Consider the following 140,911-nt stretch of genomic DNA (forward strand, 5'->3'; position numbering starts at 1 on the left):
AAAGCACAGCGAGGCCTGGTGCTTTCTCTAGGAAATTCAAGTGGGCTTGAAAGGTGAGGCCTAGGCTCTCTTGAGGAAAAGCTCGTGCTTACGGCTATCTTTCTCCCTCTCTCTGTCCCGTTACCTGGGTTCAGCCGTGTGCGAATGCTGAGTGGCAGAGTCTGCCTCTCTGCCAGGCTCAGAAGGCTTCTTCCCTTTAGGGCAATTCTGTTTGTGTCTTACTTCGTGGAGGAGGAATGAGGGTGGCCAGAGATTTTCTGACATGAAATAACTAATGACAGAGCATCTGGAGGAGCTGGTTTCTCGGTGGAAGGAGCCAAAAAGCCGGCATTCCTAAGGTCTCTTTGCGAGCTGCCAGACACTCTGCCGTCATAGGCCTAAGAATTGGCCATTGTGACGGCATGGCAACACTTGGAATCCTAGGACACTGTGGAAGGGCAACTCGCAAACTGGAACGAAGAAGCTTCCAAGCCCAGTGTTCTTTCATGTACCCAAGAGAACGCAAGTGTCTAAGGCTGGTAGCATTGTTGCTGGAGAGCACTGGCATCCTTGTGGGCCTGTCGGCTACTTTCCTGTTTCCGACCCTCTCAGGAAACTCTTCCAAAACGCCGTTGGGACCTGCTTAGAGAGAACAGCTGCGACGTGGATGCACACAACATTAACCTAGATACTATCCCAGGGTCCCAAGCATCCATTTTTCTCTGGAGGGTAAGTACCCCACGCAGGGATTCAAGCAGGGAGTTTGCCTTGTACAACTTACACAGGAAACTGGGAGGAGACGTTGGGTCACTCTGCTTGTGCTCACACTACGTGGCCCGGAGAAGTTATGATGCAGCAGATGGCAACCCCCTTTCTCCACACATGTGCACCCCAAAGAAGCGCTGGGCAGTTGGTGTTCTCAGGCCAAGAGAAGTCCTTGTTCTCGGCTGCACCTGCTCTGTGGTTCAAAGGTTCTTTATCTCTGCTCTTTTGGAAGCCTTTCAGACCTGACCCTATCCTGGGCTGCAGAAGCAAAGAGGCATAGAGGCCTTTCACCCTGAAGGCATGGGCTTGTTTCACAAGGAGAATGTGTCCCTCGCCCCTCCAGGGCTGGAGGCCTGTAAGTTGACACCATTTGTTCTGCCCATGGAAATTACAAGTAGGTGTACTCGGTTTGGGCTGCCTGCTGAAACAGTTTGCAGTCGCCTGCCCTCTGAGTACTAGAACTCAAGTTTGATTCCTTGTTGGTAAACCCGGACTTCGCAGGCTAGATGGGAGCAAACGTGTTAAGCTTGTGGAGAAAGCCTTTGACCAATGGCAATATGCTTGTGCTTGTGGCAGGGATTAGTTAGGAACGCTCCCACTCAGGGTTTTTACCTTACAATCAGCTGTGCCTTTGGGCTGAAGCAGGCGACGTGTCTGTATCACATCCTGGGAAGTAAGGCCTGAGGGGAGTCTGCCACCTGATTGGCCTCCAGTATAGGCAGCTGAGAAAATGGGGCAAGGCTTAGGGAACCCCCTTACAACGAAATGTTTCTATTCAGAAGAGGAGATTTTGCTACCACGCGTCAGCAGCTCCTCTCCCTCAGAGTGCTGTTCCTGTGTAGACTAGGGAAAACCACCACGGTTTCCAGGTTTTGAACGGCTCTTTTCCCAGTTGGTATCATCCGTGAAAGAGCTAGAAGGGCTGATCTCAACCAATCGGCCTGCACACCGTGAGTCCTTGGGGTAGGGCAGTCCTGAGTCAGTGTGTCTCCTAAAGAACGAAAGCCAAGTTTCCTGCCAGAGGAAAGCACAGCGAGGCCTGGTGCTTTCTCTAGGAAATTCAAGTGGGCTTGAAAGGTGAGGCCTAGGCTCTATTGAGGAAAAGCTCGTGCTTACGGCTATCTTTCTCCCTCTCTCTGTCCCGTACCCTGGGCTCAGGCCTGTGGGAATGCTGAGTGGCTGAGTCTGCCTCTCTGCCAGGCTCAGAAGGCTTCTTCCCTTTAGGGCAATTCTGTTTGTGTCTTACTTCGTGGAGGAGGAATGAGGGTGGCCAGAGATTTTCTGACATGAAATAACTAATGACAGAGCATCTGGAGGAGCTGGAAGGAGCCAAAAAGCCAGCAGTCCTAAGGTGTCTGTGAGAGCTGCCAGGCACTCTGCCGTCCTATGCCTAAGCACTGGCCATTGTGACGACATGGCAACACTTGGAATCCTAGGACACAGTGGAAGTGCGACTCTCAAACGGAATGGAAGAAGCTTCCAAGCCCAGTGTTCTTTCCTGTACCATAGAGAACGCAAAGGTCTGAGGCTTGTAGCCTTTTTCCTGGAGAGCACTGTCACCTCGTGGGGCTGTCGGCTACTTTCCTGTTTCCGACCCTCTCAGGAAACTCTTCCAAAAAGCCATTGGGACCCGCTTAGAGAGAGAAGCTGCGAAGTGGATGCACAGAACATTAACGTAGATACCAGCCCAGGGTCCCAAGCTTCCATCATTCTCTTGAGGGTACGTACCCCACGCAGGGATTCAAGCAGGGAGTTTGCCTTGTACAACTTACACAGGAAATTGTGATGAGAAGTAGGCCACTCTGCTTGTGCTCACCCTACGTGTCCCAGAGAAGTTATGACGTAGCAGATATCAACCCCCTTTCTCTACACATGTGGACCCCCAAAGAAGCGGTGCGCAGTGGGTGTTCTCAGGCCAAGTTCAGTCCTTGTTCTGGGCTGCACCTGCTCTGTGGTTCAAAGGTTCTTTGACTCTGCTCCTTTGGAAGCCTTTCAGACCTGACCCTATCCCTTGGCTGCAGAAGCAAAGAGGCATAGAGGCCTTTCACCCTGAAGGCATGGGCTTGTTTCACATGGAGAATGTGTCCGTCGCCCCTCCTGGGCTAGGGGCGTGTAGGTTGACACCATTTGTTCTGCCAATGGAAATTACAAGTAGGTGTACTCGGTTTGGGCTGCCTGCCGAAACAGTTTGCAGCCGCCAGCCCTCTGAGTACTAGTCCTCAAGTTTGATTCCTAGCTAGGTAAACCCGGACTTCGGAGGCTAGATGGGAGCAAACGTGTTAAGCTTGTGGAGAAAGCCTTTGACCAATGGCAATATGCTTGTGCTTGTGGCAGGGATTAGGCAGGAACTCTCCCACTCGGTTTTTACCTTACGATAAGCTGTGCCTTTGGGCTGAAGCAGGCGACGTGTCTGTATCACATCCTGGGAAGTAGGGCCTGAGGGGAGTCTGCCACCTGATTGGCCTCCTTTATAGGCTGCTGAGAAAATGGGGCACGGCTTACGGAACCCGCTTACAACGAAATGTTTCTATTCAGAAGAGGAGATTTTGCTACCACGCGTCAGCAGCTCCTCTCCCTCACAGTGCTGTTCCTGTGTAGACTAGGGAAAACCACCACGGTTTCCAGGTTTTGAACGGCTCTTTTCCCAGTTGGTATCATCCGTGAAAGAGCTAGAAGGGCTGATCTCAACCAATCGGCCTGCACACCGTGCGTCCTTGGGGTAGGGCAGTCCTGAGTCAGTGTGTCTCCTAAAGAACGAAAGCCAAGTTTCCTGCCAGAGGAAAGCACAGCGAGGCCTGGTGCTTTCTCTAGGAAATTCAAGTGGGCTTGAAAGGTGAGGCCTAGGCTCTATTGAGGAAAAGCTCGTGCTTACGGCTATCTTTCTCCCTCTCTCTGTCCCGTACCCTGGGCTCAGGCGTGTGGGAATGCTGAGTGGCTGAGTCTGCCTCTCTGCCAGGCTCAGAAGGCTTCTTCCCTTTAGGGCAATTCTGTTTGTGTCTTACTTCGTGGAGGAGGAATGAGGGTGGCCAGAGATTTTCTGACATGAAATAACTAATGACAGAGCATCTGGAGGAGCTGGAAGGAGCCAAAAAGCCAGCAGTCCTAAGGTGTCTGTGAGAGCTGCCAGGCACTCTGCCGTCCTATGCCTAAGCACTGGCCATTGTGACAACATGGCAACACTTGGAATCCTAGGACACAGTGGAAGTGCGACTCTCAAACGGAATGGAAGAAGCTTCCAAGCCCAGTGTTCTTTCCTGTACCATAGAGAACGCAAAGGTCTGAGGCTTGTAGCCTTTTTCCTGGAGAGCACTGTCACCTCGTGGGGCTGTCGGCTACTTTCCTGTTTCCGACCCTCTCAGGAAACTCTTCCAAAAAGCCATTGGGACCCGCTTAGAGAGAGAAGCTGCGAAGTGGATGCACAGAACATTAACGTAGATACCAGCCCAGGGTCCCAAGCTTCCATCATTCTCTTGAGGGTACGTACCCCACGCAGGGATTCAAGCAGGGAGTTTGCCTTGTACAACTTACACAGGAAATTGTGATGAGAAGTAGGCCACTCTGCTTGTGCTCACCCTACGTGTCCCAGAGAAGTTATGACGTAGCAGATATCAACCCCCTTTCTCTACACATGTGGACCCCAAAGAAGCGGTGCGCAGTGGGTGTTCTCAGGCCAAGTTCAGTCCTTGTTCTGGGCTGCACCTGCTCTGTGGTTCAAAGGTTCTTTGACTCTGCTCCTTTGGAAGCCTTTCAGACCTGACCCTATCCTGGGCTGCAGAAGCAAAGAGGCATAGAGGCCTTTCACCCTGAAGGCATGGGCTTGTTTCACAAGGAGAATGTGTCCCTCCCCCCTCCAGGGCTGGAGGCCTGTAAGTTGACACCATTTGTTCTGCCCATGGAAATTACAAGTAGGTGTACTCGGTTTGGGCTCCCTGCTGAAACAGTTTGCAGTCGCCTGCCCTCTGAGTACTAGAACTCAAGTTTGATTCCTTGTTGGTAAACCCGGACTTCGCAGGCTAGATGGGAGCAAACGTGTTAAGCTTGTGGAGAAAGCCTTTGACCAATGGCAATATGCTTGTGCTTGTGGCAGGGATTAGTTAGGAACGCTCCCACTCAGGGTTTTTACCTTACGATAAGCTGTGCCTTTGGGCTGAAGCAGGCGACGTGTCTGTATCACATCCTGGGAAGTAGGGCCTGAGGGGAGTCTGCCACCTGATTGGCCTCCTTTATAGGCTGCTGAGAAAATGGGGCACGGCTTACGGAACCCGCTTACAACGAAATGTTTCTATTCAGAAGAGGAGATTTTGCTACCACGCGTCAGCAGCTCCTCTCCCTCACAGTGCTGTTCCTGTGTAGACTAGGGAAAACCACCACGGTTTCCAGGTTTTGAACGGCTCTTTTCCCAGTTGGTATCATGCGTGAAAGAGCTAGAAGGGCTGATCTCAACCAATCGGCCTGCACACCGTGCGTCCTTGGGGTAGGGCAGTCCTGAGTCAGTGTGTCTCCTGAAGAAAGAGAGCCAAGTTTCCTGCCAGAGGAAAGCACAGCGAGGGCCTGGTGCTTTCTCTAGGAAATTCAAGTGGGCTTCAAAGGTGAGGCCTAGACTATATTGAGGAAAAACTCGTGGTTACGGCTATCTTTCTCCCTCTCTCTGTCCCGTACCCTGGGCTCAGGCGTGTGGGAATGCTGAGTGGCTGAGTCTGCCTCTCTGCCAGGCTCAGAAGGCTTCTTCCCTTTAGGGCAATTCTGTTTGTGTCTTACTTCGTGGAGGAGGAATGAGGGTGGCCAGAGATTTTCTGACATGAAATAACTAATGACAGAGCATCTGGAGGAGCTGGAAGGAGCCAAAAAGCCAGCAGTCCTAAGGTGTCTGTGAGAGCTGCCAGACACTCTGCCGTCCTATGCCTAAGAACTGGCCATTGTGACGACATGGCAACACTTGGAATCCTAGGACACAGTGGAAGTGCGACTCTCAAACGGAATGGAAGAAGCTTCCAAGCCCAGTGTTCTTTCCTGTACCATAGAGAACGCAAAGGTCTGAGGCTTGTAGCCTTTTTCCTGGAGAGCACTGTCACCTCGTGGGGCTGTCGGCTACTTTCCTGTTTCCGACCCTCTCAGGAAACTCTTCCAAAAAGCCATTGGGACCCGCTTAGAGAGAGAAGCTGCGAAGTGGATGCACAGAACATTAACGTAGATACCAGCCCAGGGTCCCAAGCTTCCATCATTCTCTTGAGGGTACGTACCCCACACAGGGATTCAAGCAGGGAGTTTGCCTTGTACAACTTACACAGGAAATTGTGATGAGAAGTAGGCCACTCTGCTTGTGCTCACCCTACGTGTCCCAGAGAAGTTATGACGTAGCAGATATCAACCCCCTTTCTCTACACATGTGGACCCCAAAGAAGCGGTGCGCAGTGGGTGTTCTCAGGCCAAGTTCAGTCCTTGTTCTGGGCTGCACCTGCTCTGTGGTTCAAAGGTTCTTTGACTCTGCTCCTTTGGAAGCCTTTCAGACCTGACCCTATCCCTTGGCTGCAGAAGCAAAGAGGCATAGAGGCCTTTCACCCTGAAGGCATGGGCTTGTTTCACATGGAGAATGTGTCCGTCGCCCCTCCTGGGCTAGGGGCGTGTAGGTTGACACCATTTGTTCTGCCAATGGAAATTACAAGTAGGTGTACTCGGTTTGGGCTGCCTGCCGAAACAGTTTGCAGCCGCCAGCCCTCTGAGTACTAGTCCTCAAGTTTGATTCCTAGCTAGGTAAACCCGGACTTCGGAGGCTAGATGGGAGCAAACGTGTTAAGCTTGTGGAGAAAGCCTTTGACCAATGGCAATATGCTTGTGCTTGTGGCAGGGATTAGGCAGGAACTCTCCCACTCAGGGTTTTTACCTTACGATAAGCTGTGCCTTTGGGCTGAAGCAGGCGACGTGTCTGTATCACATCCTGGGAAGTAGGGCCTGAGGGGAGTCTGCCACCTGATTGGCCTCCTTTATAGGCTGCTGAGAAAATGGGGCAAGGCTTACGGAACCCGCTTACAACGAAATGTTTCTATTCAGAAGAGGAGATTTTGCTACCACGCGTCAGCAGCTCCTCTCCCTCACAGTGCTGTTCCTGTGTAGACTAGGGAAAACCACCACGGTTTCCAGGTTTTGAACGGCTCTTTTCCCAGTTGGTATCATCCGTGAAAGAGCTAGAAGGGCTGATCTCAACCAATCGGCCTGCACACCGTGAGTCCTTGGGGTAGGGCAGTCCTGAGTCAGTGTGTCTCCTAAAGAACGAAAGCCAAGTTTCCTGCCAGAGGAAAGCACAGCGAGGCCTGGTGCTTTCTCTAGGAAATTCAAGTGGGCTTGAAAGGTGAGGCCTAGGCTCTATTGAGGAAAAGCTCGTGCTTACGGCTATCTTTCTCCCTCTCTCTGTCCCGTACCCTGGGCTCAGGCGTGTGGGAATGCTGAGTGGCTGAGTCTGCCTCTCTGCCAGGCTCAGAAGGCTTCTTCCCTTTAGGGCAATTCTGTTTGTGTCTTACTTCGTGGAGGAGGAATGAGGGTGGCCAGAGATTTTCTGACATGAAATAACTAATGACAGAGCATCTGGAGGAGCTGGAAGGAGCCAAAAAGCCAGCAGTCCTAAGGTGTCTGTGAGAGCTGCCAGGCACTCTGCCGTCCTATGCCTAAGCACTGGCCATTGTGACAACATGGCAACACTTGGAATCCTAGGACACAGTGGAAGTGCGACTCTCAAACGGAATGGAAGAAGCTTCCAAGCCCAGTGTTCTTTCCTGTACCATAGAGAACGCAAAGGTCTGAGGCTTGTAGCCTTTTTCCTGGAGAGCACTGTCACCTCGTGGGGCTGTCGGCTACTTTCCTGTTTCCGACCCTCTCAGGAAACTCTTCCAAAAAGCCATTGGGACCCGCTTAGAGAGAGAAGCTGCGAAGTGGATGCACAGAACATTAACGTAGATACCAGCCCAGGGTCCCAAGCTTCCATCATTCTCTTGAGGGTACGTACCCCACGCAGGGATTCAAGCAGGGAGTTTGCCTTGTACAACTTACACAGGAAATTGTGATGAGAAGTAGGCCACTCTGCTTCTGCTCACCCTACGTGTCCCAGAGAAGTTATGACGTAGCAGATATCAACCCCCTTTCTCTACACATGTGGACCCCAAAGAAGCGGTGCGCAGTGGGTGTTCTCAGGCCAAGTTCAGTCCTTGTTCTGGGCTGCACCTGCTCTGTGGTTCAAAGGTTCTTTGACTCTGCTCCTTTGGAAGCCTTTCAGACCTGACCCTATCCTGGGCTGCAGAAGCAAAGAGGCATAGAGGCCTTTCACCCTGAAGGCATGGGCTTGTTTCACAAGGAGAATGTGTCCCTCCCCCCTCCAGGGCTGGAGGCCTGTAAGTTGACACCATTTGTTCTGCCCATGGAAATTACAAGTAGGTGTACTCGGTTTGGGCTCCCTGCTGAAACAGTTTGCAGTCGCCTGCCCTCTGAGTACTAGAACTCAAGTTTGATTCCTTGTTGGTAAACCCGGACTTCGCAGGCTAGATGGGAGCAAACGTGTTAAGCTTGTGGAGAAAGCCTTTGACCAATGGCAATATGCTTGTGCTTGTGGCAGGGATTAGTTAGGAACGCTCCCACTCAGGGTTTTTACCTTACGATAAGCTGTGCCTTTGGGCTGAAGCAGGCGACGTGTCTGTATCACATCCTGGGAAGTAGGGCCTGAGGGGAGTCTGCCACCTGATTGGCCTCCTTTATAGGCTGCTGAGAAAATGGGGCATGGCTTACGGAACCCGCTTACAACGAAATGTTTCTATTCAGAAGAGGAGATTTTGCTACCACGCGTCAGCAGCTCCTCTCCCTCACAGTGCTGTTCCTGTGTAGACTAGGGAAAACCACCACGGTTTCCAGGTTTTGAACGGCTCTTTTCCCAGTTGGTATCATGCGTGAAAGAGCTAGAAGGGCTGATCTCAACCAATCGGCCTGCACACCGTGCGTCCTTGGGGTAGGGCAGTCCTGAGTCAGTGTGTCTCCTGAAGAAAGAGAGCCAAGTTTCCTGCCAGAGGAAAGCACAGCGAGGGCCTGGTGCTTTCTCTAGGAAATTCAAGTGGGCTTGAAAGGTGAGGCCTAGGCTCTATTGAGGAAAAGCTCGTGCTTACGGCTATCTTTCTCCCTCTCTCTGTCCCGTACCCTGGGCTCAGGCGTGTGGGAATGCTGAGTGGCTGAGTCTGCCTCTCTGCCAGGCTCAGAAGGCTTCTTCCCTTTAGGGCAATTCTGTTTGTGTCTTACTTCGTGGAGGAGGAATGAGGGTGGCCAGAGATTTTCTGACATGAAATAACTAATGACAGAGCATCTGGAGGAGCTGGAAGGAGCCAAAAAGCCAGCAGTCCTAAGGTGTCTGTGAGAGCTGCCAGGCACTCTGCCGTCCTATGCCTAAGCACTGGCCATTGTGACGACATGGCAACACTTGGAATCCTAGGACACAGTGGAAGTGCGACTCTCAAACGGAATGGAAGAAGCTTCCAAGCCCAGTGTTCTTTCCTGTACCATAGAGAACGCAAAGGTCTGAGGCTTGTAGCCTTTTTCCTGGAGAGCACTGTCACCTCGTGGGGCTGTCGGCTACTTTCCTGTTTCCGACCCTCTCAGGAAACTCTTCCAAAAAGCCATTGGGACCCGCTTAGAGAGAGAAGCTGCGAAGTGGATGCACAGAACATTAACGTAGATACCAGCCCAGGGTCCCAAGCTTCCATCATTCTCTTGAGGGTACGTACCCCACGCAGGGATTCAAGCAGGGAGTTTGCCTTGTACAACTTACACAGGAAATTGTGATGAGAAGTAGGCCACTCTGCTTGTGCTCACCCTACGTGTCCCAGAGAAGTTATGACGTAGCAGATATCAACCCCCTTTCTCTACACATGTGGACCCCCAAAGAAGCGGTGCGCAGTGGGTGTTCTCAGGCCAAGTTCAGTCCTTGTTCTGGGCTGCACCTGCTCTGTGGTTCAAAGGTTCTTTGACTCTGCTCCTTTGGAAGCCTTTCAGACCTGACCCTATCCCTTGGCTGCAGAAGCAAAGAGGCATAGAGGCCTTTCACCCTGAAGGCATGGGCTTGTTTCACATGGAGAATGTGTCCGTCGCCCCTCCTGGGCTAGGGGCGTGTAGGTTGACACCATTTGTTCTGCCAATGGAAATTACAAGTAGGTGTACTCGGTTTGGGCTGCCTGCCGAAACAGTTTGCAGCCGCCAGCCCTCTGAGTACTAGTCCTCAAGTTTGATTCCTAGCTAGGTAAACCCGGACTTCGGAGGCTAGATGGGAGCAAACGTGTTAAGCTTGTGGAGAAAGCCTTTGACCAATGGCAATATGCTTGTGCTTGTGGCAGGGATTAGGCAGGAACTCTCCCACTCGGTTTTTACCTTACGATAAGCTGTGCCTTTGGGCTGAAGCAGGCGACGTGTCTGTATCACATCCTGGGAAGTAGGGCCTGAGGGGAGTCTGCCACCTGATTGGCCTCCTTTATAGGCTGCTGAGAAAATGGGGCACGGCTTACGGAACCCGCTTACAACGAAATGTTTCTATTCAGAAGAGGAGATTTTGCTACCACGCGTCAGCAGCTCCTCTCCCTCACAGTGCTGTTCCTGTGTAGACTAGGGAAAACCACCACGGTTTCCAGGTTTTGAACGGCTCTTTTCCCAGTTGGTATCATCCGTGAAAGAGCTAGAAGGGCTGATCTCAACCAATCGGCCTGCACACCGTGCGTCCTTGGGGTAGGGCAGTCCTGAGTCAGTGTGTCTCCTAAAGAACGAAAGCCAAGTTTCCTGCCAGAGGAAAGCACAGCGAGGCCTGGTGCTTTCTCTAGGAAATTCAAGTGGGCTTGAAAGGTGAGGCCTAGGCTCTATTGAGGAAAAGCTCGTGCTTACGGCTATCTTTCTCCCTCTCTCTGTCCCGTACCCTGGGCTCAGGCGTGTGGGAATGCTGAGTGGCTGAGTCTGCCTCTCTGCCAGGCTCAGAAGGCTTCTTCCCTTTAGGGCAATTCTGTTTGTGTCTTACTTCGTGGAGGAGGAATGAGGGTGGCCAGAGATTTTCTGACATGAAATAACTAATGACAGAGCATCTGGAGGAGCTGGAAGGAGCCAAAAAGCCAGCAGTCCTAAGGTGTCTGTGAGAGCTGCCAGGCACTCTGCCGTCCTATGCCTAAGCACTGGCCATTGTGACAACATGGCAACACTTGGAATCCTAGGACACAGTGGAAGTGCGACTCTCAAACGGAATGGAAGAAGCTTCCAAGCCCAGTGTTCTTTCCTGTACCATAGAGAACGCAAAGGTCTGAGGCTTGTAGCCTTTTTCCTGGAGAGCACTGTCACCTCGTGGGGCTGTCGGCTACTTTCCTGTTTCCGACCCTCTCAGGAAACTCTTCCAAAAAGCCATTGGGACCCGCTTAGAGAGAGAAGCTGCGAAGTGGATGCACAGAACATTAACGTAGATACCAGCCCAGGGTCCCAAGCTTCCATCATTCTCTTGAGGGTACGTACCCCACGCAGGGATTCAAGCAGGGAGTTTGCCTTGTACAACTTACACAGGAAATTGTGATGAGAAGTAGGCCACTCTGCTTGTGCTCACCCTACGTGTCCCAGAGAAGTTATGACGTAGCAGATATCAACCCCCTTTCTCTACACATGTGGACCCCAAAGAAGCGGTGCGCAGTGGGTGTTCTCAGGCCAAGTTCAGTCCTTGTTCTGGGCTGCACCTGCTCTGTGGTTCAAAGGTTCTTTGACTCTGCTCCTTTGGAAGCCTTTCAGACCTGACCCTATCCTGGGCTGCAGAAGCAAAGAGGCATAGAGGCCTTTCACCCTGAAGGCATGGGCTTGTTTCACAAGGAGAATGTGTCCCTCCCCCCTCCAGGGCTGGAGGCCTGTAAGTTGACACCATTTGTTCTGCCCATGGAAATTACAAGTAGGTGTACTCGGTTTGGGCTCCCTGCTGAAACAGTTTGCAGTCGCCTGCCCTCTGAGTACTAGAACTCAAGTTTGATTCCTTGTTGGTAAACCCGGACTTCGCAGGCTAGATGGGAGCAAACGTGTTAAGCTTGTGGAGAAAGCCTTTGACCAATGGCAATATGCTTGTGCTTGTGGCAGGGATTAGTTAGGAACGCTCCCACTCAGGGTTTTTACCTTACGATAAGCTGTGCCTTTGGGCTGAAGCAGGCGACGTGTCTGTATCACATCCTGGGAAGTAGGGCCTGAGGGGAGTCTGCCACCTGATTGGCCTCCTTTATAGGCTGCTGAGAAAATGGGGCACGGCTTACGGAACCCGCTTACAACGAAATGTTTCTATTCAGAAGAGGAGATTTTGCTACCACGCGTCAGCAGCTCCTCTCCCTCACAGTGCTGTTCCTGTGTAGACTAGGGAAAACCACCACGGTTTCCAGGTTTTGAACGGCTCTTTTCCCAGTTGGTATCATGCGTGAAAGAGCTAGAAGGGCTGATCTCAACCAATCGGCCTGCACACCGTGCGTCCTTGGGGTAGGGCAGTCCTGAGTCAGTGTGTCTCCTGAAGAAAGAGAGCCAAGTTTCCTGCCAGAGGAAAGCACAGCGAGGGCCTGGTGCTTTCTCTAGGAAATTCAAGTGGGCTTCAAAGGTGAGGCCTAGACTATATTGAGGAAAAACTCGTGGTTACGGCTATCTTTCTCCCTCTCTCTGTCCCGTACCCTGGGCTCAGGCGTGTGGGAATGCTGAGTGGCTGAGTCTGCCTCTCTGCCAGGCTCAGAAGGCTTCTTCCCTTTAGGGCAATTCTGTTTGTGTCTTACTTCGTGGAGGAGGAATGAGGGTGGCCAGAGATTTTCTGACATGAAATAACTAATGACAGAGCATCTGGAGGAGCTGGAAGGAGCCAAAAAGCCAGCAGTCCTAAGGTGTCTGTGAGAGCTGCCAGACACTCTGCCGTCCTATGCCTAAGAACTGGCCATTGTGACGACATGGCAACACTTGGAATCCTAGGACACAGTGGAAGTGCGACTCTCAAACGGAATGGAAGAAGCTTCCAAGCCCAGTGTTCTTTCCTGTACCATAGAGAACGCAAAGGTCTGAGGCTTGTAGCCTTTTTCCTGGAGAGCACTGTCACCTCGTGGGGCTGTCGGCTACTTTCCTGTTTCCGACCCTCTCAGGAAACTCTTCCAAAAAGCCATTGGGACCCGCTTAGAGAGAGAAGCTGCGAAGTGGATGCACAGAACATTAACGTAGATACCAGCCCAGGGTCCCAAGCTTCCATCATTCTCTTGAGGGTACGTACCCCACACAGGGATTCAAGCAGGGAGTTTGCCTTGTACAACTTACACAGGAAATTGTGATGAGAAGTAGGCCACTCTGCTTGTGCTCACCCTACGTGTCCCAGAGAAGTTATGACGTAGCAGATATCAACCCCCTTTCTCTACACATGTGGACCCCAAAGAAGCGGTGCGCAGTGGGTGTTCTCAGGCCAAGTTCAGTCCTTGTTCTGGGCTGCACCTGCTCTGTGGTTCAAAGGTTCTTTGACTCTGCTCCTTTGGAAGCCTTTCAGACCTGACCCTATCCCTTGGCTGCAGAAGCAAAGAGGCATAGAGGCCTTTCACCCTGAAGGCATGGGCTTGTTTCACATGGAGAATGTGTCCGTCGCCCCTCCTGGGCTAGGGGCGTGTAGGTTGACACCATTTGTTCTGCCAATGGAAATTACAAGTAGGTGTACTCGGTTTGGGCTGCCTGCCGAAACAGTTTGCAGCCGCCAGCCCTCTGAGTACTAGTCCTCAAGTTTGATTCCTAGCTAGGTAAACCCGGACTTCGGAGGCTAGATGGGAGCAAACGTGTTAAGCTTGTGGAGAAAGCCTTTGACCAATGGCAATATGCTTGTGCTTGTGGCAGGGATTAGGCAGGAACTCTCCCACTCAGGGTTTTTACCTTACGATAAGCTGTGCCTTTGGGCTGAAGCAGGCGACGTGTCTGTATCACATCCTGGGAAGTAGGGCCTGAGGGGAGTCTGCCACCTGATTGGCCTCCTTTATAGGCTGCTGAGAAAATGGGGCAAGGCTTACGGAACCCGCTTACAACGAAATGTTTCTATTCAGAAGAGGAGATTTTGCTACCACGCGTCAGCAGCTCCTCTCCCTCACAGTGCTGTTCCTGTGTAGACTAGGGAAAACCACCACGGTTTCCAGGTTTTGAACGGCTCTTTTCCCAGTTGGTATCATCCGTGAAAGAGCTAGAAGGGCTGATCTCAACCAATCGGCCTGCACACCGTGAGTCCTTGGGGTAGGGCAGTCCTGAGTCAGTGTGTCTCCTAAAGAACGAAAGCCAAGTTTCCTGCCAGAGGAAAGCACAGCGAGGCCTGGTGCTTTCTCTAGGAAATTCAAGTGGGCTTGAAAGGTGAGGCCTAGGCTCTATTGAGGAAAAGCTCGTGCTTACGGCTATCTTTCTCCCTCTCTCTGTCCCGTACCCTGGGCTCAGGCGTGTGGGAATGCTGAGTGGCTGAGTCTGCCTCTCTGCCAGGCTCAGAAGGCTTCTTCCCTTTAGGGCAATTCTGTTTGTGTCTTACTTCGTGGAGGAGGAATGAGGGTGGCCAGAGATTTTCTGACATGAAATAACTAATGACAGAGCATCTGGAGGAGCTGGAAGGAGCCAAAAAGCCAGCAGTCCTAAGGTGTCTGTGAGAGCTGCCAGGCACTCTGCCGTCCTATGCCTAAGCACTGGCCATTGTGACAACATGGCAACACTTGGAATCCTAGGACACAGTGGAAGTGCGACTCTCAAACGGAATGGAAGAAGCTTCCAAGCCCAGTGTTCTTTCCTGTACCATAGAGAACGCAAAGGTCTGAGGCTTGTAGCCTTTTTCCTGGAGAGCACTGTCACCTCGTGGGGCTGTCGGCTACTTTCCTGTTTCCGACCCTCTCAGGAAACTCTTCCAAAAAGCCATTGGGACCCGCTTAGAGAGAGAAGCTGCGAAGTGGATGCACAGAACATTAACGTAGATACCAGCCCAGGGTCCCAAGCTTCCATCATTCTCTTGAGGGTACGTACCCCACGCAGGGATTCAAGCAGGGAGTTTGCCTTGTACAACTTACACAGGAAATTGTGATGAGAAGTAGGCCACTCTGCTTCTGCTCACCCTACGTGTCCCAGAGAAGTTATGACGTAGCAGATATCAACCCCCTTTCTCTACACATGTGGACCCCAAAGAAGCGGTGCGCAGTGGGTGTTCTCAGGCCAAGTTCAGTCCTTGTTCTGGGCTGCACCTGCTCTGTGGTTCAAAGGTTCTTTGACTCTGCTCCTTTGGAAGCCTTTCAGACCTGACCCTATCCTGGGCTGCAGAAGCAAAGAGGCATAGAGGCCTTTCACCCTGAAGGCATGGGCTTGTTTCACAAGGAGAATGTGTCCCTCCCCCCTCCAGGGCTGGAGGCCTGTAAGTTGACACCATTTGTTCTGCCCATGGAAATTACAAGTAGGTGTACTCGGTTTGGGCTCCCTGCTGAAACAGTTTGCAGTCGCCTGCCCTCTGAGTACTAGAACTCAAGTTTGATTCCTTGTTGGTAAACCCGGACTTCGCAGGCTAGATGGGAGCAAACGTGTTAAGCTTGTGGAGAAAGCCTTTGACCAATGGCAATATGCTTGTGCTTGTGGCAGGGATTAGTTAGGAACGCTCCCACTCAGGGTTTTTACCTTACGATAAGCTGTGCCTTTGGGCTGAAGCAGGCGACGTGTCTGTATCACATCCTGGGAAGTAGGGCCTGAGGGGAGTCTGCCACCTGATTGGCCTCCTTTATAGGCTGCTGAGAAAATGGGGCATGGCTTACGGAACCCGCTTACAACGAAATGTTTCTATTCAGAAGAGGAGATTTTGCTACCACGCGTCAGCAGCTCCTCTCCCTCACAGTGCTGTTCCTGTGTAGACTAGGGAAAACCACCACGGTTTCCAGGTTTTGAACGGCTCTTTTCCCAGTTGGTATCATGCGTGAAAGAGCTAGAAGGGCTGATCTCAACCAATCGGCCTGCACACCGTGCGTCCTTGGGGTAGGGCAGTCCTGAGTCAGTGTGTCTCCTGAAGAAAGAGAGCCAAGTTTCCTGCCAGAGGAAAGCACAGCGAGGGCCTGGTGCTTTCTCTAGGAAATTCAAGTGGGCTTGAAAGGTGAGGCCTAGGCTCTATTGAGGAAAAGCTCGTGCTTACGGCTATCTTTCTCCCTCTCTCTGTCCCGTACCCTGGGCTCAGGCGTGTGGGAATGCTGAGTGGCTGAGTCTGCCTCTCTGCCAGGCTCAGAAGGCTTCTTCCCTTTAGGGCAATTCTGTTTGTGTCTTACTTCGTGGAGGAGGAATGAGGGTGGCCAGAGATTTTCTGACATGAAATAACTAATGACAGAGCATCTGGAGGAGCTGGAAGGAGCCAAAAAGCCAGCAGTCCTAAGGTGTCTGTGAGAGCTGCCAGGCACTCTGCCGTCCTATGCCTAAGCACTGGCCATTGTGACGACATGGCAACACTTGGAATCCTAGGACACAGTGGAAGTGCGACTCTCAAACGGAATGGAAGAAGCTTCCAAGCCCAGTGTTCTTTCCTGTACCATAGAGAACGCAAAGGTCTGAGGCTTGTAGCCTTTTTCCTGGAGAGCACTGTCACCTCGTGGGGCTGTCGGCTACTTTCCTGTTTCCGACCCTCTCAGGAAACTCTTCCAAAAAGCCATTGGGACCCGCTTAGAGAGAGAAGCTGCGAAGTGGATGCACAGAACATTAACGTAGATACCAGCCCAGGGTCCCAAGCTTCCATCATTCTCTTGAGGGTACGTACCCCACGCAGGGATTCAAGCAGGGAGTTTGCCTTGTACAACTTACACAGGAAATTGTGATGAGAAGTAGGCCACTCTGCTTGTGCTCACCCTACGTGTCCCAGAGAAGTTATGACGTAGCAGATATCAACCCCCTTTCTCTACACATGTGGACCCCCAAAGAAGCGGTGCGCAGTGGGTGTTCTCAGGCCAAGTTCAGTCCTTGTTCTGGGCTGCACCTGCTCTGTGGTTCAAAGGTTCTTTGACTCTGCTCCTTTGGAAGCCTTTCAGACCTGACCCTATCCCTTGGCTGCAGAAGCAAAGAGGCATAGAGGCCTTTCACCCTGAAGGCATGGGCTTGTTTCACATGGAGAATGTGTCCGTCGCCCCTCCTGGGCTAGGGGCGTGTAGGTTGACACCATTTGTTCTGCCAATGGAAATTACAAGTAGGTGTACTCGGTTTGGGCTGCCTGCCGAAACAGTTTGCAGCCGCCAGCCCTCTGAGTACTAGTCCTCAAGTTTGATTCCTAGCTAGGTAAACCCGGACTTCGGAGGCTAGATGGGAGCAAACGTGTTAAGCTTGTGGAGAAAGCCTTTGACCAATGGCAATATGCTTGTGCTTGTGGCAGGGATTAGGCAGGAACTCTCCCACTCGGTTTTTACCTTACGATAAGCTGTGCCTTTGGGCTGAAGCAGGCGACGTGTCTGTATCACATCCTGGGAAGTAGGGCCTGAGGGGAGTCTGCCACCTGATTGGCCTCCTTTATAGGCTGCTGAGAAAATGGGGCACGGCTTACGGAACCCGCTTACAACGAAATGTTTCTATTCAGAAGAGGAGATTTTGCTACCACGCGTCAGCAGCTCCTCTCCCTCACAGTGCTGTTCCTGTGTAGACTAGGGAAAACCACCACGGTTTCCAGGTTTTGAACGGCTCTTTTCCCAGTTGGTATCATCCGTGAAAGAGCTAGAAGGGCTGATCTCAACCAATCGGCCTGCACACCGTGAGTCCTTGGGGTAGGGCAGTCCTGAGTCAGTGTGTCTCCTGAAGAAAGAGAGCCAAGTTTCCTGCCAGAGGAAAGCACAGCGAGGCCTGGTGCTTTCTCTAGGAAATTCAAGTGGGCTTGAAAGGTGAGGCCTAGGCTCTCTTGAGGAAAAGCTCGTGCTTACGGCTATCTTTCTCCCTCTCTCTGTCCCGTTACCTGGGTTCAGCCGTGTGCGAATGCTGAGTGGCAGAGTCTGCCTCTCTGCCAGGCTCAGAAGGCTTCTTCCCTTTAGGGCAATTCTGTTTGTGTCTTACTTCGTGGAGGAGGAATGAGGGTGGCCAGAGATTTTCTGACATGAAATAACTAATGACAGAGCATGTGGAGGAGCTGGTTTCTCGGTGGAAGGAGCCAAAAAGCCGGCATTCCTAAGGTCTCTTTGCGAGCTGCCAGACACTCTGCCGTCATAGGCCTAAGAATTGGCCATTGTGACGGCATGGCAACACTTGGAATCCTAGGACACTGTGGAAGGGCAACTCGCAAACTGGAACGAAGAAGCTTCCAAGCCCAGTGTTCTTTCATGTACCCAAGAGAACGCAAGTGTCTAAGGCTGGTAGCATTGTTGCTGGAGAGCACTGGCATCCTTGTGGGCCTGTCGGCTACTTTCCTGTTTCCGACCCTCTCAGGAAACTCTTCCAAAACGCCGTTGGGACCTGCTTAGAGAGAACAGCTGCGACGTGGATGCACACAACATTAACCTAGATACTATCCCAGGGTCCCAAGCATCCATTTTTCTCTGGAGGGTAAGTACCCCACGCAGGGATTCAAGCAGGGAGTTTGCCTTGTACAACTTACACAGGAAACTGGGAGGAGACGTTGGGTCACTCTGCTTGTGCTCACACTACGTGGCCCGGAGAAGTTATGATGCAGCAGATGGCAACCCCCTTTCTCCACACATGTGCACCCCAAAGAAGCGCTGGGCAGTTGGTGTTCTCAGGCCAAGAGAAGTCCTTGTTCTCGGCTGCACCTGCTCTGTGGTTCAAAGGTTCTTTATCTCTGCTCTTTTGGAAGCCTTTCAGACCTGACCCTATCCTGGGCTGCAGAAGCAAAGAGGCATAGAGGCCTTTCACCCTGAAGGCATGGGCTTGTTTCACAAGGAGAATGTGTCCCTCGCCCCTCCAGGGCTGGAGGCCTGTAAGTTGACACCATTTGTTCTGCCCATGGAAATTACAAGTAGGTGTACTCGGTTTGGGCTGCCTGCTGAAACAGTTTGCAGTCGCCTGCCCTCTGAGTACTAGAACTCAAGTTTGATTCCTTGTTGGTAAACCCGGACTTCGCAGGCTAGATGGGAGCAAACGTGTTAAGCTTGTGGAGAAAGCCTTTGACCAATGGCAATATGCTTGTGCTTGTGGCAGGGATTAGTTAGGAACGCTCCCACTCAGGGTTTTTACCTTACAATCAGCTGTGCCTTTGGGCTGAAGCAGGCGACGTGTCTGTATCACATCCTGGGAAGTAAGGCCTGAGGGGAGTCTGCCACCTGATTGGCCTCCAGTATAGGCAGCTGAGAAAATGGGGCAAGGCTTAGGGAACCCCCTTACAACGAAATGTTTCTATTCAGAAGAGGAGATTTTGCTACCACGCGTCAGCAGCTCCTCTCCCTCAGAGTGCTGTTCCTGTGTAGACTAGGGAAAACCACCACGGTTTCCAGGTTTTGAACGGCTCTTTTCCCAGTTGGTATCATCCGTGAAAGAGCTAGAAGGGCTGATCTCAACCAATCGGCCTGCACACCGTGAGTCCTTGGGGTAGGGCAGTCCTGAGTCAGTGTGTCTCCTAAAGAACGAAAGCCAAGTTTCCTGCCAGAGGAAAGCACAGCGAGGCCTGGTGCTTTCTCTAGGAAATTCAAGTGGGCTTGAAAGGTGAGGCCTAGGCTCTATTGAGGAAAAGCTCGTGCTTACGGCTATCTTTCTCCCTCTCTCTGTCCCGTACCCTGGGCTCAGGCCTGTGGGAATGCTGAGTGGCTGAGTCTGCCTCTCTGCCAGGCTCAGAAGGCTTCTTCCCTTTAGGGCAATTCTGTTTGTGTCTTACTTCGTGGAGGAGGAATGAGGGTGGCCAGAGATTTTCTGACATGAAATAACTAATGACAGAGCATCTGGAGGAGCTGGAAGGAGCCAAAAAGCCAGCAGTCCTAAGGTGTCTGTGAGAGCTGCCAGGCACTCTGCTGTCCTATGCCTAAGCACTGGCCATTGTGACGACATGGCAACACTTGGAATCCTAGGACACAGTGGAAGTGCGACTCTCAAACGGAATGGAAGAAGCTTCCAAGCCCAGTGTTCTTTCCTGTACCATAGAGAACGCAAAGGTCTGAGGCTTGTAGCCTTTTTCCTGGAGAGCACTGTCACCTCGTGGGGCTGTCGGCTACTTTCCTGTTTCCGACCCTCTCAGGAAACTCTTCCAAAAAGCCATTGGGACCCGCTTAGAGAGAGAAGCTGCGAAGTGGATGCATAGAACATTAACGTAGATACCAGCCCAGGGTCCCAAGCTTCCATCATTCTCTTGAGGGTACGTACCCCACGCAGGGATTCAAGCAGGGAGTTTGCCTTGTACAACTTACACAGGAAATTGTGATGAGAAGTAGGCCACTCTGCTTGTGCTCACCCTACGTGTCCCAGAGAAGTTATGACGTAGCAGATATCAACCCCCTTTCTCTACACATGTGGACCCCCAAAGAAGCGGTGCGCAGTGGGTGTTCTCAGGCCAAGTTCAGTCCTTGTTCTGGGCTGCACCTGCTCTGTGGTTCAAAGGTTCTTTGACTCTGCTCCTTTGGAAGCCTTTCAGACCTGACCCTATCCCTTGGCTGCAGAAGCAAAGAGGCATAGAGGCCTTTCACCCTGAAGGCATGGGCTTGTTTCACATGGAGAATGTGTCCGTCGCCCCTCCTGGGCTAGGGGCGTGTAGGTTGACACCATTTGTTCTGCCAATGGAAATTACAAGTAGGTGTACTCGGTTTGGGCTGCCTGCCGAAACAGTTTGCAGCCGCCAGCCCTCTGAGTACTAGTCCTCAAGTTTGATTCCTAGCTAGGTAAACCCGGACTTCGGAGGCTAGATGGGAGCAAACGTGTTAAGCTTGTGGAGAAAGCCTTTGACCAATGGCAATATGCTTGTGCTTGTGGCAGGGATTAGGCAGGAACTCTCCCACTCGGTTTTTACCTTACGATAAGCTGTGCCTTTGGGCTGAAGCAGGCGACGTGTCTGTATCACATCCTGGGAAGTAGGGCCTGAGGGGAGTCTGCCACCTGATTGGCCTCCTTTATAGGCTGCTGAGAAAATGGGGCACGGCTTACGGAACCCGCTTACAACGAAATGTTTCTATTCAGAAGAGGAGATTTTGCTACCACGCGTCAGCAGCTCCTCTCCCTCACAGTGCTGTTCCTGTGTAGACTAGGGAAAACCACCACGGTTTCCAGGTTTTGAACGGCTCTTTTCCCAGTTGGTATCATCCGTGAAAGAGCTAGAAGGGCTGATCTCAACCAATCGGCCTGCACACCGTGAGTCCTTGGGGTAGGGCAGTCCTGAGTCAGTGTGTCTCCTGAAGAAAGAGAGCCAAGTTTCCTGCCAGAGGAAAGCACAGCGAGGCCTGGTGCTTTCTCTAGGAAATTCAAGTGGGCTTGAAAGGTGAGGCCTAGGCTCTCTTGAGGAAAAGCTCGTGCTTACGGCTATCTTTCTCCCTCTCTCTGTCCCGTTACCTGGGTTCAGCCGTGTGCGAATGCTGAGTGGCAGAGTCTGCCTCTCTGCCAGGCTCAGAAGGCTTCTTCCCTTTAGGGCAATTCTGTTTGTGTCTTACTTCGTGGAGGAGGAATGAGGGTGGCCAGAGATTTTCTGACATGAAATAACTAATGACAGAGCATCTGGAGGAGCTGGTTTCTCGGTGGAAGGAGCCAAAAAGCCGGCATTCCTAAGGTCTCTTTGCGAGCTGCCAGACACTCTGCCGTCATAGGCCTAAGAATTGGCCATTGTGACGGCATGGCAACACTTGGAATCCTAGGACACTGTGGAAGGGCAACTCGCAAACTGGAACGAAGAAGCTTCCAAGCCCAGTGTTCTTTCATGTACCCAAGAGAACGCAAGTGTCTAAGGCTGGTAGCATTGTTGCTGGAGAGCACTGGCATCCTTGTGGGCCTGTCGGCTACTTTCCTGTTTCCGACCCTCTCAGGAAACTCTTCCAAAACGCCGTTGGGACCTGCTTAGAGAGAACAGCTGCGACGTGGATGCACACAACATTAACCTAGATACTATCCCAGGGTCCCAAGCATCCATTTTTCTCTGGAGGGTAAGTACCCCACGCAGGGATTCAAGCAGGGAGTTTGCCTTGTACAACTTACACAGGAAACTGGGAGGAGACGTTGGGTCACTCTGCTTGTGCTCACACTACGTGGCCCGGAGAAGTTATGATGCAGCAGATGGCAACCCCCTTTCTCCACACATGTGCACCCCAAAGAAGCGCTGGGCAGTTGGTGTTCTCAGGCCAAGAGAAGTCCTTGTTCTCGGCTGCACCTGCTCTGTGGTTCAAAGGTTCTTTATCTCTGCTCTTTTGGAAGCCTTTCAGACCTGACCCTATCCTGGGCTGCAGAAGCAAAGAGGCATAGAGGCCTTTCACCCTGAAGGCATGGGCTTGTTTCACAAGGAGAATGTGTCCCTCGCCCCTCCAGGGCTGGAGGCCTGTAAGTTGACACCATTTGTTCTGCCCATGGAAATTACAAGTAGGTGTACTCGGTTTGGGCTGCCTGCTGAAACAGTTTGCAGTCGCCTGCCCTCTGAGTACTAGAACTCAAGTTTGATTCCTTGTTGGTAAACCCGGACTTCGCAGGCTAGATGGGAGCAAACGTGTTAAGCTTGTGGAGAAAGCCTTTGACCAATGGCAATATGCTTGTGCTTGTGGCAGGGATTAGTTAGGAACGCTCCCACTCAGGGTTTTTACCTTACAATCAGCTGTGCCTTTGGGCTGAAGCAGGCGACGTGTCTGTATCACATCCTGGGAAGTAAGGCCTGAGGGGAGTCTGCCACCTGATTGGCCTCCAGTATAGGCAGCTGAGAAAATGGGGCAAGGCTTAGGGAACCCCCTTACAACGAAATGTTTCTATTCAGAAGAGGAGATTTTGCTACCACGCGTCAGCAGCTCCTCTCCCTCAGAGTGCTGTTCCTGTGTAGACTAGGGAAAACCACCACGGTTTCCAGGTTTTGAACGGCTCTTTTCCCAGTTGGTATCATCCGTGAAAGAGCTAGAAGGGCTGATCTCAACCAATCGGCCTGCACACCGTGAGTCCTTGGGGTAGGGCAGTCCTGAGTCAGTGTGTCTCCTAAAGAACGAAAGCCAAGTTTCCTGCCAGAGGAAAGCACAGCGAGGCCTGGTGCTTTCTCTAGGAAATTCAAGTGGGCTTGAAAGGTGAGGCCTAGGCTCTATTGAGGAAAAGCTCGTGCTTACGGCTATCTTTCTCCCTCTCTCTGTCCCGTACCCTGGGCTCAGGCCTGTGGGAATGCTGAGTGGCTGAGTCTGCCTCTCTGCCAGGCTCAGAAGGCTTCTTCCCTTTAGGGCAATTCTGTTTGTGTCTTACTTCGTGGAGGAGGAATGAGGGTGGCCAGAGATTTTCTGACATGAAATAACTAATGACAGAGCATCTGGAGGAGCTGGAAGGAGCCAAAAAGCCAGCAGTCCTAAGGTGTCTGTGAGAGCTGCCAGGCACTCTGCCGTCCTATGCCTAAGCACTGGCCATTGTGACGACATGGCAACACTTGGAATCCTAGGACACAGTGGAAGTGCGACTCTCAAACGGAATGGAAGAAGCTTCCAAGCCCAGTGTTCTTTCCTGTACCATAGAGAACGCAAAGGTCTGAGGCTTGTAGCCTTTTTCCTGGAGAGCACTGTCACCTCGTGGGGCTGTCGGCTACTTTCCTGTTTCCGACCCTCTCAGGAAACTCTTCCAAAAAGCCATTGGGACCCGCTTAGAGAGAGAAGCTGCGAAGTGGATGCACAGAACATTAACGTAGATACCAGCCCAGGGTCCCAAGCTTCCATCATTCTCTTGAGGGTACGTACCCCACGCAGGGATTCAAGCAGGGAGTTTGCCTTGTACAACTTACACAGGAAATTGTGATGAGAAGTAGGCCACTCTGCTTGTGCTCACCCTACGTGTCCCAGAGAAGTTATGACGTAGCAGATATCAACCCCCTTTCTCTACACATGTGGACCCCCAAAGAAGCGGTGCGCAGTGGGTGTTCTCAGGCCAAGTTCAGTCCTTGTTCTGGGCTGCACCTGCTCTGTGGTTCAAAGGTTCTTTGACTCTGCTCCTTTGGAAGCCTTTCAGACCTGACCCTATCCCTTGGCTGCAGAAGCAAAGAGGCATAGAGGCCTTTCACCCTGAAGGCATGGGCTTGTTTCACATGGAGAATGTGTCCGTCGCCCCTCCTGGGCTAGGGGCGTGTAGGTTGACACCATTTGTTCTGCCAATGGAAATTACAAGTAGGTGTACTCGGTTTGGGCTGCCTGCCGAAACAGTTTGCAGCCGCCAGCCCTCTGAGTACTAGTCCTCAAGTTTGATTCCTAGCTAGGTAAACCCGGACTTCGGAGGCTAGATGGGAGCAAACGTGTTAAGCTTGTGGAGAAAGCCTTTGACCAATGGCAATATGCTTGTGCTTGTGGCAGGGATTAGGCAGGAACTCTCCCACTCGGTTTTTACCTTACGATAAGCTGTGCCTTTGGGCTGAAGCAGGCGACGTGTCTGTATCACATCCTGGGAAGTAGGGCCTGAGGGGAGTCTGCCACCTGATTGGCCTCCTTTATAGGCTGCTGAGAAAATGGGGCACGGCTTACGGAACCCGCTTACAACGAAATGTTTCTATTCAGAAGAGGAGATTTTGCTACCACGCGTCAGCAGCTCCTCTCCCTCACAGTGCTGTTCCTGTGTAGACTAGGGAAAACCACCACGGTTTCCAGGTTTTGAACGGCTCTTTTCCCAGTTGGTATCATCCGTGAAAGAGCTAGAAGGGCTGATCTCAACCAATCGGCCTGCACACCGTGCGTCCTTGGGGTAGGGCAGTCCTGAGTCAGTGTGTCTCCTAAAGAACGAAAGCCAAGTTTCCTGCCAGAGGAAAGCACAGCGAGGCCTGGTGCTTTCTCTAGGAAATTCAAGTGGGCTTGAAAGGTGAGGCCTAGGCTCTATTGAGGAAAAGCTCGTGCTTACGGCTATCTTTCTCCCTCTCTCTGTCCCGTACCCTGGGCTCAGGCGTGTGGGAATGCTGAGTGGCTGAGTCTGCCTCTCTGCCAGGCTCAGAAGGCTTCTTCCCTTTAGGGCAATTCTGTTTGTGTCTTACTTCGTGGAGGAGGAATGAGGGTGGCCAGAGATTTTCTGACATGAAATAACTAATGACAGAGCATCTGGAGGAGCTGGAAGGAGCCAAAAAGCCAGCAGTCCTAAGGTGTCTGTGAGAGCTGCCAGGCACTCTGCCGTCCTATGCCTAAGCACTGGCCATTGTGACAACATGGCAACACTTGGAATCCTAGGACACAGTGGAAGTGCGACTCTCAAACGGAATGGAAGAAGCTTCCAAGCCCAGTGTTCTTTCCTGTACCATAGAGAACGCAAAGGTCTGAGGCTTGTAGCCTTTTTCCTGGAGAGCACTGTCACCTCGTGGGGCTGTCGGCTACTTTCCTGTTTCCGACCCTCTCAGGAAACTCTTCCAAAAAGCCATTGGGACCCGCTTAGAGAGAGAAGCTGCGAAGTGGATGCACAGAACATTAACGTAGATACCAGCCCAGGGTCCCAAGCTTCCATCATTCTCTTGAGGGTACGTACCCCACGCAGGGATTCAAGCAGGGAGTTTGCCTTGTACAACTTACACAGGAAATTGTGATGAGAAGTAGGCCACTCTGCTTGTGCTCACCCTACGTGTCCCAGAGAAGTTATGACGTAGCAGATATCAACCCCCTTTCTCTACACATGTGGACCCCAAAGAAGCGGTGCGCAGTGGGTGTTCTCAGGCCAAGTTCAGTCCTTGTTCTGGGCTGCACCTGCTCTGTGGTTCAAAGGTTCTTTGACTCTGCTCCTTTGGAAGCCTTTCAGACCTGACCCTATCCTGGGCTGCAGAAGCAAAGAGGCATAGAGGCCTTTCACCCTGAAGGCATGGGCTTGTTTCACAAGGAGAATGTGTCCCTCCCCCCTCCAGGGCTGGAGGCCTGTAAGTTGACACCATTTGTTCTGCCCATGGAAATTACAAGTAGGTGTACTCGGTTTGGGCTCCCTGCTGAAACAGTTTGCAGTCGCCTGCCCTCTGAGTACTAGAACTCAAGTTTGATTCCTTGTTGGTAAACCCGGACTTCGCAGGCTAGATGGGAGCAAACGTGTTAAGCTTGTGGAGAAAGCCTTTGACCAATGGCAATATGCTTGTGCTTGTGGCAGGGATTAGTTAGGAACGCTCCCACTCAGGGTTTTTACCTTACGATAAGCTGTGCCTTTGGGCTGAAGCAGGCGACGTGTCTGTATCACATCCTGGGAAGTAGGGCCTGAGGGGAGTCTGCCACCTGATTGGCCTCCTTTATAGGCTGCTGAGAAAATGGGGCACGGCTTACGGAACCCGCTTACAACGAAATGTTTCTATTCAGAAGAGGAGATTTTGCTACCACGCGTCAGCAGCTCCTCTCCCTCACAGTGCTGTTCCTGTGTAGACTAGGGAAAACCACCACGGTTTCCAGGTTTTGAACGGCTCTTTTCCCAGTTGGTATCATGCGTGAAAGAGCTAGAAGGGCTGATCTCAACCAATCGGCCTGCACACCGTGCGTCCTTGGGGTAGGGCAGTCCTGAGTCAGTGTGTCTCCTGAAGAAAGAGAGCCAAGTTTCCTGCCAGAGGAAAGCACAGCGAGGGCCTGGTGCTTTCTCTAGGAAATTCAAGTGGGCTTCAAAGGTGAGGCCTAGACTATATTGAGGAAAAACTCGTGGTTACGGCTATCTTTCTCCCTCTCTCTGTCCCGTACCCTGGGCTCAGGCGTGTGGGAATGCTGAGTGGCTGAGTCTGCCTCTCTGCCAGGCTCAGAAGGCTTCTTCCCTTTAGGGCAATTCTGTTTGTGTCTTACTTCGTGGAGGAGGAATGAGGGTGGCCAGAGATTTTCTGACATGAAATAACTAATGACAGAGCATCTGGAGGAGCTGGAAGGAGCCAAAAAGCCAGCAGTCCTAAGGTGTCTGTGAGAGCTGCCAGACACTCTGCCGTCCTATGCCTAAGAACTGGCCATTGTGACGACATGGCAACACTTGGAATCCTAGGACACAGTGGAAGTGCGACTCTCAAACGGAATGGAAGAAGCTTCCAAGCCCAGTGTTCTTTCCTGTACCATAGAGAACGCAAAGGTCTGAGGCTTGTAGCCTTTTTCCTGGAGAGCACTGTCACCTCGTGGGGCTGTCGGCTACTTTCCTGTTTCCGACCCTCTCAGGAAACTCTTCCAAAAAGCCATTGGGACCCGCTTAGAGAGAGAAGCTGCGAAGTGGATGCACAGAACATTAACGTAGATACCAGCCCAGGGTCCCAAGCTTCCATCATTCTCTTGAGGGTACGTACCCCACACAGGGATTCAAGCAGGGAGTTTGCCTTGTACAACTTACACAGGAAATTGTGATGAGAAGTAGGCCACTCTGCTTGTGCTCACCCTACGTGTCCCAGAGAAGTTATGACGTAGCAGATATCAACCCCCTTTCTCTACACATGTGGACCCCAAAGAAGCGGTGCGCAGTGGGTGTTCTCAGGCCAAGTTCAGTCCTTGTTCTGGGCTGCACCTGCTCTGTGGTTCAAAGGTTCTTTGACTCTGCTCCTTTGGAAGCCTTTCAGACCTGACCCTATCCCTTGGCTGCAGAAGCAAAGAGGCATAGAGGCCTTTCACCCTGAAGGCATGGGCTTGTTTCACATGGAGAATGTGTCCGTCGCCCCTCCTGGGCTAGGGGCGTGTAGGTTGACACCATTTGTTCTGCCAATGGAAATTACAAGTAGGTGTACTCGGTTTGGGCTGCCTGCCGAAACAGTTTGCAGCCGCCAGCCCTCTGAGTACTAGTCCTCAAGTTTGATTCCTAGCTAGGTAAACCCGGACTTCGGAGGCTAGATGGGAGCAAACGTGTTAAGCTTGTGGAGAAAGCCTTTGACCAATGGCAATATGCTTGTGCTTGTGGCAGGGATTAGGCAGGAACTCTCCCACTCAGGGTTTTTACCTTACGATAAGCTGTGCCTTTGGGCTGAAGCAGGCGACGTGTCTGTATCACATCCTGGGAAGTAGGGCCTGAGGGGAGTCTGCCACCTGATTGGCCTCCTTTATAGGCTGCTGAGAAAATGGGGCAAGGCTTACGGAACCCGCTTACAACGAAATGTTTCTATTCAGAAGAGGAGATTTTGCTACCACGCGTCAGCAGCTCCTCTCCCTCACAGTGCTGTTCCTGTGTAGACTAGGGAAAACCACCACGGTTTCCAGGTTTTGAACGGCTCTTTTCCCAGTTGGTATCATCCGTGAAAGAGCTAGAAGGGCTGATCTCAACCAATCGGCCTGCACACCGTGAGTCCTTGGGGTAGGGCAGTCCTGAGTCAGTGTGTCTCCTAAAGAACGAAAGCCAAGTTTCCTGCCAGAGGAAAGCACAGCGAGGCCTGGTGCTTTCTCTAGGAAATTCAAGTGGGCTTGAAAGGTGAGGCCTAGGCTCTATTGAGGAAAAGCTCGTGCTTACGGCTATCTTTCTCCCTCTCTCTGTCCCGTACCCTGGGCTCAGGCGTGTGGGAATGCTGAGTGGCTGAGTCTGCCTCTCTGCCAGGCTCAGAAGGCTTCTTCCCTTTAGGGCAATTCTGTTTGTGTCTTACTTCGTGGAGGAGGAATGAGGGTGGCCAGAGATTTTCTGACATGAAATAACTAATGACAGAGCATCTGGAGGAGCTGGAAGGAGCCAAAAAGCCAGCAGTCCTAAGGTGTCTGTGAGAGCTGCCAGGCACTCTGCCGTCCTATGCCTAAGCACTGGCCATTGTGACAACATGGCAACACTTGGAATCCTAGGACACAGTGGAAGTGCGACTCTCAAACGGAATGGAAGAAGCTTCCAAGCCCAGTGTTCTTTCCTGTACCATAGAGAACGCAAAGGTCTGAGGCTTGTAGCCTTTTTCCTGGAGAGCACTGTCACCTCGTGGGGCTGTCGGCTACTTTCCTGTTTCCGACCCTCTCAGGAAACTCTTCCAAAAAGCCATTGGGACCCGCTTAGAGAGAGAAGCTGCGAAGTGGATGCACAGAACATTAACGTAGATACCAGCCCAGGGTCCCAAGCTTCCATCATTCTCTTGAGGGTACGTACCCCACGCAGGGATTCAAGCAGGGAGTTTGCCTTGTACAACTTACACAGGAAATTGTGATGAGAAGTAGGCCACTCTGCTTCTGCTCACCCTACGTGTCCCAGAGAAGTTATGACGTAGCAGATATCAACCCCCTTTCTCTACACATGTGGACCCCAAAGAAGCGGTGCGCAGTGGGTGTTCTCAGGCCAAGTTCAGTCCTTGTTCTGGGCTGCACCTGCTCTGTGGTTCAAAGGTTCTTTGACTCTGCTCCTTTGGAAGCCTTTCAGACCTGACCCTATCCTGGGCTGCAGAAGCAAAGAGGCATAGAGGCCTTTCACCCTGAAGGCATGGGCTTGTTTCACAAGGAGAATGTGTCCCTCCCCCCTCCAGGGCTGGAGGCCTGTAAGTTGACACCATTTGTTCTGCCCATGGAAATTACAAGTAGGTGTACTCGGTTTGGGCTCCCTGCTGAAACAGTTTGCAGTCGCCTGCCCTCTGAGTACTAGAACTCAAGTTTGATTCCTTGTTGGTAAACCCGGACTTCGCAGGCTAGATGGGAGCAAACGTGTTAAGCTTGTGGAGAAAGCCTTTGACCAATGGCAATATGCTTGTGCTTGTGGCAGGGATTAGTTAGGAACGCTCCCACTCAGGGTTTTTACCTTACGATAAGCTGTGCCTTTGGGCTGAAGCAGGCGACGTGTCTGTATCACATCCTGGGAAGTAGGGCCTGAGGGGAGTCTGCCACCTGATTGGCCTCCTTTATAGGCTGCTGAGAAAATGGGGCATGGCTTACGGAACCCGCTTACAACGAAATGTTTCTATTCAGAAGAGGAGATTTTGCTACCACGCGTCAGCAGCTCCTCTCCCTCACAGTGCTGTTCCTGTGTAGACTAGGGAAAACCACCACGGTTTCCAGGTTTTGAACGGCTCTTTTCCCAGTTGGTATCATGCGTGAAAGAGCTAGAAGGGCTGATCTCAACCAATCGGCCTGCACACCGTGCGTCCTTGGGGTAGGGCAGTCCTGAGTCAGTGTGTCTCCTGAAGAAAGAGAGCCAAGTTTCCTGCCAGAGGAAAGCACAGCGAGGGCCTGGTGCTTTCTCTAGGAAATTCAAGTGGGCTTGAAAGGTGAGGCCTAGGCTCTATTGAGGAAAAGCTCGTGCTTACGGCTATCTTTCTCCCTCTCTCTGTCCCGTACCCTGGGCTCAGGCGTGTGGGAATGCTGAGTGGCTGAGTCTGCCTCTCTGCCAGGCTCAGAAGGCTTCTTCCCTTTAGGGCAATTCTGTTTGTGTCTTACTTCGTGGAGGAGGAATGAGGGTGGCCAGAGATTTTCTGACATGAAATAACTAATGACAGAGCATCTGGAGGAGCTGGAAGGAGCCAAAAAGCCAGCAGTCCTAAGGTGTCTGTGAGAGCTGCCAGGCACTCTGCCGTCCTATGCCTAAGCACTGGCCATTGTGACGACATGGCAACACTTGGAATCCTAGGACACAGTGGAAGTGCGACTCTCAAACGGAATGGAAGAAGCTTCCAAGCCCAGTGTTCTTTCCTGTACCATAGAGAACGCAAAGGTCTGAGGCTTGTAGCCTTTTTCCTGGAGAGCACTGTCACCTCGTGGGGCTGTCGGCTACTTTCCTGTTTCCGACCCTCTCAGGAAACTCTTCCAAAAAGCCATTGGGACCCGCTTAGAGAGAGAAGCTGCGAAGTGGATGCACAGAACATTAACGTAGATACCAGCCCAGGGTCCCAAGCTTCCATCATTCTCTTGAGGGTACGTACCCCACGCAGGGATTCAAGCAGGGAGTTTGCCTTGTACAACTTACACAGGAAATTGTGATGAGAAGTAGGCCACTCTGCTTGTGCTCACCCTACGTGTCCCAGAGAAGTTATGACGTAGCAGATATCAACCCCCTTTCTCTACACATGTGGACCCCCAAAGAAGCGGTGCGCAGTGGGTGTTCTCAGGCCAAGTTCAGTCCTTGTTCTGGGCTGCACCTGCTCTGTGGTTCAAAGGTTCTTTGACTCTGCTCCTTTGGAAGCCTTTCAGACCTGACCCTATCCCTTGGCTGCAGAAGCAAAGAGGCATAGAGGCCTTTCACCCTGAAGGCATGGGCTTGTTTCACATGGAGAATGTGTCCGTCGCCCCTCCTGGGCTAGGGGCGTGTAGGTTGACACCATTTGTTCTGCCAATGGAAATTACAAGTAGGTGTACTCGGTTTGGGCTGCCTGCCGAAACAGTTTGCAGCCGCCAGCCCTCTGAGTACTAGTCCTCAAGTTTGATTCCTAGCTAGGTAAACCCGGACTTCGGAGGCTAGATGGGAGCAAACGTGTTAAGCTTGTGGAGAAAGCCTTTGACCAATGGCAATATGCTTGTGCTTGTGGCAGGGATTAGGCAGGAACTCTCCCACTCGGTTTTTACCTTACGATAAGCTGTGCCTTTGGGCTGAAGCAGGCGACGTGTCTGTATCACATCCTGGGAAGTAGGGCCTGAGGGGAGTCTGCCACCTGATTGGCCTCCTTTATAGGCTGCTGAGAAAATGGGGCACGGCTTACGGAACCCGCTTACAACGAAATGTTTCTATTCAGAAGAGGAGATTTTGCTACCACGCGTCAGCAGCTCCTCTCCCTCACAGTGCTGTTCCTGTGTAGACTAGGGAAAACCACCACGGTTTCCAGGTTTTGAACGGCTCTTTTCCCAGTTGGTATCATCCGTGAAAGAGCTAGAAGGGCTGATCTCAACCAATCGGCCTGCACACCGTGAGTCCTTGGGGTAGGGCAGTCCTGAGTCAGTGTGTCTCCTGAAGAAAGAGAGCCAAGTTTCCTGCCAGAGGAAAGCACAGCGAGGCCTGGTGCTTTCTCTAGGAAATTCAAGTGGGCTTGAAAGGTGAGGCCTAGGCTCTCTTGAGGAAAAGCTCGTGCTTACGGCTATCTTTCTCCCTCTCTCTGTCCCGTTACCTGGGTTCAGCCGTGTGCGAATGCTGAGTGGCAGAGTCTGCCTCTCTGCCAGGCTCAGAAGGCTTCTTCCCTTTAGGGCAATTCTGTTTGTGTCTTACTTCGTGGAGGAGGAATGAGGGTGGCCAGAGATTTTCTGACATGAAATAACTAATGACAGAGCATGTGGAGGAGCTGGTTTCTCGGTGGAAGGAGCCAAAAAGCCGGCATTCCTAAGGTCTCTTTGCGAGCTGCCAGACACTCTGCCGTCATAGGCCTAAGAATTGGCCATTGTGACGGCATGGCAACACTTGGAATCCTAGGACACTGTGGAAGGGCAACTCGCAAACTGGAACGAAGAAGCTTCCAAGCCCAGTGTTCTTTCATGTACCCAAGAGAACGCAAGTGTCTAAGGCTGGTAGCATTGTTGCTGGAGAGCACTGGCATCCTTGTGGGCCTGTCGGCTACTTTCCTGTTTCCGACCCTCTCAGGAAACTCTTCCAAAACGCCGTTGGGACCTGCTTAGAGAGAACAGCTGCGACGTGGATGCACACAACATTAACCTAGATACTATCCCAGGGTCCCAAGCATCCATTTTTCTCTGGAGGGTAAGTACCCCACGCAGGGATTCAAGCAGGGAGTTTGCCTTGTACAACTTACACAGGAAACTGGGAGGAGACGTTGGGTCACTCTGCTTGTGCTCACACTACGTGGCCCGGAGAAGTTATGATGCAGCAGATGGCAACCCCCTTTCTCCACACATGTGCACCCCAAAGAAGCGCTGGGCAGTTGGTGTTCTCAGGCCAAGAGAAGTCCTTGTTCTCGGCTGCACCTGCTCTGTGGTTCAAAGGTTCTTTATCTCTGCTCTTTTGGAAGCCTTTCAGACCTGACCCTATCCTGGGCTGCAGAAGCAAAGAGGCATAGAGGCCTTTCACCCTGAAGGCATGGGCTTGTTTCACAAGGAGAATGTGTCCCTCGCCCCTCCAGGGCTGGAGGCCTGTAAGTTGACACCATTTGTTCTGCCCATGGAAATTACAAGTAGGTGTACTCGGTTTGGGCTGCCTGCTGAAACAGTTTGCAGTCGCCTGCCCTCTGAGTACTAGAACTCAAGTTTGATTCCTTGTTGGTAAACCCGGACTTCGCAGGCTAGATGGGAGCAAACGTGTTAAGCTTGTGGAGAAAGCCTTTGACCAATGGCAATATGCTTGTGCTTGTGGCAGGGATTAGTTAGGAACGCTCCCACTCAGGGTTTTTACCTTACAATCAGCTGTGCCTTTGGGCTGAAGCAGGCGACGTGTCTGTATCACATCCTGGGAAGTAAGGCCTGAGGGGAGTCTGCCACCTGATTGGCCTCCAGTATAGGCAGCTGAGAAAATGGGGCAAGGCTTAGGGAACCCCCTTACAACGAAATGTTTCTATTCAGAAGAGGAGATTTTGCTACCACGCGTCAGCAGCTCCTCTCCCTCACAGTGCTGTTCCTGTGTAGACTAGGGAAAACCACCACGGTTTCCAGGTTTTGAACGGCTCTTTTCCCAGTTGGTATCATCCGTGAAAGAGCTAGAAGGGCTGATCTCAACCAATCGGCCTGCACACCGTGAGTCCTTGGGGTAGGGCAGTCCTGAGTCAGTGTGTCTCCTAAAGAACGAAAGCCAAGTTTCCTGCCAGAGGAAAGCACAGCGAGGCCTGGTGCTTTCTCTAGGAAATTCAAGTGGGCTTGAAAGGTGAGGCCTAGGCTCTATTGAGGAAAAGCTCGTGCTTACGGCTATCTTTCTCCCTCTCTCTGTCCCGTACCCTGGGCTCAGGCCTGTGGGAATGCTGAGTGGCTGAGTCTGCCTCTCTGCCAGGCTCAGAAGGCTTCTTCCCTTTAGGGCAATTCTGTTTGTGTCTTACTTCGTGGAGGAGGAATGAGGGTGGCCAGAGATTTTCTGACATGAAATAACTAATGACAGAGCATCTGGAGGAGCTGGAAGGAGCCAAAAAGCCAGCAGTCCTAAGGTGTCTGTGAGAGCTGCCAGGCACTCTGCTGTCCTATGCCTAAGCACTGGCCATTGTGACGACATGGCAACACTTGGAATCCTAGGACACAGTGGAAGTGCGACTCTCAAACGGAATGGAAGAAGCTTCCAAGCCCAGTGTTCTTTCCTGTACCATAGAGAACGCAAAGGTCTGAGGCTTGTAGCCTTTTTCCTGGAGAGCACTGTCACCTCGTGGGGCTGTCGGCTACTTTCCTGTTTCCGACCCTCTCAGGAAACTCTTCCAAAAAGCCATTGGGACCCGCTTAGAGAGAGAAGCTGCGAAGTGGATGCATAGAACATTAACGTAGATACCAGCCCAGGGTCCCAAGCTTCCATCATTCTCTTGAGGGTACGTACCCCACGCAGGGATTCAAGCAGGGAGTTTGCCTTGTACAACTTACACAGGAAATTGTGATGAGAAGTAGGCCACTCTGCTTGTGCTCACCCTACGTGTCCCAGAGAAGTTATGACGTAGCAGATATCAACCCCCTTTCTCTACACATGTGGACCCCCAAAGAAGCGGTGCGCAGTGGGTGTTCTCAGGCCAAGTTCAGTCCTTGTTCTGGGCTGCACCTGCTCTGTGGTTCAAAGGTTCTTTGACTCTGCTCCTTTGGAAGCCTTTCAGACCTGACCCTATCCCTTGGCTGCAGAAGCAAAGAGGCATAGAGGCCTTTCACCCTGAAGGCATGGGCTTGTTTCACATGGAGAATGTGTCCGTCGCCCCTCCTGGGCTAGGGGCGTGTAGGTTGACACCATTTGTTCTGCCAATGGAAATTACAAGTAGGTGTACTCGGTTTGGGCTGCCTGCCGAAACAGTTTGCAGCCGCCAGCCCTCTGAGTACTAGTCCTCAAGTTTGATTCCTAGCTAGGTAAACCCGGACTTCGGAGGCTAGATGGGAGCAAACGTGTTAAGCTTGTGGAGAAAGCCTTTGACCAATGGCAATATGCTTGTGCTTGTGGCAGGGATTAGGCAGGAACTCTCCCACTCGGTTTTTACCTTACGATAAGCTGTGCCTTTGGGCTGAAGCAGGCGACGTGTCTGTATCACATCCTGGGAAGTAGGGCCTGAGGGGAGTCTGCCACCTGATTGGCCTCCTTTATAGGCTGCTGAGAAAATGGGGCACGGCTTACGGAACCCGCTTACAACGAAATGTTTCTATTCAGAAGAGGAGATTTTGCTACCACGCGTCAGCAGCTCCTCTCCCTCACAGTGCTGTTCCTGTGTAGACTAGGGAAAACCACCACGGTTTCCAGGTTTTGAACGGCTCTTTTCCCAGTTGGTATCATCCGTGAAAGAGCTAGAAGGGCTGATCTCAACCAATCGGCCTGCACACCGTGAGTCCTTGGGGTAGGGCAGTCCTGAGTCAGTGTGTCTCCTGAAGAAAGAGAGCCAAGTTTCCTGCCAGAGGAAAGCACAGCGAGGCCTGGTGCTTTCTCTAGGAAATTCAAGTGGGCTTGAAAGGTGAGGCCTAGGCTCTCTTGAGGAAAAGCTCGTGCTTACGGCTATCTTTCTCCCTCTCTCTGTCCCGTTACCTGGGTTCAGCCGTGTGCGAATGCTGAGTGGCAGAGTCTGCCTCTCTGCCAGGCTCAGAAGGCTTCTTCCCTTTAGGGCAATTCTGTTTGTGTCTTACTTCGTGGAGGAGGAATGAGGGTGGCCAGAGATTTTCTGACATGAAATAACTAATGACAGAGCATCTGGAGGAGCTGGTTTCTCGGTGGAAGGAGCCAAAAAGCCGGCATTCCTAAGGTCTCTTTGCGAGCTGCCAGACACTCTGCCGTCATAGGCCTAAGAATTGGCCATTGTGACGGCATGGCAACACTTGGAATCCTAGGACACTGTGGAAGGGCAACTCGCAAACTGGAACGAAGAAGCTTCCAAGCCCAGTGTTCTTTCATGTACCCAAGAGAACGCAAGTGTCTAAGGCTGGTAGCATTGTTGCTGGAGAGCACTGGCATCCTTGTGGGCCTGTCGGCTACTTTCCTGTTTCCGACCCTCTCAGGAAACTCTTCCAAAACGCCGTTGGGACCTGCTTAGAGAGAACAGCTGCGACGTGGATGCACACAACATTAACCTAGATACTATCCCAGGGTCCCAAGCATCCATTTTTCTCTGGAGGGTAAGTACCCCACGCAGGGATTCAAGCAGGGAGTTTGCCTTGTACAACTTACACAGGAAACTGGGAGGAGACGTTGGGTCACTCTGCTTGTGCTCACACTACGTGGCCCGGAGAAGTTATGATGCAGCAGATGGCAACCCCCTTTCTCCACACATGTGCACCCCAAAGAAGCGCTGGGCAGTTGGTGTTCTCAGGCCAAGAGAAGTCCTTGTTCTCGGCTGCACCTGCTCTGTGGTTCAAAGGTTCTTTATCTCTGCTCTTTTGGAAGCCTTTCAGACCTGACCCTATCCTGGGCTGCAGAAGCAAAGAGGCATAGAGGCCTTTCACCCTGAAGGCATGGGCTTGTTTCACAAGGAGAATGTGTCCCTCGCCCCTCCAGGGCTGGAGGCCTGTAAGTTGACACCATTTGTTCTGCCCATGGAAATTACAAGTAGGTGTACTCGGTTTGGGCTGCCTGCTGAAACAGTTTGCAGTCGCCTGCCCTCTGAGTACTAGAACTCAAGTTTGATTCCTTGTTGGTAAACCCGGACTTCGCAGGCTAGATGGGAGCAAACGTGTTAAGCTTGTGGAGAAAGCCTTTGACCAATGGCAATATGCTTGTGCTTGTGGCAGGGATTAGTTAGGAACGCTCCCACTCAGGGTTTTTACCTTACAATCAGCTGTGCCTTTGGGCTGAAGCAGGCGACGTGTCTGTATCACATCCTGGGAAGTAAGGCCTGAGGGGAGTCTGCCACCTGATTGGCCTCCAGTATAGGCAGCTGAGAAAATGGGGCAAGGCTTAGGGAACCCCCTTACAACGAAATGTTTCTATTCAGAAGAGGAGATTTTGCTACCACGCGTCAGCAGCTCCTCTCCCTCAGAGTGCTGTTCCTGTGTAGACTAGGGAAAACCACCACGGTTTCCAGGTTTTGAACGGCTCTTTTCCCAGTTGGTATCATCCGTGAAAGAGCTAGAAGGGCTGATCTCAACCAATCGGCCTGCACACCGTGAGTCCTTGGGGTAGGGCAGTCCTGAGTCAGTGTGTCTCCTAAAGAACGAAAGCCAAGTTTCCTGCCAGAGGAAAGCACAGCGAGGCCTGGTGCTTTCTCTAGGAAATTCAAGTGGGCTTGAAAGGTGAGGCCTAGGCTCTATTGAGGAAAAGCTCGTGCTTACGGCTATCTTTCTCCCTCTCTCTGTCCCGTACCCTGGGCTCAGGCCTGTGGGAATGCTGAGTGGCTGAGTCTGCCTCTCTGCCAGGCTCAGAAGGCTTCTTCCCTTTAGGGCAATTCTGTTTGTGTCTTACTTCGTGGAGGAGGAATGAGGGTGGCCAGAGATTTTCTGACATGAAATAACTAATGACAGAGCATCTGGAGGAGCTGGAAGGAGCCAAAAAGCCAGCAGTCCTAAGGTGTCTGTGAGAGCTGCCAGGCACTCTGCCGTCCTATGCCTAAGCACTGGCCATTGTGACGACATGGCAACACTTGGAATCCTAGGACACAGTGGAAGTGCGACTCTCAAACGGAATGGAAGAAGCTTCCAAGCCCAGTGTTCTTTCCTGTACCATAGAGAACGCAAAGGTCTGAGGCTTGTAGCCTTTTTCCTGGAGAGCACTGTCACCTCGTGGGGCTGTCGGCTACTTTCCTGTTTCCGACCCTCTCAGGAAACTCTTCCAAAAAGCCATTGGGACCCGCTTAGAGAGAGAAGCTGCGAAGTGGATGCACAGAACATTAACGTAGATACCAGCCCAGGGTCCCAAGCTTCCATCATTCTCTTGAGGGTACGTACCCCACGCAGGGATTCAAGCAGGGAGTTTGCCTTGTACAACTTACACAGGAAATTGTGATGAGAAGTAGGCCACTCTGCTTGTGCTCACCCTACGTGTCCCAGAGAAGTTATGACGTAGCAGATATCAACCCCCTTTCTCTACACATGTGGACCCCCAAAGAAGCGGTGCGCAGTGGGTGTTCTCAGGCCAAGTTCAGTCCTTGTTCTGGGCTGCACCTGCTCTGTGGTTCAAAGGTTCTTTGACTCTGCTCCTTTGGAAGCCTTTCAGACCTGACCCTATCCCTTGGCTGCAGAAGCAAAGAGGCATAGAGGCCTTTCACCCTGAAGGCATGGGCTTGTTTCACATGGAGAATGTGTCCGTCGCCCCTCCTGGGCTAGGGGCGTGTAGGTTGACACCATTTGTTCTGCCAATGGAAATTACAAGTAGGTGTACTCGGTTTGGGCTGCCTGCCGAAACAGTTTGCAGCCGCCAGCCCTCTGAGTACTAGTCCTCAAGTTTGATTCCTAGCTAGGTAAACCCGGACTTCGGAGGCTAGATGGGAGCAAACGTGTTAAGCTTGTGGAGAAAGCCTTTGACCAATGGCAATATGCTTGTGCTTGTGGCAGGGATTAGGCAGGAACTCTCCCACTCGGTTTTTACCTTACGATAAGCTGTGCCTTTGGGCTGAAGCAGGCGACGTGTCTGTATCACATCCTGGGAAGTAGGGCCTGAGGGGAGTCTGCCACCTGATTGGCCTCCTTTATAGGCTGCTGAGAAAATGGGGCACGGCTTACGGAACCCGCTTACAACGAAATGTTTCTATTCAGAAGAGGAGATTTTGCTACCACGCGTCAGCAGCTCCTCTCCCTCACAGTGCTGTTCCTGTGTAGACTAGGGAAAACCACCACGGTTTCCAGGTTTTGAACGGCTCTTTTCCCAGTTGGTATCATCCGTGAAAGAGCTAGAAGGGCTGATCTCAACCAATCGGCCTGCACACCGTGCGTCCTTGGGGTAGGGCAGTCCTGAGTCAGTGTGTCTCCTAAAGAACGAAAGCCAAGTTTCCTGCCAGAGGAAAGCACAGCGAGGCCTGGTGCTTTCTCTAGGAAATTCAAGTGGGCTTGAAAGGTGAGGCCTAGGCTCTATTGAGGAAAAGCTCGTGCTTACGGCTATCTTTCTCCCTCTCTCTGTCCCGTACCCTGGGCTCAGGCGTGTGGGAATGCTGAGTGGCTGAGTCTGCCTCTCTGCCAGGCTCAGAAGGCTTCTTCCCTTTAGGGCAATTCTGTTTGTGTCTTACTTCGTGGAGGAGGAATGAGGGTGGCCAGAGATTTTCTGACATGAAATAACTAATGACAGAGCATCTGGAGGAGCTGGAAGGAGCCAAAAAGCCAGCAGTCCTAAGGTGTCTGTGAGAGCTGCCAGGCACTCTGCCGTCCTATGCCTAAGCACTGGCCATTGTGACAACATGGCAACACTTGGAATCCTAGGACACAGTGGAAGTGCGACTCTCAAACGGAATGGAAGAAGCTTCCAAGCCCAGTGTTCTTTCCTGTACCATAGAGAACGCAAAGGTCTGAGGCTTGTAGCCTTTTTCCTGGAGAGCACTGTCACCTCGTGGGGCTGTCGGCTACTTTCCTGTTTCCGACCCTCTCAGGAAACTCTTCCAAAAAGCCATTGGGACCCGCTTAGAGAGAGAAGCTGCGAAGTGGATGCACAGAACATTAACGTAGATACCAGCCCAGGGTCCCAAGCTTCCATCATTCTCTTGAGGGTACGTACCCCACGCAGGGATTCAAGCAGGGAGTTTGCCTTGTACAACTTACACAGGAAATTGTGATGAGAAGTAGGCCACTCTGCTTGTGCTCACCCTACGTGTCCCAGAGAAGTTATGACGTAGCAGATATCAACCCCCTTTCTCTACACATGTGGACCCCAAAGAAGCGGTGCGCAGTGGGTGTTCTCAGGCCAAGTTCAGTCCTTGTTCTGGGCTGCACCTGCTCTGTGGTTCAAAGGTTCTTTGACTCTGCTCCTTTGGAAGCCTTTCAGACCTGACCCTATCCTGGGCTGCAGAAGCAAAGAGGCATAGAGGCCTTTCACCCTGAAGGCATGGGCTTGTTTCACAAGGAGAATGTGTCCCTCCCCCCTCCAGGGCTGGAGGCCTGTAAGTTGACACCATTTGTTCTGCCCATGGAAATTACAAGTAGGTGTACTCGGTTTGGGCTCCCTGCTGAAACAGTTTGCAGTCGCCTGCCCTCTGAGTACTAGAACTCAAGTTTGATTCCTTGTTGGTAAACCCGGACTTCGCAGGCTAGATGGGAGCAAACGTGTTAAGCTTGTGGAGAAAGCCTTTGACCAATGGCAATATGCTTGTGCTTGTGGCAGGGATTAGTTAGGAACGCTCCCACTCAGGGTTTTTACCTTACGATAAGCTGTGCCTTTGGGCTGAAGCAGGCGACGTGTCTGTATCACATCCTGGGAAGTAGGGCCTGAGGGGAGTCTGCCACCTGATTGGCCTCCTTTATAGGCTGCTGAGAAAATGGGGCACGGCTTACGGAACCCGCTTACAACGAAATGTTTCTATTCAGAAGAGGAGATTTTGCTACCACGCGTCAGCAGCTCCTCTCCCTCACAGTGCTGTTCCTGTGTAGACTAGGGAAAACCACCACGGTTTCCAGGTTTTGAACGGCTCTTTTCCCAGTTGGTATCATGCGTGAAAGAGCTAGAAGGGCTGATCTCAACCAATCGGCCTGCACACCGTGCGTCCTTGGGGTAGGGCAGTCCTGAGTCAGTGTGTCTCCTGAAGAAAGAGAGCCAAGTTTCCTGCCAGAGGAAAGCACAGCGAGGGCCTGGTGCTTTCTCTAGGAAATTCAAGTGGGCTTCAAAGGTGAGGCCTAGACTATATTGAGGAAAAACTCGTGGTTACGGCTATCTTTCTCCCTCTCTCTGTCCCGTACCCTGGGCTCAGGCGTGTGGGAATGCTGAGTGGCTGAGTCTGCCTCTCTGCCAGGCTCAGAAGGCTTCTTCCCTTTAGGGCAATTCTGTTTGTGTCTTACTTCGTGGAGGAGGAATGAGGGTGGCCAGAGATTTTCTGACATGAAATAACTAATGACAGAGCATCTGGAGGAGCTGGAAGGAGCCAAAAAGCCAGCAGTCCTAAGGTGTCTGTGAGAGCTGCCAGACACTCTGCCGTCCTATGCCTAAGAACTGGCCATTGTGACGACATGGCAACACTTGGAATCCTAGGACACAGTGGAAGTGCGACTCTCAAACGGAATGGAAGAAGCTTCCAAGCCCAGTGTTCTTTCCTGTACCGTAGAGAACGCAAAGGTCTGAGGCTTGTAGCCTTTTTCCTGGAGAGCACTGTCACCTCGTGGGGCTGTCGGCTACTTTCCTGTTTCCGACCCTCTCAGGAAACTCTTCCAAAAAGCCATTGGGACCCGCTTAGAGAGAGAAGCTGCGAAGTGGATGCACAGAACATTAACGTAGATACCAGCCCAGGGTCCCAAGCTTCCATCATTCTCTTGAGGGTACGTACCCCACGCAGGGATTCAAGCAGGGAGTTTGCCTTGTACAACTTACACAGGAAATTGTGATGAGAAGTAGGCCACTCTGCTTGTGCTCACCCTACGTGTCCCAGAGAAGTTATGACGTAGCAGATATCAACCCCCTTTCTCTACACATGTGGACCCCAAAGAAGCGGTGCGCAGTGGGTGTTCTCAGGCCAAGTTCAGTCCTTGTTCTGGGCTGCACCTGCTCTGTGGTTCAAAGGTTCTTTGACTCTGCTCCTTTGGAAGCCTTTCAGACCTGACCCTATCCCTTGGCTGCAGAAGCAAAGAGGCATAGAGGCCTTTCACCCTGAAGGCATGGGCTTGTTTCACATGGAGAATGTGTCCGTCGCCCCTCCTGGGCTAGGGGCGTGTAGGTTGACACCATTTGTTCTGCCAATGGAAATTACAAGTAGGTGTACTCGGTTTGGGCTGCCTGCCGAAACAGTTTGCAGCCGCCAGCCCTCTGAGTACTAGTCCTCAAGTTTGATTCCTAGCTAGGTAAACCCGGACTTCGGAGGCTAGATGGGAGCAAACGTGTTAAGCTTGTGGAGAAAGCCTTTGACCAATGGCAATATGCTTGTGCTTGTGGCAGGGATTAGGCAGGAACTCTCCCACTCGGTTTTTACCTTACGATAAGCTGTGCCTTTGGGCTGAAGCAGGCGACGTGTCTGTATCACATCCTGGGAAGTAGGGCCTGAGGGGAGTCTGCCACCTGATTGGCCTCCTTTATAGGCTGCTGAGAAAATGGGGCACGGCTTACGGAACCCGCTTACAACGAAATGTTTCTATTCAGAAGAGGAGATTTTGCTACCACGCGTCAGCAGCTCCTCTCCCTCACAGTGCTGTTCCTGTGTAGACTAGGGAAAACCACCACGGTTTCCAGGTTTTGAACGGCTCTTTTCCCAGTTGGTATCATCCGTGAAAGAGCTAGAAGGGCTGATCTCAACCAATCGGCCTGCACACCGTGAGTCCTTGGGGTAGGGCAGTCCTGAGTCAGTGTGTCTCCTGAAGAAAGAGAGCCAAGTTTCCTGCCAGAGGAAAGCACAGCGAGGCCTGGTGCTTTCTCTAGGAAATTCAAGTGGGCTTGAAAGGTGAGGCCTAGGCTCTCTTGAGGAAAAGCTCGTGCTTACGGCTATCTTTCTCCCTCTCTCTGTCCCGTTACCTGGGCTCAGCCGTGTGCGAATGCTGAGTGGCAGAGTCTGCCTCTCTGCCAGGCTCAGAAGGCTTCTTCCCTTTAGGGCAATTCTGTTTGTGTCTTACTTCGTGGAGGAGGAATGAGGGTGGCCAGAGATTTTCTGACATGAAATAACTAATGACAGAGCATCTGGAGGAGCTGGTTTCTCGGTGGAAGGAGCCCAAAAGCCAGCATTCCTAAGGTCTCTTTGCGAGCTGCCAGACACTCTCCCGTCATAGGCCTAAGAATTGGCCATTGTGACGGCATGGCAACACTTGGAATCCTAGGACACTGTGGAAGGGCAACTCGCAAACTGGAACGAAGAAGCTTCCAAGCCCAGTGTTCTTTCATGTACCCAAGAGAACGCAAGTGTCTAAGGCTGGTAGCATTGTTGTTGGAGAGCACTGGCATCCTTGTGGGCCTGTCGGCTACTTGCCTGTTTCCGACCCTCTCAGGAAACTCTTCCAAAACGCCGTTGGGACCTGCTTAGAGAGAACAGCTGCGACGTGGATGCACACAACATTAACCTAGATACTATCCCAGGGTCCCAAGCATCCATTTTTCTCTGGAGGGTAAGTACCCCACGCAGGGATTCAAGCAGGGAGTTTGCCTTGTACAACTTACACAGGAAACTGGGAGGAGACGTTGGGTCACTCGGCTTGTGCTCACACTACGTGGCCCGGAGAAGTTATGATGCAGCAGATGGCAACCCCCTTTCTCCACACATGTGCACCCCAAAGAAGCGCTGGGCAGTTGGTGTTCTCAGGCCAAGAGAAGTCCTTGTTCTCGGCTGCACCTGCTCTGTGGTTCAAAGGTTCTTTATCTCTGCTCTTTTGGAAGCCTTTCAGACCTGACCCTATCCTGGGCTGCAGAAGCAAAGAGGCATAGAGGCCTTTCACCCTGAAGGCATGGGCTTGTTTCACAAGGAGAATGTGTCCCTCACCCCTCCAGGGCTGGAGGCCTGTAAGTTGACACCATTTGTTCTGCCCATGGAAATTACAAGTAGGTGTACTCGGTTTGGGCTGCCTGCTGAAACAGTTTGCAGTCGCCTGCCCTCTGAGTACTAGAACTCAAGTTTGATTCCTTGTTGGTAAACCCGGACTTCGCAGGCTAGATGGGAGCAAACGTGTTAAGCTTGTGGAGAAAGCCTTTGACCAATGGCAATATGCTTGTGCTTGTGGCAGGGATTAGTTAGGAACGCTCCCACTCAGGGTTTTTACCTTACGATAAGCTGTGCCTTTGGGCTGAAGCAGGCGACGTGTCTGTATCACATCCTGGGAAGTAGGGCCTGAGGGGAGTCTGCCACCTGATTGGCCTCCTTTATAGGCTGCTGAGAAAATGGGGCACGGCTTACGGAACCCGCTGACAACGAAATGTTTCTATTCAGAAGAGAAGATTTTGCTACCACGCGTCAGCAGCTCCTCTCCCTCACAGTGCTGTTCCTGTGTAGACTAGGGAAAACCACCACGGTTTCCAGGTTTTGAACGGCTCTTTTCCCAGTTGGTATCATCCGTGAAAGAGCTAGAAGGGCTGATCTCAACCAATCGGCCTGCACACCGTGAGTCCTTGGGGTAGGGCAGTCCTGAGTCAGTGTGTCTCCTAAAGAACGAAAGCCAAGTTTCCTGCCAGAGGAAAGCACAGCGAGGCCTGGTGCTTTCTCTAGGAAATTCAAGTGGGCTTGAAAGGTGAGGCCTAGGCTCTCTTGAGGAAAAGCTCGTGCTTACGGCTATCTTTCTCCCTCTCTCTGTCCCGTACCCTGGGCTCAGGCGTGTGGGAATGCTGAGTGGCTGAGTCTGCCTCTCTGCCAGGCTCAGAAGGCTTCTTCCCTTTAGGGCAATTCTGTTTGTGTCTTACTTCGTGGAGGAGGAATGAGGGTGGCCAGAGATTTTCTGACATGAAATAACTAATGACAGAGCATCTGGAGGAGCTGGAAGGAGCCAAAAAGCCAGCAGTCCTAAGGTGTCTGTGAGAGCTGCCAGGCACTCTGCCGTCCTATGCCTAAGCACTGGCCATTGTGACGACATGGCAACACTTGGAATCCTAGGACACAGTGGAAGTGCGACTCTCAAACGGAATGGAAGAAGCTTCCAAGCCCAGTGTTCTTTCCTGTACCATAGAGAACGCAAAGGTCTGAGGCTTGTAGCCTTTTTCCTGGAGAGCACTGTCACCTCGTGGGGCTGTCGGCTACTTTCCTGTTTCCGACCCTCTCAGGAAACTCTTCCAAAAAGCCATTGGGACCCGCTTAGAGAGAGAAGCTGCGAAGTGGATGCACAGAACATTAACGTAGATACCAGCCCAGGGTCCCAAGCTTCCATCATTCTCTTGAGGGTACGTACCCCACGCAGGGATTCAAGCAGGGAGTTTGCCTTGTACAACTTACACAGGAAATTGTGATGAGAAGTAGGCCACTCTGCTTGTGCTCACCCTACGTGTCCCAGAGAAGTTATGACGTAGCAGATATCAACCCCCTTTCTCTACACATGTGGACCCCAAAGAAGCGGTGCGCAGTGGGTGTTCTCAGGCCAAGTTCAGTCCTTGTTTTGGGCTGCACCTGCTCTGTGGTTCAAAGGTTCTTTGACTCTGCTCCTTTGGAAGCCTTTCAGACCTGACCCTATCCCTTGGCTGCAGAAGCAAAGAGGCATAGAGGCCTTTCACCCTGACGGCATGGGCTTGTTTCACATGGAGAATGTGTCCGTCGCCCCTCCTGGGCTAGGGGCGTGTAGGTTGACACCATTTGTTCTGCCAATGAAAATTACAAGTAGGTGTACTCGGTTTGGGCTGCCTGCCGAAACAGTTTGCAGCCGCCAGCCCTCTGAGTACTAGTCCTCAAGTTTGATTCCTAGCTAGGTAAACCCGGACTTCGGAGGCTAGATGGGAGCAAACGTGTTAAGCTTGTGGAGAAAGCCTTTGACCAATGACAATATGCTTGTGCTTGTGGCAGGGATTAGGCAGGAACTCTCCCACTCGGTTTTTACCTTACGATAAGCTGTGCCTTTGGGCTGAAGCAGGCGACGTGTCTGTATCACATCCTGGGAAGTAGGGCCTGAGGGGAGTCTGCCACCTGATTGGCCTCCTTTATAGGCTGCTGAGAAAATGGGGCAAGGCTTACGGAACCCGCTTACAACGAAATGTTTCTATTCAGAAGAGGAGATTTTGCTACCACGCGTCAGCAGCTCCTCTCCCTCAGAGTGCTGTTCCTGTGTAGACTAGGGAAAACCACCACGGTTTCCAGGTTTTGAACGGCTCTTTTCCCAGTTGGTATCATCCGTGAAAGAGCTAGAAGGGCTGATCTCAACCAATCGGCCTGCACACCGTGAGTCCTTGGGGTAGGGCAGTCCTGAGTCAGTGTGTCTCCTAAAGAACGAAAGCCAAGTTTCCTGCCAGAGGAAAGCACAGCGAGGCCTGGTGCTTTCTCTAGGAAATTCAAGTGGGCTTGAAAGGTGAGGCCTAGGCTCTCTTGAGGAAAAGCTCGTGCTTACGGCTATCTTTCTCCCTCTCTCTGTCCCGTTACCTGGGCTCAGCCGTGTGCGAATGCTGAGTGGCAGAGCCTGCCTCTCTGCCAGGCTCAGAAGGCTTCTTCCCTTTAGGGCAATTCTGTTTTTGTCTTACTTCGTGGAGGAGGAATGAGGGTGGCCAGAGATTTTCTGACATGAAATAACTAATGACAGAGCATCTGGAGGAGCTGGTTTCTCGGTGGAAGGAGCCCAAAAGCCAGCATTCCTAAGGTCTCTTTGCGAGCTGCCAGACACTCTGCCGTCATAGGCCTAAGAATTGGCCATTGTGACGGCATGGCAACACTTGGAATCCTAGGACACTGTGGAAGGGCAACTCGCAAACTGGAACGAAGAAGCTTCCAAGCCCAGTGTTCTTTCATGTACCCAAGAGAACGCAAGTGTCTAAGGCTGGTAGCATTGTTGCTGGAGAGCACTGGCATCCTTGTGGGCCTGTCGGCTACTTTCCTGTTTCCGACCCTCTCAGGAAACTCTTCCAAAACGCCGTTGGGACCTGCTTAGAGAGAACAGCTGCGACGTGGATGCACACAACATTAACCTAGATACTATCCCAGGGTCCCAAGCATCCATTTTTCTCTGGAGGGTAAGTACCCCACGCAGGGATTCAAGCAGGGAGTTTGCCTTGTACAACTTACACAGGAAACTGGGAGGAGACGTTGGGTCACTCGGCTTGTGCTCACACTACGTGGCCCGGAGAAGTTATGATGCAGCAGATGGCAACCCCCTTTCTCCACACATGTGCACCCCAAAGAAGCGCTGGGCAGTTGGTGTTCTCAGGCCAAGAGAAGTCCTTGTTCTCGGCTGCACCTGCTCTGTGGTTCAAAGGTTCTTTATCTCTGCTCTTTTGGAAGCCTTTCAGACCTGACCCTATCCTGGGCTGCAGAAGCAAAGAGGCATAGAGGCCTTTCACCCTGAAGGCATGGGCTTGTTTCACAAGGAGAATGTGTCCCTCGCCCCTCCAGGGCTGGAGGCCTGTAAGTTGACACCATTTGTTCTGCCCATGGAAATTACAAGTAGGTGTACTCGGTTTGGGCTGCCTGCTGAAACAGTTTGCAGTCGCCTGCCCTCTGAGTACTAGAACTCAAGTTTGATTCCTTGTTGGTAAACCCGGACTTCGCAGGCTAGATGGGAGCAAACGTGTTAAGCTTGTGGAGAAAGCCTTTGACCAATGGCAATATGCTTGTGCTTGTGGCAGGGATTAGTTAGGAACGCTCCCACTCAGGGTTTTTACCTTACGATAAGCTGTGCCTTTGGGCTGAAGCAGGCGACGTGTCTGTATCACATCCTGGGAAGTAGGGCCTGAGGGGAGTCTGCCACCTGATTGGCCTCCTTTATAGGCTGCTGAGAAAATGGGGCAAGGCTTACGGAACCCGCTGACAACGAAATGTTTCTATTCAGAAGAGGAGATTTTGCTACCACGCGTCAGCAGCTCCTCTCCCTCACAGTGCTGTTCCTGTGTAGACTAGGGAAAACCACCACGGTTTCCAGGTTTTGAACGGCTCTTTTCCCAGTTGGTATCATCCGTGAAAGAGCTAGAAGGGCTGATCTCAACCAATCGGCCTGCACACCGTGAGTCCTTGGGGTAGGGCAGTCCTGAGTCAGTGTGTCTCCTGAAGAAAGAGAGCCAAGTTTCCTGCCAGAGGAAAGCACAGCGAGGCCTGGTGCTTTCTCTAGAAAATTCAAGTGGGCTTGAAAGGTGAGGCCTAGGCTCTCTTGAGGAAAAGCTCGTGCTTACGGCTATCTTTCTCCCTCTCTCTGTCCCGTTACCTGGGCTCAGCCGTGTGCGAATGCTGAGTGGCAGAGTCTGCCTCTCTGCCAGGCTCAGAAGGCTTCTTCCCTTTAGGGCAATTCTGTTTGTGTCTTACTTCGTGGAGGAGGAATGAGGGTGGCCAGAGATTTTCTGACATGAAATAACTAATGACATTGCATCTGGAGGAGCTGGTTTCTCGGTGGAAGGAGCCCAAAAGCCGGCATTCCTAAGGTCTCCTTGCGAGCTGCCAGACACTCTGCGTCATAGGCCTAAGAATTGGCCATTGTGACGGCATGGCAACACTTGGAATCCTAGGACACTGTGGAAGGGCAACTCGCAAACTGGAACGAAGAAGCTTCCAAGCCCAGTGTTCTTTCATGTACCCAAGAGAACGCAAGTGTCTAAGGCTGGTAGCATTGTTGCTGGAGAGCACTGGCATCCTTGTGGGCCTGTCGGCTACTTTCCTGTTTCCGACCCTCTCAGGAAACTCTTCCAAAACGCCGTTGGGACCTGCTTAGAGAGAGAAGCTGCGACGTGGATGCACACAACATTAACCTAGATACTATCCCAGGGTCCCAAGCTTCCATCATTCTCTTGAGGGTACGTACCCCACGCAGGGATTCAAGCAGGGAGTTTGCCTTGTACAACTTACACAGGAAATTGTGATGAGAAGTAGGCCACTCTGCTTGTGCTCACCCTACGTGTCCCAGAGAAGTTATGTCGTAGCAGATATCAACCCCCTTTCTCTACACATGTGGACCCCAAAGAAGCGGTGCGCAGTGGGTGTTCTCAGGCCAAGTTCAGTCCTTGTTCTGGGCTGCACCTGCTCTGTGGTTCAAAGGTTCTTTGACTCTGCTCCTTTGGAAGCCTTTCAGACCTGACCCTATCCCTTGGCTGCAGAAGCAAAGAGGCATAGAGGCCTTTCACCCTGAAGGCATGGGCTTGTTTCACATGGAGAATGTGTCCGTCGCCCCTCCTGGGCTAGGGGCGTGTAGGTTGACACCATTTGTTCTGCCAATGGAAATTACAAGTAGGTGTACTCGGTTTGGGCTGCCTGCCGAAACAGTTTGCAGCCGCCAGCCCTCTGAGTACTAGTCCTCAAGTTTGATTCCTAGCTAGGTAAACCCGGACTTCGGAGGCTAGATGGGAGCAAACGTGTTAAGCTTGTGGAGAAAGCCTTTGACCAATGGCAATATGCTTGTGCTTGTGGCAGGGATTAGGCAGGAACTCTCCCACTCGGTTTTTACCTTACGATAAGCTGTGCCTTTGGGCTGAAGCAGGCGACGTGTCTGTATCACATCCTGGGAAGTAGGGCCTGAGGGGAGTCTGCCACCTGATTGGCCTCCTTTATAGGCTGCTGAGAAAATGGGGCACGGCTTACGGAACCCGCTTACAACGAAATGTTTCTATTCAGAAGAGGAGATTTTGCTACCACGCGTCAGCAGCTCCTCTCCCTCACAGTGCTGTTCCTGTGTAGACTAGGGAAAACCACCACGGTTTCCAGGTTTTGAACGGCTCTTTTCCCAGTTGGTATCATCCGTGAAAGAGCTAGAAGGGCTGATCTCAACCAATCGGCCTGCACACCGTGCGTCCTTGGGGTAGGGCAGTCCTGAGTCAGTGTGTCTCCTAAAGAACGAAAGCCAAGTTTCCTGCCAGAGGAAAGCACAGCGAGGCCTGGTGCTTTCTCTAGGAAATTCAAGTGGGCTTGAAAGGTGAGGCCTAGGCTCTATTGAGGAAAAGCTCGTGCTTACGGCTATCTTTCTCCCTCTCTCTGTCCCGTACCCTGGGCTCAGGCGTGTGGGAATGCTGAGTGGCTGAGTCTGCCTCTCTGCCAGGCTCAGAAGGCTTCTTCCCTTTAGGGCAATTCTGTTTGTGTCTTACTTCGTGGAGGAGGAATGAGGGTGGCCAGAGATTTTCTGACATGAAATAACTAATGACAGAGCATCTGGAGGAGCTGGAAGGAGCCAAAAAGCCAGCAGTCCTAAGGTGTCTGTGAGAGCTGCCAGGCACTCTGCCGTCCTATGCCTAAGCACTGGCCATTGTGACAACATGGCAACACTTGGAATCCTAGGACACAGTGGAAGTGCGACTCTCAAACGGAATGGAAGAAGCTTCCAAGCCCAGTGTTCTTTCCTGTACCATAGAGAACGCAAAGGTCTGAGGCTTGTAGCCTTTTTCCTGGAGAGCACTGTCACCTCGTGGGGCTGTCGGCTACTTTCCTGTTTCCGACCCTCTCAGGAAACTCTTCCAAAAAGCCATTGGGACCCGCTTAGAGAGAGAAGCTGCGAAGTGGATGCACAGAACATTAACGTAGATACCAGCCCAGGGTCCCAAGCTTCCATCATTCTCTTGAGGGTACGTACCCCACGCAGGGATTCAAGCAGGGAGTTTGCCTTGTACAACTTACACAGGAAATTGTGATGAGAAGTAGGCCACTCTGCTTGTGCTCACCCTACGTGTCCCAGAGAAGTTATGACGTAGCAGATATCAACCCCCTTTCTCTACACATGTGGACCCCAAAGAAGCGGTGCGCAGTGGGTGTTCTCAGGCCAAGTTCAGTCCTTGTTCTGGGCTGCACCTGCTCTGTGGTTCAAAGGTTCTTTGACTCTGCTCCTTTGGAAGCCTTTCAGACCTGACCCTATCCTGGGCTGCAGAAGCAAAGAGGCATAGAGGCCTTTCACCCTGAAGGCATGGGCTTGTTTCACAAGGAGAATGTGTCCCTCCCCCCTCCAGGGCTGGAGGCCTGTAAGTTGACACCATTTGTCTGCCCATGGAAATTACAAGTAGGTGTACTCGGTTTGGGCTGCCTGCTGAAACAGTTTGCAGTCGCCTGCCCTCTGAGTACTAGAACTCAAGTTTGATTCCTTGTTGGTAAACCCGGACTTCGCAGGCTAGATGGGAGCAAACGTGTTAAGCTTGTGGAGAAAGCCTTTGACCAATGGCAATATGCTTGTGCTTGTGGCAGGGATTAGTTAGGAACGCTCCCACTCAGGGTTTTTACCTTACGATAAGCTGTGCCTTTGGGCTGAAGCAGGCGACGTGTCTGTATCACATCCTGGGAAGTAGGGCCTGAGGGGAGTCTGCCACCTGATTGGCCTCCTTTATAGGCTGCTGAGAAAATGGGGCAAGGCTTACGGAACCCGCTGACAACGAAATGTTTCTATTCAGAAGAGGAGATTTTGCTACCACGCGTCAGCAGCTCCTCTCCCTCACAGTGCTGTTCCTGTGTAGACTAGGGAAAACCACCACGGTTTCCAGGTTTTGAACGGCTCTTTTCCCAGTTGGTATCATCCGTGAAAGAGCTAGAAGGGCTGATCTCAACCAATCGGCCTGCACACCGTGAGTCCTTGGGGTAGGGCAGTCCTGAGTCAGTTGTCTCCTAAAGAACGAAAGCCAAGTTTCCTGCCAGAGGAAAGCACAGCGAGGCCTGGTGCTTTCTCTAGGAAATTCAAGTGGGCTTGAAAGGTGAGGCCTAGGCTCTCTTGAGGAAAAGCTCGTGCTTACGGCTATCTTTCTCCCTCTCTCTGTCCCGTACCCTGGGCTCAGGCGTGTGGGAATGCTGAGTGGCTGAGTCTGCCTCTCTGCCAGGCTCAGAAGGCTTCTTCCCTTTAGGGCAATTCTGTTTGTGTCTTACTTCGTGGAGGAGGAATGAGGGTGGCCAGAGATTTTCTGACTTGAAATAACTAATGACAGAGCATCTGGAGGAGCTGGAAGGAGCCAAAAAGCCAGCAGTCCTAAGGTGTCTGTGAGAGCTGCCAGGCACTCTGCCGTCCTATGCCTAAGCACTGGCCATTGTGACGACATGGCAACACTTGGAATCCTAGGACACAGTGGAAGTGCGACTCTCAAACGGAATGGAAGAAGCTTCCAAGCCCAGTGTTCTTTCCTGTACCATAGAGAACGCAAAGGTCTGAGGCTTGTAGCCTTTTTCCTGGAGAGCACTGTCACCTCGTGGGGCTGTCGGCTACTTTCCTGTTTCCGACCCTCTCAGGAAACTCTTCCAAAAAGCCATTGGGACCCGCTTAGAGAGAGAAGCTGCGAAGTGGATGCACAGAACATTAACGTAGATACCAGCCCAGGGTCCCAAGCTTCCATCATTCTCTTGAGGGTACGTACCCCACGCAGGGATTCAAGCAGGGAGTTTGCCTTGTACAAATACACAGGAAATTGTGATGAGAAGTAGGCCACTCTGCTTGTGCTCACCCTACGTGTCCCAGAGAAGTTATGACGTAGCAGATATCAACCCCCTTTCTCTACACATGTGGACCCCAAAGAAGCGGTGCGCAGTGGGTGTACTCAGGCCAAGTTCAGTCCTTGTTCTGGGCTGCACCTGCTCTGTGGTTCAAAGGTTCTTTGACTCTGCTCCTTTGGAAGCCTTTCAGACCTGACCCTATCCCTTGGCTGCAGAAGCAAAGAGGCATAGAGGCCTTTCACCCTGAAGGCATGGGCTTGTTTCACATGGAGAATGTGTCCGTCGCCCCTCCTGGGCTAGGGGCGTGTAGGTTGACACCATTTGTTCTGCCAATGGAAATTACAAGTAGGTGTACTCGGTTTGGGCTGCCTGCCGAAACAGTTTGCAGCCGCCAGCCCTCTGAGTACTAGTCCTCAAGTTTGATTCCTAGCTAGGTAAACCCGGACTTCGGAGGCTAGATGGGAGCAAACGTGTTAAGCTTGTGGAGAAAGCCTTTGACCAATGGCAATATGCTTGTGCTTGTGGCAGGGATTAGGCAGGAACTCTCCCACTCGGTTTTTACCTTACGATAAGCTGTGCCTTTGGGCTGAAGCAGGCGACGTGTCTGTATCACATCCTGGGAAGTAGGGCCTGAGGGGAGTCTGCCATCTGATTGGCCTCCTTTATAGGCTGCTGAGAAAATGGGGCACGGCTTACGGAACCCGCTGACAACGAAATGTTTCTATTCAGAAGAGGAGATTTTGCTACCACGCGTCAGCAGCTCCTCTCCCTCACAGTGCTGTTCCTGTGTAGACTAGGGAAAACCACCACGGTTTCCAGGTTTTGAACGGCTCTTTTCCCAGTTGGTATCATCCGTGAAAGAGCTAGAAGGGCTGATCTCAACCAATCGGCCTGCACACCGTGAGTCCTTGGGGTAGGGCAGTCCTGAGTCAGTGTGTCTCCTGAAGAAAGAGAGCCAAGTTTCCTGCCAGAGGAAAGCACAGCGAGGCCTGGTGCTTTCTCTAGGAAATTCAAGTGGGCTTGAAAGGTGAGGCCTAGGCTCTCTTGAGGAAAAGCTCGTGCTTACGGCTATCTTTCTCCCTCTCTCTGTCCCGTTACCTGGGTTCAGCCGTGTGCGAATGCTGAGTGGCAGAGTCTGCCTCTCTGCCAGGCTCAGAAGGCTTCTTCCCTTTAGGGCAATTCTGTTTGTGCCTTACTTCGTGGAGGAGGAATGAGGGTGGCCAGAGATTTTCTGACATGAAATAACTAATGACAGAGCATCTGGAGGAGCTGGTTTCTCAGTGGAAGGAGCCAAAAAGCCGGCATTCCTAAGGTCTCTTTGCGAGCTGCCAGACACTCTGCCGTCATAGGCCTAAGAATTGGCCATTGTGACGGCATGGCAACACTTGGAATCCTAGGACACTGTGGAAGGGCAACTCGCAAACTGGAACGAAGAAGCTTCCAAGCCCAGTGTTCTTTCATGTACCCAAGAGAACGCAAGTGTCTAAGGCTGGTAGCATTGTTGCTGGAGAACACTGGCATCCTTGAGGGCCTGTCGGCTACTTTCCTATTTCCGACTCTCTCAGGAAACTCTTCCTGAGTTTCCATCAGCCTTGCCATATTTTCTCAGCTGGCTATGATGGAGGGCAGTCAGGTGGCAGACTCCCCCGAGGCCCTGCTTCCCAGACTGTGATACAGACCCCCCGCCTGCTTCAGCCCAACGGGACGGCTTACGGTAAGGTAAAAACCCTGTGTTGGGAAGTTCCTGCCTAACCCTCGCACAAGCACGAGCATACTGGTCATGGGTCAAAGACTTTGCCCACAAGTTTAACGTATTTGCTCCCACCTAGCCTCCGAAGGCCGGGTTTCCCTAGCTAGGCATCACACTTCATGAACGGTACTCAGGGTGCTGGTGACTGCAGGTTGTTTCACCAGGCAGCCCAAATCGAGTACACCCACTTGCATTTTCCAGGGGCAGAGCAAATGGTGTCAACTTACATGCCTCCAGCCTGGGAGGGGCAACATACACCTTGTCAATGGGAAACGAGCCCATGCCCTCAGTGTGAAAGGCCGCTATGCCTCCGTGCTTTGGCAGCCCAGGGATAGCGTCAGCTCTGAAATGCTTCCCAAGGAGCAGAGTCAGAGAACCTTTGAACCACAGAGCAGGTCCAGCCCAGAACAAGGGCTGCTCTTGGCCTGAGAACACCCACGGCCCAGCGCTTCTTTTGGGTACACACGTGTAGAGGAAGGGTGTTGAATTCTGCTGCCTGATAAGTTCTCCGGGCCGCGTAGTGTGAGCGCAAGTAGAGTGGCCCTCCATCTCATCCCAGGTTCATGTGTAAGTTGTACAAGGCCAACTCCCTGCTTGAATCCCTCTGTGGGCCACGTAACCTCCAGAGAGAGATGGATGATTGGGACCCAGGGCTGCTATCTCGGTTAAGGTTCTGTGCGTCAGCTTCGCAGCTGTTCTCTCGAAGCGGGTCCCAAGGCTTTTGGGAAGAGTTTCCTTAGAGCGTCAGAAACAGGAGATTACCCGACAGGCCCACGGGGATGCCAGTTCTCTCCAGCAACAGCGCTACCAGCCTCAGACACTTGGGTTCTCTTGGGCAGATGGCAGAACACTATGCTTGGAAGCTTCTTCCATCCGGTTTGAGAGTCGCACGTCCACGGCATCCTAGGATTCCAAGTGTTGCCGTGCCGCCACAATCTCCAATTCTTAGGCCTATGAGGGCAGAGTGTCTGGCAGTTCTGAAAGAGACCTTAGGAATGCAGGCGTTTTGGCTCCTTCCACCGAGAAACCAGCTCCTCCAGACCCTCTGTCGTTAGGCAATTCATCTTAGACTATCTCTAGGCGCCCTCTTTCCTCCTCCACGAAGTAAGACACAAACGGAATCGCCCTAAAGGGAAGAAGCCTTCTGAGTCCGGCAGAGAGGCAGCCTCTCCCACTCAGCATTGCCCCACGGCTGAGCCCAGGGTATGGGACCGAGAGAGGGAGAAAGACAGCCGTAACCCCGAGCTTTTCCACAGTGTCGTATAGGCCTCACCCTCACGCTCACGTCCGTTTCAGAGAGGAAACACCAGGCCTCGGTGTGCTGTCCTGCGGCAAGGAAACTTTGCTGTCATTCCTGAGGTGGCACATTGGCTCAGGACTGCCCTACCCGAAGGACTCACGGCGTGCAGCCCTATTGGTTGAGATCAGCCCCTCTGGCTCTTGCTCGGATGAAAGCAACTGGGCAAAGAGGCGTGCATAAGCTGGGGACCGTGGCAGCTTCCCCTAGTCTACACCAGCACAGCACTCTGAGGGAGAGGAGCTGCTGACGTTTGGTAGCAACATCTCCTATTCTGAAGAGAAACGTTTCCTTGTAAGTGGGTTCCATCAGCCTTGCCATATTTTCTCAGCTGGCTATGATGGAGGGCAGTCAGGTGGCAGACTCCCCCGAGGCCCTGCTTCCCAGACTGTGATACAGACCCCCCGCCTGCTTCAGCCCAACGGGACGGCTTACGGTAAGGTAAAAACCCTGTGTTGGGAAGTTCCTGCCTAACCCTCGCACAAGCACGAGCATACTGGTCATGGGTCAAAGACTTTGCCCACAAGTTTAACGTATTTGCTCCCATCTAGCCTCCGAAGGCCGGGTTTCCCTAGCTAGGCATCACACTTCAGGAACGGTACTCAGGGTGCTGGTGACTGCAGGTTGTTTCACCAGGCAGCCCAAATCGAGTACACCCACTTGCATTTTCCAGGGGCAGAGCAAATGGTGTCAACTTACATGCCTCCAGCCTGGGAGGGGCAACATACACCTTGTCAATGGGAAACAAGCCCATGCCCTCAGTGTGAAAGGCCGCTATGCCTCCGTGCTTTGGCAGCCCAGGGATAGCGTCAGCTCTGAAATGCTTCCCAAGGAGCAGAGTCAGAGAACCTTTGAAGCACAGAGCAGGTCCAGCCCAGAACAAGGGCTGCTCTTGGCCTGAGAACACCCACGGCCCAGCGCTTCTTTTGGGTACACACGTGTAGAGGAAGGGTGTTGAATTCTGCTGCCTGATAAGTTCTCCGGGCCGCGTAGTGTGAGCGCAAGTAGAGTGGCCCTCCATCTCATCCCAGGTTCATGTGTAAGTTGTACAAGGCCAACTCCCTGCTTGAATCCCTCTGTGGGCCACGTAACCTCCAGAGAGAGATGGATGATTGGGACCCAGGGCTGCTATCTCGGTTAAGGTTCTGTGCGTCAGCTTCGCAGCTGTTCTCTCGAAGCGGGTCCCAAGGCTTTTGGGAAGAGTTTCCTTAGAGCGTCAGAAACAGGAGATTACCCGACAGGCCCACGGGGATGCCAGTTCTCTCCAGCAACAGCGCTACCAGCCTCAGACACTTGGGTTCTCTTGGGCAGATGGCAGAACACTATGCTTGGAAGCTTCTTCCATCCGGTTTGAGAGTCGCACGTCCACGGCATCCTAGGATTCCAAGTGTTGCCGTGCCGCCACAATCTCCAATTCTTAGGCCTATGAGGGCAGAGTGTCTGGCAGTTCTGAAAGAGACCTTAGGAATGCAGGCGTTTTGGCTCCTTCCACCGAGAAACCAGCTCCTCCAGACCCTCTGTCGTTAGGCAATTCATCTTAGACTATCTCTAGGCGCCCTCTTTCCTCCTCCACGAAGTAAGACACAAACGGAATCGCCCTAAAGGGAAGAAGCCTTCGGAGTCCGGCAGAGAGGCAGCCTCTCCCACTCAGCATTGCCCCACGGCTGAGCCCAGGGTATGGGACCGAGAGAGGGAGAAAGACAGCCGTAACCCCGAGCTTTTCCACAGTGTCGTATAGGCCTCACCCTCACGCTCACGTCCGTTTCAGAGAGGAAACACCAGGCCTCGGTGTGCTGTCCTGCGGCAAGGAAACTTTGCTGTCATTCCTGAGGTGGCACATTGGCTCAGGACTGCCCTACCCGAAGGACTCACGGCGTGCAGCCCTATTGGTTGAGATCAGCCCCTCTGGCTCTTGCTCGGATGAAAGCAACTGGGCAAAGAGGCGTGCATAAGCTGGGGACCGTGGCAGCTTCCCCTAGTCTACACCAGCACAGCACTCTGAGGGAGAGGAGCTGCTGACGTTTGGTAGCAACATCTCCTATTCTGAAGAGAAACGTTTCCTTGTAAGTGGGTTCCATCAGCCTTGCCATATTTTCTCAGCTGGCTATGATGGAGGGCAGTCAGGTGGCAGACTCCCCCGAGGCCCTGCTTCCCAGACTGTGATACAGACCCCCCGCCTGCTTCAGCCCAACGGGACGGCTTACGGTAAGGTAAAAACCCTGTGTTGGGAAGTTCCTGCCTAACCCTCGCACAAGCACGAGCATACTGGTCATGGGTCAAAGACTTTGCCCACAAGTTTAACGTATTTGCTCCCATCTAGCCTCCGAAGGCCGGGTTTCCCTAGCTAGGCATCACACTTCAGGAACGGTACTCAGGGTGCTGGTGACTGCAGGTTGTTTCACCAGGCAGCCCAAATCGAGTACACCCACTTGCATTTTCCAGGGGCAGAGCAAATGGTGTCAACTTACATGCCTCCAGCCTGGGAGGGGCAACATACACCTTGTCAATGGGAAAGGAGCCCATGCCCTCAGTGTGAAAGGCCGCTATGCCTCCGTGCTTTGGCAGCCCAGGGATAGCGTCAGCTCTGAAATGCTTCCCAAGGAGCAGAGTCAGAGAACCTTTGAACCACAGAGCAGGTCCAGCCCAGAACAAGGGCTGCTCTTGGCCTGAGAACACCCACGGCCCAGCGCTTCTTTTGGGTACACACGTGTAGAGGAAGGGTGTTGAATTCTGCTGCCTGATAAGTTCTCCGGGCCGCGTAGTGTGAGCGCAAGTAGAGTGGCCCTCCATCTCATCCCAGGTTCATGTGTAAGTTGTACAAGGCCAACTCCCTGCTTGAATCCCTCTGTGGGCCACGTAACCTCCAGAGAGAGATGGATGATTGGGACCCAGGGCTGCTATCTCGGTTAAGGTTCTGTGCGTCAGCTTCGCAGCTGTTCTCTCGAAGCGGGTCCCAAGGCTTTTGGGAAGAGTTTCCTTAGAGCGTCAGAAACAGGAGACTACCCGACAGGCCCACGGGGATGCCAGTTCTCTCCAGCAACAGCGCTACCAGCCTCAGACACTTGGGTTCTCTTGGGCAGATGGCAGAACACTATGCTTGGAAGCTTCTTCCATCCGGTTTGAGAGTCGCACGTCCACGGCATCCTAGGATTCCAAGTGTTGCCGTGCCGCCACAATCTCCAATTCTTAGGCCTATGAGGGCAGAGTGTCTGGCAGTTCTGAAAGAGACCTTAGGAATGCAGGCGTTTTGGCTCCTTCCACCGAGAAACCAGCTCCTCCAGACCCTCTGTCGTTAGGCAATTCATCTTAGACTATCTCTAGGCGCCCTCTTTCCTCCTCCACGAAGTAAGACACAAACGGAATCGCCCTAAAGGGAAGAAGCCTTCGGAGTCCGGCAGAGAGGCAGCCTCTCCCACTCAGCATTGCCCCACGGCTGAGCCCAGGGTATGGGACCGAGAGAGGGAGAAAGACAGCCGTAACCCCGAGCTTTTCCACAGTGTCGTATAGGCCTCACCCTCACGCTCACGTCCGTTTCAGAGAGGAAACACCAGGCCTCGGTGTGCTGTCCTGCGGCAAGGAAACTTTGCTGTCATTCCTGAGGTGGCACATTGGCTCAGGACTGCCCTACCCGAAGGACTCACGGCGTGCAGCCCTATTGGTTGAGATCAGCCCCTCTGGCTCTTGCTCGGATGAAAGCAACTGGGCAAAGAGGCGTGCATAAGCTGGGGACCGTGGCAGCTTCCCCTAGTCTACACCAGCACAGCACTCTGAGGGAGAGGAGCTGCTGACGTTTGGTAGCAACATCTCCTATTCTGAAGAGAAACGTTTCCTTGTAAGTGGGTTCCATCAGCCTTGCCATATTTTCTCAGCTGGCTATGATGGAGGGCAGTCAGGTGGCAGACTCCCCCGAGGCCCTGCTTCCCAGACTGTGATACAGACCCCCCGCCTGCTTCAGCCCAACGGGACGGCTTACGGTAAGGTAAAAACCCTGTGTTGGGAAGTTCCTGCCTAACCCTCGCACAAGCACGAGCATACTGGTCATGGGTCAAAGACTTTGCCCACAAGTTTAACGTATTTGCTCCCATCTAGCCTCCGAAGGCCGGGTTTCCCTAGCTAGGCATCACACTTCAGGAACGGTACTCAGGGTGCTGGTGACTGCAGGTTGTTTCACCAGGCAGCCCAAATCGAGTACACCCACTTGCATTTTCCAGGGGCAGAGCAAATGGTGTCAACTTACATGCCTCCAGCCTGGGAGGGGCAACATACACCTTGTCAATGGGAAACAAGCCCATGCCCTCAGTGTGAAAGGCCGCTATGCCTCCGTGCTTTGGCAGCCCAGGGATAGCGTCAGCTCTGAAATGCTTCCCAAGGAGCAGAGTCAGAGAACCTTTGAACCACAGAGCAGGTCCAGCCCAGAACAAGGGCTGCTCTTGGCCTGAGAACACCCACGGCCCAGCGCTTCTTTTGGGTACACACGTGTAGAGGAAGGGTGTTGAATTCTGCTGCCTGATAAGTTCTCCGGGCCGCGTAGTGTGAGCGCAAGTAGAGTGGCCCTCCATCTCATCCCAGGTTCATGTGTAAGTTGTACAAGGCCAACTCCCTGCTTGAATCCCTCTGTGGGCCACGTAACCTCCAGAGAGAGATGGATGATTGGGACCCAGGGCTGCTATCTCGGTTAAGGTTCTGTGCGTCAGCTTCGCAGCTGTTCTCTCGAAGCGGGTCCCAAGGCTTTTGGGAAGAGTTTCCTTAGAGCGTCAGAAACAGGAGATTACCCGACAGGCCCACGGGGATGCCAGTTCTCTCCAGCAACAGCGCTACCAGCCTCAGACACTTGGGTTCTCTTGGGCAGATGGCAGAACACTATGCTTGGAAGCTTCTTCCATCCGGTTTGAGAGTCGCACGTCCACGGCATCCTAGGATTCCAAGTGTTGCCGTGCCGCCACAATCTCCAATTCTTAGGCCTATGAGGGCAGAGTGTCTGGCAGTTCTGAAAGAGACCTTAGGAATGCAGGCGTTTTGGCTCCTTCCACCGAGAAACCAGCTCCTCCAGACCCTCTGTCGTTAGGCAATTCATCTTAGACTATCTCTAGGCGCCCTCTTTCCTCCTCCACGAAGTAAGACACAAACGGAATCGCCCTAAAGGGAAGAAGCCTTCGGAGTCCGGCAGAGAGGCAGCCTCTCCCACTCAGCATTGCCCCACGGCTGAGCCCAGGGTATGGGACCGAGAGAGGGAGAAAGACAGCCGTAACCCCGAGCTTTTCCACAGTGTCGTATAGGCCTCACCCTCACGCTCACGTCCGTTTCAGAGAGGAAACACCAGGCCTCGGTGTGCTGTCCTGCGGCAAGGAAACTTTGCTGTCATTCCTGAGGTGGCACATTGGCTCAGGACTGCCCTACCCGAAGGACTCACGGCGTGCAGCCCTATTGGTTGAGATCAGCCCCTCTGGCTCTTGCTCGGATGAAAGCAACTGGGCAAAGAGGCGTGCATAAGCTGGGGACCGTGGCAGCTTCCCCTAGTCTACACCAGCACAGCACTCTGAGGGAGAGGAGCTGCTGACGTTTGGTAGCAACATCTCCTATTCTGAAGAGAAACGTTTCCTTGTAAGTGGGTTCCATCAGCCTTGCCATATTTTCTCAGCTGGCTATGATGGAGGGCAGTCAGGTGGCAGACTCCCCCGAGGCCCTGCTTCCCAGACTGTGATACAGACCCCCCGCCTGCTTCAGCCCAACGGGACGGCTTACGGTAAGGTAAAAACCCTGTGTTGGGAAGTTCCTGCCTAACCCTCGCACAAGCACGAGCATACTGGTCATGGGTCAAAGACTTTGCCCACAAGTTTAACGTATTTGCTCCCACCTAGCCTCCGAAGGCCGGGTTTCCCTAGCTAGGCATCACACTTCATGAACGGTACTCAGGGTGCTGGTGACTGCAGGTTGTTTCACCAGGCAGCCCAAATCGAGTACACCCACTTGCATTTTCCAGGGGCAGAGCAAATGGTGTCAACTTACATGCCTCCAGCCTGGGAGGGGCAACATACACCTTGTCAATGGGAAACGAGCCCATGCCCTCAGTGTGAAAGGCCGCTATGCCTCCGTGCTTTGGCAGCCCAGGGATAGCGTCAGCTCTGAAATGCTTCCCAAGGAGCAGAGTCAGAGAACCTTTGAACCACAGAGCAGGTCCAGCCCAGAACAAGGGCTGCTCTTGGCCTGAGAACACCCACGGCCCAGCGCTTCTTTTGGGTACACACGTGTAGAGGAAGGGTGTTGAATTCTGCTGCCTGATAAGTTCTCCGGGCCGCGTAGTGTGAGCGCAAGTAGAGTGGCCCTCCATCTCATCCCAGGTTCATGTGTAAGTTGTACAAGGCCAACTCCCTGCTTGAATCCCTCTGTGGGCCACGTAACCTCCAGAGAGAGATGGATGATTGGGACCCAGGGCTGCTATCTCGGTTAAGGTTCTGTGCGTCAGCTTCGCAGCTGTTCTCTCGAAGCGGGTCCCAAGGCTTTTGGGAAGAGTTTCCTTAGAGCGTCAGAAACAGGAGATTACCCGACAGGCCCACGGGGATGCCAGTTCTCTCCAGCAACAGCGCTACCAGCCTCAGACACTTGGGTTCTCTTGGGCAGATGGCAGAACACTATGCTTGGAAGCTTCTTCCATCCGGTTTGAGAGTCGCACGTCCACGGCATCCTAGGATTCCAAGTGTTGCCGTGCCGCCACAATCTCCAATTCTTAGGCCTATGAGGGCAGAGTGTCTGGCAGTTCTGAAAGAGACCTTAGGAATGCAGGCGTTTTGGCTCCTTCCACCGAGAAACCAGCTCCTCCAGACCCTCTGTCGTTAGGCAATTCATCTTAGACTATCTCTAGGCGCCCTCTTTCCTCCTCCACGAAGTAAGACACAAACGGAATCGCCCTAAAGGGAAGAAGCCTTCTGAGTCCGGCAGAGAGGCAGCCTCTCCCACTCAGCATTGCCCCACGGCTGAGCCCAGGGTATGGGACCGAGAGAGGGAGAAAGACAGCCGTAACCCCGAGCTTTTCCACAGTGTCGTATAGGCCTCACCCTCACGCTCACGTCCGTTTCAGAGAGGAAACACCAGGCCTCGGTGTGCTGTCCTGCGGCAAGGAAACTTTGCTGTCATTCCTGAGGTGGCACATTGGCTCAGGACTGCCCTACCCGAAGGACTCACGGCGTGCAGCCCTATTGGTTGAGATCAGCCCCTCTGGCTCTTGCTCGGATGAAAGCAACTGGGCAAAGAGGCGTGCATAAGCTGGGGACCGTGGCAGCTTCCCCTAGTCTACACCAGCACAGCACTCTGAGGGAGAGGAGCTGCTGACGTTTGGTAGCAACATCTCCTATTCTGAAGAGAAACGTTTCCTTGTAAGTGGGTTCCATCAGCCTTGCCATATTTTCTCAGCTGGCTATGATGGAGGGCAGTCAGGTGGCAGACTCCCCCGAGGCCCTGCTTCCCAGACTGTGATACAGACCCCCCGCCTGCTTCAGCCCAACGGGACGGCTTACGGTAAGGTAAAAACCCTGTGTTGGGAAGTTCCTGCCTAACCCTCGCACAAGCACGAGCATACTGGTCATGGGTCAAAGACTTTGCCCACAAGTTTAACGTATTTGCTCCCATCTAGCCTCCGAAGGCCGGGTTTCCCTAGCTAGGCATCACACTTCAGGAACGGTACTCAGGGTGCTGGTGACTGCAGGTTGTTTCACCAGGCAGCCCAAATCGAGTACACCCACTTGCATTTTCCAGGGGCAGAGCAAATGGTGTCAACTTACATGCCTCCAGCCTGGGAGGGGCAACATACACCTTGTCAATGGGAAACAAGCCCATGCCCTCAGTGTGAAAGGCCGCTATGCCTCCGTGCTTTGGCAGCCCAGGGATAGCGTCAGCTCTGAAATGCTTCCCAAGGAGCAGAGTCAGAGAACCTTTGAAGCACAGAGCAGGTCCAGCCCAGAACAAGGGCTGCTCTTGGCCTGAGAACACCCACGGCCCAGCGCTTCTTTTGGGTACACACGTGTAGAGGAAGGGTGTTGAATTCTGCTGCCTGATAAGTTCTCCGGGCCGCGTAGTGTGAGCGCAAGTAGAGTGGCCCTCCATCTCATCCCAGGTTCATGTGTAAGTTGTACAAGGCCAACTCCCTGCTTGAATCCCTCTGTGGGCCACGTAACCTCCAGAGAGAGATGGATGATTGGGACCCAGGGCTGCTATCTCGGTTAAGGTTCTGTGCGTCAGCTTCGCAGCTGTTCTCTCGAAGCGGGTCCCAAGGCTTTTGGGAAGAGTTTCCTTAGAGCGTCAGAAACAGGAGATTACCCGACAGGCCCACGGGGATGCCAGTTCTCTCCAGCAACAGCGCTACCAGCCTCAGACACTTGGGTTCTCTTGGGCAGATGGCAGAACACTATGCTTGGAAGCTTCTTCCATCCGGTTTGAGAGTCGCACGTCCACGGCATCCTAGGATTCCAAGTGTTGCCGTGCCGCCACAATCTCCAATTCTTAGGCCTATGAGGGCAGAGTGTCTGGCAGTTCTGAAAGAGACCTTAGGAATGCAGGCGTTTTGGCTCCTTCCACCGAGAAACCAGCTCCTCCAGACCCTCTGTCGTTAGGCAATTCATCTTAGACTATCTCTAGGCGCCCTCTTTCCTCCTCCACGAAGTAAGACACAAACGGAATCGCCCTAAAGGGAAGAAGCCTTCTGAGTCCGGCAGAGAGGCAGCCTCTCCCACTCAGCATTGCCCCACGGCTGAGCCCAGGGTATGGGACCGAGAGAGGGAGAAAGACAGCCGTAACCCCGAGCTTTTCCACAGTGTCGTATAGGCCTCACCCTCACGCTCACGTCCGTTTCAGAGAGGAAACACCAGGCCTCGGTGTGCTGTCCTGCGGCAAGGAAACTTTGCTGTCATTCCTGAGGTGGCACATTGGCTCAGGACTGCCCTACCCGAAGGACTCACGGCGTGCAGCCCTATTGGTTGAGATCAGCCCCTCTGGCTCTTGCTCGGATGAAAGCAACTGGGCAAAGAGGCGTGCATAAGCTGGGGACCGTGGCAGCTTCCCCTAGTCTACACCAGCACAGCACTCTGAGGGAGAGGAGCTGCTGACGTTTGGTAGCAACATCTCCTATTCTGAAGAGAAACGTTTCCTTGTAAGTGGGTTCCATCAGCCTTGCCATATTTTCTCAGCTGGCTATGATGGAGGGCAGTCAGGTGGCAGACTCCCCCGAGGCCCTGCTTCCCAGACTGTGATACAGACCCCCCGCCTGCTTCAGCCCAACGGGACGGCTTACGGTAAGGTAAAAACCCTGTGTTGGGAAGTTCCTGCCTAACCCTCGCACAAGCACGAGCATACTGGTCATGGGTCAAAGACTTTGCCCACAAGTTTAACGTATTTGCTCCCATCTAGCCTCCGAAGGCCGGGTTTCCCTAGCTAGGCATCACACTTCAGGAACGGTACTCAGGGTGCTGGTGACTGCAGGTTGTTTCACCAGGCAGCCCAAATCGAGTACACCCACTTGCATTTTCCAGGGGCAGAGCAAATGGTGTCAACTTACATGCCTCCAGCCTGGGAGGGGCAACATACACCTTGTCAATGGGAAACAAGCCCATGCCCTCAGTGTGAAAGGCCGCTATGCCTCCGTGCTTTGGCAGCCCAGGGATAGCGTCAGCTCTGAAATGCTTCCCAAGGAGCAGAGTCAGAGAACCTTTGAACCACAGAGCAGGTCCAGCCCAGAACAAGGGCTGCTCTTGGCCTGAGAACACCCACGGCCCAGCGCTTCTTTTGGGTACACACGTGTAGAGGAAGGGTGTTGAATTCTGCTGCCTGATAAGTTCTCCGGGCCGCGTAGTGTGAGCGCAAGTAGAGTGGCCCTCCATCTCATCCCAGGTTCATGTGTAAGTTGTACAAGGCCAACTCCCTGCTTGAATCCCTCTGTGGGCCACGTAACCTCCAGAGAGAGATGGATGATTGGGACCCAGGGCTGCTATCTCGGTTAAGGTTCTGTGCGTCAGCTTCGCAGCTGTTCTCTCGAAGCGGGTCCCAAGGCTTTTGGGAAGAGTTTCCTTAGAGCGTCAGAAACAGGAGATTACCCGACAGGCCCACGGGGATGCCAGTTCTCTCCAGCAACAGCGCTACCAGCCTCAGACACTTGGGTTCTCTTGGGCAGATGGCAGAACACTATGCTTGGAAGCTTCTTCCATCCGGTTTGAGAGTCGCACGTCCACGGCATCCTAGGATTCCAAGTGTTGCCGTGCCGCCACAATCTCCAATTCTTAGGCCTATGAGGGCAGAGTGTCTGGCAGTTCTGAAAGAGACCTTAGGAATGCAGGCGTTTTGGCTCCTTCCACCGAGAAACCAGCTCCTCCAGACCCTCTGTCGTTAGGCAATTCATCTTAGACTATCTCTAGGCGCCCTCTTTCCTCCTCCACGAAGTAAGACACAAACGGAATCGCCCTAAAGGGAAGAAGCCTTCTGAGTCCGGCAGAGAGGCAGCCTCTCCCACTCAGCATTGCCCCACGGCTGAGCCCAGGGTATGGGACCGAGAGAGGGAGAAAGACAGCCGTAACCCCGAGCTTTTCCACAGTGTCGTATAGGCCTCACCCTCACGCTCACGTCCGTTTCAGAGAGGAAACACCAGGCCTCGGTGTGCTGTCCTGCGGCAAGGAAACTTTGCTGTCATTCCTGAGGTGGCACATTGGCTCAGGACTGCCCTACCCGAAGGACTCACGGCGTGCAGCCCTATTGGTTGAGATCAGCCCCTCTGGCTCTTGCTCGGATGAAAGCAACTGGGCAAAGAGGCGTGCATAAGCTGGGGACCGTGGCAGCTTCCCCTAGTCTACACCAGCACAGCACTCTGAGGGAGAGGAGCTGCTGACGTTTGGTAGCAACATCTCCTATTCTGAAGAGAAACGTTTCCTTGTAAGTGGGTTCCATCAGCCTTGCCATATTTTCTCAGCTGGCTATGATGGAGGGCAGTCAGGTGGCAGACTCCCCCGAGGCCCTGCTTCCCAGACTGTGATACAGACCCCCCGCCTGCTTCAGCCCAACGGGACGGCTTACGGTAAGGTAAAAACCCTGTGTTGGGAAGTTCCTGCCTAACCCTCGCACAAGCACGAGCATACTGGTCATGGGTCAAAGACTTTGCCCACAAGTTTAACGTATTTGCTCCCATCTAGCCTCCGAAGGCCGGGTTTCCCTAGCTAGGCATCACACTTCAGGAACGGTACTCAGGGTGCTGGTGACTGCAGGTTGTTTCACCAGGCAGCCCAAATCGAGTACACCCACTTGCATTTTCCAGGGGCAGAGCAAATGGTGTCAACTTACATGCCTCCAGCCTGGGAGGGGCAACATACACCTTGTCAATGGGAAAGGAGCCCATGCCCTCAGTGTGAAAGGCCGCTATGCCTCCGTGCTTTGGCAGCCCAGGGATAGCGTCAGCTCTGAAATGCTTCCCAAGGAGCAGAGTCAGAGAACCTTTGAAGCACAGAGCAGGTCCAGCCCAGAACAAGGGCTGCTCTTGGCCTGAGAACACCCACGGCCCAGCGCTTCTTTTGGGTACACACGTGTAGAGGAAGGGTGTTGAATTCTGCTGCCTGATAAGTTCTCCGGGCCGCGTAGTGTGAGCGCAAGTAGAGTGGCCCTCCATCTCATCCCAGGTTCATGTGTAAGTTGTACAAGGCCAACTCCCTGCTTGAATCCCTCTGTGGGCCACGTAACCTCCAGAGAGAGATGGATGATTGGGACCCAGGGCTGCTATCTCGGTTAAGGTTCTGTGCGTCAGCTTCGCAGCTGTTCTCTCGAAGCGGGTCCCAAGGCTTTTGGGAAGAGTTTCCTTAGAGCGTCAGAAACAGGAGATTACCCGACAGGCCCACGGGGATGCCAGTTCTCTCCAGCAACAGCGCTACCAGCCTCAGACACTTGGGTTCTCTTGGGCAGATGGCAGAACACTATGCTTGGAAGCTTCTTCCATCCGGTTTGAGAGTCGCACGTCCACGGCATCCTAGGATTCCAAGTGTTGCCGTGCCGCCACAATCTCCAATTCTTAGGCCTATGAGGGCAGAGTGTCTGGCAGTTCTGAAAGAGACCTTAGGAATGCAGGCGTTTTGGCTCCTTCCACCGAGAAACCAGCTCCTCCAGACCCTCTGTCGTTAGGCAATTCATCTTAGACTATCTCTAGGCGCCCTCTTTCCTCCTCCACGAAGTAAGACACAAACGGAATCGCCCTAAAGGGAAGAAGCCTTCTGAGTCCGGCAGAGAGGCAGCCTCTCCCACTCAGCATTGCCCCACGGCTGAGCCCAGGGTATGGGACCGAGAGAGGGAGAAAGACAGCCGTAACCCCGAGCTTTTCCACAGTGTCGTATAGGCCTCACCCTCACGCTCACGTCCGTTTCAGAGAGGAAACACCAGGCCTCGGTGTGCTGTCCTGCGGCAAGGAAACTTTGCTGTCATTCCTGAGGTGGCACATTGGCTCAGGACTGCCCTACCCGAAGGACTCACGGCGTGCAGCCCTATTGGTTGAGATCAGCCCCTCTGGCTCTTGCTCGGATGAAAGCAACTGGGCAAAGAGGCGTGCATAAGCTGGGGACCGTGGCAGCTTCCCCTAGTCTACACCAGCACAGCACTCTGAGGGAGAGGAGCTGCTGACGTTTGGTAGCAACATCTCCTATTCTGAAGAGAAACGTTTCCTTGTAAGTGGGTTCCATCAGCCTTGCCATATTTTCTCAGCTGGCTATGATGGAGGGCAGTCAGGTGGCAGACTCCCCCGAGGCCCTGCTTCCCAGACTGTGATACAGACCCCCCGCCTGCTTCAGCCCAACGGGACGGCTTACGGTAAGGTAAAAACCCTGTGTTGGGAAGTTCCTGCCTAACCCTCGCACAAGCACGAGCATACTGGTCATGGGTCAAAGACTTTGCCCACAAGTTTAACGTATTTGCTCCCATCTAGCCTCCGAAGGCCGGGTTTCCCTAGCTAGGCATCACACTTCAGGAACGGTACTCAGGGTGCTGGTGACTGCAGGTTGTTTCACCAGGCAGCCCAAATCGAGTACACCCACTTGCATTTTCCAGGGGCAGAGCAAATGGTGTCAACTTACATGCCTCCAGCCTGGGAGGGGCAACATACACCTTGTCAATGGGAAAGGAGCCCATGCCCTCAGTGTGAAAGGCCGCTATGCCTCCGTGCTTTGGCAGCCCAGGGATAGCGTCAGCTCTGAAATGCTTCCCAAGGAGCAGAGTCAGAGAACCTTTGAAGCACAGAGCAGGTCCAGCCCAGAACAAGGGCTGCTCTTGGCCTGAGAACACCCACGGCCCAGCGCTTCTTTTGGGTACACACGTGTAGAGGAAGGGTGTTGAATTCTGCTGCCTGATAAGTTCTCCGGGCCGCGTAGTGTGAGCGCAAGTAGAGTGGCCCTCCATCTCATCCCAGGTTCATGTGTAAGTTGTACAAGGCCAACTCCCTGCTTGAATCCCTCTGTGGGCCACGTAACCTCCAGAGAGAGATGGATGATTGGGACCCAGGGCTGCTATCTCGGTTAAGGTTCTGTGCGTCAGCTTCGCAGCTGTTCTCTCGAAGCGGGTCCCAAGGCTTTTGGGAAGAGTTTCCTTAGAGCGTCAGAAACAGGAGATTACCCGACAGGCCCACGGGGATGCCAGTTCTCTCCAGCAACAGCGCTACCAGCCTCAGACACTTGGGTTCTCTTGGGCAGATGGCAGAACACTATGCTTGGAAGCTTCTTCCATCCGGTTTGAGAGTCGCACGTCCACGGCATCCTAGGATTCCAAGTGTTGCCGTGCCGCCACAATCTCCAATTCTTAGGCCTATGAGGGCAGAGTGTCTGGCAGTTCTGAAAGAGACCTTAGGAATGCAGGCGTTTTGGCTCCTTCCACCGAGAAACCAGCTCCTCCAGACCCTCTGTCGTTAGGCAATTCATCTTAGACTATCTCTAGGCGCCCTCTTTCCTCCTCCACGAAGTAAGACACAAACGGAATCGCCCTAAAGGGAAGAAGCCTTCGGAGTCCGGCAGAGAGGCAGCCTCTCCCACTCAGCATTGCCCCACGGCTGAGCCCAGGGTATGGGACCGAGAGAGGGAGAAAGACAGCCGTAACCCCGAGCTTTTCCACAGTGTCGTATAGGCCTCACCCTCACGCTCACGTCCGTTTCAGAGAGGAAACACCAGGCCTCGGTGTGCTCTCCTGCGGCAAGGAAACTTTGCTGTCATTCCTGAGGTGGCACATTGGCTCAGGACTGCCCTACCCGAAGGACTCACGGCGTGCAGCCCTATTGGTTGAGATCAGCCCCTCTGGCTCTTGCTCGGATGAAAGCAACTGGGCAAAGAGGCGTGCATAAGCTGGGGACCGTGGCAGCTTCCCCTAGTCTACACCAGCACAGCACTCTGAGGGAGAGGAGCTGCTGACGTTTGGTAGCAACATCTCCTATTCTGAAGAGAAACGTTTCCTTGTAAGTGGGTTCCATCAGCCTTGCCATATTTTCTCAGCTGGCTATGATGGAGGGCAGTCAGGTGGCAGACTCCCCCGAGGCCCTGCTTCCCAGACTGTGATACAGACCCCCCGCCTGCTTCAGCCCAACGGGACGGCTTACGGTAAGGTAAAAACCCTGTGTTGGGAAGTTCCTGCCTAACCCTCGCACAAGCACGAGCATACTGGTCATGGGTCAAAGACTTTGCCCACAAGTTTAACGTATTTGCTCCCATCTAGCCTCCGAAGGCCGGGTTTCCCTAGCTAGGCATCACACTTCAGGAACGGTACTCAGGGTGCTGGTGACTGCAGGTTGTTTCACCAGGCAGCCCAAATCGAGTACACCCACTTGCATTTTCCAGGGGCAGAGCAAATGGTGTCAACTTACATGCCTCCAGCCTGGGAGGGGCAACATACACCTTGTCAATGGGAAACAAGCCCATGCCCTCAGTGTGAAAGGCCGCTATGCCTCCGTGCTTTGGCAGCCCAGGGATAGCGTCAGCTCTGAAATGCTTCCCAAGGAGCAGAGTCAGAGAACCTTTGAACCACAGAGCAGGTCCAGCCCAGAACAAGGGCTGCTCTTGGCCTGAGAACACCCACGGCCCAGCGCTTCTTTTGGGTACACACGTGTAGAGGAAGGGTGTTGAATTCTGCTGCCTGATAAGTTCTCCGGGCCGCGTAGTGTGAGCGCAAGTAGAGTGGCCCTCCATCTCATCCCAGGTTCATGTGTAAGTTGTACAAGGCCAACTCCCTGCTTGAATCCCTCTGTGGGCCACGTAACCTCCAGAGAGAGATGGATGATTGGGACCCAGGGCTGCTATCTCGGTTAAGGTTCTGTGCGTCAGCTTCGCAGCTGTTCTCTCGAAGCGGGTCCCAAGGCTTTTGGGAAGAGTTTCCTTAGAGCGTCAGAAACAGGAGATTACCCGACAGGCCCACGGGGATGCCAGTTCTCTCCAGCAACAGCGCTACCAGCCTCAGACACTTGGGTTCTCTTGGGCAGATGGCAGAACACTATGCTTGGAAGCTTCTTCCATCCGGTTTGAGAGTCGCACGTCCACGGCATCCTAGGATTCCAAGTGTTGCCGTGCCGCCACAATCTCCAATTCTTAGGCCTATGAGGGCAGAGTGTCTGGCAGTTCTGAAAGAGACCTTAGGAATGCAGGCGTTTTGGCTCCTTCCACCGAGAAACCAGCTCCTCCAGACCCTCTGTCGTTAGGCAATTCATCTTAGACTATCTCTAGGCGCCCTCTTTCCTCCTCCACGAAGTAAGACACAAACGGAATCGCCCTAAAGGGAAGAAGCCTTCTGAGTCCGGCAGAGAGGCAGCCTCTCCCACTCAGCATTGCCCCACGGCTGAGCCCAGGGTATGGGACCGAGAGAGGGAGAAAGACAGCCGTAACCCCGAGCTTTTCCACAGTGTCGTATAGGCCTCACCCTCACGCTCACGTCCGTTTCAGAGAGGAAACACCAGGCCTCGGTGTGCTGTCCTGCGGCAAGGAAACTTTGCTGTCATTCCTGAGGTGGCACATTGGCTCAGGACTGCCCTACCCGAAGGACTCACGGCGTGCAGCCCTATTGGTTGAGATCAGCCCCTCTGGCTCTTGCTCGGATGAAAGCAACTGGGCAAAGAGGCGTGCATAAGCTGGGGACCGTGGCAGCTTCCCCTAGTCTACACCAGCACAGCACTCTGAGGGAGAGGAGCTGCTGACGTTTGGTAGCAACATCTCCTATTCTGAAGAGAAACGTTTCCTTGTAAGTGGGTTCCATCAGCCTTGCCATATTTTCTCAGCTGGCTATGATGGAGGGCAGTCAGGTGGCAGACTCCCCCGAGGCCCTGCTTCCCAGACTGTGATACAGACCCCCCGCCTGCTTCAGCCCAACGGGACGGCTTACGGTAAGGTAAAAACCCTGTGTTGGGAAGTTCCTGCCTAACCCTCGCACAAGCACGAGCATACTGGTCATGGGTCAAAGACTTTGCCCACAAGTTTAACGTATTTGCTCCCATCTAGCCTCCGAAGGCCGGGTTTCCCTAGCTAGGCATCACACTTCAGGAACGGTACTCAGGGTGCTGGTGACTGCAGGTTGTTTCACCAGGCAGCCCAAATCGAGTACACCCACTTGCATTTTCCAGGGGCAGAGCAAATGGTGTCAACTTACATGCCTCCAGCCTGGGAGGGGCAACATACACCTTGTCAATGGGAAAGGAGCCCATGCCCTCAGTGTGAAAGGCCGCTATGCCTCCGTGCTTTGGCAGCCCAGGGATAGCGTCAGCTCTGAAATGCTTCCCAAGGAGCAGAGTCAGAGAACCTTTGAACCACAGAGCAGGTCCAGCCCAGAACAAGGGCTGCTCTTGGCCTGAGAACACCCACGGCCCAGCGCTTCTTTTGGGTACACACGTGTAGAGGAAGGGTGTTGAATTCTGCTGCCTGATAAGTTCTCCGGGCCGCGTAGTGTGAGCGCAAGTAGAGTGGCCCTCCATCTCATCCCAGGTTCATGTGTAAGTTGTACAAGGCCAACTCCCTGCTTGAATCCCTCTGTGGGCCACGTAACCTCCAGAGAGAGATGGATGATTGGGACCCAGGGCTGCTATCTCGGTTAAGGTTCTGTGCGTCAGCTTCGCAGCTGTTCTCTCGAAGCGGGTCCCAAGGCTTTTGGGAAGAGTTTCCTTAGAGCGTCAGAAACAGGAGATTACCCGACAGGCCCACGGGGATGCCAGTTCTCTCCAGCAACAGCGCTACCAGCCTCAGACACTTGGGTTCTCTTGGGCAGATGGCAGAACACTATGCTTGGAAGCTTCTTCCATCCGGTTTGAGAGTCGCACGTCCACGGCATCCTAGGATTCCAAGTGTTGCCGTGCCGCCACAATCTCCAATTCTTAGGCCTATGAGGGCAGAGTGTCTGGCAGTTCTGAAAGAGACCTTAGGAATGCAGGCGTTTTGGCTCCTTCCACCGAGAAACCAGCTCCTCCAGACCCTCTGTCGTTAGGCAATTCATCTTAGACTATCTCTAGGCGCCCTCTTTCCTCCTCCACGAAGTAAGACACAAACGGAATCGCCCTAAAGGGAAGAAGCCTTCTGAGTCCGGCAGAGAGGCAGCCTCTCCCACTCAGCATTGCCCCACGGCTGAGCCCAGGGTATGGGACCGAGAGAGGGAGAAAGACAGCCGTAACCCCGAGCTTTTCCACAGTGTCGTATAGGCCTCACCCTCACGCTCACGTCCGTTTCAGAGAGGAAACACCAGGCCTCGGTGTGCTGTCCTGCGGCAAGGAAACTTTGCTGTCATTCCTGAGGTGGCACATTGGCTCAGGACTGCCCTACCCGAAGGACTCACGGCGTGCAGCCCTATTGGTTGAGATCAGCCCCTCTGGCTCTTGCTCGGATGAAAGCAACTGGGCAAAGAGGCGTGCATAAGCTGGGGACCGTGGCAGCTTCCCCTAGTCTACACCAGCACAGCACTCTGAGGGAGAGGAGCTGCTGACGTTTGGTAGCAACATCTCCTATTCTGAAGAGAAACGTTTCCTTGTAAGTGGGTTCCATCAGCCTTGCCATATTTTCTCAGCTGGCTATGATGGAGGGCAGTCAGGTGGCAGACTCCCCCGAGGCCCTGCTTCCCAGACTGTGATACAGACCCCCCGCCTGCTTCAGCCCAACGGGACGGCTTACGGTAAGGTAAAAACCCTGTGTTGGGAAGTTCCTGCCTAACCCTCGCACAAGCACGAGCATACTGGTCATGGGTCAAAGACTTTGCCCACAAGTTTAACGTATTTGCTCCCATCTAGCCTCCGAAGGCCGGGTTTCCCTAGCTAGGCATCACACTTCAGGAACGGTACTCAGGGTGCTGGTGACTGCAGGTTGTTTCACCAGGCAGCCCAAATCGAGTACACCCACTTGCATTTTCCAGGGGCAGAGCAAATGGTGTCAACTTACATGCCTCCAGCCTGGGAGGGGCAACATACACCTTGTCAATGGGAAACAAGCCCATGCCCTCAGTGTGAAAGGCCGCTATGCCTCCGTGCTTTGGCAGCCCAGGGATAGCGTCAGCTCTGAAATGCTTCCCAAGGAGCAGAGTCAGAGAACCTTTGAAGCACAGAGCAGGTCCAGCCCAGAACAAGGGCTGCTCTTGGCCTGAGAACACCCACGGCCCAGCGCTTCTTTTGGGTACACACGTGTAGAGGAAGGGTGTTGAATTCTGCTGCCTGATAAGTTCTCCGGGCCGCGTAGTGTGAGCGCAAGTAGAGTGGCCCTCCATCTCATCCCAGGTTCATGTGTAAGTTGTACAAGGCCAACTCCCTGCTTGAATCCCTCTGTGGGCCACGTAACCTCCAGAGAGAGATGGATGATTGGGACCCAGGGCTGCTATCTCGGTTAAGGTTCTGTGCGTCAGCTTCGCAGCTGTTCTCTCGAAGCGGGTCCCAAGGCTTTTGGGAAGAGTTTCCTTAGAGCGTCAGAAACAGGAGATTACCCGACAGGCCCACGGGGATGCCAGTTCTCTCCAGCAACAGCGCTACCAGCCTCAGACACTTGGGTTCTCTTGGGCAGATGGCAGAACACTATGCTTGGAAGCTTCTTCCATCCGGTTTGAGAGTCGCACGTCCACGGCATCCTAGGATTCCAAGTGTTGCCGTGCCGCCACAATCTCCAATTCTTAGGCCTATGAGGGCAGAGTGTCTGGCAGTTCTGAAAGAGACCTTAGGAATGCAGGCGTTTTGGCTCCTTCCACCGAGAAACCAGCTCCTCCAGACCCTCTGTCGTTAGGCAATTCATCTTAGACTATCTCTAGGCGCCCTCTTTCCTCCTCCACGAAGTAAGACACAAACGGAATCGCCCTAAAGGGAAGAAGCCTTCTGAGTCCGGCAGAGAGGCAGCCTCTCCCACTCAGCATTGCCCCACGGCTGAGCCCAGGGTATGGGACCGAGAGAGGGAGAAAGACAGCCGTAACCCCGAGCTTTTCCACAGTGTCGTATAGGCCTCACCCTCACGCTCACGTCCGTTTCAGAGAGGAAACACCAGGCCTCGGTGTGCTGTCCTGCGGCAAGGAAACTTTGCTGTCATTCCTGAGGTGGCACATTGGCTCAGGACTGCCCTACCCGAAGGACTCACGGCGTGCAGCCCTATTGCTTGAGATCAGCCCCTCTGGCTCTTGCTCGGATGAAAGCAACTGGGCAAAGAGGCGTGCATAAGCTGGGGACCGTGGCAGCTTCCCCTAGTCTACACCAGCACAGCACTCTGAGGGAGAGGAGCTGCTGACGTTTGGTAGCAACATCTCCTATTCTGAAGAGAAACGTTTCCTTGTAAGTGGGTTCCATCAGCCTTGCCATATTTTCTCAGCTGGCTATGATGGAGGGCAGTCAGGTGGCAGACTCCCCCGAGGCCCTGCTTCCCAGACTGTGATACAGACCCCCCGCCTGCTTCAGCCCAACGGGACGGCTTACGGTAAGGTAAAAACCCTGTGTTGGGAAGTTCCTGCCTAACCCTCGCACAAGCACGAGCATACTGGTCATGGGTCAAAGACTTTGCCCACAAGTTTAACGTATTTGCTCCCATCTAGCCTCCGAAGGCCGGGTTTCCCTAGCTAGGCATCACACTTCAGGAACGGTACTCAGGGTGCTGGTGACTGCAGGTTGTTTCACCAGGCAGCCCAAATCGAGTACACCCACTTGCATTTTCCAGGGGCAGAGCAAATGGTGTCAACTTACATGCCTCCAGCCTGGGAGGGGCAACATACACCTTGTCAATGGGAAACGAGCCCATGCCCTCAGTGTGAAAGGCCGCTATGCCTCCGTGCTTTGGCAGCCCAGGGATAGCGTCAGCTCTGAAATGCTTCCCAAGGAGCAGAGTCAGAGAACCTTTGAAGCACAGAGCAGGTCCAGCCCAGAACAAGGGCTGCTCTTGGCCTGAGAACACCCACGGCCCAGCGCTTCTTTTGGGTACACACGTGTAGAGGAAGGGTGTTGAATTCTGCTGCCTGATAAGTTCTCCGGGCCGCGTAGTGTGAGCGCAAGTAGAGTGGCCCTCCATCTCATCCCAGGTTCATGTGTAAGTTGTACAAGGCCAACTCCCTGCTTGAATCCCTCTGTGGGCCACGTAACCTCCAGAGAGAGATGGATGATTGGGACCCAGGGCTGCTATCTCGGTTAAGGTTCTGTGCGTCAGCTTCGCAGCTGTTCTCTCGAAGCGGGTCCCAAGGCTTTTGGGAAGAGTTTCCTTAGAGCGTCAGAAACAGGAGATTACCCGACAGGCCCACGGGGATGCCAGTTCTCTCCAGCAACAGCGCTACCAGCCTCAGACACTTGGGTTCTCTTGGGCAGATGGCAGAACACTATGCTTGGAAGCTTCTTCCATCCGGTTTGAGAGTCGCACGTCCACGGCATCCTAGGATTCCAAGTGTTGCCGTGCTGCCACAATCTCCAATTCTTAGGCCTATGAGGGCAGAGTGTCTGGCAGTTCTGAAAGAGACCTTAGGAATGCAGGCGTTTTGGCTCCTTCCACCGAGAAACCAGCTCCTCCAGACCCTCTGTCGTTAGGCAATTCATCTTAGACTATCTCTAGGCGCCCTCTTTCCTCCTCCACGAAGTAAGACACAAACGGAATCGCCCTAAAGGGAAGAAGCCTTCTGAGTCCGGCAGAGAGGCAGCCTCTCCCACTCAGCATTGCCCCACGGCTGAGCCCAGGGTATGGGACCGAGAGAGGGAGAAAGACAGCCGTAACCCCGAGCTTTTCCACAGTGTCGTATAGGCCTCACCCTCACGCTCACGTCCGTTTCAGAGAGGAAACACCAGGCCTCGGTGTGCTGTCCTGCGGCAAGGAAACTTTGCTGTCATTCCTGAGGTGGCACATTGGCTCAGGACTGCCCTACCCGAAGGACTCACGGCGTGCAGCCCTATTGCTTGAGATCAGCCCCTCTGGCTCTTGCTCGGATGAAAGCAACTGGGCAAAGAGGCGTGCATAAGCTGGGGACCGTGGCAGCTTCCCCTAGTCTACACCAGCACAGCACTCTGAGGGAGAGGAGCTGCTGACGTTTGGTAGCAACATCTCCTATTCTGAAGAGAAACGTTTCCTTGTAAGTGGGTTCCATCAGCCTTGCCATATTTTCTCAGCTGGCTATGATGGAGGGCAGTCAGGTGGCAGACTCCCCCGAGGCCCTGCTTCCCAGACTGTGATACAGACCCCCCGCCTGCTTCAGCCCAACGGGACGGCTTACGGTAAGGTAAAAACCCTGTGTTGGGAAGTTCCTGCCTAACCCTCGCACAAGCACGAGCATACTGGTCATGGGTCAAAGACTTTGCCCACAAGTTTAACGTATTTGCTCCCATCTAGCCTCCGAAGGCCGGGTTTCCCTAGCTAGGCATCACACTTCAGGAACGGTACTCAGGGTGCTGGTGACTGCAGGTTGTTTCACCAGGCAGCCCAAATCGAGTACACCCACTTGCATTTTCCAGGGGCAGAGCAAATGGTGTCAACTTACATGCCTCCAGCCTGGGAGGGGCAACATACACCTTGTCAATGGGAAACAAGCCCATGCCCTCAGTGTGAAAGGCCGCTATGCCTCCGTGCTTTGGCAGCCCAGGGATAGCGTCATCTCTGAAATGCTTCCCAAGGAGCAGAGTCAGAGAACCTTTGAACCACAGAGCAGGTCCAGCCCAGAACAAGGGCTGCTCTTGGCCTGAGAACACCCACGGCCCAGCGCTTCTTTTGGGTACACACGTGTAGAGGAAGGGTGTTGAATTCTGCTGCCTGATAAGTTCTCCGGGCCGCGTAGTGTGAGCGCAAGTAGAGTGGCCCTCCATCTCATCCCAGGTTCATGTGTAAGTTGTACAAGGCCAACTCCCTGCTTGAATCCCTCTGTGGGCCACGTAACCTCCAGAGAGAGATGGATGATTGGGACCCAGGGCTGCTATCTCGGTTAAGGTTCTGTGCGTCAGCTTCGCAGCTGTTCTCTCGAAGCGGGTCCCAAGGCTTTTGGGAAGAGTTTCCTTAGAGCGTCAGAAACAGGAGATTACCCGACAGGCCCACGGGGATGCCAGTTCTCTCCAGCAACAGCGCTACCAGCCTCAGACACTTGGGTTCTCTTGGGCAGATGGCAGAACACTATGCTTGGAAGCTTCTTCCATCCGGTTTGAGAGTCGCACGTCCACGGCATCCTAGGATTCCAAGTGTTGCCGTGCCGCCACAATCTCCAATTCTTAGGCCTATGAGGGCAGAGTGTCTGGCAGTTCTGAAAGAGACCTTAGGAATGCAGGCGTTTTGGCTCCTTCCACCGAGAAACCAGCTCCTCCAGACCCTCTGTCGTTAGGCAATTCATCTTAGACTATCTCTAGGCGCCCTCTTTCCTCCTCCACGAAGTAAGACACAAACGGAATCGCCCTAAAGGGAAGAAGCCTTCTGAGTCCGGCAGAGAGGCAGCCTCTCCCACTCAGCATTGCCCCACGGCTGAGCCCAGGGTATGGGACCGAGAGAGGGAGAAAGACAGCCGTAACCCCGAGCTTTTCCACAGTGTCGTATAGGCCTCACCCTCACGCTCACGTCCGTTTCAGAGAGGAAACACCAGGCCTCGGTGTGCTGTCCTGCGGCAAGGAAACTTTGCTGTCATTCCTGAGGTGGCACATTGGCTCAGGACTGCCCTACCCGAAGGACTCACGGCGTGCAGCCCTATTGGTTGAGATCAGCCCCTCTGGCTCTTGCTCGGATGAAAGCAACTGGGCAAAGAGGCGTGCATAAGCTGGGGACCGTGGCAGCTTCCCCTAGTCTACACCAGCACAGCACTCTGAGGGAGAGGAGCTGCTGACGTTTGGTAGCAACATCTCCTATTCTGAAGAGAAACGTTTCCTTGTAAGTGGGTTCCATCAGCCTTGCCATATTTTCTCAGCTGGCTATGATGGAGGGCAGTCAGGTGGCAGACTCCCCCGAGGCCCTGCTTCCCAGACTGTGATACAGACCCCCCGCCTGCTTCAGCCCAACGGGACGGCTTACGGTAAGGTAAAAACCCTGTGTTGGGAAGTTCCTGCCTAACCCTCGCACAAGCACGAGCATACTGGTCATGGGTCAAAGACTTTGCCCACAAGTTTAACGTATTTGCTCCCATCTAGCCTCCGAAGGCCGGGTTTCCCTAGCTAGGCATCACACTTCAGGAACGGTACTCAGGGTGCTGGTGACTGCAGGTTGTTTCACCAGGCAGCCCAAATCGAGTACACCCACTTGCATTTTCCAGGGGCAGAGCAAATGGTGTCAACTTACATGCCTCCAGCCTGGGAGGGGCAACATACACCTTGTCAATGGGAAACAAGCCCATGCCCTCAGTGTGAAAGGCCGCTATGCCTCCGTGCTTTGGCAGCCCAGGGATAGCGTCATCTCTGAAATGCTTCCCAAGGAGCAGAGTCAGAGAACCTTTGAACCACAGAGCAGGTCCAGCCCAGAACAAGGGCTGCTCTTGGCCTGAGAACACCCACGGCCCAGCGCTTCTTTTGGGTACACACGTGTAGAGGAAGGGTGTTGAATTCTGCTGCCTGATAAGTTCTCCGGGCCGCGTAGTGTGAGCGCAAGTAGAGTGGCCCTCCATCTCATCCCAGGTTCATGTGTAAGTTGTACAAGGCCAACTCCCTGCTTGAATCCCTCTGTGGGCCACGTAACCTCCAGAGAGAGATGGATGATTGGGACCCAGGGCTGCTATCTCGGTTAAGGTTCTGTGCGTCAGCTTCGCAGCTGTTCTCTCGAAGCGGGTCCCAAGGCTTTTGGGAAGAGTTTCCTTAGAGCGTCAGAAACAGGAGATTACCCGACAGGCCCACGGGGATGCCAGTTCTCTCCAGCAACAGCGCTACCAGCCTCAGACACTTGGGTTCTCTTGGGCAGATGGCAGAACACTATGCTTGGAAGCTTCTTCCATCCGGTTTGAGAGTCGCACGTCCACGGCATCCTAGGATTCCAAGTGTTGCCGTGCCGCCACAATCTCCAATTCTTAGGCCTATGAGGGCAGAGTGTCTGGCAGTTCTGAAAGAGACCTTAGGAATGCAGGCGTTTTGGCTCCTTCCACCGAGAAACCAGCTCCTCCAGACCCTCTGTCGTTAGGCAATTCATCTTAGACTATCTCTAGGCGCCCTCTTTCCTCCTCCACGAAGTAAGACACAAACGGAATCGCCCTAAAGGGAAGAAGCCTTCTGAGTCCGGCAGAGAGGCAGCCTCTCCCACTCAGCATTGCCCCACGGCTGAGCCCAGGGTATGGGACCGAGAGAGGGAGAAAGACAGCCGTAACCCCGAGCTTTTCCACAGTGTCGTATAGGCCTCACCCTCACGCTCACGTCCGTTTCAGAGAGGAAACACCAGGCCTCGGTGTGCTGTCCTGCGGCAAGGAAACTTTGCTGTCATTCCTGAGGTGGCACATTGGCTCAGGACTGCCCTACCCGAAGGACTCACGGCGTGCAGCCCTATTGGTTGAGATCAGCCCCTCTGGCTCTTGCTCGGATGAAAGCAACTGGGCAAAGAGGCGTGCATAAGCTGGGGACCGTGGCAGCTTCCCCTAGTCTACACCAGCACAGCACTCTGAGGGAGAGGAGCTGCTGACGTTTGGTAGCAACATCTCCTATTCTGAAGAGAAACGTTTCCTTGTAAGTGGGTTCCATCAGCCTTGCCATATTTTCTCAGCTGGCTATGATGGAGGGCAGTCAGGTGGCAGACTCCCCCGAGGCCCTGCTTCCCAGACTGTGATACAGACCCCCCGCCTGCTTCAGCCCAACGGGACGGCTTACGGTAAGGTAAAAACCCTGTGTTGGGAAGTTCCTGCCTAACCCTCGCACAAGCACGAGCATACTGGTCATGGGTCAAAGACTTTGCCCACAAGTTTAACGTATTTGCTCCCATCTAGCCTCCGAAGGCCGGGTTTCCCTAGCTAGGCATCACACTTCAGGAACGGTACTCAGGGTGCTGGTGACTGCAGGTTGTTTCACCAGGCAGCCCAAATCGAGTACACCCACTTGCATTTTCCAGGGGCAGAGCAAATGGTGTCAACTTACATGCCTCCAGCCTGGGAGGGGCAACATACACCTTGTCAATGGGAAACAAGCCCATGCCCTCAGTGTGAAAGGCCGCTATGCCTCCGTGCTTTGGCAGCCCAGGGATAGCGTCAGCTCTGAAATGCTTCCCAAGGAGCAGAGTCAGAGAACCTTTGAACCACAGAGCAGGTCCAGCCCAGAACAAGGGCTGCTCTTGGCCTGAGAACACCCACGGCCCAGCGCTTCTTTTGGGTACACACGTGTAGAGGAAGGGTGTTGAATTCTGCTGCCTGATAAGTTCTCCGGGCCGCGTAGTGTGAGCGCAAGTAGAGTGGCCCTCCATCTCATCCCAGGTTCATGTGTAAGTTGTACAAGGCCAACTCCCTGCTTGAATCCCTCTGTGGGCCACGTAACCTCCAGAGAGAGATGGATGATTGGGACCCAGGGCTGCTATCTCGGTTAAGGTTCTGTGCATCAGCTTCGCAGCTGTTCTCTCGAAGCGGGTCCCAAGGCTTTTGGGAAGAGTTTCCTTAGAGCGTCAGAAACAGGAGATTACCCGACAGGCCCACGGGGATGCCAGTTCTCTCCAGCAACAGCGCTACCAGCCTCAGACACTTGGGTTCTCTTGGGCAGATGGCAGAACACTATGCTTGGAAGCTTCTTCCATCCGGTTTGAGAGTCGCACGTCCACGGCATCCTAGGATTCCAAGTGTTGCCGTGCCGCCACAATCTCCAATTCTTAGGCCTATGAGGGCAGAGTGTCTGGCAGTTCTGAAAGAGACCTTAGGAATGCAGGCGTTTTGGCTCCTTCCACCGAGAAACCAGCTCCTCCAGACCCTCTGTCGTTAGGCAATTCATCTTAGACTATCTCTAGGCGCCCTCTTTCCTCCTCCACGAAGTAAGACACAAACGGAATCGCCCTAAAGGGAAGAAGCCTTCTGAGTCCGGCAGAGAGGCAGCCTCTCCCACTCAGCATTGCCCCACGGCTGAGCCCAGGGTATGGGACCGAGAGAGGGAGAAAGACAGCCGTAACCCCGAGCTTTTCCACAGTGTCGTATAGGCCTCACCCTCACGCTCACGTCCGTTTCAGAGAGGAAACACCAGGCCTCGGTGTGCTCTCCTGCGGCAAGGAAACTTTGCTGTCATTCCTGAGGTGGCACATTGGCTCAGGACTGCCCTACCCGAAGGACTCACGGCGTGCAGCCCTATTGGTTGAGATCAGCCCCTCTGGCTCTTGCTCGGATGAAAGCAACTGGGCAAAGAGGCGTGCATAAGCTGGGGACCGTGGCAGCTTCCCCTAGTCTACACCAGCACAGCACTCTGAGGGAGAGGAGCTGCTGACGTTTGGTAGCAACATCTCCTATTCTGAAGAGAAACGTTTCCTTGTAAGTGGGTTCCATCAGCCTTGCCATATTTTCTCAGCTGGCTATGATGGAGGGCAGTCAGGTGGCAGACTCCCCCGAGGCCCTGCTTCCCAGACTGTGATACAGACCCCCCGCCTGCTTCAGCCCAACGGGACGGCTTACGGTAAGGTAAAAACCCTGTGTTGGGAAGTTCCTGCCTAACCCTCGCACAAGCACGAGCATACTGGTCATGGGTCAAAGACTTTGCCCACAAGTTTAACGTATTTGCTCCCATCTAGCCTCCGAAGGCCGGGTTTCCCTAGCTAGGCATCACACTTCAGGAACGGTACTCAGGGTGCTGGTGACTGCAGGTTGTTTCACCAGGCAGCCCAAATCGAGTACACCCACTTGCATTTTCCAGGGGCAGAGCAAATGGTGTCAACTTACATGCCTCCAGCCTGGGAGGGGCAACATACACCTTGTCAATGGGAAACAAGCCCATGCCCTCAGTGTGAAAGGCCGCTATGCCTCCGTGCTTTGGCAGCCCAGGGATAGCGTCAGCTCTGAAATGCTTCCCAAGGAGCAGAGTCAGAGAACCTTTGAAGCACAGAGCAGGTCCAGCCCAGAACAAGGGCTGCTCTTGGCCTGAGAACACCCACGGCCCAGCGCTTCTTTTGGGTACACACGTGTAGAGGAAGGGTGTTGAATTCTGCTGCCTGATAAGTTCTCCGGGCCGCGTAGTGTGAGCGCAAGTAGAGTGGCCCTCCATCTCATCCCAGGTTCATGTGTAAGTTGTACAAGGCCAACTCCCTGCTTGAATCCCTCTGTGGGCCACGTAACCTCCAGAGAGAGATGGATGATTGGGACCCAGGGCTGCTATCTCGGTTAAGGTTCTGTGCGTCAGCTTCGCAGCTGTTCTCTCGAAGCGGGTCCCAAGGCTTTTGGGAAGAGTTTCCTTAGAGCGTCAGAAACAGGAGATTACCCGACAGGCCCACGGGGATGCCAGTTCTCTCCAGCAACAGCGCTACCAGCCTCAGACACTTGGGTTCTCTTGGGCAGATGGCAGAACACTATGCTTGGAAGCTTCTTCCATCCGGTTTGAGAGTCGCACGTCCACGGCATCCTAGGATTCCAAGTGTTGCCGTGCCGCCACAATCTCCAATTCTTAGGCCTATGAGGGCAGAGTGTCTGGCAGTTCTGAAAGAGACCTTAGGAATGCAGGCGTTTTGGCTCCTTCCACCGAGAAACCAGCTCCTCCAGACCCTCTGTCGTTAGGCAATTCATCTTAGACTATCTCTAGGCGCCCTCTTTCCTCCTCCACGAAGTAAGACACAAACGGAATCGCCCTAAAGGGAAGAAGCCTTCTGAGTCCGGCAGAGAGGCAGCCTCTCCCACTCAGCATTGCCCCACGGCTGAGCCCAGGGTATGGGACCGAGAGAGGGAGAAAGACAGCCGTAACCCCGAGCTTTTCCACAGTGTCGTATAGGCCTCACCCTCACGCTCACGTCCGTTTCAGAGAGGAAACACCAGGCCTCGGTGTGCTGTCCTGCGGCAAGGAAACTTTGCTGTCATTCCTGAGGTGGCACATTGGCTCAGGACTGCCCTACCCGAAGGACTCACGGCGTGCAGCCCTATTGCTTGAGATCAGCCCCTCTGGCTCTTGCTCGGATGAAAGCAACTGGGCAAAGAGGCGTGCATAAGCTGGGGACCGTGGCAGCTTCCCCTAGTCTACACCAGCACAGCACTCTGAGGGAGAGGAGCTGCTGACGTTTGGTAGCAACATCTCCTATTCTGAAGAGAAACGTTTCCTTGTAAGTGGGTTCCATCAGCCTTGCCATATTTTCTCAGCTGGCTATGATGGAGGGCAGTCAGGTGGCAGACTCCCCCGAGGCCCTGCTTCCCAGACTGTGATACAGACCCCCCGCCTGCTTCAGCCCAACGGGACGGCTTACGGTAAGGTAAAAACCCTGTGTTGGGAAGTTCCTGCCTAACCCTCGCACAAGCACGAGCATACTGGTCATGGGTCAAAGACTTTGCCCACAAGTTTAACGTATTTGCTCCCATCTAGCCTCCGAAGGCCGGGTTTCCCTAGCTAGGCATCACACTTCAGGAACGGTACTCAGGGTGCTGGTGACTGCAGGTTGTTTCACCAGGCAGCCCAAATCGAGTACACCCACTTGCATTTTCCAGGGGCAGAGCAAATGGTGTCAACTTACATGCCTCCAGCCTGGGAGGGGCAACATACACCTTGTCAATGGGAAACGAGCCCATGCCCTCAGTGTGAAAGGCCGCTATGCCTCCGTGCTTTGGCAGCCCAGGGATAGCGTCAGCTCTGAAATGCTTCCCAAGGAGCAGAGTCAGAGAACCTTTGAACCACAGAGCAGGTCCAGCCCAGAACAAGGGCTGCTCTTGGCCTGAGAACACCCACGGCCCAGCGCTTCTTTTGGGTACACACGTGTAGAGGAAGGGTGTTGAATTCTGCTGCCTGATAAGTTCTCCGGGCCGCGTAGTGTGAGCGCAAGTAGAGTGGCCCTCCATCTCATCCCAGGTTCATGTGTAAGTTGTACAAGGCCAACTCCCTGCTTGAATCCCTCTGTGGGCCACGTAACCTCCAGAGAGAGATGGATGATTGGGACCCAGGGCTGCTATCTCGGTTAAGGTTCTGTGCGTCAGCTTCGCAGCTGTTCTCTCGAAGCGGGTCCCAAGGCTTTTGGGAAGAGTTTCCTTAGAGCGTCAGAAACAGGAGATTACCCGACAGGCCCACGGGGATGCCAGTTCTCTCCAGCAACAGCGCTACCAGCCTCAGACACTTGGGTTCTCTTGGGCAGATGGCAGAACACTATGCTTGGAAGCTTCTTCCATCCGGTTTGAGAGTCGCACGTCCACGGCATCCTAGGATTCCAAGTGTTGCCGTGCCGCCACAATCTCCAATTCTTAGGCCTATGAGGGCAGAGTGTCTGGCAGTTCTGAAAGAGACCTTAGGAATGCAGGCGTTTTGGCTCCTTCCACCGAGAAACCAGCTCCTCCAGACCCTCTGTCGTTAGGCAATTCATCTTAGACTATCTCTAGGCGCCCTCTTTCCTCCTCCACGAAGTAAGACACAAACGGAATCGCCCTAAAGGGAAGAAGCCTTCTGAGTCCGGCAGAGAGGCAGCCTCTCCCACTCAGCATTGCCCCACGGCTGAGCCCAGGGTATGGGACCGAGAGAGGGAGAAAGACAGCCGTAACCCCGAGCTTTTCCACAGTGTCGTATAGGCCTCACCCTCACGCTCACGTCCGTTTCAGAGAGGAAACACCAGGCCTCGGTGTGCTCTCCTGCGGCAAGGAAACTTTGCTGTCATTCCTGAGGTGGCACATTGGCTCAGGACTGCCCTACCCGAAGGACTCACGGCGTGCAGCCCTATTGGTTGAGATCAGCCCCTCTGGCTCTTGCTCGGATGAAAGCAACTGGGCAAAGAGGCGTGCATAAGCTGGGGACCGTGGCAGCTTCCCCTAGTCTACACCAGCACAGCACTCTGAGGGAGAGGAGCTGCTGACGTTTGGTAGCAACATCTCCTATTCTGAAGAGAAACGTTTCCTTGTAAGTGGGTTCCATCAGCCTTGCCATATTTTCTCAGCTGGCTATGATGGAGGGCAGTCAGGTGGCAGACTCCCCCGAGGCCCTGCTTCCCAGACTGTGATACAGACCCCCCGCCTGCTTCAGCCCAACGGGACGGCTTACGGTAAGGTAAAAACCCTGTGTTGGGAAGTTCCTGCCTAACCCTCGCACAAGCACGAGCATACTGGTCATGGGTCAAAGACTTTGCCCACAAGTTTAACGTATTTGCTCCCATCTAGCCTCCGAAGGCCGGGTTTCCCTAGCTAGGCATCACACTTCAGGAACGGTACTCAGGGTGCTGGTGACTGCAGGTTGTTTCACCAGGCAGCCCAAATCGAGTACACCCACTTGCATTTTCCAGGGGCAGAGCAAATGGTGTCAACTTACATGCCTCCAGCCTGGGAGGGGCAACATACACCTTGTCAATGGGAAACGAGCCCATGCCCTCAGTGTGAAAGGCCGCTATGCCTCCGTGCTTTGGCAGCCCAGGGATAGCGTCATCTCTGAAATGCTTCCCAAGGAGCAGAGTCAGAGAACCTTTGAACCACAGAGCAGGTCCAGCCCAGAACAAGGGCTGCTCTTGGCCTGAGAACACCCACGGCCCAGCGCTTCTTTTGGGTACACACGTGTAGAGGAAGGGTGTTGAATTCTGCTGCCTGATAAGTTCTCCGGGCCGCGTAGTGTGAGCGCAAGTAGAGTGGCCCTCCATCTCATCCCAGGTTCATGTGTAAGTTGTACAAGGCCAACTCCCTGCTTGAATCCCTCTGTGGGCCACGTAACCTCCAGAGAGAGATGGATGATTGGGACCCAGGGCTGCTATCTCGGTTAAGGTTCTGTGCGTCAGCTTCGCAGCTGTTCTCTCGAAGCGGGTCCCAAGGCTTTTGGGAAGAGTTTCCTTAGAGCGTCAGAAACAGGAGATTACCCGACAGGCCCACGGGGATGCCAGTTCTCTCCAGCAACAGCGCTACCAGCCTCAGACACTTGGGTTCTCTTGGGCAGATGGCAGAACACTATGCTTGGAAGCTTCTTCCATCCGGTTTGAGAGTCGCACGTCCACGGCATCCTAGGATTCCAAGTGTTGCCGTGCCGCCACAATCTCCAATTCTTAGGCCTATGAGGGCAGAGTGTCTGGCAGTTCTGAAAGAGACCTTAGGAATGCAGGCGTTTTGGCTCCTTCCACCGAGAAACCAGCTCCTCCAGACCCTCTGTCGTTAGGCAATTCATCTTAGACTATCTCTAGGCGCCCTCTTTCCTCCTCCACGAAGTAAGACACAAACGGAATCGCCCTAAAGGGAAGAAGCCTTCGGAGTCCGGCAGAGAGGCAGCCTCTCCCACTCAGCATTGCCCCACGGCTGAGCCCAGGGTATGGGACCGAGAGAGGGAGAAAGACAGCCGTAACCCCGAGCTTTTCCACAGTGTCGTATAGGCCTCACCCTCACGCTCACGTCCGTTTCAGAGAGGAAACACCAGGCCTCGGTGTGCTGTCCTGCGGCAAGGAAACTTTGCTGTCATTCCTGAGGTGGCACATTGGCTCAGGACTGCCCTACCCGAAGGACTCACGGCGTGCAGCCCTATTGGTTGAGATCAGCCCCTCTGGCTCTTGCTCGGATGAAAGCAACTGGGCAAAGAGGCGTGCATAAGCTGGGGACCGTGGCAGCTTCCCCTAGTCTACACCAGCACAGCACTCTGAGGGAGAGGAGCTGCTGACGTTTGGTAGCAACATCTCCTATTCTGAAGAGAAACGTTTCCTTGTAAGTGGGTTCCATCAGCCTTGCCATATTTTCTCAGCTGGCTATGATGGAGGGCAGTCAGGTGGCAGACTCCCCCGAGGCCCTGCTTCCCAGACTGTGATACAGACCCCCCGCCTGCTTCAGCCCAACGGGACGGCTTACGGTAAGGTAAAAACCCTGTGTTGGGAAGTTCCTGCCTAACCCTCGCACAAGCACGAGCATACTGGTCATGGGTCAAAGACTTTGCCCACAAGTTTAACGTATTTGCTCCCATCTAGCCTCCGAAGGCCGGGTTTCCCTAGCTAGGCATCACACTTCAGGAACGGTACTCAGGGTGCTGGTGACTGCAGGTTGTTTCACCAGGCAGCCCAAATCGAGTACACCCACTTGCATTTTCCAGGGGCAGAGCAAATGGTGTCAACTTACATGCCTCCAGCCTGGGAGGGGCAACATACACCTTGTCAATGGGAAACGAGCCCATGCCCTCAGTGTGAAAGGCCGCTATGCCTCCGTGCTTTGGCAGCCCAGGGATAGCGTCAGCTCTGAAATGCTTCCCAAGGAGCAGAGTCAGAGAACCTTTGAACCACAGAGCAGGTCCAGCCCAGAACAAGGGCTGCTCTTGGCCTGAGAACACCCACGGCCCAGCGCTTCTTTTGGGTACACACGTGTAGAGGAAGGGTGTTGAATTCTGCTGCCTGATAAGTTCTCCGGGCCGCGTAGTGTGAGCGCAAGTAGAGTGGCCCTCCATCTCATCCCAGGTTCATGTGTAAGTTGTACAAGGCCAACTCCCTGCTTGAATCCCTCTGTGGGCCACGTAACCTCCAGAGAGAGATGGATGATTGGGACCCAGGGCTGCTATCTCGGTTAAGGTTCTGTGCGTCAGCTTCGCAGCTGTTCTCTCGAAGCGGGTCCCAAGGCTTTTGGGAAGAGTTTCCTTAGAGCGTCAGAAACAGGAGATTACCCGACAGGCCCACGGGGATGCCAGTTCTCTCCAGCAACAGCGCTACCAGCCTCAGACACTTGGGTTCTCTTGGGCAGATGGCAGAACACTATGCTTGGAAGCTTCTTCCATCCGGTTTGAGAGTCGCACGTCCACGGCATCCTAGGATTCCAAGTGTTGCCGTGCCGCCACAATCTCCAATTCTTAGGCCTATGAGGGCAGAGTGTCTGGCAGTTCTGAAAGAGACCTTAGGAATGCAGGCGTTTTGGCTCCTTCCACCGAGAAACCAGCTCCTCCAGACCCTCTGTCGTTAGGCAATTCATCTTAGACTATCTCTAGGCGCCCTCTTTCCTCCTCCACGAAGTAAGACACAAACGGAATCGCCCTAAAGGGAAGAAGCCTTCGGAGTCCGGCAGAGAGGCAGCCTCTCCCACTCAGCATTGCCCCACGGCTGAGCCCAGGGTATGGGACCGAGAGAGGGAGAAAGACAGCCGTAACCCCGAGCTTTTCCACAGTGTCGTATAGGCCTCACCCTCACGCTCACGTCCGTTTCAGAGAGGAAACACCAGGCCTCGGTGTGCTCTCCTGCGGCAAGGAAACTTTGCTGTCATTCCTGAGGTGGCACATTGGCTCAGGACTGCCCTACCCGAAGGACTCACGGCGTGCAGCCCTATTGGTTGAGATCAGCCCCTCTGGCTCTTGCTCGGATGAAAGCAACTGGGCAAAGAGGCGTGCATAAGCTGGGGACCGTGGCAGCTTCCCCTAGTCTACACCAGCACAGCACTCTGAGGGAGAGGAGCTGCTGACGTTTGGTAGCAACATCTCCTATTCTGAAGAGAAACGTTTCCTTGTAAGTGGGTTCCATCAGCCTTGCCATATTTTCTCAGCTGGCTATGATGGAGGGCAGTCAGGTGGCAGACTCCCCCGAGGCCCTGCTTCCCAGACTGTGATACAGACCCCCCGCCTGCTTCAGCCCAACGGGACGGCTTACGGTAAGGTAAAAACCCTGTGTTGGGAAGTTCCTGCCTAACCCTCGCACAAGCACGAGCATACTGGTCATGGGTCAAAGACTTTGCCCACAAGTTTAACGTATTTGCTCCCATCTAGCCTCCGAAGGCCGGGTTTCCCTAGCTAGGCATCACACTTCAGGAACGGTACTCAGGGTGCTGGTGACTGCAGGTTGTTTCACCAGGCAGCCCAAATCGAGTACACCCACTTGCATTTTCCAGGGGCAGAGCAAATGGTGTCAACTTACATGCCTCCAGCCTGGGAGGGGCAACATACACCTTGTCAATGGGAAACAAGCCCATGCCCTCAGTGTGAAAGGCCGCTATGCCTCCGTGCTTTGGCAGCCCAGGGATAGCGTCATCTCTGAAATGCTTCCCAAGGAGCAGAGTCAGAGAACCTTTGAACCACAGAGCAGGTCCAGCCCAGAACAAGGGCTGCTCTTGGCCTGAGAACACCCACGGCCCAGCGCTTCTTTTGGGTACACACGTGTAGAGGAAGGGTGTTGAATTCTGCTGCCTGATAAGTTCTCCGGGCCGCGTAGTGTGAGCGCAAGTAGAGTGGCCCTCCATCTCATCCCAGGTTCATGTGTAAGTTGTACAAGGCCAACTCCCTGCTTGAATCCCTCTGTGGGCCACGTAACCTCCAGAGAGAGATGGATGATTGGGACCCAGGGCTGCTATCTCGGTTAAGGTTCTGTGCGTCAGCTTCGCAGCTGTTCTCTCGAAGCAGGTCCCAAGGCTTTTGGGAAGAGTTTCCTTAGAGCGTCAGAAACAGGAGATTACCCGACAGGCCCACGGGGATGCCAGTTCTCTCCAGCAACAGCGCTACCAGCCTCAGACACTTGGGTTCTCTTGGGCAGATGGCAGAACACTATGCTTGGAAGCTTCTTCCATCCGGTTTGAGAGTCGCACGTCCACGGCATCCTAGGATTCCAAGTGTTGCCGTGCCGCCACAATCTCCAATTCTTAGGCCTATGAGGGCAGAGTGTCTGGCAGTTCTGAAAGAGACCTTAGGAATGCAGGCGTTTTGGCTCCTTCCACCGAGAAACCAGCTCCTCCAGACCCTCTGTCGTTAGGCAATTCATCTTAGACTATCTCTAGGCGCCCTCTTTCCTCCTCCACGAAGTAAGACACAAACGGAATCGCCCTAAAGGGAAGAAGCCTTCGGAGTCCGGCAGAGAGGCAGCCTCTCCCACTCAGCATTGCCCCACGGCTGAGCCCAGGGTATGGGACCGAGAGAGGGAGAAAGACAGCCGTAACCCCGAGCTTTTCCACAGTGTCGTATAGGCCTCACCCTCACGCTCACGTCCGTTTCAGAGAGGAAACACCAGGCCTCGGTGTGCTGTCCTGCGGCAAGGAAACTTTGCTGTCATTCCTGAGGTGGCACATTGGCTCAGGACTGCCCTACCCGAAGGACTCACGGCGTGCAGCCCTATTGGTTGAGATCAGCCCCTCTGGCTCTTGCTCGGATGAAAGCAACTGGGCAAAGAGGCGTGCATAAGCTGGGGACCGTGGCAGCTTCCCCTAGTCTACACCAGCACAGCACTCTGAGGGAGAGGAGCTGCTGACGTTTGGTAGCAACATCTCCTATTCTGAAGAGAAACGTTTCCTTGTAAGTGGGTTCCATCAGCCTTGCCATATTTTCTCAGCTGGCTATGATGGAGGGCAGTCAGGTGGCAGACTCCCCCGAGGCCCTGCTTCCCAGACTGTGATACAGACCCCCCGCCTGCTTCAGCCCAACGGGACGGCTTACGGTAAGGTAAAAACCCTGTGTTGGGAAGTTCCTGCCTAACCCTCGCACAAGCACGAGCATACTGGTCATGGGTCAAAGACTTTGCCCACAAGTTTAACGTATTTGCTCCCATCTAGCCTCCGAAGGCCGGGTTTCCCTAGCTAGGCATCACACTTCAGGAACGGTACTCAGGGTGCTGGTGACTGCAGGTTGTTTCACCAGGCAGCCCAAATCGAGTACACCCACTTGCATTTTCCAGGGGCAGAGCAAATGGTGTCAACTTACATGCCTCCAGCCTGGGAGGGGCAACATACACCTTGTCAATGGGAAACAAGCCCATGCCCTCAGTGTGAAAGGCCGCTATGCCTCCGTGCTTTGGCAGCCCAGGGATAGCGTCAGCTCTGAAATGCTTCCCAAGGAGCAGAGTCAGAGAACCTTTGAAGCACAGAGCAGGTCCAGCCCAGAACAAGGGCTGCTCTTGGCCTGAGAACACCCACGGCCCAGCGCTTCTTTTGGGTACACACGTGTAGAGGAAGGGTGTTGAATTCTGCTGCCTGATAAGTTCTCCGGGCCGCGTAGTGTGAGCGCAAGTAGAGTGGCCCTCCATCTCATCCCAGGTTCATGTGTAAGTTGTACAAGGCCAACTCCCTGCTTGAATCCCTCTGTGGGCCACGTAACCTCCAGAGAGAGATGGATGATTGGGACCCAGGGCTGCTATCTCGGTTAAGGTTCTGTGCGTCAGCTTCGCAGCTGTTCTCTCGAAGCGGGTCCCAAGGCTTTTGGGAAGAGTTTCCTTAGAGCGTCAGAAACAGGAGATTACCCGACAGGCCCACGGGGATGCCAGTTCTCTCCAGCAACAGCGCTACCAGCCTCAGACACTTGGGTTCTCTTGGGCAGATGGCAGAACACTATGCTTGGAAGCTTCTTCCATCCGGTTTGAGAGTCGCACGTCCACGGCATCCTAGGATTCCAAGTGTTGCCGTGCCGCCACAATCTCCAATTCTTAGGCCTATGAGGGCAGAGTGTCTGGCAGTTCTGAAAGAGACCTTAGGAATGCAGGCGTTTTGGCTCCTTCCACCGAGAAACCAGCTCCTCCAGACCCTCTGTCGTTAGGCAATTCATCTTAGACTATCTCTAGGCGCCCTCTTTCCTCCTCCACGAAGTAAGACACAAACGGAATCGCCCTAAAGGGAAGAAGCCTTCGGAGTCCGGCAGAGAGGCAGCCTCTCCCACTCAGCATTGCCCCACGGCTGAGCCCAGGGTATGGGACCGAGAGAGGGAGAAAGACAGCCGTAACCCCGAGCTTTTCCACAGTGTCGTATAGGCCTCACCCTCACGCTCACGTCCGTTTCAGAGAGGAAACACCAGGCCTCGGTGTGCTGTCCTGCGGCAAGGAAACTTTGCTGTCATTCCTGAGGTGGCACATTGGCTCAGGACTGCCCTACCCGAAGGACTCACGGCGTGCAGCCCTATTGCTTGAGATCAGCCCCTCTGGCTCTTGCTCGGATGAAAGCAACTGGGCAAAGAGGCGTGCATAAGCTGGGGACCGTGGCAGCTTCCCCTAGTCTACACCAGCACAGCACTCTGAGGGAGAGGAGCTGCTGACGTTTGGTAGCAACATCTCCTATTCTGAAGAGAAACGTTTCCTTGTAAGTGGGTTCCATCAGCCTTGCCATATTTTCTCAGCTGGCTATGATGGAGGGCAGTCAGGTGGCAGACTCCCCCGAGGCCCTGCTTCCCAGACTGTGATACAGACCCCCCGCCTGCTTCAGCCCAACGGGACGGCTTACGGTAAGGTAAAAACCCTGTGTTGGGAAGTTCCTGCCTAACCCTCGCACAAGCACGAGCATACTGGTCATGGGTCAAAGACTTTGCCCACAAGTTTAACGTATTTGCTCCCATCTAGCCTCCGAAGGCCGGGTTTCCCTAGCTAGGCATCACACTTCAGGAACGGTACTCAGGGTGCTGGTGACTGCAGGTTGTTTCACCAGGCAGCCCAAATCGAGTACACCCACTTGCATTTTCCAGGGGCAGAGCAAATGGTGTCAACTTACATGCCTCCAGCCTGGGAGGGGCAACATACACCTTGTCAATGGGAAACAAGCCCATGCCCTCAGTGTGAAAGGCCGCTATGCCTCCGTGCTTTGGCAGCCCAGGGATAGCGTCAGCTCTGAAATGCTTCCCAAGGAGCAGAGTCAGAGAACCTTTGAAGCACAGAGCAGGTCCAGCCCAGAACAAGGGCTGCTCTTGGCCTGAGAACACCCACGGCCCAGCGCTTCTTTTGGGTACACACGTGTAGAGGAAGGGTGTTGAATTCTGCTGCCTGATAAGTTCTCCGGGCCGCGTAGTGTGAGCGCAAGTAGAGTGGCCCTCCATCTCATCCCAGGTTCATGTGTAAGTTGTACAAGGCCAACTCCCTGCTTGAATCCCTCTGTGGGCCACGTAACCTCCAGAGAGAGATGGATGATTGGGACCCAGGGCTGCTATCTCGGTTAAGGTTCTGTGCGTCAGCTTCGCAGCTGTTCTCTCGAAGCGGGTCCCAAGGCTTTTGGGAAGAGTTTCCTTAGAGCGTCAGAAACAGGAGATTACCCGACAGGCCCACGGGGATGCCAGTTCTCTCCAGCAACAGCGCTACCAGCCTCAGACACTTGGGTTCTCTTGGGCAGATGGCAGAACACTATGCTTGGAAGCTTCTTCCATCCGGTTTGAGAGTCGCACGTCCACGGCATCCTAGGATTCCAAGTGTTGCCGTGCCGCCACAATCTCCAATTCTTAGGCCTATGAGGGCAGAGTGTCTGGCAGTTCTGAAAGAGACCTTAGGAATGCAGGCGTTTTGGCTCCTTCCACCGAGAAACCAGCTCCTCCAGACCCTCTGTCGTTAGGCAATTCATCTTAGACTATCTCTAGGCGCCCTCTTTCCTCCTCCACGAAGTAAGACACAAACGGAATCGCCCTAAAGGGAAGAAGCCTTCTGAGTCCGGCAGAGAGGCAGCCTCTCCCACTCAGCATTGCCCCACGGCTGAGCCCAGGGTATGGGACCGAGAGAGGGAGAAAGACAGCCGTAACCCCGAGCTTTTCCACAGTGTCGTATAGGCCTCACCCTCACGCTCACGTCCGTTTCAGAGAGGAAACACCAGGCCTCGGTGTGCTCTCCTGCGGCAAGGAAACTTTGCTGTCATTCCTGAGGTGGCACATTGGCTCAGGACTGCCCTACCCGAAGGACTCACGGCGTGCAGCCCTATTGGTTGAGATCAGCCCCTCTGGCTCTTGCTCGGATGAAAGCAACTGGGCAAAGAGGCGTGCATAAGCTGGGGACCGTGGCAGCTTCCCCTAGTCTACACCAGCACAGCACTCTGAGGGAGAGGAGCTGCTGACGTTTGGTAGCAACATCTCCTATTCTGAAGAGAAACGTTTCCTTGTAAGTGGGTTCCATCAGCCTTGCCATATTTTCTCAGCTGGCTATGATGGAGGGCAGTCAGGTGGCAGACTCCCCCGAGGCCCTGCTTCCCAGACTGTGATACAGACCCCCCGCCTGCTTCAGCCCAACGGGACGGCTTACGGTAAGGTAAAAACCCTGTGTTGGGAAGTTCCTGCCTAACCCTCGCACAAGCACGAGCATACTGGTCATGGGTCAAAGACTTTGCCCACAAGTTTAACGTATTTGCTCCCATCTAGCCTCCGAAGGCCGGGTTTCCCTAGCTAGGCATCACACTTCAGGAACGGTACTCAGGGTGCTGGTGACTGCAGGTTGTTTCACCAGGCAGCCCAAATCGAGTACACCCACTTGCATTTTCCAGGGGCAGAGCAAATGGTGTCAACTTACATGCCTCCAGCCTGGGAGGGGCAACATACACCTTGTCAATGGGAAAGGAGCCCATGCCCTCAGTGTGAAAGGCCGCTATGCCTCCGTGCTTTGGCAGCCCAGGGATAGCGTCAGCTCTGAAATGCTTCCCAAGGAGCAGAGTCAGAGAACCTTTGAAGCACAGAGCAGGTCCAGCCCAGAACAAGGGCTGCTCTTGGCCTGAGAACACCCACGGCCCAGCGCTTCTTTTGGGTACACACGTGTAGAGGAAGGGTGTTGAATTCTGCTGCCTGATAAGTTCTCCGGGCCGCGTAGTGTGAGCGCAAGTAGAGTGGCCCTCCATCTCATCCCAGGTTCATGTGTAAGTTGTACAAGGCCAACTCCCTGCTTGAATCCCTCTGTGGGCCACGTAACCTCCAGAGAGAGATGGATGATTGGGACCCAGGGCTGCTATCTCGGTTAAGGTTCTGTGCGTCAGCTTCGCAGCTGTTCTCTCGAAGCGGGTCCCAAGGCTTTTGGGAAGAGTTTCCTTAGAGCGTCAGAAACAGGAGATTACCCGACAGGCCCACGGGGATGCCAGTTCTCTCCAGCAACAGCGCTACCAGCCTCAGACACTTGGGTTCTCTTGGGCAGATGGCAGAACACTATGCTTGGAAGCTTCTTCCATCCGGTTTGAGAGTCGCACGTCCACGGCATCCTAGGATTCCAAGTGTTGCCGTGCCGCCACAATCTCCAATTCTTAGGCCTATGAGGGCAGAGTGTCTGGCAGTTCTGAAAGAGACCTTAGGAATGCAGGCGTTTTGGCTCCTTCCACCGAGAAACCAGCTCCTCCAGACCCTCTGTCGTTAGGCAATTCATCTTAGACTATCTCTAGGCGCCCTCTTTCCTCCTCCACGAAGTAAGACACAAACGGAATCGCCCTAAAGGGAAGAAGCCTTCGGAGTCCGGCAGAGAGGCAGCCTCTCCCACTCAGCATTGCCCCACGGCTGAGCCCAGGGTATGGGACCGAGAGAGGGAGAAAGACAGCCGTAACCCCGAGCTTTTCCACAGTGTCGTATAGGCCTCACCCTCACGCTCACGTCCGTTTCAGAGAGGAAACACCAGGCCTCGGTGTGCTCTCCTGCGGCAAGGAAACTTTGCTGTCATTCCTGAGGTGGCACATTGGCTCAGGACTGCCCTACCCGAAGGACTCACGGCGTGCAGCCCTATTGCTTGAGATCAGCCCCTCTGGCTCTTGCTCGGATGAAAGCAACTGGGCAAAGAGGCGTGCATAAGCTGGGGACCGTGGCAGCTTCCCCTAGTCTACACCAGCACAGCACTCTGAGGGAGAGGAGCTGCTGACGTTTGGTAGCAACATCTCCTATTCTGAAGAGAAACGTTTCCTTGTAAGTGGGTTCCATCAGCCTTGCCATATTTTCTCAGCTGGCTATGATGGAGGGCAGTCAGGTGGCAGACTCCCCCGAGGCCCTGCTTCCCAGACTGTGATACAGACCCCCCGCCTGCTTCAGCCCAACGGGACGGCTTACGGTAAGGTAAAAACCCTGTGTTGGGAAGTTCCTGCCTAACCCTCGCACAAGCACGAGCATACTGGTCATGGGTCAAAGACTTTGCCCACAAGTTTAACGTATTTGCTCCCATCTAGCCTCCGAAGGCCGGGTTTCCCTAGCTAGGCATCACACTTCAGGAACGGTACTCAGGGTGCTGGTGACTGCAGGTTGTTTCACCAGGCAGCCCAAATCGAGTACACCCACTTGCATTTTCCAGGGGCAGAGCAAATGGTGTCAACTTACATGCCTCCAGCCTGGGAGGGGCAACATACACCTTGTCAATGGGAAAGGAGCCCATGCCCTCAGTGTGAAAGGCCGCTATGCCTCCGTGCTTTGGCAGCCCAGGGATAGCGTCAGCTCTGAAATGCTTCCCAAGGAGCAGAGTCAGAGAACCTTTGAACCACAGAGCAGGTCCAGCCCAGAACAAGGGCTGCTCCTGGCCTGAGAACACCCACGGCCCAGCGCTTCTTTTGGGTACACACGTGTAGAGGAAGGGTGTTGAATTCTGCTGCCTGATAAGTTCTCCGGGCCGCGTAGTGTGAGCGCAAGTAGAGTGGCCCTCCATCTCATCCCAGGTTCATGTGTAAGTTGTACAAGGCGAACTCCCTGCTTGAATCCCTCTGTGGGCCACGTAACCTCCAGAGAGAGATGGATGATTGGGACCCAGGGCTGCTATCTCGGTTAAGGTTCTGTGCGTCAGCTTCGCAGCTGTTCTCTCGAAGCGGGTCCCAAGGCTTTTGGGAAGAGTTTCCTTAGAGCGTCAGAAACAGGAGATTACCCGACAGGCCCACGGGGATGCCAGTTCTCTCCAGCAACAGCGCTACCAGCCTCAGACACTTGGGTTCTCTTGGGCAGATGGCAGAACACTATGCTTGGAAGCTTCTTCCATCCGGTTTGAGAGTCGCACGTCCACGGCATCCTAGGATTCCAAGTGTTGCCGTGCCGCCACAATCTCCAATTCTTAGGCCTATGAGGGCAGAGTGTCTGGCAGTTCTGAAAGAGACCTTAGGAATGCAGGCGTTTTGGCTCCTTCCACCGAGAAACCAGCTCCTCCAGACCCTCTGTCGTTAGGCAATTCATCTTAGACTATCTCTAGGCGCCCTCTTTCCTCCTCCACGAAGTAAGACACAAACGGAATCGCCCTAAAGGGAAGAAGCCTTCGGAGTCCGGCAGAGAGGCAGCCTCTCCCACTCAGCATTGCCCCACGGCTGAGCCCAGGGTATGGGACCGAGAGAGGGAGAAAGACAGCCGTAACCCCGAGCTTTTCCACAGTGTCGTATAGGCCTCACCCTCACGCTCACGTCCGTTTCAGAGAGGAAACACCAGGCCTCGGTGTGCTCTCCTGCGGCAAGGAAACTTTGCTGTCATTCCTGAGGTGGCACATTGGCTCAGGACTGCCCTACCCGAAGGACTCACGGCGTGCAGCCCTATTGGTTGAGATCAGCCCCTCTGGCTCTTGCTCGGATGAAAGCAACTGGGCAAAGAGGCGTGCATAAGCTGGGGACCGTGGCAGCTTCCCCTAGTCTACACCAGCACAGCACTCTGAGGGAGAGGAGCTGCTGACGTTTGGTAGCAACATCTCCTATTCTGAAGAGAAACGTTTCCTTGTAAGTGGGTTCCATCAGCCTTGCCATATTTTCTCAGCTGGCTATGATGGAGGGCAGTCAGGTGGCAGACTCCCCCGAGGCCCTGCTTCCCAGACTGTGATACAGACCCCCCGCCTGCTTCAGCCCAACGGGACGGCTTACGGTAAGGTAAAAACCCTGTGTTGGGAAGTTCCTGCCTAACCCTCGCACAAGCACGAGCATACTGGTCATGGGTCAAAGACTTTGCCCACAAGTTTAACGTATTTGCTCCCATCTAGCCTCCGAAGGCCGGGTTTCCCTAGCTAGGCATCACACTTCAGGAACGGTACTCAGGGTGCTGGTGACTGCAGGTTGTTTCACCAGGCAGCCCAAATCGAGTACACCCACTTGCATTTTCCAGGGGCAGAGCAAATGGTGTCAACTTACATGCCTCCAGCCTGGGAGGGGCAACATACACCTTGTCAATGGGAAACAAGCCCATGCCCTCAGTGTGAAAGGCCGCTATGCCTCCGTGCTTTGGCAGCCCAGGGATAGCGTCAGCTCTGAAATGCTTCCCAAGGAGCAGAGTCAGAGAACCTTTGAAGCACAGAGCAGGTCCAGCCCAGAACAAGGGCTGCTCTTGGCCTGAGAACACCCACGGCCCAGCGCTTCTTTTGGGTACGCACGTGTAGAGGAAGGGTGTTGAATTCTGCTGCCTGATAAGTTCTCCGGGCCGCGTAGTGTGAGCGCAAGTAGAGTGGCCCTCCATCTCATCCCAGGTTCATGTGTAAGTTGTACAAGGCCAACTCCCTGCTTGAATCCCTCTGTGGGCCACGTAACCTCCAGAGAGAGATGGATGATTGGGACCCAGGGCTGCTATCTCGGTTAAGGTTCTGTGCGTCAGCTTCGCAGCTGTTCTCTCGAAGCGGGTCCCAAGGCTTTTGGGAAGAGTTTCCTTAGAGCGTCAGAAACAGGAGATTACCCGACAGGCCCACGGGGATGCCAGTTCTCTCCAGCAACAGCGCTACCAGCCTCAGACACTTGGGTTCTCTTGGGCAGATGGCAGAACACTATGCTTGGAAGCTTCTTCCATCCGGTTTGAGAGTCGCACGTCCACGGCATCCTAGGATTCCAAGTGTTGCCGTGCCGCCACAATCTCCAATTCTTAGGCCTATGAGGGCAGAGTGTCTGGCAGTTCTGAAAGAGACCTTAGGAATGCAGGCGTTTTGGCTCCTTCCACCGAGAAACCAGCTCCTCCAGACCCTCTGTCGTTAGGCAATTCATCTTAGACTATCTCTAGGCGCCCTCTTTCCTCCTCCACGAAGTAAGACACAAACGGAATCGCCCTAAAGGGAAGAAGCCTTCGGAGTCCGGCAGAGAGGCAGCCTCTCCCACTCAGCATTGCCCCACGGCTGAGCCCAGGGTATGGGACCGAGAGAGGGAGAAAGACAGCCGTAACCCCGAGCTTTTCCACAGTGTCGTATAGGCCTCACCCTCACGCTCACGTCCGTTTCAGAGAGGAAACACCAGGCCTCGGTGTGCTCTCCTGCGGCAAGGAAACTTTGCTGTCATTCCTGAGGTGGCACATTGGCTCAGGACTGCCCTACCCGAAGGACTCACGGCGTGCAGCCCTATTGCTTGAGATCAGCCCCTCTGGCTCTTGCTCGGATGAAAGCAACTGGGCAAAGAGGCGTGCATAAGCTGGGGACCGTGGCAGCTTCCCCTAGTCTACACCAGCACAGCACTCTGAGGGAGAGGAGCTGCTGACGTTTGGTAGCAACATCTCCTATTCTGAAGAGAAACGTTTCCTTGTAAGTGGGTTCCATCAGCCTTGCCATATTTTCTCAGCTGGCTATGATGGAGGGCAGTCAGGTGGCAGACTCCCCCGAGGCCCTGCTTCCCAGACTGTGATACAGACCCCCCGCCTGCTTCAGCCCAACGGGACGGCTTACGGTAAGGTAAAAACCCTGTGTTGGGAAGTTCCTGCCTAACCCTCGCACAAGCACGAGCATACTGGTCATGGGTCAAAGACTTTGCCCACAAGTTTAACGTATTTGCTCCCATCTAGCCTCCGAAGGCCGGGTTTCCCTAGCTAGGCATCACACTTCAGGAACGGTACTCAGGGTGCTGGTGACTGCAGGTTGTTTCACCAGGCAGCCCAAATCCAGTACACCCACTTGCATTTTCCAGGGGCAGAGCAAATGGTGTCAACTTACATGCCTCCAGCCTGGGAGGGGCAACATACACCTTGTCAATGGGAAAGGAGCCCATGCCCTCAGTGTGAAAGGCCGCTATGCCTCCGTGCTTTGGCAGCCCAGGGATAGCGTCAGCTCTGAAATGCTTCCCAAGGAGCAGAGTCAGAGAACCTTTGAACCACAGAGCAGGTCCAGCCCAGAACAAGGGCTGCTCCTGGCCTGAGAACACCCACGGCCCAGCGCTTCTTTTGGGTACACACGTGTAGAGGAAGGGTGTTGAATTCTGCTGCCTGATAAGTTCTCCGGGCCGCGTAGTGTGAGCGCAAGTAGAGTGGCCCTCCATCTCATCCCAGGTTCATGTGTAAGTTGTACAAGGCCAACTCCCTGCTTGAATCCCTCTGTGGGCCACGTAACCTCCAGAGAGAGATGGATGATTGGGACCCAGGGCTGCTATCTCGGTTAAGGTTCTGTGCGTCAGCTTCGCAGCTGTTCTCTCGAAGCGGGTCCCAAGGCTTTTGGGAAGAGTTTCCTTAGAGCGTCAGAAACAGGAGATTACCCGACAGGCCCACGGGGATGCCAGTTCTCTCCAGCAACAGCGCTACCAGCCTCAGACACTTGGGTTCTCTTGGGCAGATGGCAGAACACTATGCTTGGAAGCTTCTTCCATCCGGTTTGAGAGTCGCACGTCCACGGCATCCTAGGATTCCAAGTGTTGCCGTGCCGCCACAATCTCCAATTCTTAGGCCTATGAGGGCAGAGTGTCTGGCAGTTCTGAAAGAGACCTTAGGAATGCAGGCGTTTTGGCTCCTTCCACCGAGAAACCAGCTCCTCCAGACCCTCTGTCGTTAGGCAATTCATCTTAGACTATCTCTAGGCGCCCTCTTTCCTCCTCCACGAAGTAAGACACAAACGGAATCGCCCTAAAGGGAAGAAGCCTTCGGAGTCCGGCAGAGAGGCAGCCTCTCCCACTCAGCATTGCCCCACGGCTGAGCCCAGGGTATGGGACCGAGAGAGGGAGAAAGACAGCCGTAACCCCGAGCTTTTCCACAGTGTCGTATAGGCCTCACCCTCACGCTCACGTCCGTTTCAGAGAGGAAACACCAGGCCTCGGTGTGCTCTCCTGCGGCAAGGAAACTTTGCTGTCATTCCTGAGGTGGCACATTGGCTCAGGACTGCCCTACCCGAAGGACTCACGGCGTGCAGCCCTATTGGTTGAGATCAGCCCCTCTGGCTCTTGCTCGGATGAAAGCAACTGGGCAAAGAGCCGTGCATAAGCTGGGGACCGTGGCAGCTTCCCCTAGTCTACACCAGCACAGCACTCTGAGGGAGAGGAGCTGCTGACGTTTGGTAGCAACATCTCCTATTCTGAAGAGAAACGTTTCCTTGTAAGTGGGTTCCATCAGCCTTGCCATATTTTCTCAGCTGGCTATGATGGAGGGCAGTCAGGTGGCAGACTCCCCCGAGGCCCTGCTTCCCAGACTGTGATACAGACCCCCCGCCTGCTTCAGCCCAACGGGACGGCTTACGGTAAGGTAAAAACCCTGTGTTGGGAAGTTCCTGCCTAACCCTCGCACAAGCACGAGCATACTGGTCATGGGTCAAAGACTTTGCCCACAAGTTTAACGTATTTGCTCCCATCTAGCCTCCGAAGGCCGGGTTTCCCTAGCTAGGCATCACACTTCAGGAACGGTACTCAGGGTGCTGGTGACTGCAGGTTGTTTCACCAGGCAGCCCAAATCGAGTACACCCACTTGCATTTTCCAGGGGCAGAGCAAATGGTGTCAACTTACATGCCTCCAGCCTGGGAGGGGCAACATACACCTTGTCAATGGGAAAGGAGCCCATGCCCTCAGTGTGAAAGGCCGCTATGCCTCCGTGCTTTGGCAGCCCAGGGATAGCGTCAGCTCTGAAATGCTTCCCAAGGAGCAGAGTCAGAGAACCTTTGAAGCACAGAGCAGGTCCAGCCCAGAACAAGGGCTGCTCTTGGCCTGAGAACACCCACGGCCCAGCGCTTCTTTTGGGTACACACGTGTAGAGGAAGGGTGTTGAATTCTGCTGCCTGATAAGTTCTCCGGGCCGCGTAGTGTGAGCGCAAGTAGAGTGGCCCTCCATCTCATCCCAGGTTCATGTGTAAGTTGTACAAGGCCAACTCCCTGCTTGAATCCCTCTGTGGGCCACGTAACCTCCAGAGAGAGATGGATGATTGGGACCCAGGGCTGCTATCTCGGTTAAGGTTCTGTGCGTCAGCTTCGCAGCTGTTCTCTCGAAGCGGGTCCCAAGGCTTTTGGGAAGAGTTTCCTTAGAGCGTCAGAAACAGGAGATTACCCGACAGGCCCACGGGGATGCCAGTTCTCTCCAGCAACAGCGCTACCAGCCTCAGACACTTGGGTTCTCTTGGGCAGATGGCAGAACACTATGCTTGGAAGCTTCTTCCATCCGGTTTGAGAGTCGCACGTCCACGGCATCCTAGGATTCCAAGTGTTGCCGTGCCGCCACAATCTCCAATTCTTAGGCCTATGAGGGCAGAGTGTCTGGCAGTTCTGAAAGAGACCTTAGGAATGCAGGCGTTTTGGCTCCTTCCACCGAGAAACCAGCTCCTCCAGACCCTCTGTCGTTAGGCAATTCATCTTAGACTATCTCTAGGCGCCCTCTTTCCTCCTCCACGAAGTAAGACACAAACGGAATCGCCCTAAAGGGAAGAAGCCTTCGGAGTCCGGCAGAGAGGCAGCCTCTCCCACTCAGCATTGCCCCACGGCTGAGCCCAGGGTATGGGACCGAGAGAGGGAGAAAGACAGCCGTAACCCCGAGCTTTTCCACAGTGTCGTATAGGCCTCACCCTCACGCTCACGTCCGTTTCAGAGAGGAAACACCAGGCCTCGGTGTGCTCTCCTGCGGCAAGGAAACTTTGCTGTCATTCCTGAGGTGGCACATTGGCTCAGGACTGCCCTACCCGAAGGACTCACGGCGTGCAGCCCTATTGGTTGAGATCAGCCCCTCTGGCTCTTGCTCGGATGAAAGCAACTGGGCAAAGAGCCGTGCATAAGCTGGGGACCGTGGCAGCTTCCCCTAGTCTACACCAGCACAGCACTCTGAGGGAGAGGAGCTGCTGACGTTTGGTAGCAACATCTCCTATTCTGAAGAGAAACGTTTCCTTGTAAGTGGGTTCCATCAGCCTTGCCATATTTTCTCAGCTGGCTATGATGGAGGGCAGTCAGGTGGCAGACTCCCCCGAGGCCCTGCTTCCCAGACTGTGATACAGACCCCCCGCCTGCTTCAGCCCAACGGGACGGCTTACGGTAAGGTAAAAACCCTGTGTTGGGAAGTTCCTGCCTAACCCTCGCACAAGCACGAGCATACTGGTCATGGGTCAAAGACTTTGCCCACAAGTTTAACGTATTTGCTCCCATCTAGCCTCCGAAGGCCGGGTTTCCCTAGCTAGGCATCACACTTCAGGAACGGTACTCAGGGTGCTGGTGACTGCAGGTTGTTTCACCAGGCAGCCCAAATCGAGTACACCCACTTGCATTTTCCAGGGGCAGAGCAAATGGTGTCAACTTACATGCCTCCAGCCTGGGAGGGGCAACATACACCTTGTCAATGGGAAAGGAGCCCATGCCCTCAGTGTGAAAGGCCGCTATGCCTCCGTGCTTTGGCAGCCCAGGGATAGCGTCAGCTCTGAAATGCTTCCCAAGGAGCAGAGTCAGAGAACCTTTGAACCACAGAGCAGGTCCAGCCCAGAACAAGGGCTGCTCCTGGCCTGAGAACACCCACGGCCCAGCGCTTCTTTTGGGTACACACGTGTAGAGGAAGGGTGTTGAATTCTGCTGCCTGATAAGTTCTCCGGGCCGCGTAGTGTGAGCGCAAGTAGAGTGGCCCTCCATCTCATCCCAGGTTCATGTGTAAGTTGTACAAGGCCAACTCCCTGCTTGAATCCCTCTGTGGGCCACGTAACCTCCAGAGAGAGATGGATGATTGGGACCCAGGGCTGCTATCTCGGTTAAGGTTCTGTGCGTCAGCTTCGCAGCTGTTCTCTCGAAGCGGGTCCCAAGGCTTTTGGGAAGAGTTTCCTTAGAGCGTCAGAAACAGGAGATTACCCGACAGGCCCACGGGGATGCCAGTTCTCTCCAGCAACAGCGCTACCAGCCTCAGACACTTGGGTTCTCTTGGGCAGATGGCAGAACACTATGCTTGGAAGCTTCTTCCATCCGGTTTGAGAGTCGCACGTCCACGGCATCCTAGGATTCCAAGTGTTGCCGTGCCGCCACAATCTCCAATTCTTAGGCCTATGAGGGCAGAGTGTCTGGCAGTTCTGAAAGAGACCTTAGGAATGCAGGCGTTTTGGCTCCTTCCACCGAGAAACCAGCTCCTCCAGACCCTCTGTCGTTAGGCAATTCATCTTAGACTATCTCTAGGCGCCCTCTTTCCTCCTCCACGAAGTAAGACACAAACGGAATCGCCCTAAAGGGAAGAAGCCTTCGGAGTCCGGCAGAGAGGCAGCCTCTCCCACTCAGCATTGCCCCACGGCTGAGCCCAGGGTATGGGACCGAGAGAGGGAGAAAGACAGCCGTAACCCCGAGCTTTTCCACAGTGTCGTATAGGCCTCACCCTCACGCTCACGTCCGTTTCAGAGAGGAAACACCAGGCCTCGGTGTGCTCTCCTGCGGCAAGGAAACTTTGCTGTCATTCCTGAGGTGGCACATTGGCTCAGGACTGCCCTACCCGAAGGACTCACGGCGTGCAGCCCTATTGGTTGAGATCAGCCCCTCTGGCTCTTGCTCGGATGAAAGCAACTGGGCAAAGAGCCGTGCATAAGCTGGGGACCGTGGCAGCTTCCCCTAGTCTACACCAGCACAGCACTCTGAGGGAGAGGAGCTGCTGACGTTTGGTAGCAACATCTCCTATTCTGAAGAGAAACGTTTCCTTGTAAGTGGGTTCCATCAGCCTTGCCATATTTTCTCAGCTGGCTATGATGGAGGGCAGTCAGGTGGCAGACTCCCCCGAGGCCCTGCTTCCCAGACTGTGATACAGACCCCCCGCCTGCTTCAGCCCAACGGGACGGCTTACGGTAAGGTAAAAACCCTGTGTTGGGAAGTTCCTGCCTAACCCTCGCACAAGCACGAGCATACTGGTCATGGGTCAAAGACTTTGCCCACAAGTTTAACGTATTTGCTCCCATCTAGCCTCCGAAGGCCGGGTTTCCCTAGCTAGGCATCACACTTCAGGAACGGTACTCAGGGTGCTGGTGACTGCAGGTTGTTTCACCAGGCAGCCCAAATCGAGTACACCCACTTGCATTTTCCAGGGGCAGAGCAAATGGTGTCAACTTACATGCCTCCAGCCTGGGAGGGGCAACATACACCTTGTCAATGGGAAAGGAGCCCATGCCCTCAGTGTGAAAGGCCGCTATGCCTCCGTGCTTTGGCAGCCCAGGGATAGCGTCAGCTCTGAAATGCTTCCCAAGGAGCAGAGTCAGAGAACCTTTGAACCACAGAGCAGGTCCAGCCCAGAACAAGGGCTGCTCCTGGCCTGAGAACACCCACGGCCCAGCGCTTCTTTTGGGTACACACGTGTAGAGGAAGGGTGTTGAATTCTGCTGCCTGATAAGTTCTCCGGGCCGCGTAGTGTGAGCGCAAGTAGAGTGGCCCTCCATCTCATCCCAGGTTCATGTGTAAGTTGTACAAGGCCAACTCCCTGCTTGAATCCCTCTGTGGGCCACGTAACCTCCAGAGAGAGATGGATGATTGGGACCCAGGGCTGCTATCTCGGTTAAGGTTCTGTGCGTCAGCTTCGCAGCTGTTCTCTCGAAGCGGGTCCCAAGGCTTTTGGGAAGAGTTTCCTTAGAGCGTCAGAAACAGGAGATTACCCGACAGGCCCACGGGGATGCCAGTTCTCTCCAGCAACAGCGCTACCAGCCTCAGACACTTGGGTTCTCTTGGGCAGATGGCAGAACACTATGCTTGGAAGCTTCTTCCATCCGGTTTGAGAGTCGCACGTCCACGGCATCCTAGGATTCCAAGTGTTGCCGTGCCGCCACAATCTCCAATTCTTAGGCCTATGAGGGCAGAGTGTCTGGCAGTTCTGAAAGAGACCTTAGGAATGCAGGCGTTTTGGCTCCTTCCACCGAGAAACCAGCTCCTCCAGACCCTCTGTCGTTAGGCAATTCATCTTAGACTATCTCTAGGCGCCCTCTTTCCTCCTCCACGAAGTAAGACACAAACGGAATCGCCCTAAAGGGAAGAAGCCTTCGGAGTCCGGCAGAGAGGCAGCCTCTCCCACTCAGCATTGCCCCACGGCTGAGCCCAGGGTATGGGACCGAGAGAGGGAGAAAGACAGCCGTAACCCCGAGCTTTTCCACAGTGTCGTATAGGCCTCACCCTCACGCTCACGTCCGTTTCAGAGAGGAAACACCAGGCCTCGGTGTGCTCTCCTGCGGCAAGGAAACTTTGCTGTCATTCCTGAGGTGGCACATTGGCTCAGGACTGCCCTACCCGAAGGACTCACGGCGTGCAGCCCTATTGCTTGAGATCAGCCCCTCTGGCTCTTGCTCGGATGAAAGCAACTGGGCAAAGAGCCGTGCATAAGCTGGGGACCGTGGCAGCTTCCCCTAGTCTACACCAGCACAGCACTCTGAGGGAGAGGAGCTGCTGACGTTTGGTAGCAACATCTCCTATTCTGAAGAGAAACGTTTCCTTGTAAGTGGGTTCCATCAGCCTTGCCATATTTTCTCAGCTGGCTATGATGGAGGGCAGTCAGGTGGCAGACTCCCCCGAGGCCCTGCTTCCCAGACTGTGATACAGACCCCCCGCCTGCTTCAGCCCAACGGGACGGCTTACGGTAAGGTAAAAACCCTGTGTTGGGAAGTTCCTGCCTAACCCTCGCACAAGCACGAGCATACTGGTCATGGGTCAAAGACTTTGCCCACAAGTTTAACGTATTTGCTCCCATCTAGCCTCCGAAGGCCGGGTTTCCCTAGCTAGGCATCACACTTCAGGAACGGTACTCAGGGTGCTGGTGACTGCAGGTTGTTTCACCAGGCAGCCCAAATCGAGTACACCCACTTGCATTTTCCAGGGGCAGAGCAAATGGTGTCAACTTACATGCCTCCAGCCTGGGAGGGGCAACATACACCTTGTCAATGGGAAAGGAGCCCATGCCCTCAGTGTGAAAGGCCGCTATGCCTCCGTGCTTTGGCAGCCCAGGGATAGCGTCAGCTCTGAAATGCTTCCCAAGGAGCAGAGTCAGAGAACCTTTGAAGCACAGAGCAGGTCCAGCCCAGAACAAGGGCTGCTCTTGGCCTGAGAACACCCACGGCCCAGCGCTTCTTTTGGGTACACACGTGTAGAGGAAGGGTGTTGAATTCTGCTGCCTGATAAGTTCTCTGGGCCGCGTAGTGTGAGCGCAAGTAGAGTGGCCCTCCATCTCATCCCAGGTTCATGTGTAAGTTGTACAAGGCCAACTCCCTGCTTGAATCCCTCTGTGGGCCACGTAACCTCCAGAGAGAGATGGATGATTGGGACCCAGGGCTGCTATCTCGGTTAAGGTTCTGTGCGTCAGCTTCGCAGCTGTTCTCTCGAAGCGGGTCCCAAGGCTTTTGGGAAGAGTTTCCTTAGAGCGTCAGAAACAGGAGATTACCCGACAGGCCCACGGGGATGCCAGTTCTCTCCAGCAACAGCGCTACCAGCCTCAGACACTTGGGTTCTCTTGGGCAGATGGCAGAACACTATGCTTGGAAGCTTCTTCCATCCGGTTTGAGAGTCGCACGTCCACGGCATCCTAGGATTCCAAGTGTTGCCGTGCCGCCACAATCTCCAATTCTTAGGCCTATGAGGGCAGAGTGTCTGGCAGTTCTGAAAGAGACCTTAGGAATGCAGGCGTTTTGGCTCCTTCCACCGAGAAACCAGCTCCTCCAGACCCTCTGTCGTTAGGCAATTCATCTTAGACTATCTCTAGGCGCCCTCTTTCCTCCTCCACGAAGTAAGACACAAACGGAATCGCCCTAAAGGGAAGAAGCCTTCGGAGTCCGGCAGAGAGGCAGCCTCTCCCACTCAGCATTGCCCCACGGCTGAGCCCAGGGTATGGGACCGAGAGAGGGAGAAAGACAGCCGTAACCCCGAGCTTTTCCACAGTGTCGTATAGGCCTCACCCTCACGCTCACGTCCGTTTCAGAGAGGAAACACCAGGCCTCGGTGTGCTCTCCTGCGGCAAGGAAACTTTGCTGTCATTCCTGAGGTGGCACATTGGCTCAGGACTGCCCTACCCGAAGGACTCACGGCGTGCAGCCCTATTGGTTGAGATCAGCCCCTCTGGCTCTTGCTCGGATGAAAGCAACTGGGCAAAGAGCCGTGCATAAGCTGGGGACCGTGGCAGCTTCCCCTAGTCTACACCAGCACAGCACTCTGAGGGAGAGGAGCTGCTGACGTTTGGTAGCAACATCTCCTATTCTGAAGAGAAACGTTTCCTTGTAAGTGGGTTCCATCAGCCTTGCCATATTTTCTCAGCTGGCTATGATGGAGGGCAGTCAGGTGGCAGACTCCCCCGAGGCCCTGCTTCCCAGACTGTGATACAGACCCCCCGCCTGCTTCAGCCCAACGGGACGGCTTACGGTAAGGTAAAAACCCTGTGTTGGGAAGTTCCTGCCTAACCCTCGCACAAGCACGAGCATACTGGTCATGGGTCAAAGACTTTGCCCACAAGTTTAACGTATTTGCTCCCATCTAGCCTCCGAAGGCCGGGTTTCCCTAGCTAGGCATCACACTTCAGGAACGGTACTCAGGGTGCTGGTGACTGCAGGTTGTTTCACCAGGCAGCCCAAATCGAGTACACCCACTTGCATTTTCCAGGGGCAGAGCAAATGGTGTCAACTTACATGCCTCCAGCCTGGGAGGGGCAACATACACCTTGTCAATGGGAAAGGAGCCCATGCCCTCAGTGTGAAAGGCCGCTATGCCTCCGTGCTTTGGCAGCCCAGGGATAGCGTCAGCTCTGAAATGCTTCCCAAGGAGCAGAGTCAGAGAACCTTTGAAGCACAGAGCAGGTCCAGCCCAGAACAAGGGCTGCTCTTGGCCTGAGAACACCCACGGCCCAGCGCTTCTTTTGGGTACACACGTGTAGAGGAAGGGTGTTGAATTCTGCTGCCTGATAAGTTCTCCGGGCCGCGTAGTGTGAGCGCAAGTAGAGTGGCCCTCCATCTCATCCCAGGTTCATGTGTAAGTTGTACAAGGCCAACTCCCTGCTTGAATCCCTCTGTGGGCCACGTAACCTCCAGAGAGAGATGGATGATTGGGACCCAGGGCTGCTATCTCGGTTAAGGTTCTGTGCGTCAGCTTCGCAGCTGTTCTCTCGAAGCGGGTCCCAAGGCTTTTGGGAAGAGTTTCCTTAGAGCGTCAGAAACAGGAGATTACCCGACAGGCCCACGGGGATGCCAGTTCTCTCCAGCAACAGCGCTACCAGCCTCAGACACTTGGGTTCTCTTGGGCAGATGGCAGAACACTATGCTTGGAAGCTTCTTCCATCCGGTTTGAGAGTCGCACGTCCACGGCATCCTAGGATTCCAAGTGTTGCCGTGCCGCCACAATCTCCAATTCTTAGGCCTATGAGGGCAGAGTGTCTGGCAGTTCTGAAAGAGACCTTAGGAATGCAGGCGTTTTGGCTCCTTCCACCGAGAAACCAGCTCCTCCAGACCCTCTGTCGTTAGGCAATTCATCTTAGACTATCTCTAGGCGCCCTCTTTCCTCCTCCACGAAGTAAGACACAAACGGAATCGCCCTAAAGGGAAGAAGCCTTCGGAGTCCGGCAGAGAGGCAGCCTCTCCCACTCAGCATTGCCCCACGGCTGAGCCCAGGGTATGGGACCGAGAGAGGGAGAAAGACAGCCGTAACCCCGAGCTTTTCCACAGTGTCGTATAGGCCTCACCCTCACGCTCACGTCCGTTTCAGAGAGGAAACACCAGGCCTCGGTGTGCTCTCCTGCGGCAAGGAAACTTTGCTGTCATTCCTGAGGTGGCACATTGGCTCAGGACTGCCCTACCCGAAGGACTCACGGCGTGCAGCCCTATTGGTTGAGATCAGCCCCTCTGGCTCTTGCTCGGATGAAAGCAACTGGGCAAAGAGGCGTGCATAAGCTGGGGACCGTGGCAGCTTCCCCTAGTCTACACCAGCACAGCACTCTGAGGGAGAGGAGCTGCTGACGTTTGGTAGCAACATCTCCTATTCTGAAGAGAAACGTTTCCTTGTAAGTGGGTTCCATCAGCCTTGCCATATTTTCTCAGCTGGCTATGATGGAGGGCAGTCAGGTGGCAGACTCCCCCGAGGCCCTGCTTCCCAGACTGTGATACAGACCCCCCGCCTGCTTCAGCCCAACGGGACGGCTTACGGTAAGGTAAAAACCCTGTGTTGGGAAGTTCCTGCCTAACCCTCGCACAAGCACGAGCATACTGGTCATGGGTCAAAGACTTTGCCCACAAGTTTAACGTATTTGCTCCCATCTAGCCTCCGAAGGCCGGGTTTCCCTAGCTAGGCATCACACTTCAGGAACGGTACTCAGGGTGCTGGTGACTGCAGGTTGTTTCACCAGGCAGCCCAAATCGAGTACACCCACTTGCATTTTCCAGGGGCAGAGCAAATGGTGTCAACTTACATGCCTCCAGCCTGGGAGGGGCAACATACACCTTGTCAATGGGAAACGAGCCCATGCCCTCAGTGTGAAAGGCCGCTATGCCTCCGTGCTTTGGCAGCCCAGGGATAGCGTCAGCTCTGAAATGCTTCCCAAGGAGCAGAGTCAGAGAACCTTTGAAGCACAGAGCAGGTCCAGCCCAGAACAAGGGCTGCTCCTGGCCTGAGAACACCCACGGCCCAGCGCTTCTTTTGGGTACACACGTGTAGAGGAAGGGTGTTGAATTCTGCTGCCTGATAAGTTCTCCGGGCCGCGTAGTGTGAGCGCAAGTAGAGTGGCCCTCCATCTCATCCCAGGTTCATGTGTAAGTTGTACAAGGCCAACTCCCTGCTTGAATCCCTCTGTGGGCCACGTAACATCCAGAGAGAGATGGATGATTGGGACCCAGGGCTGCTATCTCGGTTAAGGTTCTGTGCGTCAGCTTCGCAGCTGTTCTCTCGAAGCGGGTCCCAAGGCTTTTGGGAAGAGTTTCCTTAGAGCGTCAGAAACAGGAGATTACCCGACAGGCCCACGGGGATGCCAGTTCTCTCCAGCAACAGCGCTACCAGCCTCAGACACTTGGGTTCTCTTGGGCAGATGGCAGAACACTATGCTTGGAAGCTTCTTCCATCCGGTTTGAGAGTCGCACGTCCACGGCATCCTAGGATTCCAAGTGTTGCCGTGCCGCCACAATCTCCAATTCTTAGGCCTATGAGGGCAGAGTGTCTGGCAGTTCTGAAAGAGACCTTAGGAATGCAGGCGTTTTGGCTCCTTCCACCGAGAAACCAGCTCCTCCAGACCCTCTGTCGTTAGGCAATTCATCTTAGACTATCTCTAGGCGCCCTCTTTCCTCCTCCACGAAGTAAGACACAAACGGAATCGCCCTAAAGGGAAGAAGCCTTCGGAGTCCGGCAGAGAGGCAGCCTCTCCCACTCAGCATTGCCCCACGGCTGAGCCCAGGGTATGGGACCGAGAGAGGGAGAAAGACAGCCGTAACCCCGAGCTTTTCCACAGTGTCGTATAGGCCTCACCCTCACGCTCACGTCCGTTTCAGAGAGGAAACACCAGGCCTCGGTGTGCTCTCCTGCGGCAAGGAAACTTTGCTGTCATTCCTGAGGTGGCACATTGGCTCAGGACTGCCCTACCCGAAGGACTCACGGCGTGCAGCCCTATTGGTTGAGATCAGCCCCTCTGGCTCTTGCTCGGATGAAAGCAACTGGGCAAAGAGCCGTGCATAAGCTGGGGACCGTGGGAGCTTCCCCTAGTCTACACCAGCACAGCACTCTGAGGGAGAGGAGCTGCTGACGTTTGGTAGCAACATCTCCTATTCTGAAGAGAAACGTTTCCTTGTAAGTGGGTTCCATCAGCCTTGCCATATTTTCTCAGCTGGCTATGATGGAGGGCAGTCAGGTGGCAGACTCCCCCGAGGCCCTGCTTCCCAGACTGTGATACAGACCCCCCGCCTGCTTCAGCCCAACGGGACGGCTTACGGTAAGGTAAAAACCCTGTGTTGGGAAGTTCCTGCCTAACCCTCGCACAAGCACGAGCATACTGGTCATGGGTCAAAGACTTTGCCCACAAGTTTAACGTATTTGCTCCCATCTAGCCTCCGAAGGCCGGGTTTCCCTAGCTAGGCATCACACTTCAGGAACGGTACTCAGGGTGCTGGTGACTGCAGGTTGTTTCACCAGGCAGCCCAAATCGAGTACACCCACTTGCATTTTCCAGGGGCAGAGCAAATGGTGTCAACTTACATGCCTCCAGCCTGGGAGGGGCAACATACACCTTGTCAATGGGAAAGGAGCCCATGCCCTCAGTGTGAAAGGCCGCTATGCCTCCGTGCTTTGGCAGCCCAGGGATAGCGTCAGCTCTGAAATGCTTCCCAAGGAGCAGAGTCAGAGAACCTTTGAACCACAGAGCAGGTCCAGCCCAGAACAAGGGCTGCTCCTGGCCTGAGAACACCCACGGCCCAGCGCTTCTTTTGGGTACACACGTGTAGAGGAAGGGTGTTGAATTCTGCTGCCTGATAAGTTCTCCGGGCCGCGTAGTGTGAGCGCAAGTAGAGTGGCCCTCCATCTCATCCCAGGTTCATGTGTAAGTTGTACAAGGCCAACTCCCTGCTTGAATCCCTCTGTGGGCCACGTAACCTCCAGAGAGAGATGGATGATTGGGACCCAGGGCTGCTATCTCGGTTAAGGTTCTGTGCGTCAGCTTCGCAGCTGTTCTCTCGAAGCGGGTCCCAAGGCTTTTGGGAAGAGTTTCCTTAGAGCGTCAGAAACAGGAGATTACCCGACAGGCCCACGGGGATGCCAGTTCTCTCCAGCAACAGCGCTACCAGCCTCAGACACTTGGGTTCTCTTGGGCAGATGGCAGAACACTATGCTTGGAAGCTTCTTCCATCCGGTTTGAGAGTCGCACGTCCACGGCATCCTAGGATTCCAAGTGTTGCCGTGCCGCCACAATCTCCAATTCTTAGGCCTATGAGGGCAGAGTGTCTGGCAGTTCTGAAAGAGACCTTAGGAATGCAGGCGTTTTGGCTCCTTCCACCGAGAAACCAGCTCCTCCAGACCCTCTGTCGTTAGGCAATTCATCTTAGACTATCTCTAGGCGCCCTCTTTCCTCCTCCACGAAGTAAGACACAAACGGAATCGCCCTAAAGGGAAGAAGCCTTCGGAGTCCGGCAGAGAGGCAGCCTCTCCCACTCAGCATTGCCCCACGGCTGAGCCCAGGGTATGGGACCGAGAGAGGGAGAAAGACAGCCGTAACCCCGAGCTTTTCCACAGTGTCGTATAGGCCTCACCCTCACGCTCACGTCCGTTTCAGAGAGGAAACACCAGGCCTCGGTGTGCTCTCCTGCGGCAAGGAAACTTTGCTGTCATTCCTGAGGTGGCACATTGGCTCAGGACTGCCCTACCCGAAGGACTCACGGCGTGCAGCCCTATTGGTTGAGATCAGCCCCTCTGGCTCTTGCTCGGATGAAAGCAACTGGGCAAAGAGGCGTGCATAAGCTGGGGACCGTGGCAGCTTCCCCTAGTCTACACCAGCACAGCACTCTGAGGGAGAGGAGCTGCTGACGTTTGGTAGCAACATCTCCTATTCTGAAGAGAAACGTTTCCTTGTAAGTGGGTTCCATCAGCCTTGCCATATTTTCTCAGCTGGCTATGATGGAGGGCAGTCAGGTGGCAGACTCCCCCGAGGCCCTGCTTCCCAGACTGTGATACAGACCCCCCGCCTGCTTCAGCCCAACGGGACGGCTTACGGTAAGGTAAAAACCCTGTGTTGGGAAGTTCCTGCCTAACCCTCGCACAAGCACGAGCATACTGGTCATGGGTCAAAGACTTTGCCCACAAGTTTAACGTATTTGCTCCCATCTAGCCTCCGAAGGCCGGGTTTCCCTAGCTAGGCATCACACTTCAGGAACGGTACTCAGGGTGCTGGTGACTGCAGGTTGTTTCACCAGGCAGCCCAAATCGAGTACACCCACTTGCATTTTCCAGGGGCAGAGCAAATGGTGTCAACTTACATGCCTCCAGCCTGGGAGGGGCAACATACACCTTGTCAATGGGAAAGGAGCCCATGCCCTCAGTGTGAAAGGCCGCTATGCCTCCGTGCTTTGGCAGCCCAGGGATAGCGTCAGCTCTGAAATGCTTCCCAAGGAGCAGAGTCAGAGAACCTTTGAAGCACAGAGCAGGTCCAGCCCAGAACAAGGGCTGCTCTTGGCCTGAGAACACCCACGGCCCAGCGCTTCTTTTGGGTACACACGTGTAGAGGAAGGGTGTTGAATTCTGCTGCCTGATAAGTTCTCCGGGCCGCGTAGTGTGAGCGCAAGTAGAGTGGCCCTCCATCTCATCCCAGGTTCATGTGTAAGTTGTACAAGGCCAACTCCCTGCTTGAATCCCTCTGTGGGCCACGTAACCTCCAGAGAGAGATGGATGATTGGGACCCAGGGCTGCTATCTCGGTTAAGGTTCTGTGCGTCAGCTTCGCAGCTGTTCTCTCGAAGCGGGTCCCAAGGCTTTTGGGAAGAGTTTCCTTAGAGCGTCAGAAACAGGAGATTACCCGACAGGCCCACGGGGATGCCAGTTCTCTCCAGCAACAGCGCTACCAGCCTCAGACACTTGGGTTCTCTTGGGCAGATGGCAGAACACTATGCTTGGAAGCTTCTTCCATCCGGTTTGAGAGTCGCACGTCCACGGCATCCTAGGATTCCAAGTGTTGCCGTGCCGCCACAATCTCCAATTCTTAGGCCTATGAGGGCAGAGTGTCTGGCAGTTCTGAAAGAGACCTTAGGAATGCAGGCGTTTTGGCTCCTTCCACCGAGAAACCAGCTCCTCCAGACCCTCTGTCGTTAGGCAATTCATCTTAGACTATCTCTAGGCGCCCTCTTTCCTCCTCCACGAAGTAAGACACAAACGGAATCGCCCTAAAGGGAAGAAGCCTTCGGAGTCCGGCAGAGAGGCAGCCTCTCCCACTCAGCATTGCCCCACGGCTGAGCCCAGGGTATGGGACCGAGAGAGGGAGAAAGACAGCCGTAACCCCGAGCTTTTCCACAGTGTCGTATAGGCCTCACCCTCACGCTCACGTCCGTTTCAGAGAGGAAACACCAGGCCTCGGTGTGCTCTCCTGCGGCAAGGAAACTTTGCTGTCATTCCTGAGGTGGCACATTGGCTCAGGACTGCCCTACCCGAAGGACTCACGGCGTGCAGCCCTATTGCTTGAGATCAGCCCCTCTGGCTCTTGCTCGGATGAAAGCAACTGGGCAAAGAGCCGTGCATAAGCTGGGGACCGTGGCAGCTTCCCCTAGTCTACACCAGCACAGCACTCTGAGGGAGAGGAGCTGCTGACGTTTGGTAGCAACATCTCCTATTCTGAAGAGAAACGTTTCCTTGTAAGTGGGTTCCATCAGCCTTGCCATATTTTCTCAGCTGGCTATGATGGAGGGCAGTCAGGTGGCAGACTCCCCCGAGGCCCTGCTTCCCAGACTGTGATACAGACCCCCCGCCTGCTTCAGCCCAACGGGACGGCTTACGGTAAGGTAAAAACCCTGTGTTGGGAAGTTCCTGCCTAACCCTCGCACAAGCACGAGCATACTGGTCATGGGTCAAAGACTTTGCCCACAAGTTTAACGTATTTGCTCCCATCTAGCCTCCGAAGGCCGGGTTTCCCTAGCTAGGCATCACACTTCAGGAACGGTACTCAGGGTGCTGGTGACTGCAGGTTGTTTCACCAGGCAGCCCAAATCGAGTACACCCACTTGCATTTTCCAGGGGCAGAGCAAATGGTGTCAACTTACATGCCTCCAGCCTGGGAGGGGCAACATACACCTTGTCAATGGGAAAGGAGCCCATGCCCTCAGTGTGAAAGGCCGCTATGCCTCCGTGCTTTGGCAGCCCAGGGATAGCGTCAGCTCTGAAATGCTTCCCAAGGAGCAGAGTCAGAGAACCTTTGAACCACAGAGCAGGTCCAGCCCAGAACAAGGGCTGCTCCTGGCCTGAGAACACCCACGGCCCAGCGCTTCTTTTGGGTACACACGTGTAGAGGAAGGGTGTTGAATTCTGCTGCCTGATAAGTTCTCCGGGCCGCGTAGTGTGAGCGCAAGTAGAGTGGCCCTCCATCTCATCCCAGGTTCATGTGTAAGTTGTACAAGGCCAACTCCCTGCTTGAATCCCTCTGTGGGCCACGTAACCTCCAGAGAGAGATGGATGATTGGGACCCAGGGCTGCTATCTCGGTTAAGGTTCTGTGCGTCAGCTTCGCAGCTGTTCTCTCGAAGCGGGTCCCAAGGCTTTTGGGAAGAGTTTCCTTAGAGCGTCAGAAACAGGAGATTACCCGACAGGCCCACGGGGATGCCAGTTCTCTCCAGCAACAGCGCTACCAGCCTCAGACACTTGGGTTCTCTTGGGCAGATGGCAGAACACTATGCTTGGAAGCTTCTTCCATCCGGTTTGAGAGTCGCACGTCCACGGCATCCTAGGATTCCAAGTGTTGCCGTGCCGCCACAATCTCCAATTCTTAGGCCTATGAGGGCAGAGTGTCTGGCAGTTCTGAAAGAGACCTTAGGAATGCAGGCGTTTTGGCTCCTTCCACCGAGAAACCAGCTCCTCCAGACCCTCTGTCGTTAGGCAATTCATCTTAGACTATCTCTAGGCGCCCTCTTTCCTCCTCCACGAAGTAAGACACAAACGGAATCGCCCTAAAGGGAAGAAGCCTTCGGAGTCCGGCAGAGAGGCAGCCTCTCCCACTCAGCATTGCCCCACGGCTGAGCCCAGGGTATGGGACCGAGAGAGGGAGAAAGACAGCCGTAACCCCGAGCTTTTCCACAGTGTCGTATAGGCCTCACCCTCACGCTCACGTCCGTTTCAGAGAGGAAACACCAGGCCTCGGTGTGCTGTCCTGCGGCAAGGAAACTTTGCTGTCATTCCTGAGGTGGCACATTGGCTCAGGACTGCCCTACCCGAAGGACTCACGGCGTGCAGCCCTATTGGTTGAGATCAGCCCCTCTGGCTCTTGCTCGGATGAAAGCAACTGGGCAAAGAGGCGTGCATAAGCTGGGGACCGTGGCAGCTTCCCCTAGTCTACACCAGCACAGCACTCTGAGGGAGAGGAGCTGCTGACGTTTGGTAGCAACATCTCCTATTCTGAAGAGAAACGTTTCCTTGTAAGTGGGTTCCATCAGCCTTGCCATATTTTCTCAGCTGGCTATGATGGAGGGCAGTCAGGTGGCAGACTCCCCCGAGGCCCTGCTTCCCAGACTGTGATACAGACCCCCCGCCTGCTTCAGCCCAACGGGACGGCTTACGGTAAGGTAAAAACCCTGTGTTGGGAAGTTCCTGCCTAACCCTCGCACAAGCACGAGCATACTGGTCATGGGTCAAAGACTTTGCCCACAAGTTTAACGTATTTGCTCCCATCTAGCCTCCGAAGGCCGGGTTTCCCTAGCTAGGCATCACACTTCAGGAACGGTACTCAGGGTGCTGGTGACTGCAGGTTGTTTCACCAGGCAGCCCAAATCGAGTACACCCACTTGCATTTTCCAGGGGCAGAGCAAATGGTGTCAACTTACATGCCTCCAGCCTGGGAGGGGCAACATACACCTTGTCAATGGGAAAGGAGCCCATGCCCTCAGTGTGAAAGGCCGCTATGCCTCCGTGCTTTGGCAGCCCAGGGATAGCGTCAGCTCTGAAATGCTTCCCAAGGAGCAGAGTCAGAGAACCTTTGAAGCACAGAGCAGGTCCAGCCCAGAACAAGGGCTGCTCTTGGCCTGAGAACACCCACGGCCCAGCGCTTCTTTTGGGTACACACGTGTAGAGGAAGGGTGTTGAATTCTGCTGCCTGATAAGTTCTCCGGGCCGCGTAGTGTGAGCGCAAGTAGAGTGGCCCTCCATCTCATCCCAGGTTCATGTGTAAGTTGTACAAGGCCAACTCCCTGCTTGAATCCCTCTGTGGGCCACGTAACCTCCAGAGAGAGATGGATGATTGGGCCCCAGGCTGCTATCTCGGTTAAGGTTCTGTGCGTCAGCTTCGCAGCTGTTCTCTCGAAGCGGGTCCCAAGGCTTTTGGGAAGAGTTTCCTTAGAGCGTCAGAAACAGGAGATTACCCGACAGGCCCACGGGGATGCCAGTTCTCTCCAGCAACAGCGCTACCAGCCTCAGACACTTGGGTTCTCTTGGGCAGATGGCAGAACACTATGCTTGGAAGCTTCTTCCATCCGGTTTGAGAGTCGCACGTCCACGGCATCCTAGGATTCCAAGTGTTGCCGTGCCGCCACAATCTCCAATTCTTAGGCCTATGAGGGCAGAGTGTCTGGCAGTTCTGAAAGAGACCTTAGGAATGCAGGCGTTTTGGCTCCTTCCACCGAGAAACCAGCTCCTCCAGACCCTCTGTCGTTAGGCAATTCATCTTAGACTATCTCTAGGCGCCCTCTTTCCTCCTCCACGAAGTAAGACACAAACGGAATCGCCCTAAAGGGAAGAAGCCTTCGGAGTCCGGCAGAGAGGCAGCCTCTCCCACTCAGCATTGCCCCACGGCTGAGCCCAGGGTATGGGACCGAGAGAGGGAGAAAGACAGCCGTAACCCCGAGCTTTTCCACAGTGTCGTATAGGCCTCACCCTCACGCTCACGTCCGTTTCAGAGAGGAAACACCAGGCCTCGGTGTGCTCTCCTGCGGCAAGGAAACTTTGCTGTCATTCCTGAGGTGGCACATTGGCTCAGGACTGCCCTACCCGAAGGACTCACGGCGTGCAGCCCTATTGGTTGAGATCAGCCCCTCTGGCTCTTGCTCGGATGAAAGCAACTGGGCAAAGAGGCGTGCATAAGCTGGGGACCGTGGCAGCTTCCCCTAGTCTACACCAGCACAGCACTCTGAGGGAGAGGAGCTGCTGACGTTTGGTAGCAACATCTCCTATTCTGAAGAGAAACGTTTCCTTGTAAGTGGGTTCCATCAGCCTTGCCATATTTTCTCAGCTGGCTATGATGGAGGGCAGTCAGGTGGCAGACTCCCCCGAGGCCCTGCTTCCCAGACTGTGATACAGACCCCCCGCCTGCTTCAGCCCAACGGGACGGCTTACGGTAAGGTAAAAACCCTGTGTTGGGAAGTTCCTGCCTAACCCTCGCACAAGCACGAGCATACTGGTCATGGGTCAAAGACTTTGCCCACAAGTTTAACGTATTTGCTCCCATCTAGCCTCCGAAGGCCGGGTTTCCCTAGCTAGGCATCACACTTCAGGAACGGTACTCAGGGTGCTGGTGACTGCAGGTTGTTTCACCAGGCAGCCCAAATCGAGTACACCCACTTGCATTTTCCAGGGGCAGAGCAAATGGTGTCAACTTACATGCCTCCAGCCTGGGAGGGGCAACATACACCTTGTCAATGGGAAAGGAGCCCATGCCCTCAGTGTGAAAGGCCGCTATGCCTCCGTGCTTTGGCAGCCCAGGGATAGCGTCAGCTCTGAAATGCTTCCCAAGGAGCAGAGTCAGAGAACCTTTGAAGCACAGAGCAGGTCCAGCCCAGAACAAGGGCTGCTCTTGGCCTGAGAACACCCACGGCCCAGCGCTTCTTTTGGGTACACACGTGTAGAGGAAGGGTGTTGAATTCTGCTGCCTGATAAGTTCTCCGGGCCGCGTAGTGTGAGCGCAAGTAGAGTGGCCCTCCATCTCATCCCAGGTTCATGTGTAAGTTGTACAAGGCCAACTCCCTGCTTGAATCCCTCTGTGGGCCACGTAACCTCCAGAGAGAGATGGATGATTGGGACCCAGGGCTGCTATCTCGGTTAAGGTTCTGTGCGTCAGCTTCGCAGCTGTTCTCTCGAAGCGGGTCCCAAGGCTTTTGGGAAGAGTTTCCTTAGAGCGTCAGAAACAGGAGATTACCCGACAGGCCCACGGGGATGCCAGTTCTCTCCAGCAACAGCGCTACCAGCCTCAGACACTTGGGTTCTCTTGGGCAGATGGCAGAACACTATGCTTGGAAGCTTCTTCCATCCGGTTTGAGAGTCGCACGTCCACGGCATCCTAGGATTCCAAGTGTTGCCGTGCCGCCACAATCTCCAATTCTTAGGCCTATGAGGGCAGAGTGTCTGGCAGTTCTGAAAGAGACCTTAGGAATGCAGGCGTTTTGGCTCCTTCCACCGAGAAACCAGCTCCTCCAGACCCTCTGTCGTTAGGCAATTCATCTTAGACTATCTCTAGGCGCCCTCTTTCCTCCTCCACGAAGTAAGACACAAACGGAATCGCCCTAAAGGGAAGAAGCCTTCGGAGTCCGGCAGAGAGGCAGCCTCTCCCACTCAGCATTGCCCCACGGCTGAGCCCAGGGTATGGGACCGAGAGAGGGAGAAAGACAGCCGTAACCCCGAGCTTTTCCACAGTGTCGTATAGGCCTCACCCTCACGCTCACGTCCGTTTCAGAGAGGAAACACCAGGCCTCGGTGTGCTCTCCTGCGGCAAGGAAACTTTGCTGTCATTCCTGAGGTGGCACATTGGCTCAGGACTGCCCTACCCGAAGGACTCACGGCGTGCAGCCCTATTGGTTGAGATCAGCCCCTCTGGCTCTTGCTCGGATGAAAGCAACTGGGCAAAGAGGCGTGCATAAGCTGGGGACCGTGGCAGCTTCCCCTAGTCTACACCAGCACAGCACTCTGAGGGAGAGGAGCTGCTGACGTTTGGTAGCAACATCTCCTATTCTGAAGAGAAACGTTTCCTTGTAAGTGGGTTCCATCAGCCTTGCCATATTTTCTCAGCTGGCTATGATGGAGGGCAGTCAGGTGGCAGACTCCCCCGAGGCCCTGCTTCCCAGACTGTGATACAGACCCCCCGCCTGCTTCAGCCCAACGGGACGGCTTACGGTAAGGTAAAAACCCTGTGTTGGGAAGTTCCTGCCTAACCCTCGCACAAGCACGAGCATACTGGTCATGGGTCAAAGACTTTGCCCACAAGTTTAACGTATTTGCTCCCATCTAGCCTCCGAAGGCCGGGTTTCCCTAGCTAGGCATCACACTTCAGGAACGGTACTCAGGGTGCTGGTGACTGCAGGTTGTTTCACCAGGCAGCCCAAATCGAGTACACCCACTTGCATTTTCCAGGGGCAGAGCAAATGGTGTCAACTTACATGCCTCCAGCCTGGGAGGGGCAACATACACCTTGTCAATGGGAAAGGAGCCCATGCCCTCAGTGTGAAAGGCCGCTATGCCTCCGTGCTTTGGCAGCCCAGGGATAGCGTCAGCTCTGAAATGCTTCCCAAGGAGCAGAGTCAGAGAACCTTTGAACCACAGAGCAGGTCCAGCCCAGAACAAGGGCTGCTCCTGGCCTGAGAACACCCACGGCCCAGCGCTTCTTTTGGGTACACACGTGTAGAGGAAGGGTGTTGAATTCTGCTGCCTGATAAGTTCTCCGGGCCGCGTAGTGTGAGCGCAAGTAGAGTGGCCCTCCATCTCATCCCAGGTTCATGTGTAAGTTGTACAAGGCCAACTCCCTGCTTGAATCCCTCTGTGGGCCACGTAACCTCCAGAGAGAGATGGATGATTGGGACCCAGGGCTGCTATCTCGGTTAAGGTTCTGTGCGTCAGCTTCGCAGCTGTTCTCTCGAAGCGGGTCCCAAGGCTTTTGGGAAGAGTTTCCTTAGAGCGTCAGAAACAGGAGATTACCCGACAGGCCCACGGGGATGCCAGTTCTCTCCAGCAACAGCGCTACCAGCCTCAGACACTTGGGTTCTCTTGGGCAGATGGCAGAACACTATGCTTGGAAGCTTCTTCCATCCGGTTTGAGAGTCGCACGTCCACGGCATCCTAGGATTCCAAGTGTTGCCGTGCCGCCACAATCTCCAATTCTTAGGCCTATGAGGGCAGAGTGTCTGGCAGTTCTGAAAGAGACCTTAGGAATGCAGGCGTTTTGGCTCCTTCCACCGAGAAACCAGCTCCTCCAGACCCTCTGTCGTTAGGCAATTCATCTTAGACTATCTCTAGGCGCCCTCTTTCCTCCTCCACGAAGTAAGACACAAACGGAATCGCCCTAAAGGGAAGAAGCCTTCGGAGTCCGGCAGAGAGGCAGCCTCTCCCACTCAGCATTGCCCCACGGCTGAGCCCAGGGTATGGGACCGAGAGAGGGAGAAAGACAGCCGTAACCCCGAGCTTTTCCACAGTGTCGTATAGGCCTCACCCTCACGCTCACGTCCGTTTCAGAGAGGAAACACCAGGCCTCGGTGTGCTCTCCTGCGGCAAGGAAACTTTGCTGTCATTCCTGAGGTGGCACATTGGCTCAGGACTGCCCTACCCGAAGGACTCACGGCGTGCAGCCCTATTGGTTGAGATCAGCCCCTCTGGCTCTTGCTCGGATGAAAGCAACTGGGCAAAGAGGCGTGCATAAGCTGGGGACCGTGGCAGCTTCCCCTAGTCTACACCAGCACAGCACTCTGAGGGAGAGGAGCTGCTGACGTTTGGTAGCAACATCTCCTATTCTGAAGAGAAACGTTTCCTTGTAAGTGGGTTCCATCAGCCTTGCCATATTTTCTCAGCTGGCTATGATGGAGGGCAGTCAGGTGGCAGACTCCCCCGAGGCCCTGCTTCCCAGACTGTGATACAGACCCCCCGCCTGCTTCAGCCCAACGGGACGGCTTACGGTAAGGTAAAAACCCTGTGTTGGGAAGTTCCTGCCTAACCCTCGCACAAGCACGAGCATACTGGTCATGGGTCAAAGACTTTGCCCACAAGTTTAACGTATTTGCTCCCATCTAGCCTCCGAAGGCCGGGTTTCCCTAGCTAGGCATCACACTTCAGGAACGGTACTCAGGGTGCTGGTGACTGCAGGTTGTTTCACCAGGCAGCCCAAATCGAGTACACCCACTTGCATTTTCCAGGGGCAGAGCAAATGGTGTCAACTTACATGCCTCCAGCCTGGGAGGGGCAACATACACCTTGTCAATGGGAAAGGAGCCCATGCCCTCAGTGTGAAAGGCCGCTATGCCTCCGTGCTTTGGCAGCCCAGGGATAGCGTCAGCTCTGAAATGCTTCCCAAGGAGCAGAGTCAGAGAACCTTTGAAGCACAGAGCAGGTCCAGCCCAGAACAAGGGCTGCTCTTGGCCTGAGAACACCCACGGCCCAGCGCTTCTTTTGGGTACACACGTGTAGAGGAAGGGTGTTGAATTCTGCTGCCTGATAAGTTCTCCGGGCCGCGTAGTGTGAGCGCAAGTAGAGTGGCCCTCCATCTCATCCCAGGTTCATGTGTAAGTTGTACAAGGCCAACTCCCTGCTTGAATCCCTCTGTGGGCCACGTAACCTCCAGAGAGAGATGGATGATTGGGACCCAGGGCTGCTATCTCGGTTAAGGTTCTGTGCGTCAGCTTCGCAGCTGTTCTCTCGAAGCGGGTCCCAAGGCTTTTGGGAAGAGTTTCCTTAGAGCGTCAGAAACAGGAGATTACCCGACAGGCCCACGGGGATGCCAGTTCTCTCCAGCAACAGCGCTACCAGCCTCAGACACTTGGGTTCTCTTGGGCAGATGGCAGAACACTATGCTTGGAAGCTTCTTCCATCCGGTTTGAGAGTCGCACGTCCACGGCATCCTAGGATTCCAAGTGTTGCCGTGCCGCCACAATCTCCAATTCTTAGGCCTATGAGGGCAGAGTGTCTGGCAGTTCTGAAAGAGACCTTAGGAATGCAGGCGTTTTGGCTCCTTCCACCGAGAAACCAGCTCCTCCAGACCCTCTGTCGTTAGGCAATTCATCTTAGACTATCTCTAGGCGCCCTCTTTCCTCCTCCACGAAGTAAGACACAAACGGAATCGCCCTAAAGGGAAGAAGCCTTCGGAGTCCGGCAGAGAGGCAGCCTCTCCCACTCAGCATTGCCCCACGGCTGAGCCCAGGGTATGGGACCGAGAGAGGGAGAAAGACAGCCGTAACCCCGAGCTTTTCCACAGTGTCGTATAGGCCTCACCCTCACGCTCACGTCCGTTTCAGAGAGGAAACACCAGGCCTCGGTGTGCTCTCCTGCGGCAAGGAAACTTTGCTGTCATTCCTGAGGTGGCACATTGGCTCAGGACTGCCCTACCCGAAGGACTCACGGCGTGCAGCCCTATTGGTTGAGATCAGCCCCTCTGGCTCTTGCTCGGATGAAAGCAACTGGGCAAAGAGGCGTGCATAAGCTGGGGACCGTGGCAGCTTCCCCTAGTCTACACCAGCACAGCACTCTGAGGGAGAGGAGCTGCTGACGTTTGGTAGCAACATCTCCTATTCTGAAGAGAAACGTTTCCTTGTAAGTGGGTTCCATCAGCCTTGCCATATTTTCTCAGCTGGCTATGATGGAGGGCAGTCAGGTGGCAGACTCCCCCGAGGCCCTGCTTCCCAGACTGTGATACAGACCCCCCGCCTGCTTCAGCCCAACGGGACGGCTTACGGTAAGGTAAAAACCCTGTGTTGGGAAGTTCCTGCCTAACCCTCGCACAAGCACGAGCATACTGGTCATGGGTCAAAGACTTTGCCCACAAGTTTAACGTATTTGCTCCCATCTAGCCTCCGAAGGCCGGGTTTCCCTAGCTAGGCATCACACTTCAGGAACGGTACTCAGGGTGCTGGTGACTGCAGGTTGTTTCACCAGGCAGCCCAAATCGAGTACACCCACTTGCATTTTCCAGGGGCAGAGCAAATGGTGTCAACTTACATGCCTCCAGCCTGGGAGGGGCAACATACACCTTGTCAATGGGAAAGGAGCCCATGCCCTCAGTGTGAAAGGCCGCTATGCCTCCGTGCTTTGGCAGCCCAGGGATAGCGTCAGCTCTGAAATGCTTCCCAAGGAGCAGAGTCAGAGAACCTTTGAACCACAGAGCAGGTCCAGCCCAGAACAAGGGCTGCTCCTGGCCTGAGAACACCCACGGCCCAGCGCTTCTTTTGGGTACACACGTGTAGAGGAAGGGTGTTGAATTCTGCTGCCTGATAAGTTCTCCGGGCCGCGTAGTGTGAGCGCAAGTAGAGTGGCCCTCCATCTCATCCCAGGTTCATGTGTAAGTTGTACAAGGCCAACTCCCTGCTTGAATCCCTCTGTGGGCCACGTAACCTCCAGAGAGAGATGGATGATTGGGACCCAGGGCTGCTATCTCGGTTAAGGTTCTGTGCGTCAGCTTCGCAGCTGTTCTCTCGAAGCGGGTCCCAAGGCTTTTGGGAAGAGTTTCCTTAGAGCGTCAGAAACAGGAGATTACCCGACAGGCCCACGGGGATGCCAGTTCTCTCCAGCAACAGCGCTACCAGCCTCAGACACTTGGGTTCTCTTGGGCAGATGGCAGAACACTATGCTTGGAAGCTTCTTCCATCCGGTTTGAGAGTCGCACGTCCACGGCATCCTAGGATTCCAAGTGTTGCCGTGCCGCCACAATCTCCAATTCTTAGGCCTATGAGGGCAGAGTGTCTGGCAGTTCTGAAAGAGACCTTAGGAATGCAGGCGTTTTGGCTCCTTCCACCGAGAAACCAGCTCCTCCAGACCCTCTGTCGTTAGGCAATTCATCTTAGACTATCTCTAGGCGCCCTCTTTCCTCCTCCACGAAGTAAGACACAAACGGAATCGCCCTAAAGGGAAGAAGCCTTCGGAGTCCGGCAGAGAGGCAGCCTCTCCCACTCAGCATTGCCCCACGGCTGAGCCCAGGGTATGGGACCGAGAGAGGGAGAAAGACAGCCGTAACCCCGAGCTTTTCCACAGTGTCGTATAGGCCTCACCCTCACGCTCACGTCCGTTTCAGAGAGGAAACACCAGGCCTCGGTGTGCTCTCCTGCGGCAAGGAAACTTTGCTGTCATTCCTGAGGTGGCACATTGGCTCAGGACTGCCCTACCCGAAGGACTCACGGCGTGCAGCCCTATTGGTTGAGATCAGCCCCTCTGGCTCTTGCTCGGATGAAAGCAACTGGGCAAAGAGCCGTGCATAAGCTGGGGACCGTGGCAGCTTCCCCTAGTCTACACCAGCACAGCACTCTGAGGGAGAGGAGCTGCTGACGTTTGGTAGCAACATCTCCTATTCTGAAGAGAAACGTTTCCTTGTAAGTGGGTTCCATCAGCCTTGCCATATTTTCTCAGCTGGCTATGATGGAGGGCAGTCAGGTGGCAGACTCCCCCGAGGCCCTGCTTCCCAGACTGTGATACAGACCCCCCGCCTGCTTCAGCCCAACGGGACGGCTTACGGTAAGGTAAAAACCCTGTGTTGGGAAGTTCCTGCCTAACCCTCGCACAAGCACGAGCATACTGGTCATGGGTCAAAGACTTTGCCCACAAGTTTAACGTATTTGCTCCCATCTAGCCTCCGAAGGCCGGGTTTCCCTAGCTAGGCATCACACTTCAGGAACGGTACTCAGGGTGCTGGTGACTGCAGGTTGTTTCACCAGGCAGCCCAAATCGAGTACACCCACTTGCATTTTCCAGGGGCAGAGCAAATGGTGTCAACTTACATGCCTCCAGCCTGGGAGGGGCAACATACACCTTGTCAATGGGAAAGGAGCCCATGCCCTCAGTGTGAAAGGCCGCTATGCCTCCGTGCTTTGGCAGCCCAGGGATAGCGTCAGCTCTGAAATGCTTCCCAAGGAGCAGAGTCAGAGAACCTTTGAACCACAGAGCAGGTCCAGCCCAGAACAAGGGCTGCTCCTGGCCTGAGAACACCCACGGCCCAGCGCTTCTTTTGGGTACACACGTGTAGAGGAAGGGTGTTGAATTCTGCTGCCTGATAAGTTCTCCGGGCCGCGTAGTGTGAGCGCAAGTAGAGTGGCCCTCCATCTCATCCCAGGTTCATGTGTAAGTTGTACAAGGCCAACTCCCTGCTTGAATCCCTCTGTGGGCCACGTAACCTCCAGAGAGAGATGGATGATTGGGACCCAGGGCTGCTATCTCGGTTAAGGTTCTGTGCGTCAGCTTCGCAGCTGTTCTCTCGAAGCGGGTCCCAAGGCTTTTGGGAAGAGTTTCCTTAGAGCGTCAGAAACAGGAGATTACCCGACAGGCCCACGGGGATGCCAGTTCTCTCCAGCAACAGCGCTACCAGCCTCAGACACTTGGGTTCTCTTGGGCAGATGGCAGAACACTATGCTTGGAAGCTTCTTCCATCCGGTTTGAGAGTCGCACGTCCACGGCATCCTAGGATTCCAAGTGTTGCCGTGCCGCCACAATCTCCAATTCTTAGGCCTATGAGGGCAGAGTGTCTGGCAGTTCTGAAAGAGACCTTAGGAATGCAGGCGTTTTGGCTCCTTCCACCGAGAAACCAGCTCCTCCAGACCCTCTGTCGTTAGGCAATTCATCTTAGACTATCTCTAGGCGCCCTCTTTCCTCCTCCACGAAGTAAGACACAAACGGAATCGCCCTAAAGGGAAGAAGCCTTCGGAGTCCGGCAGAGAGGCAGCCTCTCCCACTCAGCATTGCCCCACGGCTGAGCCCAGGGTATGGGACCGAGAGAGGGAGAAAGACAGCCGTAACCCCGAGCTTTTCCACAGTGTCGTATAGGCCTCACCCTCACGCTCACGTCCGTTTCAGAGAGGAAACACCAGGCCTCGGTGTGCTCTCCTGCGGCAAGGAAACTTTGCTGTCATTCCTGAGGTGGCACATTGGCTCAGGACTGCCCTACCCGAAGGACTCACGGCGTGCAGCCCTATTGGTTGAGATCAGCCCCTCTGGCTCTTGCTCGGATGAAAGCAACTGGGCAAAGAGCCGTGCATAAGCTGGGGACCGTGGCAGCTTCCCCTAGTCTACACCAGCACAGCACTCTGAGGGAGAGGAGCTGCTGACGTTTGGTAGCAACATCTCCTATTCTGAAGAGAAACGTTTCCTTGTAAGTGGGTTCCATCAGCCTTGCCATATTTTCTCAGCTGGCTATGATGGAGGGCAGTCAGGTGGCAGACTCCCCCGAGGCCCTGCTTCCCAGACTGTGATACAGACCCCCCGCCTGCTTCAGCCCAACGGGACGGCTTACGGTAAGGTAAAAACCCTGTGTTGGGAAGTTCCTGCCTAACCCTCGCACAAGCACGAGCATACTGGTCATGGGTCAAAGACTTTGCCCACAAGTTTAACGTATTTGCTCCCATCTAGCCTCCGAAGGCCGGGTTTCCCTAGCTAGGCATCACACTTCAGGAACGGTACTCAGGGTGCTGGTGACTGCAGGTTGTTTCACCAGGCAGCCCAAATCGAGTACACCCACTTGCATTTTCCAGGGGCAGAGCAAATGGTGTCAACTTACATGCCTCCAGCCTGGGAGGGGCAACATACACCTTGTCAATGGGAAAGGAGCCCATGCCCTCAGTGTGAAAGGCCGCTATGCCTCCGTGCTTTGGCAGCCCAGGGATAGCGTCAGCTCTGAAATGCTTCCCAAGGAGCAGAGTCAGAGAACCTTTGAACCACAGAGCAGGTCCAGCCCAGAACAAGGGCTGCTCCTGGCCTGAGAACACCCACGGCCCAGCGCTTCTTTTGGGTACACACGTGTAGAGGAAGGGTGTTGAATTCTGCTGCCTGATAAGTTCTCCGGGCCGCGTAGTGTGAGCGCAAGTAGAGTGGCCCTCCATCTCATCCCAGGTTCATGTGTAAGTTGTACAAGGCCAACTCCCTGCTTGAATCCCTCTGTGGGCCACGTAACCTCCAGAGAGAGATGGATGATTGGGACCCAGGGCTGCTATCTCGGTTAAGGTTCTGTGCGTCAGCTTCGCAGCTGTTCTCTCGAAGCGGGTCCCAAGGCTTTTGGGAAGAGTTTCCTTAGAGCGTCAGAAACAGGAGATTACCCGACAGGCCCACGGGGATGCCAGTTCTCTCCAGCAACAGCGCTACCAGCCTCAGACACTTGGGTTCTCTTGGGCAGATGGCAGAACACTATGCTTGGAAGCTTCTTCCATCCGGTTTGAGAGTCGCACGTCCACGGCATCCTAGGATTCCAAGTGTTGCCGTGCCGCCACAATCTCCAATTCTTAGGCCTATGAGGGCAGAGTGTCTGGCAGTTCTGAAAGAGACCTTAGGAATGCAGGCGTTTTGGCTCCTTCCACCGAGAAACCAGCTCCTCCAGACCCTCTGTCGTTAGGCAATTCATCTTAGACTATCTCTAGGCGCCCTCTTTCCTCCTCCACGAAGTAAGACACAAACGGAATCGCCCTAAAGGGAAGAAGCCTTCGGAGTCCGGCAGAGAGGCAGCCTCTCCCACTCAGCATTGCCCCACGGCTGAGCCCAGGGTATGGGACCGAGAGAGGGAGAAAGACAGCCGTAACCCCGAGCTTTTCCACAGTGTCGTATAGGCCTCACCCTCACGCTCACGTCCGTTTCAGAGAGGAAACACCAGGCCTCGGTGTGCTCTCCTGCGGCAAGGAAACTTTGCTGTCATTCCTGAGGTGGCACATTGGCTCAGGACTGCCCTACCCGAAGGACTCACGGCGTGCAGCCCTATTGCTTGAGATCAGCCCCTCTGGCTCTTGCTCGGATGAAAGCAACTGGGCAAAGAGCCGTGCATAAGCTGGGGACCGTGGCAGCTTCCCCTAGTCTACACCAGCACAGCACTCTGAGGGAGAGGAGCTGCTGACGTTTGGTAGCAACATCTCCTATTCTGAAGAGAAACGTTTCCTTGTAAGTGGGTTCCATCAGCCTTGCCATATTTTCTCAGCTGGCTATGATGGAGGGCAGTCAGGTGGCAGACTCCCCCGAGGCCCTGCTTCCCAGACTGTGATACAGACCCCCCGCCTGCTTCAGCCCAACGGGACGGCTTACGGTAAGGTAAAAACCCTGTGTTGGGAAGTTCCTGCCTAACCCTCGCACAAGCACGAGCATACTGGTCATGGGTCAAAGACTTTGCCCACAAGTTTAACGTATTTGCTCCCATCTAGCCTCCGAAGGCCGGGTTTCCCTAGCTAGGCATCACACTTCAGGAACGGTACTCAGGGTGCTGGTGACTGCAGGTTGTTTCACCAGGCAGCCCAAATCGAGTACACCCACTTGCATTTTCCAGGGGCAGAGCAAATGGTGTCAACTTACATGCCTCCAGCCTGGGAGGGGCAACATACACCTTGTCAATGGGAAAGGAGCCCATGCCCTCAGTGTGAAAGGCCGCTATGCCTCCGTGCTTTGGCAGCCCAGGGATAGCGTCAGCTCTGAAATGCTTCCCAAGGAGCAGAGTCAGAGAACCTTTGAACCACAGAGCAGGTCCAGCCCAGAACAAGGGCTGCTCCTGGCCTGAGAACACCCACGGCCCAGCGCTTCTTTTGGGTACACACGTGTAGAGGAAGGGTGTTGAATTCTGCTGCCTGATAAGTTCTCCGGGCCGCGTAGTGTGAGCGCAAGTAGAGTGGCCCTCCATCTCATCCCAGGTTCATGTGTAAGTTGTACAAGGCCAACTCCCTGCTTGAATCCCTCTGTGGGCCACGTAACCTCCAGAGAGAGATGGATGATTGGGACCCAGGGCTGCTATCTCGGTTAAGGTTCTGTGCGTCAGCTTCGCAGCTGTTCTCTCGAAGCGGGTCCCAAGGCTTTTGGGAAGAGTTTCCTTAGAGCGTCAGAAACAGGAGATTACCCGACAGGCCCACGGGGATGCCAGTTCTCTCCAGCAACAGCGCTACCAGCCTCAGACACTTGGGTTCTCTTGGGCAGATGGCAGAACACTATGCTTGGAAGCTTCTTCCATCCGGTTTGAGAGTCGCACGTCCACGGCATCCTAGGATTCCAAGTGTTGCCGTGCCGCCACAATCTCCAATTCTTAGGCCTATGAGGGCAGAGTGTCTGGCAGTTCTGAAAGAGACCTTAGGAATGCAGGCGTTTTGGCTCCTTCCACCGAGAAACCAGCTCCTCCAGACCCTCTGTCGTTAGGCAATTCATCTTAGACTATCTCTAGGCGCCCTCTTTCCTCCTCCACGAAGTAAGACACAAACGGAATCGCCCTAAAGGGAAGAAGCCTTCGGAGTCCGGCAGAGAGGCAGCCTCTCCCACTCAGCATTGCCCCACGGCTGAGCCCAGGGTATGGGACCGAGAGAGGGAGAAAGACAGCCGTAACCCCGAGCTTTTCCACAGTGTCGTATAGGCCTCACCCTCACGCTCACGTCCGTTTCAGAGAGGAAACACCAGGCCTCGGTGTGCTCTCCTGCGGCAAGGAAACTTTGCTGTCATTCCTGAGGTGGCACATTGGCTCAGGACTGCCCTACCCGAAGGACTCACGGCGTGCAGCCCTATTGGTTGAGATCAGCCCCTCTGGCTCTTGCTCGGATGAAAGCAACTGGGCAAAGAGCCGTGCATAAGCTGGGGACCGTGGCAGCTTCCCCTAGTCTACACCAGCACAGCACTCTGAGGGAGAGGAGCTGCTGACGTTTGGTAGCAACATCTCCTATTCTGAAGAGAAACGTTTCCTTGTAAGTGGGTTCCATCAGCCTTGCCATATTTTCTCAGCTGGCTATGATGGAGGGCAGTCAGGTGGCAGACTCCCCCGAGGCCCTGCTTCCCAGACTGTGATACAGACCCCCCGCCTGCTTCAGCCCAACGGGACGGCTTACGGTAAGGTAAAAACCCTGTGTTGGGAAGTTCCTGCCTAACCCTCGCACAAGCACGAGCATACTGGTCATGGGTCAAAGACTTTGCCCACAAGTTTAACGTATTTGCTCCCATCTAGCCTCCGAAGGCCGGGTTTCCCTAGCTAGGCATCACACTTCAGGAACGGTACTCAGGGTGCTGGTGACTGCAGGTTGTTTCACCAGGCAGCCCAAATCGAGTACACCCACTTGCATTTTCCAGGGGCAGAGCAAATGGTGTCAACTTACATGCCTCCAGCCTGGGAGGGGCAACATACACCTTGTCAATGGGAAAGGAGCCCATGCCCTCAGTGTGAAAGGCCGCTATGCCTCCGTGCTTTGGCAGCCCAGGGATAGCGTCAGCTCTGAAATGCTTCCCAAGGAGCAGAGTCAGAGAACCTTTGAACCACAGAGCAGGTCCAGCCCAGAACAAGGGCTGCTCTTGGCCTGAGAACACCCACGGCCCAGCGCTTCTTTTGGGTACACACGTGTAGAGGAAGGGTGTTGAATTCTGCTGCCTGATAAGTTCTCCGGGCCGCGTAGTGTGAGCGCAAGTAGAGTGGCCCTCCATCTCATCCCAGGTTCATGTGTAAGTTGTACAAGGCCAACTCCCTGCTTGAATCCCTCTGTGGGCCACGTAACCTCCAGAGAGAGATGGATGATTGGGACCCAGGGCTGCTATCTCGGTTAAGGTTCTGTGCGTCAGCTTCGCAGCTGTTCTCTCGAAGCGGGTCCCAAGGCTTTTGGGAAGAGTTTCCTTAGAGCGTCAGAAACAGGAGATTACCCGACAGGCCCACGGGGATGCCAGTTCTCTCCAGCAACAGCGCTACCAGCCTCAGACACTTGGGTTCTCTTGGGCAGATGGCAGAACACTATGCTTGGAAGCTTCTTCCATCCGGTTTGAGAGTCGCACGTCCACGGCATCCTAGGATTCCAAGTGTTGCCGTGCCGCCACAATCTCCAATTCTTAGGCCTATGAGGGCAGAGTGTCTGGCAGTTCTGAAAGAGACCTTAGGAATGCAGGCGTTTTGGCTCCTTCCACCGAGAAACCAGCTCCTCCAGACCCTCTGTCGTTAGGCAATTCATCTTAGACTATCTCTAGGCGCCCTCTTTCCTCCTCCACGAAGTAAGACACAAACGGAATCGCCCTAAAGGGAAGAAGCCTTCGGAGTCCGGCAGAGAGGCAGCCTCTCCCACTCAGCATTGCCCCACGGCTGAGCCCAGGGTATGGGACCGAGAGAGGGAGAAAGACAGCCGTAACCCCGAGCTTTTCCACAGTGTCGTATAGGCCTCACCCTCACGCTCACGTCCGTTTCAGAGAGGAAACACCAGGCCTCGGTGTGCTCTCCTGCGGCAAGGAAACTTTGCTGTCATTCCTGAGGTGGCACATTGGCTCAGGACTGCCCTACCCGAAGGACTCACGGCGTGCAGCCCTATTGGTTGAGATCAGCCCCTCTGGCTCTTGCTCGGATGAAAGCAACTGGGCAAAGAGCCGTGCATAAGCTGGGGACCGTGGCAGCTTCCCCTAGTCTACACCAGCACAGCACTCTGAGGGAGAGGAGCTGCTGACGTTTGGTAGCAACATCTCCTATTCTGAAGAGAAACGTTTCCTTGTAAGTGGGTTCCATCAGCCTTGCCATATTTTCTCAGCTGGCTATGATGGAGGGCAGTCAGGTGGCAGACTCCCCCGAGGCCCTGCTTCCCAGACTGTGATACAGACCCCCCGCCTGCTTCAGCCCAACGGGACGGCTTACGGTAAGGTAAAAACCCTGTGTTGGGAAGTTCCTGCCTAACCCTCGCACAAGCACGAGCATACTGGTCATGGGTCAAAGACTTTGCCCACAAGTTTAACGTATTTGCTCCCATCTAGCCTCCGAAGGCCGGGTTTCCCTAGCTAGGCATCACACTTCAGGAACGGTACTCAGGGTGCTGGTGACTGCAGGTTGTTTCACCAGGCAGCCCAAATCGAGTACACCCACTTGCATTTTCCAGGGGCAGAGCAAATGGTGTCAACTTACATGCCTCCAGCCTGGGAGGGGCAACATACACCTTGTCAATGGGAAAGGAGCCCATGCCCTCAGTGTGAAAGGCCGCTATGCCTCCGTGCTTTGGCAGCCCAGGGATAGCGTCAGCTCTGAAATGCTTCCCAAGGAGCAGAGTCAGAGAACCTTTGAAGCACAGAGCAGGTCCAGCCCAGAACAAGGGCTGCTCTTGGCCTGAGAACACCCACGGCCCAGCGCTTCTTTTGGGTACACACGTGTAGAGGAAGGGTGTTGAATTCTGCTGCCTGATAAGTTCTCCGGGCCGCGTAGTGTGAGCGCAAGTAGAGTGGCCCTCCATCTCATCCCAGGTTCATGTGTAAGTTGTACAAGGCCAACTCCCTGCTTGAATCCCTCTGTGGGCCACGTAACCTCCAGAGAGAGATGGATGATTGGGACCCAGGGCTGCTATCTCGGTTAAGGTTCTGTGCGTCAGCTTCGCAGCTGTTCTCTCGAAGCGGGTCCCAAGGCTTTTGGGAAGAGTTTCCTTAGAGCGTCAGAAACAGGAGATTACCCGACAGGCCCACGGGGATGCCAGTTCTCTCCAGCAACAGCGCTACCAGCCTCAGACACTTGGGTTCTCTTGGGCAGATGGCAGAACACTATGCTTGGAAGCTTCTTCCATCCGGTTTGAGAGTCGCACGTCCACGGCATCCTAGGATTCCAAGTGTTGCCGTGCCGCCACAATCTCCAATTCTTAGGCCTATGAGGGCAGAGTGTCTGGCAGTTCTGAAAGAGACCTTAGGAATGCAGGCGTTTTGGCTCCTTCCACCGAGAAACCAGCTCCTCCAGACCCTCTGTCGTTAGGCAATTCATCTTAGACTATCTCTAGGCGCCCTCTTTCCTCCTCCACGAAGTAAGACACAAACGGAATCGCCCTAAAGGGAAGAAGCCTTCGGAGTCCGGCAGAGAGGCAGCCTCTCCCACTCAGCATTGCCCCACGGCTGAGCCCAGGGTATGGGACCGAGAGAGGGAGAAAGACAGCCGTAACCCCGAGCTTTTCCACAGTGTCGTATAGGCCTCACCCTCACGCTCACGTCCGTTTCAGAGAGGAAACACCAGGCCTCGGTGTGCTCTCCTGCGGCAAGGAAACTTTGCTGTCATTCCTGAGGTGGCACATTGGCTCAGGACTGCCCTACCCGAAGGACTCACGGCGTGCAGCCCTATTGGTTGAGATCAGCCCCTCTGGCTCTTGCTCGGATGAAAGCAACTGGGCAAAGAGGCGTGCATAAGCTGGGGACCGTGGCAGCTTCCCCTAGTCTACACCAGCACAGCACTCTGAGGGAGAGGAGCTGCTGACGTTTGGTAGCAACATCTCCTATTCTGAAGAGAAACGTTTCCTTGTAAGTGGGTTCCATCAGCCTTGCCATATTTTCTCAGCTGGCTATGATGGAGGGCAGTCAGGTGGCAGACTCCCCCGAGGCCCTGCTTCCCAGACTGTGATACAGACCCCCCGCCTGCTTCAGCCCAACGGGACGGCTTACGGTAAGGTAAAAACCCTGTGTTGGGAAGTTCCTGCCTAACCCTCGCACAAGCACGAGCATACTGGTCATGGGTCAAAGACTTTGCCCACAAGTTTAACGTATTTGCTCCCATCTAGCCTCCGAAGGCCGGGTTTCCCTAGCTAGGCATCACACTTCAGGAACGGTACTCAGGGTGCTGGTGACTGCAGGTTGTTTCACCAGGCAGCCCAAATCGAGTACACCCACTTGCATTTTCCAGGGGCAGAGCAAATGGTGTCAACTTACATGCCTCCAGCCTGGGAGGGGCAACATACACCTTGTCAATGGGAAACGAGCCCATGCCCTCAGTGTGAAAGGCCGCTATGCCTCCGTGCTTTGGCAGCCCAGGGATAGCGTCAGCTCTGAAATGCTTCCCAAGGAGCAGAGTCAGAGAACCTTTGAAGCACAGAGCAGGTCCAGCCCAGAACAAGGGCTGCTCCTGGCCTGAGAACACCCACGGCCCAGCGCTTCTTTTGGGTACACACGTGTAGAGGAAGGGTGTTGAATTCTGCTGCCTGATAAGTTCTCCGGGCCGCGTAGTGTGAGCGCAAGTAGAGTGGCCCTCCATCTCATCCCAGGTTCATGTGTAAGTTGTACAAGGCCAACTCCCTGCTTGAATCCCTCTGTGGGCCACGTAACCTCCAGAGAGAGATGGATGATTGGGACCCAGGGCTGCTATCTCGGTTAAGGTTCTGTGCGTCAGCTTCGCAGCTGTTCTCTCGAAGCGGGTCCCAAGGCTTTTGGGAAGAGTTTCCTTAGAGCGTCAGAAACAGGAGATTACCCGACAGGCCCACGGGGATGCCAGTTCTCTCCAGCAACAGCGCTACCAGCCTCAGACACTTGGGTTCTCTTGGGCAGATGGCAGAACACTATGCTTGGAAGCTTCTTCCATCCGGTTTGAGAGTCGCACGTCCACGGCATCCTAGGATTCCAAGTGTTGCCGTGCCGCCACAATCTCCAATTCTTAGGCCTATGAGGGCAGAGTGTCTGGCAGTTCTGAAAGAGACCTTAGGAATGCAGGCGTTTTGGCTCCTTCCACCGAGAAACCAGCTCCTCCAGACCCTCTGTCGTTAGGCAATTCATCTTAGACTATCTCTAGGCGCCCTCTTTCCTCCTCCACGAAGTAAGACACAAACGGAATCGCCCTAAAGGGAAGAAGCCTTCGGAGTCCGGCAGAGAGGCAGCCTCTCCCACTCAGCATTGCCCCACGGCTGAGCCCAGGGTATGGGACCGAGAGAGGGAGAAAGACAGCCGTAACCCCGAGCTTTTCCACAGTGTCGTATAGGCCTCACCCTCACGCTCACGTCCGTTTCAGAGAGGAAACACCAGGCCTCGGTGTGCTCTCCTGCGGCAAGGAAACTTTGCTGTCATTCCTGAGGTGGCACATTGGCTCAGGACTGCCCTACCCGAAGGACTCACGGCGTGCAGCCCTATTGGTTGAGATCAGCCCCTCTGGCTCTTGCTCGGATGAAAGCAACTGGGCAAAGAGGCGTGCATAAGCTGGGGACCGTGGCAGCTTCCCCTAGTCTACACCAGCACAGCACTCTGAGGGAGAGGAGCTGCTGACGTTTGGTAGCAACATCTCCTATTCTGAAGAGAAACGTTTCCTTGTAAGTGGGTTCCATCAGCCTTGCCATATTTTCTCAGCTGGCTATGATGGAGGGCAGTCAGGTGGCAGACTCCCCCGAGGCCCTGCTTCCCAGACTGTGATACAGACCCCCCGCCTGCTTCAGCCCAACGGGACGGCTTACGGTAAGGTAAAAACCCTGTGTTGGGAAGTTCCTGCCTAACCCTCGCACAAGCACGAGCATACTGGTCATGGGTCAAAGACTTTGCCCACAAGTTTAACGTATTTGCTCCCATCTAGCCTCCGAAGGCCGGGTTTCCCTAGCTAGGCATCACACTTCAGGAACGGTACTCAGGGTGCTGGTGACTGCAGGTTGTTTCACCAGGCAGCCCAAATCGAGTACACCCACTTGCATTTTCCAGGGGCAGAGCAAATGGTGTCAACTTACATGCCTCCAGCCTGGGAGGGGCAACATACACCTTGTCAATGGGAAAGGAGCCCATGCCCTCAGTGTGAAAGGCCGCTATGCCTCCGTGCTTTGGCAGCCCAGGGATAGCGTCAGCTCTGAAATGCTTCCCAAGGAGCAGAGTCAGAGAACCTTTGAACCACAGAGCAGGTCCAGCCCAGAACAAGGGCTGCTCCTGGCCTGAGAACACCCACGGCCCAGCGCTTCTTTTGGGTACACACGTGTAGAGGAAGGGTGTTGAATTCTGCTGCCTGATAAGTTCTCCGGGCCGCGTAGTGTGAGCGCAAGTAGAGTGGCCCTCCATCTCATCCCAGGTTCATGTGTAAGTTGTACAAGGCCAACTCCCTGCTTGAATCCCTCTGTGGGCCACGTAACCTCCAGAGAGAGATGGATGATTGGGACCCAGGGCTGCTATCTCGGTTAAGGTTCTGTGCGTCAGCTTCGCAGCTGTTCTCTCGAAGCGGGTCCCAAGGCTTTTGGGAAGAGTTTCCTTAGAGCGTCAGAAACAGGAGATTACCCGACAGGCCCACGGGGATGCCAGTTCTCTCCAGCAACAGCGCTACCAGCCTCAGACACTTGGGTTCTCTTGGGCAGATGGCAGAACACTATGCTTGGAAGCTTCTTCCATCCGGTTTGAGAGTCGCACGTCCACGGCATCCTAGGATTCCAAGTGTTGCCGTGCCGCCACAATCTCCAATTCTTAGGCCTATGAGGGCAGAGTGTCTGGCAGTTCTGAAAGAGACCTTAGGAATGCAGGCGTTTTGGCTCCTTCCACCGAGAAACCAGCTCCTCCAGACCCTCTGTCGTTAGGCAATTCATCTTAGACTATCTCTAGGCGCCCTCTTTCCTCCTCCACGAAGTAAGACACAAACGGAATCGCCCTAAAGGGAAGAAGCCTTCGGAGTCCGGCAGAGAGGCAGCCTCTCCCACTCAGCATTGCCCCACGGCTGAGCCCAGGGTATGGGACCGAGAGAGGGAGAAAGACAGCCGTAACCCCGAGCTTTTCCACAGTGTCGTATAGGCCTCACCCTCACGCTCACGTCCGTTTCAGAGAGGAAACACCAGGCCTCGGTGTGCTCTCCTGCGGCAAGGAAACTTTGCTGTCATTCCTGAGGTGGCACATTGGCTCAGGACTGCCCTACCCGAAGGACTCACGGCGTGCAGCCCTATTGGTTGAGATCAGCCCCTCTGGCTCTTGCTCGGATGAAAGCAACTGGGCAAAGAGGCGTGCATAAGCTGGGGACCGTGGCAGCTTCCCCTAGTCTACACCAGCACAGCACTCTGAGGGAGAGGAGCTGCTGACGTTTGGTAGCAACATCTCCTATTCTGAAGAGAAACGTTTCCTTGTAAGTGGGTTCCATCAGCCTTGCCATATTTTCTCAGCTGGCTATGATGGAGGGCAGTCAGGTGGCAGACTCCCCCGAGGCCCTGCTTCCCAGACTGTGATACAGACCCCCCGCCTGCTTCAGCCCAACGGGACGGCTTACGGTAAGGTAAAAACCCTGTGTTGGGAAGTTCCTGCCTAACCCTCGCACAAGCACGAGCATACTGGTCATGGGTCAAAGACTTTGCCCACAAGTTTAACGTATTTGCTCCCATCTAGCCTCCGAAGGCCGGGTTTCCCTAGCTAGGCATCACACTTCAGGAACGGTACTCAGGGTGCTGGTGACTGCAGGTTGTTTCACCAGGCAGCCCAAATCGAGTACACCCACTTGCATTTTCCAGGGGCAGAGCAAATGGTGTCAACTTACATGCCTCCAGCCTGGGAGGGGCAACATACACCTTGTCAATGGGAAAGGAGCCCATGCCCTCAGTGTGAAAGGCCGCTATGCCTCCGTGCTTTGGCAGCCCAGGGATAGCGTCAGCTCTGAAATGCTTCCCAAGGAGCAGAGTCAGAGAACCTTTGAAGCACAGAGCAGGTCCAGCCCAGAACAAGGGCTGCTCTTGGCCTGAGAACACCCACGGCCCAGCGCTTCTTTTGGGTACACACGTGTAGAGGAAGGGTGTTGAATTCTGCTGCCTGATAAGTTCTCCGGGCCGCGTAGTGTGAGCGCAAGTAGAGTGGCCCTCCATCTCATCCCAGGTTCATGTGTAAGTTGTACAAGGCCAACTCCCTGCTTGAATCCCTCTGTGGGCCACGTAACCTCCAGAGAGAGATGGATGATTGGGACCCAGGGCTGCTATCTCGGTTAAGGTTCTGTGCGTCAGCTTCGCAGCTGTTCTCTCGAAGCGGGTCCCAAGGCTTTTGGGAAGAGTTTCCTTAGAGCGTCAGAAACAGGAGATTACCCGACAGGCCCACGGGGATGCCAGTTCTCTCCAGCAACAGCGCTACCAGCCTCAGACACTTGGGTTCTCTTGGGCAGATGGCAGAACACTATGCTTGGAAGCTTCTTCCATCCGGTTTGAGAGTCGCACGTCCACGGCATCCTAGGATTCCAAGTGTTGCCGTGCCGCCACAATCTCCAATTCTTAGGCCTATGAGGGCAGAGTGTCTGGCAGTTCTGAAAGAGACCTTAGGAATGCAGGCGTTTTGGCTCCTTCCACCGAGAAACCAGCTCCTCCAGACCCTCTGTCGTTAGGCAATTCATCTTAGACTATCTCTAGGCGCCCTCTTTCCTCCTCCACGAAGTAAGACACAAACGGAATCGCCCTAAAGGGAAGAAGCCTTCGGAGTCCGGCAGAGAGGCAGCCTCTCCCACTCAGCATTGCCCCACGGCTGAGCCCAGGGTATGGGACCGAGAGAGGGAGAAAGACAGCCGTAACCCCGAGCTTTTCCACAGTGTCGTATAGGCCTCACCCTCACGCTCACGTCCGTTTCAGAGAGGAAACACCAGGCCTCGGTGTGCTCTCCTGCGGCAAGGAAACTTTGCTGTCATTCCTGAGGTGGCACATTGGCTCAGGACTGCCCTACCCGAAGGACTCACGGCGTGCAGCCCTATTGCTTGAGATCAGCCCCTCTGGCTCTTGCTCGGATGAAAGCAACTGGGCAAAGAGCCGTGCATAAGCTGGGGACCGTGGCAGCTTCCCCTAGTCTACACCAGCACAGCACTCTGAGGGAGAGGAGCTGCTGACGTTTGGTAGCAACATCTCCTATTCTGAAGAGAAACGTTTCCTTGTAAGTGGGTTCCATCAGCCTTGCCATATTTTCTCAGCTGGCTATGATGGAGGGCAGTCAGGTGGCAGACTCCCCCGAGGCCCTGCTTCCCAGACTGTGATACAGACCCCCCGCCTGCTTCAGCCCAACGGGACGGCTTACGGTAAGGTAAAAACCCTGTGTTGGGAAGTTCCTGCCTAACCCTCGCACAAGCACGAGCATACTGGTCATGGGTCAAAGACTTTGCCCACAAGTTTAACGTATTTGCTCCCATCTAGCCTCCGAAGGCCGGGTTTCCCTAGCTAGGCATCACACTTCAGGAACGGTACTCAGGGTGCTGGTGACTGCAGGTTGTTTCACCAGGCAGCCCAAATCGAGTACACCCACTTGCATTTTCCAGGGGCAGAGCAAATGGTGTCAACTTACATGCCTCCAGCCTGGGAGGGGCAACATACACCTTGTCAATGGGAAAGGAGCCCATGCCCTCAGTGTGAAAGGCCGCTATGCCTCCGTGCTTTGGCAGCCCAGGGATAGCGTCAGCTCTGAAATGCTTCCCAAGGAGCAGAGTCAGAGAACCTTTGAACCACAGAGCAGGTCCAGCCCAGAACAAGGGCTGCTCCTGGCCTGAGAACACCCACGGCCCAGCGCTTCTTTTGGGTACACACGTGTAGAGGAAGGGTGTTGAATTCTGCTGCCTGATAAGTTCTCCGGGCCGCGTAGTGTGAGCGCAAGTAGAGTGGCCCTCCATCTCATCCCAGGTTCATGTGTAAGTTGTACAAGGCCAACTCCCTGCTTGAATCCCTCTGTGGGCCACGTAACCTCCAGAGAGAGATGGATGATTGGGACCCAGGGCTGCTATCTCGGTTAAGGTTCTGTGCGTCAGC

Source organism: Eschrichtius robustus, chromosome 14 (assembly GCF_028021215.1).
Source record: "Eschrichtius robustus isolate mEscRob2 chromosome 14, mEscRob2.pri, whole genome shotgun sequence".
Taxonomy (NCBI): Eukaryota; Metazoa; Chordata; class Mammalia; order Artiodactyla; family Eschrichtiidae; genus Eschrichtius; species Eschrichtius robustus.